The sequence below is a fragment of the Populus trichocarpa genome, chromosome 15, assembly GCF_000002775.5.
Source record: "Populus trichocarpa isolate Nisqually-1 chromosome 15, P.trichocarpa_v4.1, whole genome shotgun sequence".
Classification (NCBI taxonomy): Eukaryota; Viridiplantae; Streptophyta; class Magnoliopsida; order Malpighiales; family Salicaceae; genus Populus; species Populus trichocarpa.
This window is the reverse complement of record NC_037299.2, coordinates 1,344,742-1,459,291: the sequence shown is the minus strand read 5'-3', so window position 1 is coordinate 1,459,291 and position 114,550 is coordinate 1,344,742. Positions and strand designations below refer to the sequence as shown.

At 32.2% G+C, this 114,550-nt stretch overlaps 7 protein-coding genes and 1 long non-coding RNA gene across 23 annotated transcripts; 3 read left to right on the top strand and 5 right to left on the bottom strand.

Moving 5' to 3' along the window:
• Positions 1–5,534: 5,534 nt before the first annotated feature.
• On the bottom strand, positions 5,535–8,719 carry LOC112324252 (uncharacterized). The gene is made up of 2 exons (XR_008057379.1): positions 8,285–8,719; positions 5,535–5,912 (listed from the first exon to the last, which is right to left on the bottom strand). It is a non-coding gene; the product is annotated as an uncharacterized LOC112324252 (long non-coding RNA).
• Positions 8,720–17,637: 8,918 nt separating this feature from the next.
• LOC7475610 (uncharacterized) lies at positions 17,638–28,036 on the top strand. The gene is made up of 10 exons (XM_002321986.4): positions 17,638–17,899; positions 19,080–19,337; positions 20,192–20,380; positions 21,066–21,158; positions 21,267–21,449; positions 21,532–21,634; positions 21,743–21,928; positions 22,417–24,914; positions 26,388–26,968; positions 27,373–28,036. The coding sequence occupies exons 2-10, from the start codon at positions 19,107–19,109 to the stop codon at positions 27,380–27,382; spliced, it is 4,074 nt and encodes a 1,357-aa protein (XP_002322022.4). The 5' UTR covers positions 17,638–17,899; positions 19,080–19,106; the 3' UTR covers positions 27,383–28,036.
• A 5,730-nt stretch (positions 28,037–33,766) lies between these two features.
• On the bottom strand, positions 33,767–41,751 carry LOC7475609 (probable trehalose-phosphate phosphatase 4). Of its 2 annotated transcripts, XM_024586549.2 has the most exons (11): positions 41,488–41,751; positions 36,251–36,317; positions 35,921–36,096; positions 35,684–35,824; positions 35,392–35,463; positions 35,177–35,302; positions 34,942–34,995; positions 34,722–34,823; positions 34,504–34,581; positions 34,275–34,415; positions 33,767–34,175 (listed from the first exon to the last, which is right to left on the bottom strand). In XM_024586549.2, exons 3-11 carry the CDS (start codon positions 36,092–36,094, stop codon positions 33,990–33,992), a joined length of 1,074 nt encoding a protein of 357 aa, XP_024442317.1. In that variant the 5' UTR covers positions 36,095–36,096; positions 36,251–36,317; positions 41,488–41,751; the 3' UTR covers positions 33,767–33,989. The 2 variants fall into 2 exon arrangements, with proteins under 2 accessions (XP_024442317.1, XP_052303286.1); XM_052447326.1 differs by lacking the exon at positions 41,488–41,751 and having other exon boundaries at positions 36,251–36,461.
• Positions 41,752–48,695: 6,944 nt separating this feature from the next.
• On the bottom strand, positions 48,696–55,683 carry LOC7475608 (uncharacterized). Of its 2 annotated transcripts, none has more exons than XM_024586852.2 (2): positions 55,513–55,683; positions 48,696–51,404 (listed from the first exon to the last, which is right to left on the bottom strand). In XM_024586852.2, exon 2 carries the CDS (start codon positions 51,268–51,270, stop codon positions 49,087–49,089), a length of 2,184 nt encoding a protein of 727 aa, XP_024442620.1. In that variant the 5' UTR covers positions 51,271–51,404; positions 55,513–55,683; the 3' UTR covers positions 48,696–49,086. The 2 variants fall into 2 exon arrangements, with proteins under 2 accessions (XP_024442620.1, XP_024442621.1); XM_024586853.2 differs by lacking the exon at positions 55,513–55,683 and adding an exon at positions 54,157–55,480.
• A 12,746-nt stretch (positions 55,684–68,429) lies between these two features.
• LOC7475607 (NAC domain-containing protein 100) lies at positions 68,430–70,443 on the bottom strand. Its single transcript, XM_002321411.4, has 3 exons — positions 69,721–70,443; positions 69,339–69,616; positions 68,430–69,243 (listed from the first exon to the last, which is right to left on the bottom strand). The coding sequence occupies exons 1-3, from the start codon at positions 69,908–69,910 to the stop codon at positions 68,632–68,634; spliced, it is 1,080 nt and encodes a 359-aa protein (XP_002321447.1). The 5' UTR covers positions 69,911–70,443; the 3' UTR covers positions 68,430–68,631.
• Positions 70,444–86,175: 15,732 nt separating this feature from the next.
• Positions 86,176–88,930, top strand: LOC7453837 (ubiquinol oxidase 2, mitochondrial). 2 transcript variants are annotated; one of them, XR_002978244.2, is made up of 5 exons: positions 86,176–86,694; positions 87,037–87,165; positions 87,799–88,287; positions 88,405–88,519; positions 88,560–88,930. XR_002978244.2 is itself a non-coding variant. In XM_024587025.2 (4 exons), exons 1-4 carry the CDS (start codon positions 86,317–86,319, stop codon positions 88,462–88,464), a joined length of 1,056 nt encoding a protein of 351 aa, XP_024442793.1. In that variant the 5' UTR covers positions 86,176–86,316; the 3' UTR covers positions 88,465–88,930. The 2 variants fall into 2 exon arrangements, 1 of the variants encoding a protein (XP_024442793.1); XM_024587025.2 differs by having other exon boundaries at positions 88,405–88,930.
• Positions 88,931–89,835: 905 nt separating this feature from the next.
• On the top strand, positions 89,836–94,478 carry LOC7453836 (uncharacterized). Of its 7 annotated transcripts, none has more exons than XM_024586100.2 (10): positions 89,849–90,135; positions 90,851–90,899; positions 90,996–91,065; positions 91,309–91,434; positions 91,553–91,658; positions 91,980–92,162; positions 92,789–92,951; positions 93,446–93,779; positions 93,942–93,998; positions 94,127–94,478. In XM_024586100.2, exons 4-10 carry the CDS (start codon positions 91,345–91,347, stop codon positions 94,190–94,192), a joined length of 999 nt encoding a protein of 332 aa, XP_024441868.1. In that variant the 5' UTR covers positions 89,849–90,135; positions 90,851–90,899; positions 90,996–91,065; positions 91,309–91,344; the 3' UTR covers positions 94,193–94,478. The 7 variants fall into 7 exon arrangements, with proteins under 7 accessions (XP_024441869.1, XP_024441868.1, XP_024441867.1 ...); XM_024586099.2 differs by having other exon boundaries at positions 90,828–90,899; XM_024586101.2 differs by lacking the exon at positions 90,996–91,065 and having other exon boundaries at positions 89,836–90,135; positions 90,828–90,899; positions 92,870–92,951.
• A 12,877-nt stretch (positions 94,479–107,355) lies between these two features.
• On the bottom strand, positions 107,356–112,443 carry LOC7453834 (probable protein phosphatase 2C 76). 7 transcript variants are annotated; one of them, XR_008057378.1, is made up of 11 exons: positions 112,285–112,443; positions 111,478–111,792; positions 110,948–111,075; positions 110,300–110,398; positions 109,890–110,048; positions 109,662–109,748; positions 108,895–108,986; positions 108,582–108,684; positions 108,305–108,349; positions 108,068–108,142; positions 107,746–107,785 (listed from the first exon to the last, which is right to left on the bottom strand). XR_008057378.1 is itself a non-coding variant. In XM_024586982.2 (9 exons), exons 2-9 carry the CDS (start codon positions 111,732–111,734, stop codon positions 107,748–107,750), a joined length of 915 nt encoding a protein of 304 aa, XP_024442750.1. In that variant the 5' UTR covers positions 111,735–111,792; positions 112,285–112,443; the 3' UTR covers positions 107,356–107,747. The 7 variants fall into 7 exon arrangements, 5 of the variants coding, with proteins under 5 accessions (XP_024442750.1, XP_002321445.1, XP_024442748.1 ...); XR_002978237.2 differs by lacking the exon at positions 108,582–108,684; XM_024586982.2 differs by lacking the exons at positions 108,305–108,349; positions 108,582–108,684 and having other exon boundaries at positions 107,356–107,765.
• Between the last annotated feature and the right edge of the window lie 2,107 nt (positions 112,444–114,550).

The following is a 114,550-nucleotide window of genomic DNA, read 5'->3' as shown; positions in this document are numbered from 1 at the left end:
TCTACCTTTTTTTATATTAATATTGTTATTCAGACGAATTTACGTGCAATTTGATAAATTTCATGAATTTGAAGTTAATTATCATTTTTTAATGGTTATGAGAGAACTCAAACTCGTAATTATTAAAAAGTAAATTCAAGACCTGACTAATTAAACTAATTTTAAAAATTTCTTCCCTTTTTTCTTTTTTATATATTTGATATCTATAATGAAATCCAGAGAACAAACAACAAATTATTCTCGATGAGTCGTGCTTTTTAATGAAGTATGTTGAGAGGAGGATTTACCTATCTTTTGGGAAAGAAAAATGTTGAAAGGAGAGTTATCACACGGCCTTAATTTGAAGCGATTGTAGATATAATGCATTTTCTAATTTTATTCTAGTTATAAAGAATTTTGATTTTTTTTTAATTAAAACCATTAAAAACAAAAATTATTCAGTGATAATATCAATAAAATTTTAAAAAGTGTTTAGTGAGCATATAAGACTGGACAAAATAAAACTAATTATTAGAAACAACTATGCAAAACAAGATTATTAGAAATATGTCCTCGTTATGTTCCTCGGTGTACACCAATGGAATTACTGTGGAAAAAGAATAAATAAAAAAAGAAAAAAAAAGACGCGTCATTGATACAAACAATATTGCCGACAAAATAAATTGTCGTTAATATCTGTCGGTAAATCCATTAGTAATATTTAAGTTATAACATAACGAGCGACCTCCCTCTCCCTCTCCCTCATTTCCTCTTATTCTTCCATTTTTTTCTCTGCAAATAACAACAAAACCCTTCATTTTATCACAGTTCAAACTCACATCACCACAAATCCGGCCACCTTAATATTCAATCTGTTAGCATCATTGTTCTGGTTTATTTTTTTTTTAGAATTCTCCACATCAAGTAAACAAAACTATTTATTTTTTTAATTCAATTTCTTTTTCACTCTCAATCTCTTCCTCTCTCACTCCATTGAGGTCCTCGCACCAGCAAAGAGAAAAGTTTAGGTGAATCTCTTTCTTCTTCTTTTTTTTTCCTTTTTAATTGTCATTGTGTTTTTACTAAATATAATTTTTGTGGCTCAACTTATAATCCTAGTAGTCAGAGTTATTGGATGATTTCCATCTTCTTCTTCTTCTTTTGTTTTTGTTTTAATTTGAGGTAATTTTTATAATTAATTATTTTTTTTCATTGTTATTTGTTATGGGGTTTTGACAAGATATTGACCCGTTATACTTAGATTTTAGTCCTAAAAGAAAAAAGGGAAAGGAAGGGAAGTGCATTTTCGGTAAAAGAGAAAATGGTTAAAATTAAGTAAACTTTTATTTGAGGTTATATGAATTTTATTTGTTATAGTGAGTAATTTAGGTTAATTTTGTTTTACTAATGTACATTTTTAATTAAATATGTTATTTTGTAAATTGAATTTATGTTAGCTGTGTAATTTATTTTTGGTTAAAATGGTAATTTATATTATTGTGAAATTAATTAATTATACGAATAAAGTTTTGGTTGAAAACATGTTCAATTTAAAAGTAATTTAAAATTATTCATAAAAATCTAATGAAATTCAATAGCAAATTATCGCAAGTTGCATTCTAAGCAACATGCATATGGAAAAAATTAATATACAAAATATAATTTTTGTGATGGAGTTATGACAAAATTATAAAGTTTTGTTGAAAATTGGCTGAATTGTTTTTTATACAATTTGAGGAAATTTTAGAAATTAACCAAATTGTTAGAAATAATAATACTTTAGTGGATTCCTCACATTTTTAAGGGGTTTTTTTTTATTCAGAAAGCAATAGTAAAAAGGACTTGTTGTAAATAAAATTAACTGGTTCATGACTATATATTATTGATGTATATTTACACGCTGTTAAATTGGGGGTAGTCTTTCATAAATGGAAGGTGCTATCATTTTTTTAAAAATAAAAATATTTTTAATCTTTTAATTTGTATAAGTACCAATCATAAACAGGCACAAGTAGCCTCTCTCAACGCAGGCTTGTCAAGTGCGGTGATGCCTCGTTGAGGTGGGGTCTATTTAGAGTAGGATATATATACACACTAAAAACTAAAAAGTACATTGCCTTATGAAAATTTAATATTTTATATATATATTTAGAGCTTTGATTGGAAAATTTATTTTTTATATTATTATAATAAAACAATTTAAAATTTTAAAAATATATTTTAAAGCTAAAAAATATATCAAAAATATGATTGGATTATAATGTTAAGCAGAACCAAAGTATTCAAGTACTGGCCTGGGTGGTTAGGGCTCATTTTCAAGTTTTCAACGTCAGCTTCAGCATTGGTTTGCTGAATGCATGACTTTTTGTGAGCTACGTACAACATAAAGTTGGTTGGGAGTTAGTTCCATAACTTCATTTTGGCAACAATTGTCCTGTCTAAAGGCTTTGGGAGACGATCTAATAATGAATCAACCAGACCACTAACAGGCGCCTGTTAAACGTAAAATATTTTACAATAAAATAAAATTTATGACATCACTAAATTAATAAGTAATAACATAAAAAATATAAAAATAATGAAATAATGTTGATAATAATAATAATAAATGATATTTTGAATTGATTATTGTTCATAAAATTTAAGTGTTTAAAATGCTTTTGATTAATTAAATTAAGTTTATAAATTAATTATAAAATATATTGTGTTCACTAGTTTTGTTATAAAAACATTTAACCCAAAACAAACAGAGAGAAATCAAATGTAAATATTATTTTATGCAAAACAAAAGAAAATATATTCAACCTTTTTTTATTCATTAGAATAAAATAGCTGATCTCACTATTCTATATATATAAAAAATGGAACAAAAGGATCTTCTTTTATTCCTCAACTGAAAAGAGATGTTTTGGATTGAATCGATCATATATATATATATATATATATTCCAATAATAGCAAAGAAAATTCAGACACGTTTGTTTGGCCAATTAGTACACTAATTAATTGTACTTAAAACTCACACACCTTTTCAACCCAAAATCTTAAAATATTTCTCGAATAAAAAGCAAACAGTATGGAACTATTCACATATTTTGCGCTAAAAAACAAAGCAGTGGTGTGTGTTTTAGCTGGATTATTAGAGAGCCAAGAAATATTTAATAAAATTATTGGGACATGCTTAATATATATGTTGGTGCTCCATGCAATGTCATTCAATGACCAAACTTGTTTTTTTTATTGTGTTTTTAGAAATATCATCATGTTTTTTTTTCTGATAATGTGACACATGACAGTTGATGATGGGTGTCTTGTTGTCTGTAGTCGTTACTTTTCTTTTTTTTCTCTCTTTTTTCTAGAGAAATTTGATGTTTGTGCTCTTTTCAAATGGAGGTTGTAGCCACATTCATAGATTCTTAGTGACCCTTTCCTGACTCTAAATTCCATGGGTGGAATCATTAATGGGTACAATTATAGGGTACGCAAGAGTTAAGATTGACCACTTTAAGACAGATGCCATGCCAGCATGCCTAGCTAGAAGGTGAGGAACCATATCCATTTTCTAGTTGAAGGTGGAAGCTTGCATTATTGATGAGCGTGGAGTCTGGAAGGTGAGATAGATGCATGCATCCACTATATTCTTCTGGGTCAAATGTACATACTGTAGAGAAGGCTTACGGGGATGTTTTGGAGTATAGTAATCGTTGTTTTTTAAAATATTTTTTATTTAAAAATATATTAAAATAATATTTTTTTTATTTTTTAAAAATTATTTTTCACATCAACTTATTAAAATAATTTGAAAACATTAAAAAATATATTAATTTAAAAAAAATCATTTTTTTAAAAACATAAACTCCTAGTAACAGCCTATGTGTGGCTACCTATTGGGGAGGTGCATGATGGTGGGCGTAGATTCAATTTTGCTTGCATAGAGTGGGGAATGAAGAATTTTAGAATGCCTATAACTGCCCATGTGGCTACCTACGAATAGTTGTTCCCAATTTCGTCGTTATTAAAGAGGTGGCGATTTTGATTGGTGGGTTAACTATACCCAATTGGTGGATCTAAATGACTTTACAGTCTAGGTAATATATATATTTTTTTATTTTTGTATTTTAAAAATATTTTTTAAAAAAAATAATTTTTTTTATTTTTTTTTACTTTAAATTAATATTATTTTTGATATTTTTAGATATTTTAATACGCTGATATCAAAAATAATTTTTATAAAATAAAAAATATTATTTTAATATATTTATAAGTGAAAAGAACTTTGAAAAGTAATCACAACTACACGTAAATTTATTTAAATCAATTAGATTGCTTTTAGAAATTTTAGTTAATGACGTCTTGATTGAGGATCAGAGTAAAATATCTTGAGTTGTTAAGTTTTTGGATAGATGATCGGATGAATTTAGATGAACTAATTTTTATTAAAATAGTGTTATTTTGTTTTTTAATAAGAAAAATCTCTTGATATTTATCTAATCAAGATTGGTCGATATTATGAATCAATTCATTGGGTTATTATTTAATTTGATTACATCGATCTAAAAACAAGTCTAGATTAGGCTATGGAACATGAGTTTTTTTTGGAGCAATCTCAAACCTGGTTTAATTAATTATCAATTTAAATTCTTTATGAAATGGTTCATTTCAAGCCCAATGTTATGTTGTACAGAACTTGCTCGTATAGATTAGAAAAGTAATAAAAATATGTTTAGTTTATAATCATAAAAATATATAAAAACATATAGTAATCATGAAATTATTATAAAAAAAAATCTAACATGCATATTAAACAAATATATAAACTTGAAAAAAATATAGAAAAAACAATCATAACATGCTAACTAAACAAGTATTGAAAATATACATAAATAAAATTAGTTTAAAGTACTTACTTGTTGAATCTCTTAAACGATGTCCAATCTAAAATTTTATTGTTGTCAAGGATTTTTTTTTTTTTTAAGATTTTGTTACTCTTCATTTGGTGCAAAAGAATTTTCTTCAATAAGCCTCTAAAGATTCTAACAACTCTTTCTTATTTAGGTGCATTCCTAAACGATGTCCAATGAACTCAAATGAGTAATACTCAAAATTTATCTCTACAATGACGAAACCTAAGCTCTAGAATAGAAATAAAAAAAAAAACAAAAAAAAAAACAAGTTTTTTGAAAAACCAACAACAAATAGAGAAAAAAACTCAAGAAAAAACTTTGATCCTTTTCCACCCATCCAATTAAGACATCTATTTATATGACTTGAAATTCAAAACATTAATACTAATAATTCATGAATTTTTTATTAATTATGATGAATGCTTATTGTTTATGAATTACTTATAACTCATGAATATTTATATTTCATTAATTACTCATCAAATAAGGATTTTATTAATAACAAATATCTTTCATTAATCAAACTCAAATCCCCCAGTTCAACACACACAACTATTTTGAGCTAGTAGTTTTTGCTATTTAAGTATTTTTCAAGAACAATTTATCATCTACCCTTAATTAATTCTTTAAAAACATTCTAATATTCCAGTTGAAGTAGTAAAGTTGAATCATTAAATCTAACATGGTTTTAAACATGTAATTTTACATATAATTTGATCTTGAAAAAACCCACCAAGTATTTTATAAACCAATCCCAACAAGTGTTGGCAAGGGAAGTACTCCACCACCAGGTTTCTTTCTTCCTTTTCTTGTTCTTCCAGACATGAAATCAATTCCCCAACTCAGATGGGCACCCACGAATTCCACAGGTGTGAGAGAGAGAGAACAAAAACGATGCATGCCTTGTAATTTAATTAAGAAAAAGACAGCAATGAGTGATGGTTATTATCAAAAAATAAAACTGAGTGGAGGGATCCACAGGCCCTGTAGCCAGCGTGCTTCTTTTCAGAGCATATTGTGGAATGGCTTCCTGCAAATCGACACGAGAGCTCCTTCAAAATAAAAAAATATATAAAAAAAGGTTAAAGCTGACGGGAGGAGATGAGTATCATGAATTAGTTAGGTAACTAAGTAAATTATCAAAGGAGGGATCTTAATTTGGAGGTGTCATTAGCAGCTTAAGAGAATCATTATGACTTAAACCCATCAAAAGGCATCCCACTTAAGTGATATCATGTCATTAATTTAATAATCCTCGGAAATCTTTATCATGGTGAGAATTGGTGCAGATCGGCCACTAGAAACTACAAATTAAATTCGAGGTCGTGCTATTGCGAATCTCCACAATTTATATATATATAAAATCTTGATTCCAAGAGATAGTTTTTCTGGCAGTGAGATATTTTAGGCCACTAAAGAGCTCTCGTGGTCATTTACCAAAAAAAAAAACAAAGAAAAAAAAAAGGGTATATGATTAGTTGATTGACTCGATAGCTGCGACCTGGAAATTTTTGGTAGGGTTATTGCATTTTAAATAGATAAATATAACCGGTTAATTTAGTAGATTTATTTGTGATTTGATTAACCTAATTAAAATTTGATTTTTTAAAAAAAATTATATTGTTATAATATTTATTTTTAAAATATTAAAATAATAATATTTTGAATTGAGTCAATCCGTCTAACCAATGACTCAAGTTATAGGCTTGGTCAGGTTTAATAATTTTTTTATTTATTTGTTTTATTTAATTATACAATATTAATGAGAAAAATATTTTAAAAATTATACATATAAGGCTAATACATAATTATTTATAAAACAATTGAGAATATTGTCATAAAAAAGCCCTAAAAACACTAGTATAATGGGAGAATCTCTTAAATATTATTTTAATAAAATTATTAAAAAAAATTTATCAAAATTTTTTTTTGAAAAAAAGATTAGACACATCTGACACAATAAAAAAGACCTAGGTGCTCAAGAGAGTGAAAGTCCAGGTGTATGCCCATACACCTGGCTGGTTTTTTTTCTACAAATAAATGACACATCATCTATTTTTAGTTTTTTAGAAAAATAATCACCACTAACATTCTATAATTTAATTGAAATTAAATTTAAATTTTAAAAAATTATAATTTGCATCCTAATTTTTATACGCGCGTTAACACTCAACTTCTTCTTTAAAAACAAAATCAACAAATAAATCTGATTACTTATATAAATGCTATTTTTTTTCATTTAAAGATTATAGAGTTCTTATATTAAATATTATAACTTTGCAATTAAATTAAAAATAAAAAAACTTAGCGACCACCTTCAACATTTTCTAAATCCTAACCTTAACACTAAAAAGCAATTTACAAAAATTCAACCCAGTATCCAAAAAAAGAAGAAGCAAATCCTCACTGAATTCCCACCATCATATTCGAATATTGGCTTTGTTGACCCTTTCCTTTTTCCTATTGTTTTGCAGGCTTCAATAATCTCCATCATTTTTGTTCTTTCCAATTTACAAATAGAAAGCGACGTCGGTCTATGGACCTAGCTTGGTCCCTAATTCATTTGCCAAATCGAAATCAAACCAATCCTGAAATGTCTTAATTTCCCTTGTCATTGTGAATGTGTAGTTCCTTCAAATTCAATTGCGAAAAGAAATTATTCTATAAAATAAATAAAAATTGAATGTAGCACCATCTGTAGAACACATAATAAGACTGAATTTTGAATGTAACGACCGTAGCATATGTTCTCACTTTGATAACAATTATTTGATAGCAAAATTGAAACTATATATGTAATTGAAGGGAATTTCTAAAATTTGTTATAATAAATTGTTTAGTGTGACATGCATCATATTGTTTTATGATGGGAAAGTGTGGCTAATCTGACAGTAGCATTGAAAGATCGAGGAGTACGGAAAGTATTATACCGGTTATTTTTTAAAGTGTTTTTTATTTAGAAATATATTAAAGTAATATTTTTTTTATTTTTTAAAAATTAATTTTGATACCAGCACATCAAAACTATCGAAAAATACAAAAAAATAATTTAAAGCAAAGAAAAATTTTTATTTTTTTTCAAAAATACTTTTGAAACACAAAAACAAACAGGCTTTTAGGCACCATTTGGGAATGCGGTCCAAATGATATTTCAAAAAAAATAATTTTTTCATTTAAAATTATTTTTTAATATGTTTTTGGATTGTTTTGATGTATTAGTGTAAAAAATTATTTTAAAAAATAAAAAAATATATTATTTAATTTTAATATATTTTCAATTAATTATAAAATACTTTTAATAAACAACAGTTATTCAACCGGTAAATTTCAAATACCCCCTTGAAAGTAAGTAGTATATTGAGAAAGTTGACATGAAAATGAAACAAAAAACTAAGAACTCACTGTTGTTTGATTACTTGGCATCGTATTGAGATCCAAATCTTGGTATCTTACCCATATATATAAATCTTTCCAAGAATAACAGCTCATCTCTCAAAACTCGTGTGTTTGCCTTTCTCAACTCAAATTGTTTGGCAAACTGGGAAGCCCGTTCCCAACGACCAAGCATGTTCCAGTGTCATTTGGAGACAGAGGTACTGGCGTGATGTTCCTCTGGAGTGATCAGTAAAACAACAAGCATGTGTAATGTAATGATGTCATTTTTGTGATGGTTCGTTGCTTATAGTTCTTGCCATCGTCCTGGAGGAGTGAAACCAGGATAAGATGATCCTTGTACTCTGTTGGTGGGGGGGAACGGGAGGAGGAGGAGGTGAAGGGCTGTTGTGTGTTTGGTGAAGGAGAGAGAGATGAGGGGATGACAGTGGCGAGAGCTAGGGTTTGAATGAGAAAGAGAGAATGGGAATTCTTGATATAGTATATATAGGGTAGTTTTTACTTTTCATTGTTTTTGAAAATTTGTATTAATCCAAAGATATAATTGTAATTTTTTTAAAATTTTACTATAAGATATCAAATGTAATATTTCTTTATTTTTTATATATAAAAAATGATGCATTGATTATCTAAGCAAACAACATCAATTTATTTTTATCTAAAAACTATTATAGCTAATCAACAAAAAATAAAATAACCCAAAAAATTATTAATGGGTCACGATCTATGTTTTACCATATTTTTAATGGGAAACATTATTTTCATTAAACTCTCATCTTCAAAACAAAGCTATTGACACCAACATCGTCCTGTTTTGTTATTGAAATATTGCTAACCAACCATGTTTTTTCTCATCTCAATTTTAAAGGACTAGAATGTAAAATAAATAAAATTTAGGACTACAACCCAAAACACTCCATATATAATAAGGATCAGAAATTAAAAAAAAAACTAAAAAATGCAATAACCAAAGTGTACCTTTTCACTATCAACGTGCATTAAGAAAAAGATACGGATAGTTTTTGGATTTTGTGTAAAATTTAGTTCTTATTATTTAATATTTTTAATAAATAAAATAATTTTTTTATATAAAATCAAGTATTAATTTAATGTCAGATCTTTTTTGATATTGCAAACACAATGTAACATCCAAACTAAAATAAATTATCAAGCTTGTAACTATATAATAATATAAAAAGATAAAATTAAAAAAAAAAACTAAAACAAATAATTATTTAAAGATCACAAAAAAAAAAAATTCATAATCAAGTGCACTGTAACAATCCAAGGTGCAGAACAGAACCTATGTCTGAGTTTATTTTGAACATGTTTGGGAATGCGGTGCAACTCGTGTTTTTTAAAAATTTAAAATTTTTTTTTTTGTTAAAATTTAATATGATTTGTATGTTTTAGATCGTTTTGATGTACTGATGTCAAAAATAATTTTTAAAAAATAAAAAAATATCATTAGCATGCATTTCGGCACAAAAAATTATTTGAAAAGTAACCTCTACCGTACTGCCAATCAGTCTTTTTCTAATGTAATATGAACGACGCACTTGACTTATCTTTCTCCTTTTCATGACAATGTGATATTTTTGTGTTTGGTTTGACATTAAAAGAATAACTAAGATTAAATTTCTCCAATAACAATTTTAATTAAAACACACACCCATTTTTACATTGATTTGGTGCAATAAAAAGAATTTAATAATTTTTTTGAGGACTGGCCGTAAAATTTGAACCTAAAAAAATAAAAAATAAAATGAAATACACCTGAGAATCCCAGTTCAGGAATATAAATGTTAGCAATTATAAGGTTAAAAATCCCTACCTTGTTAAATTGAATGATAAGTTTAACTTAAGTTAACAACACTTGTCTCCTTGATCTCGCATGGAATTTGACAGAGGTCTCTTTATAATTAGAGTTTCTTTAAATAATATTTCAAAACAAATACACACACATATAAATTAGAGATAAAAACTAAAAAAAATTATAACAAATTTAATATTGTTGGTGTACTAATAAAAAGTAATCAAGTCCTTTTTTTTTTTACATTCTTTCTTGTTTTTATTAATTATCTTTTTTAATTATAACTAAGGGCATTTTGGGTTAAAAAATGGTTCACAACAATATTTTCTTAAAAACAGAGAAGGGTTTTTATCAAATCTCTCGATATTGTGTGATCTTATTAATTTCATGATATCTTAAAAGAATATTGTTATATAACTTTTGATATTTTCATGACTGAGAAAATAAGTGGTACATCTCAAGATGACAACATCTTTTATATATTTATCTATTTTTATATATTAAATTTATTTTTAAGATCAATGTATCAAAACGATTCAAAATATATAAAAAAAATTTAATAATTTTTTTTAAAAAAAACACAAGACGCTCATTAAATAAATAAAACGGGTTGGAGGCAGGGGGGCAATGGAATGGATCATCTTCACCCCAAAATGGTTGTCAAAATCTATTTTTTCCAATCAAAAAAATGGAAAATGAGAGAAAAACAAGTGGTAATCCTCTTGGAAAGCCTAGAAAATAGAGAATGAAAGTGCTTAGTGGCAATGGACACAAGAAATGTGGGCTGCAGAGGAGAGGCATTGAATGGATTTCAGAGTTGTCTTATAACAAATGGATCGGTCATATTCAATTTTTCCAGCAGTGAGATATGGTTTGGAAACAACACAGTGATGGGCTTCGAGCTGAAGAGTTGAAATTGTGTTTTTCATGCTCTGGGAGTCTCCGATTCAATCACTGAATTGTTCTCTTACTAGCATTTCTTTTCAAGAAATTATTCCATGCTCCTGATATAGTGTTATTTTACTCACGTAAAAATAGGTTTTCCCGTCATAACTATGCATGGATTCAGGATCCTCCTGCTTTCATAAGAACAAAACAGTACTGTACCATCTTCGACTCCAAATCATCTTACCAATATTTGACTGTTTCAGTTCAAAAAAAAAAAAAAAGAGTTGTGAAAGGATCTAGATAGGAAAGGAAGAAGATATATGTTTTTTTAGGTTATTTTTCAGGATTCTATCTTAAAAAAAGTTGTAAGAAGTTTATAATACTCAGTGATTAATTAGTAACTTCACTTTTTTTTAAAAAAAAGATAGATACAAGTTGAAGAGATTGATTTTATGTGCAAATACTTTTATTATTTTTTATGGGTTATTTATTTTATCCTTTATTTACTGTTTGTGTTTGTCTCTTTATTCACAATAAATCCCACAAAGTAACTAATAAAATAATAATTATAAATTATTTTTTATAGTTTAATATTATTTTCATAAAAAAAAACCCAACATTTTTTATGTTTACCTTTGCTTTTTTGCATTCTAGCTATAAAATTTAAAAAAATATTTAAATAGATTGCCGAGTAGGTAAGCCCATAAAAGGCTTGTGGGTTTAGCAACATTGAAGGGATAGGGAGAAAAGAGTGTTCCCAATACGAAAATGAAAGGACAAGTTCCATTACACCAATAATAACAAATCTCATCCATAAATTTGTTGCTCTTAAATTCAATGATAGTCAATAATCTAAAAGGAGTTTCATGTTGCATCGAGAATGGAATTATATTTCAAGAGGAATTTTGTTTTTTTGGGTGAGTTTTTCTGGTTAGAAATGTGTTAATTTGTTCACATTTCACATAGAATTATAAGTTTTTCGTACGTGCTTGGATTATGATGGAGTGACAAGGATTGTTTTTTAGATATTTTAAAAGAAATATGATGATATTTTATTAATTAATTTTTAAATTTATTTTTAAAAAAATTGGCAAAACAAAAAGGCTCATGACTCACCTAGAATTTCTTACCGCTCAGAACCACTGGAGGTTTACATGGTTGTTAACTTCAGGACCCGTAGGATTAGTCGAGGTACACACAAACTAGTCCAGACACCCATATTAATAAAAAAAATAAAAATTAGCTGAGGATATCATCAATAAATATCTCAAATTTATTAAGGAGCGGAAAATACCATAAATAACAGCTAAACACATGGATCATTCACATGTTATTAATTGAATTATATTACATATATTAATGAGTTAATCATCTATATTTAAAAAATACAACCATAAATTTATTGTTTTTTTAATTCAACGATAGGAGGCTCGTATTGCATTTAAGATTGCAACTGTATTTTGAGAGGTTTTTTTTTTTTATTCTGGATGAGATTTTCTTATTGAGAATATATTAATGTGTTCACGTTTCATATAGAATTTTAAGTCTAACGTCACAAAGTGTGGGCCTAAATAATAAAAATGTGCTATCAATTTATAATTAAGATTTTCATACTGACCATCTAAACATATTAGTTTTAAGATTATGATGGAATGATAACGCTTGTAGTGTAGATATTTTAGGAGAAATTTGATAGTGGTTATTCATTAATTAATAATATTTTATTAATTATTTTTTAAAATTTATTTTTATTTAAAAAAATAAACACAAGAAGAAATAAAAAATAAAACCCATAACCCACCTAGAATTTATCACCCCTCTTTGCATTTTTTCCCCCCCTTCAAGATGAGCCGATGGAGAAACTAATAAGATGTTATAAGTTATTTTCTGAATATTATGAGATTTTTCATCTTTAATTGATTTTAGAAAAAAATAAATGAATCTTCTTTTTCTTTTTCTTTTTTCTAAAATCAATTTTAAAGTTCTTTTAAATACAACAACCATTATAAAATAATTAGCTGAGGATATCATAAATAAATATCTCAAATTTATTAAGGAATAGAAAATACTATAAATAACAATAACAGCTAGACACTTCGAATCGCATGTTATTAATTGAATTATATTACATATATTAATGAGTTAATCATCTATATTAAAAATATACAAGCATTTTAAAAAGCATACTTATGTTGCAAAATTATATAATTTTTACAAGAGTCTGTCATAGCTTCTTCTTCTTTCTTTCATAACAAGTAACAACAATAATAATAAATTTCATCCATAAATTTATTGTTTTTTTATTTATTAATGTAGATATCTGGCCCAGCTTTCATGCACCTTGACTAATCCCACGGGCCCTGAAGTTAATAACTATGTAAGCCTCCAATTGCTATTATATTAGTAACCATAGGGCCCGAACCTGAGATCACAGGGTAGCAAACTCCTTGATCCCAAGCTTTTATTATCGGATCATCTATTAAATGGTTAATTTATTATTATCTTTTTTAATTCAATGATAGAAGTCTCCTATTGCATTTAAGATTGCAACTGTGTTCTGAAAGGGTTTTTTTTTTTTTTTTCTGGATGAGATTTTCTTATTGATCAGAATATACTAATGTGTTCACATTTCACGTAGAATTTTAAGTCTAACGTCACATAGTATGGGCCAAGGCATTAAACATGCAATATCAGTTTATAATATCTTAATATATAATAATTAACTAAGCATATTAGTTTATAAATTATGATGTTTTTAAAGAAGTAAAAGAATTGGGTTAAACCTTAATTAATTTAATAATATAATAAAAAAATTGACAACAACAATAATAATAAATAAAATATTAGGCCAGGTTAAGTTGGGTTAACCCACGAAACCTATTACACGGCACATGAAATTAGGATAACTCTATAAAAAGATTGAATAAAACAAGATTAATTGTAAAAAAAAACATTAAAAAAACAGTCATGATAAAAAAACCGATATATTTTTCCCACACGCGCCACCCAATAATAAAGAAAATACTGTGAGGATTAAAACTCCTTCATGGAAACCGAAGTTTGGCTATCAAATAACACTATTCAAAGAATACAGGAGCATATATGCACATCCATGTCAGGTTCACATGCAATCGACTTTTCAAGTTAAATAATATTTTATATATGCTAAAATACTAAATTATTCCTGATCAAACTTGATAATTACAAAAAAAAAAAAAAAAACAATAACTCAAGACAAAGACAATTATGGTTCAATTTATAATGACAACGAGTCTATGTGAACAATAATAAAGCAGCACATTAAGTTTCTTGTAATAATGTTTCAACCCACAATGACACTGACATAGTTATAAAACTACACTGAAAGCTGGAGCCGTTTTACTTTCTTTTAATGATAGATATTTTAGTTGATTTTAGATAAAAAGGATAACCATATTTTTTTTTTCTTTTTTTTTTTCTAAAATACTATGAGTAACCACTAATAAAAACATGAAATCACGTATTATAAATTGAATTATATTTCATACATGAATGAGTTATTAATCTTTATTAATACTTAACAATCATTCTAAAAATCTAGAAAGTATATCTGTGATATAAAATTATAAACTTTTTGACTATAGTCTACCATAGTCTCATCTTCTTCTTTTTTTCTTTTTATTTTTTTAGTATATTTTGTAATGATGTTTTTGCAAAAAAATAATTTTTAATTGAAAATACACTAAATAATATTTTTTAAAATTTTATTTTTGATATTAGCATATCAAAATCATTTAAAAACAACTAAAAAAACACATAAAAAACATCAAAATAATATTTTTAATAAAAAATAATTAAAAAACAGTTCAAACTAGAAAAACAAACACATTGTTAATGTCCACCTTAAATCTGAGTGATACATAGACAATTTTTTGTTTTATAATTTTCTAGCAATTAAAAAGTCACGGGTTACTTCTCTAGAGCATGCATAATTGATATGTATACTTTGTCCCCCTTTTATATTCTTATATTTCTTATTTATTTTTATATAAAAAAAGATTCTTGTTTTTGTTTGAATACCATGCTTAAAATCAAATCTAATTTTTCACGTAGGAACATGCAATATTAACATACTAAATTGAAAATTAACTTTTTTTAGATGGTTTTAGTTGTTAGCATCTTGTTCAATAATTTTTTTTAAAATAACCATCTAGGTGGTAGTCCAATAGTAAAAGCTTGAGACCAAGAGGTATGCTCCCTTTGTGGTCTCACGTTTGAGCCATGTGGTTGCTCATATGATGGCCACTGGAGGTTTACATGGTCGTTAACTTCAGGGCCCGTGGGATTAGTCGAGGTGCGCGCAAGCTGGCCCGGACACTCACGTTAAACTAAAAAAAAAAAACCATCTAAAAAAACATAAGATAAGAAAATGAAGAGCTGTTATCACAAATAAAAATAAAGGTTTTATATTCGGGAACAGTCCAAAATTATGTTTTTAAAAATTTTAATTTTTTTTGTTTAAAATGATTTATTTTTATGTTTTTAAATTGTTTTAATGTGATGATGTAAATAATAATTTTTAAAACAATTAAAACTTAATTTTAATGTATTTTTAAATAAAAAACATTTTAAATTATTATTACGGTTACAATCCTAAACTGGCCAAATTTAACAGAATTTCTGATACAAAATAGGTAAAAATATATGCCCTAACAGGGCAACTCGTGGCATGAGAAAAACAGAGAGGGGACAGGATGGTGGCATTGACACGATGACTAATATCAATTTTTTATTCTCTCAGTTCAAAAATGGAAAAAGAGAAGATCAAAAAGAAAAAACAAAAAAAGAAATTGGCAATCTTGTCCAGAAATATCCAAAAAATATTTTAAAATTAATATTTTTTTAGTGTTTTAAGATTATTTTTTTAGTAAAAAACACTTTAAAAAACAACCGCAACTACACTCCCAAACAAACCCTACAATATAAGCCTCAGATTATACATCAAGTAACTTGATTTATCCGGGTTCACCCAAATTAATTATTATTTTTTATTTTATAAAAATAATTTTCAATCATATTTTAACTAGGTATTTTTTTTAGATTAACCAAGTTACATATCAACCCATCATGTTATCATGTTATATTTTAAAATAGTGATTGTGGGCTACTAAGAAAAGATAAGGAATTGAATATAATGTTTTTTTATTATTATTTTTAATTCCTAATAATAGTAAACATTATATGTTAGGAATATTAGATTCAACACGGTCCACACTTGTATGAGTGGGAAGATTCGGTCAAAAGTATTCAAAGGAGGGAAGAATTGGATGAGTCAATTTGGTCATTATCCTATATATGTCTAACAAATCTTAAGGGATTTTTTTAGTAGTTAAAGAGATATGATTTTTTGAATTCAAAATTTAATCCAATATAAGGATAATTTATTGATTTTTAAAAAATAAATCAGGTTTTTTCAAATAACCCCAGGCTCTTTTAGTTGATTTTTGAAAAAAAAACGAAAACTAATTTTCTTCCTCCTTTTTTCCCCCTAAAATCATTTTTAATATTTTTTTAAATACAACAAGCCATCACATAAATATATCTTCAATTAATATCTCAAATACAATAATGAAAAATACTTACCTATTATAAATTGAATTTGATCACATACTCCTGCGAGCTAATCATTTATATTTCAAAGTTTAAAATATCATCTCTATGGATATCTCATGTATAACAATTAAAATTCCTACAAATAACTACTCATTAACATGTGGAATTAAATCATATTAACATAGGAACAACTCATTTATACAAATATATAGGGGTAATCATTTTCGGTTCAGTTTGGTTTTTATAAAAAAAAAATAACCAAACCGAATTTTTTTTAAAAAAAAACAAACCAAAACCGACAGGTTTTGGTTCGGTTTTTTTAGATAAAACCGGTTCAAACCGGTTTGGCTCGGTTTTTTCTGGTTTTTTTCCGGTTTGGGTTCGGTTCGGTTTTTATGGTTTTAGGTTTATAAAACTGAAACTGAATCGATCGGTTTTTTTAAAATTTTAATCGGTTTAATCAGTTTTTTTTCACGGTTTGGTTTTTTCAGTTATTTTTTTTCTGGTTTTCTCGGTTTAATCGATTTTTGGATTTTTTTTGCTTACCCCTACAAATATCATTAATAAAAGCTTGAAATTATAACAAATAACTACAGAGATTAAAAATATCATTAATCAATATCTTATTCATAATTATAAATAATCATTTATAAAAGCATGAAATTATATATTTCATAAATTAAATTAAGTCTCCATATCTATATCCAAACCTTATTATATAAATTATAAATCATAATTTCTTTTAATTGAACTTCAGCTCAATTTATTTTTGCGGTTCATTGTAATGCATTCTGTATTTTATCCTAATAACATATTTAAAAGTGTTTGTTAATTAATACACACCATAATTTTATATAAGTTCTACTGAAAAATTTCTTTAAATCTTAATTAAAAATAAATTATAATATATAGTTTATTTTAAACTTATTTTTCAAACCGGAACTATAACCGTGAAAACTAATACAATATTAAAATAACACTTAATAGGTATTAACGTAACCCTACTGGCTAATACAGTACCACGCATGTTTATTTTTTTGGTTTAAAAGCCTATCTGCAAGAGGGTCAACTCTAGCCAGCAACAAACGTAGTGGAAACAAAAACGCAAGCACAGTATTTCCTTTGGTTTCAATTTATAATCAACAGAAAATAAATTATTCTTCCTCCACTCTACTCTTCTCCTTCTACTATAAACCCTAAATCAAGATTCTTCTCTTTCTTTTACTCTCTAAAACCCAACTCTCTCTCTCTCTCTCTACATTCCCATTGCAGCACCAGTACAATCGCAGAATACTGTGATTTTTGTTTTTTGCTTAAATTTGCATGATTAAGTGAGATTTTTCCCCCTTCAAACTTTACTTCTTTTTATACTTCAGATTCTTGCTCTTTTTTACTGGGCGAAGTGTTTATTTTTTTAATTAATTTTGTGATTTTAGCTGTATTTTGTTTGATTTTATTGTTTTAATTTTAGGTCTGGTGAGGAAAAGAGGATTTGTTTTTTTGATTTTTGATTTTTTCCAGCCGTGCTTGTTTGATAAGTCAAACTGTTGCATTTTGTAGTGCTTGTTAGTGTTTTTAATTCACTGCATTTCAATTGAGAGCCAAGCAGAGTATAAATGAACGCCTGCCCATGTGAATGAATTTGAATTTTATACGTGCTTGTGTTGTTCTTTACGGTGCTTAAGAGATTTAGATGGATACGCTGGAGTTAATGCATTTTTTATTCTAATTTGGTGACATTGTTGTAAAATATGAGTTGTATGGTTTTTTTTCCCCAACAATCTTTCGTTTTTAATGTCTTATTTTGTGGTCACATTAAAGTCAATAGTGCGTATGTGCTGATAGCAGGATACCCGTTGCGTGATGGAGGATTTTAGGCTCAAACCCGAGAAATGACAGTGCTAAGAAAAGGGCTCTAGAATGTAGAATTCATCTTGCATTGTTTGTTTTACACTTGAGTTGGGACTAGTATTATTCTGAATATCTATTAGTAAGTGAATGGATGTTGTCTTGAATCTGTCAAGATTAGATCTTTCTGTCAAATTTGGCAAAGAATTTGCTGATTTTGGGCTAGTGATTTATATCTTGGTGCTTTAATTACCTGCCAAAATCAAACAGTGGACATGTATGTTAGCTTTGGCTTCCTTTTAACTTTCTAGCCGCTGGTTTATTGCCATCTGAAGGTTATTTGTTGGGTGTAGATATGTGTATACATGCGTACTATATGTTGGCATTTTCCGGCCTGTGTGATTTGCCTCTTCAGGTTTATGTGCGGGTTCTTAGCTTGTTATTGATCCCTCTGTCCTATGCATGTGTTTGTATGCTTTATCCTGATATTCTTCCTGGTAGAAATGGATGGCAAGTGTTCTGGAATTTTAATTCCTTATTGATTATAAGGATGATATTTATTGGTGATGATCTGTTCAATAAAATAGAGTTAATTTACTTCCTCTCTTTTCCTAATATTTTGAGACATGCTTATAGATAATTTTTCTCTTGTAATTCATACAGGTTGGGATTGCAAAGGGTCAGTATTGCATGGGTGGTCTAGAGGGCTGGGTTCAGCCCAGTGGCTTTTCCCCTAATGGTCTCTTGCCTAATGAAGTTGCCTCTGTAACTCAAGCACTTGAGCCAGAGAGATGGGCAACTGCTGAAGAGAGAACTGCAGAGCTAATTGCTTGTATTCAGCCCAATCAACCATCCGAGGAGCGCCGAAATGCTGTTTTATGCTATGTTCAGCGCCTTATAATGAACTGCTTCCCCTGTCAGGTTTGGATAATTTTTCCCATTCATTTATCTTTTTAGTTACATGCTAATTTTCTTGAATGCTGTTAAGTGTTGGGTTTTAGCCTGGATTTGTGTTTTTAGGATGGAGGTTGTCATAGTTTTAGCCAAACACTATAACTTTCTGCCATTTTGTAATAACTGAGTGATGCACGTCTTCACTTTGTACACAACTATAAACTACCAGGTGAGAGTCATGCTACTTTCTTTGATGTTTTATAGATGCAAAACTTGTCCCAGAGCAAGGATAAGCGGATAAACTTCTGTGCATATATTTTTTTTTTAATATACACTTAAATAATAGCAAGGTAATAATTTTTTTTAGAATGTTTAATTAGAAATAAAATGATGATATTTGCTTTCATTTTATCATTTTATCGTCTCTCTCACATTTAGAATTAGAGGTTTCCTGGAAAGAAATAAGTGATTTGCCGTGGTATGGGGAAATATATTTGTGATGAACAAGTTATCTTTTTTTCCCAGTTATGAAGGATTCCTCTGTCTTCTATTGTAGGGTTTTCACTTTCTTTTGAAAATTGGGGAAACTAAGTGTTCAATATGTAGATGGCCAAAGTGAAACTTTAAAATAAACACCAACATCTTTCAAAATAAATTCAGAAGATAGATGAGCAAAAGATATATCTCCATTACTACTGGACCACTTACAACTCTATTTTGAAATTTCCACATGTGGGCACTGGCAAATATTTGTCAAGTTTGCTTATTGATGTCAGACACTGAGAGGACAATTTGTCAAGCTTCCTAGTTCTGATGACTCAAATTGAAAAAGTTTTCCTGCTTCACTTCATCATACCTTTATATTTTTTTTATAATCACAGGTGTTCACCTTTGGGTCTGTGCCCCTCAAGACCTATCTACCTGATGGAGATATTGATTTAACAGTGTTTACTGAGAACCAGAATTTGAAGGAAACATGGGCCAATGAGGTACGGGATATCTTAGAGCACGAGGAGAAGAATGAGAACGCTGAATTCCATGTGAAAGAGGTTCAGTATATCCAGGCAGAGGTATGCCCTTTGAGTATATCGTTGATGCTTCTTTCCTAATAGAGACAAACCTCTCTATTTTATTTGATTTGCATTTTCTGCAAGTATGGTTAACCGAAAGCAACAGTCCAAAAGGTTCAGGCAGGGCATTTTTATTGTTCCAACTTCACTACCATAGTATTACCACAAGAATGGCTTGGGCTGAACTAATCACGGTGTGAATTTGAAACTGGTTAATTGCTGCTTTAGAGGGCTCAGGATACCTAGACATTTTGGTTGTTCTGCTGAATGCCATACTTTCTTCCCTGCCATAGGGAAATCAAGAAATGAAGTTTCAGTGGTGATTGAAAAGAGCAATGACCATGTAGCGAAGGAAAAGAAAGGGAGAAAAAGATAAAAAAATTTGTAGTGCTCATTTTGTTATCTCTCCTCTTTGTTGTTGAGCAGTTTCTACTCTTGGTTTATTCATGTATCATTGCATTCTGGCCTATTTAACTGTTTCTGTGGGTATTATGTGTCGCGTGCTTCATTTATTTTGATATAAATCAATTAAATCTGATGTTTCTTTTGCTTGTATCCTATTCATATATAACTTACTCTTTGGTTGGTCTGTTCAAATACTGCTGATATAGTCTTTCCTTCCACTATTCAACTACAAATTAGCACCTTCCAAATATTCTTGATTGTAGATTCCATCATCTTGCAGGTGAAGATCATAAAGTGTCTTGTGGAAAATATTGTAGTAGACATATCCTTTGACCAGCTTGGTGGTTTGTGTACCCTTTGCTTCCTTGAGGAGGTGAAATATTTTACTCCGGGACAGAGGTTCCAAATTTATTTTTGTGATTTTTTGAGTGCTCCTCTCGCTTTCTCTCAGCTTTTGCTAATGTCAGCTCTCACTTTTAAGGTTGATCAATTGATAGACCAAAACCATCTATTCAAGCGCAGCATTATATTGATTAAAGCTTGGTGTTACTATGAGAGCCGCATCTTGGGTGCTCACCATGGCCTTATTTCAACTTACGCTCTGGAGACATTGGTTTTGTACATATTCCACGTGTTCAATAATAAATTTGCTGGGCCACTTGAGGTGACATTGTTGTTTCTCTTAAATTTTAGTTTTCCAAAGCCTTTGCTGTTTTTACCTGAAAATCTTGTTATTGTATCTGCAGGTGCTCTACCGCTTTCTGGAATTTTTCAGTAAATTTGACTGGGAGAACTATTGCATTAGCCTCTGGGGCCCAGTTCCAATTAGTTCACTTCCTGATATGACTGGTACATATGGATCTTCTGAATGATATCTTCAAAATTCATTTTTTAGTGATGTTTCTGCTAGTTGTTTGGCAATAGCTGGTTCTGAATTCACTTTCTGAAATGTTACAGCGCTCTCTCCACGGAAGGATGGTGGCCAGATACTTCTCAGCAAATTGTTTCTAGATGTCTGCAGCTCTGTGTATGCTGTCTTTCCTAGCCGGCAGGAAAATCAGGAGCAATCCTTTGTTTCCAAATATTTTAATGTCATCGATCCTTTGCGTGCAAATAACAATCTTGGCCGTAGTGTCAATAAGGGTATTGCTCTGAACTAATGTCAGAATAACATTCTAATTCATGTTGAGTTAGCGAGTTGTTTGCACATATGCATGCGTGAATGAATGTCTGTCCATATTCCATATCCCTGCAGACACACTCTCAAACACACACTATGGCTTTGATATCATGAAGTTAACATAGAGTTTTGCCCAAGATGGAATGGAGAAAAATGATCCATGGCCCCATATAGCCATCTCAATTAATTGTGGAACTGAGGCCTAGTTGAGTTTATTTGAATAAAAGCACGCCTACTGTTTGTCAGCTGGAGCAGTTTCTTAATTGTCTTTAAGATCTGTTTTGTGTGGGTCTCTCCCTATTTTTCATGGATTGAGGTAGTTTCAGTGTTTGCCACATGCTTCTCTTGTTAAACACAATCTTGGAAATATCATAGGAATCTCACCTTTTATTTATGCTCATGTTTTCACTTATAGTGTTGTCTAACTGCTTTTTCCAAATATTTTTGCTAGGTAACTTCTTTAGGATTCGCAGTGCTTTTGCTTTTGGAGCTCAACGTCTGGCCAGATTGCTTGACTGTCCAAAAGAGAATCTGCTTGCTGAATTCAACCAGTTTTTCTTGAACACATGGGACAGGCATGGAAAAGGTCATCGCCCTGATGCTCCAAGTTCCAATCACGTTGTTCAGCGACCAATCAGGTCTAATGTAATTGATGGGTCTGAGACCATCATAAATTATTCAAGCAGCAAAAAGACAAAAGAGGATCCTTCTGGCCATCAATCTAAGGTCGGGGTGACTTATGCTGCTCATGCATCTGACAGTGTTTCCTCCCAGCATGATAACCGCAGTTTAAAACGAACATCCAGGCCTGGTAATATATCAGCTATTTCTGGCACTCGAGGCCAGAGCATGCAAGCCAACTTGACTAACTCCATGGCCTCTGATCAGAATAATAAAAAATTAATATATAATAGTTTGAATGAGAATGCACATAATGAAAAGATGACAAGTTCCGGAACATATTACTTGGGGAATGAAGTGAATGCTAGGTATCAATTTGCAAGGACTCAATCCAGTCCGGAACTAACAGATACATCCAGTGAAGTCTTATCTCGAGGGAGGCATAACAGGGCATCAGAGACAGTAAATGGGCAGACTGCTCCTGCAAGGTCACACAATAGCAGGAGAAGAAATTTGGTCCCTGAGGTTTTGGAGAACCATGGTGCAAGATTTTCAACTGAAGACTCACTATCTTCAAGGCATAGCCTATCCCATCAGAGCATTGATGCTGCTGTTGATTCTACTAGTGCTTCAAATAGCTATTTTGGTGATTCTGGCGAAGGAACCATGGAAGACCACCTTTCTCTCTCAGAGACAACGCAATTGCATCAGGAAGAGCAAGACCGTGTTAGCGTGGCATCTTTCAGTGGTTATAGTGTCAGTGAACAGGGTCAGATGCCCATGAATTTAGCTTCTGGTCAACCACCTTTTGCTTTACCACCTTCTGTATTAGCTTCCCTTGGATATGCTCAAAAACATATGACTGGTACAGCTCCCATAAATGCTCCTTCATTTGAGTCCCCTTGGGTGTCGAACGTGCACTATCCTCAAGGTTTTATTCCAAATCCAGTATCCCAATATTTTCCAAGCATGGGAATGACCTCAGATCAAGAAGTAACAATTGAAATGATTGATGCTAAATTGGCATCTACAGAGTTGAGTCAAGAAGAGAGTGATCATGGTTGGTCAAAGCCAGATGCAGATTCTGTAAGACATCAACAGAAGAACAGAAGCTCCCAATCTCGACTGCAGGAGCATAGGCAACCTCTTGCTTCTGTTGAGTCTAACCATGTCCATTCATCTCGTGTAAGCAGGTCCGGCAGTTTCTCTCCAAGGGATCGCGGGTTAATTACAGAAGACAGAGGTCTGATTAGGGAAAATTACAGTGACGATGCTCAATATCAAATACCTAAAGAGTCTGATGCTTATTCCTCAGCTGATTTAAGATTTGTACCTTCTTCAGAAGCATCGTCCTCAGGAAGCAAATCTGAAGATAATGGTGATGGATTACTTTTGAGGACTTATAAGTCAACAAAGGATCGGCGGGGAAAGAAATCTGTTCCTTCTACAGATTCTTCTATTGCATATGGGATGGATAAGAATGAAAGGCAACGTGAAGACAAATCAGTTGATCACATATCTCTTCAGCCAGATGAGGACAACAGAGAGTGGATTTCACTTTCAACCATGGGCACTGAACTGTCAGAAAGCATGGTTTCTGGTGTTGGTGCTTCACATGTTTGGAATCATCAAATACAAAGTTATGATCCGGCATCAGTGAACAGATCAAATTCAATGCTTTCAGTTGCTCCAATGTTTGTGGGTCCCAATTCTCATCAGAGACCTAATGATAACCATGGAGCACTACCCTTTGCATTTTATCCCACAGGACCACCGGTGCCTTTTCTAGCCATGGTTCCAGTATACAATGTTCCAACCGAAGCAGCAACATCTAGTGTATCCACCAGAAAACTCGATATGGATGAAGAATTTGATAGCTCACAAAACAATCACTCGAACCAAAGTTTGGATTCATCTGAGAATGTTGATTGGTCAGAGATTTTAAATACTTATACATCTGTGAATAATGCTTCTTCCTCGGTGCATTCTGAACAGGGCAGATCTGAAATTTTGAATAGTGATTTTGCTAGCCACTGGCAGAATCTACAATATGGGCGGTTTTGCCAGAATGCTCGAAATAATGATTCCTTACCTCATCCATCTCCTGTTGTAGCACCGCCAATGTACTTGCAGGGACATTTTCCATGGGATGGTCCTGGAAGACCTCCTGCAGACATGAATCTCTTAACTCAACATATGAATGGTCCTCATCTTATTCCCGTTGCTCCTGTCCATCCAGGATCTATCAGGCAGCCTGGCTTTTATCAACATTATGCTGATAATATTCCTAGATACCGTGCTGGAACTGGAACTTACCTGCCCAATCCGGTAATGGACTTTTCTTATACCAATTAATTCTGTTGGTAAAGAACCATGCCTGATATCTTCCATCTATCTATGTAATTTGAGGACCAGGACATCAGCAATAATTATTTCCATGATTATTGTTCCATGATACCTATTGAAAGTTAGATTTCATTGTTTGTAAAATTAGTAAGTTTGGTCAGTTGCCTTTTCTGCATTCTACAGCAAGTTTCAGTTGCCAAAAATGTTTTTCTTACATGGCTTACAATGGATGCCATTCAAGGGAGGCATAAGGAATTTTTTTTTTTTTTGAAATAGATAACGTTCATGTGGGTGCTTAGGCTTGCTAACCAAGTAGGCTATATTCCAAGCATAAAAAAACCTGAGGGCTGGATCTTATCTTGACACGTACCATGATGTTTGTTATCTCAGAATGCAGTAGTTTTAAATGCCTTGAGTCAAGGGGTTGAAAAAACCAAGTTTTGTTGGTGTTCCACGAGTCAAGTTTTATGTGGGTGTTCCATGAGTCAAGTTTTTCGTTAATTCTTTCTCATTAATTCGTGAAATGTTACAATCATTGAGGACATAGTTCAGAAACTAGAAAAGATGAAAGGAAGGTTGTGTACAGTGAAACTACTTGTAGAAACCACTCTAAAGTGTAGAGAATGTGGCCAACTTTTTGCTTATAGAAACTCTTCTAGTTATTTATTGCTGTTGAATGATGTTTTTAGCATGCCTGCATAACCATGGTTGGATTGATTTTGTTCTGGCAATGAATATTATTTTGCCTCATCCAAAATGCTGCCTGTTTTTTTAGATTTAATTAATACCTCATTCTTTAAACTAAGAATCGTCTCTGTTTAGGAGGGTGTCCTTATGAGCTGATGCAAGAGGCAGGAATATTGGTCTTTGGTCGAAATGTAATTATGTGTTATAATGCTGTGGTAATCTCTATCTTACAAAACATATTAACTCTTGAGGTTCCGTGAAGAAAGCTTTCTTGAATTTTTGGCTAAGGGTGATTTAGTGTTTTTTTTTGTCTATGAATTCAGTTAATACTTAGTTCATTTAGAAAGAAAAATGTCAAACTCCTGTAGACTATCTAAGGTCATCTTCATCATACATACATTGCTAGCTGTGCTGAGTGATGCAAAATAAATGTCAGATATGCTCCGTAAGAAGTATGAGAATGGAAAAATAGTTGTAAATAACTCTGAAGATGTGGCTCAATGCAGCTGTAATATTTTCTAATCATGAGACATGCTTTGAGCCATATTATGCTGCCTTTGAACCAATAGGATCTCTTGTAATTTGTGATTTGATGCTGCTTTTATTTGAATTTGTGTCTCTCTCTTCACATTTTGGCTTGATCATGATCAACCTATTTATTTTTCATGTCCTATTGACTTTGATCTCTGTTTTTTTTTTTTTTGGTGGAGTTTTGTCTTGTCTGTTTGGCAAGGATAGTAATTTATTATAAATTTTTCTTCTCTTCAGAAAATATCTTACAGGGATCGACAATTTTCCAATTCCAGAAACCATAGGGGAAATAACAACTATGACAGGAAGGACCACCATGATGACAGGGAAGGAAACTGGAATAACAACTCAAGACCACGATTTGGTGGTCGCAGCCAAAACCAGAATCAAGTTGAGAAGCCATCCTTTAGGATGGATAGGAGTACACCAAATAATCGTCGTTCTGATAGGTCATGGAACTCAAAGCAAGATCCTCTTCCACCACACCATCCCCGGAATGGTTCATTTAGTTTCTCAAACTCCACAAACCGAGGTTCTACCAATGCGGCATATGGCATGTATCCGCCAATACCAGTTGTGAATCATAGTGAAGGTTCTGCATCAGTAGTTATGCTTTATCCATATGACCGAAACATGGGCTACAGTTCTGCTGGTGAGCATGTAGAATTTGGGTCCCTTGGGCCAGCTCATTTAACCGGTGACAAGGCATCACCTCATCTTGGTGAAGAGTCATCAAGAGGCATTAATGAGCAACAAGATTTTCAAAGAGTTTCTGATCTTTCTTCTCCAGATCAGCCAGCATCACCCCTGGTTCGCAGGTATTTTCTGTCTCATCAAAGACAACACATTCAATAGGCATGCTATAAAGTTTAAGAGATCTCTAGGAAAGAGCTTTCAAGTCTGTTTTACAAAGATCTGACAGTAAAAGTGGACTGCCCTTACTGAGGCCATGCATGCTAATTATTTCAAGTAGCCTGGCTAGAAATGTGCTCGATAGGATGCTGTTCATGATTACCTGGTTGACACAAGGACAATCCTATTTTTGAAGCTTATACAATTTTGGCAGGCAATTTTTAGTAACTATTCAACTGGATAGCATTCTTGCCAAGCTACTTATTAATCGCCATTTTCATTTTTACCTTGAATTTGTTGATTTACACTTGTTAGCTGTCATTCCATATTTCATCAGAGCAGTTTTTGATATGTTTAATGTACTTATCAGGAGGGTTTAATTAAGTGGCTAGATCAGCACGTCGGAGAATGATTCAGTCACAGAAAGCAGATTTTCCTCTTGCATAACCAAACCGGCCGATGATGTGGATGGGAGGAAGAGGGGCTACACAGGCAAGCCTCATTTCGCCCTCCCACTCAGCTTGGCCCTCTTAGGGGAAGGTTGATCTTTTGCTCACTGGTTTACACCGTCTTATACCAGCATGCTCGTTGCACATGCTTTACAAAGGATAGATACCGACTATACCCATTCTCATGAAGACCTGAAAGACGTGATGAAGAAATACGAGGAAGGGAGTGCACAGAGTGGTAGATGGGCGATTGAAACGATGGAAAGTCAAGAATTTTATTATTTTGAGTGTCCCCCAAATGGTTCGAGTCACCTCATTGCCTCGGGGTCGTAGATCAGTAAGCACAGGTTGGACTTCAGTTTCTTCAATATAATCAATGTGTCATTCTTATCCATTAGGTTGACGTGAACTTGTTTCAAATGTTATAGCATAAAAACAGTCAGAAAGTTCTATCCTTTTAGTGGCAATTTTTTCACAAGGGTTCAAACCAACTATTGGAAGCTATTGATGGCTAATCACCATATTTGGCCATGTTCAGTTGTATGAAATTCAGGTTCTAATTTTGAAACAGTAAAATTTTTCTCATTTCTTTAGTCCTCTCAAATCCCGATCTCTCTTTTTTTTAACATGGTCCGTCCAATCTTGTTTAGTTTCTTTTGCTATTACTAGTTTTATAATTCTAAAGTTAGTTTCTAATATTATATTGTAGACATGATTTTAAGTTAATTTTCAACCTAAGAGAAGGAAGAAACGTCAACATGGTTTTTTTTAATTGAAGAATAGAAAGATGTTTATTTTTAATAAAACAAAACAAAACATAATATATACTAAATCATTGGTGTGTAACATGATGATGGCTAGATTAATTTTTTTTAACATAAAAAATGTTTAGTTATTATTAATTTTTTTTTTAGTAAAAAAAATTTAAATTGAGTGGGATTGATCTGGTATGACTCGGTTGACTTGATAGTTAAAAGGCCACTTGGACGATAAAAACATAGTTTAATTGAAAAAAATTATTCAAGAAGATATATAAAGCAAATCAAAACAAATTATAAAGTCTCAATAAACTCAATATTAAAATATGAAAATAAAAAAAAATTATTTAAAAAAGGACAAAAAATGACTCAAGTCAATTTGGGAGAGATATTCTGAAGTGTGACAAAAGCGTGACATTTACTAAATGTCGATATTCTGAAGTGTGACAACTATCTTATCGTGGTTAGGAATAATGATATTTAGTAAAAGTCGTCCTTCTGGAGTGCGATATGGTCAAATTGTTCTATTTTTTCAAATCCTTTTTAACCTAAGTTAATTTGCTAATTTTTTTAATTTACTATGCTAATTTTACAAAAAATCTCAAAAAATCAGGGTCCAAGTTTTTAGACCTTAAAAACTTATTTTCAATATGTTTTCACATGAAATCACCTAACACCACCTAAAATCCTTAACGAACTCATTTTCAACCCCTAAACACCCACAAAATACAAAAGTTAAACTAATAAAAAACCTGTAATGATTTAATCTATTTTTTTACCATGTTTAAAATATAAAAACACATTCATTGAATTCTATTTGAAAAGACAAACCCATTTAACATCATGATTGATCTTTTTAATGATCAAAATATGGCATTCCGAGCACTTTGTCTCCCCGTAATATTTTCTAATGACTTTCTCTCCTCTCTTAATATCTAGAGATTGAAACGTAAAATAAAATAAAATTTAGGATTGAAATGTAAAATGCTAAAATAATAGGGACCAAATAAATAGATAAAAAAATTTTAGGTGGAAATTTAAAGTTTTCTACGCTAATATACAAATGTGTTTTTTTTTTTCTAAAAAGAATTTGGTCATTCTTCTTCTTCTTTCTAAATTGAAGTTATATTTCTTAAAATTGTTCTTCAATTCATCATTGAATTATATTTCTTGACACTTTGTATATGTGAGATAATGAAAATTGAAAGAAATCTTAACACATAAAACCATGCTAATACAATTTGGAGGAATGAAATTGCAAATAAAAAAAATCTGATGACCGAAATAAAAAAAAAGTTTCACTATTAATATAAATAATGCAATATACAATGGATTTGGGACCCTTTTCGTAGATCCTTTACTATATTTTGTAATTTATAGTGTTTGTGAGTAATGATAGCTTCTGTTTTTAAGTGAGTTTTAAAATTACATTTCATTTGAAAAGGTTTAAATTGATGATTGTCTTAGTACTTTTCGATGGTTTTGATGTGCTGATATAAAAAAATATGAGAAAAAATATCATTTTGATATATTTTTAAACGAAAAATACTTTTGAAAAGTACTTGTACCATAGTTATGATACCCGGTCTGGCCCAACGAGTTGACTCAGGTTGGGTTTCAAACCAGAAATACTCAAAGATACAATTGACTCGGTCAAATCCAGGTGACTTGTTGGGTTAACCTGTAATTCAAATGACCCGATATAACAAAAGTAAGAATCAACTTTTTTTTTTTAATTTTTGAATAAACCCTAAAATTGTAAAACTAATTTATGAATACTTAACACGTATTTTTTTGTTATAGCTTTCATCCAGAAAGATTGTTTCTTAACTTTTTAATGTATGATAATTATATATAGTCTACTTCCATATGAATAGTTTCTTAACTTTTTAATATGGGATAACTATATTAAAATTTATGCCCCACATTTCTTTCTTATAGTTTACATCCACGTGTATTGTTTCAAAACTTTTCCATGTTGGATATTAAAATATCAAATATAATGTTTTTTTTTCTATTTTTTCTGGTTGACCGGAGTTGACCCCAACTTGTGTGACCCTCGATCCGACCACTTGACAAAATCAATTTTCGAGATGAATTTAATAACCATGTCTGTACCAAAATACCAAACAAATAAAGTGTAAAGTTGAAAACTACTTATTTGAAAGTGACGTATAGTCCTTGTTGGTTTTTAAGTATGGATAACATTATATTATTGAATTTAAATAAAATAATTAAAAAATTATTAAACTCAAACTTAATGGTTTAATCAGTAAAAACATTTTACAAGTGTATGCATTTTTAATAAACATAATTATTAGACTCGAATCGGCTTGACAGGTTAACCTATTAACCTGCCAATCCAAGACCTAGCTTGGACTAGGATTTTTTTCAAATTGTCATGGTATGCACGATGTCAAGAACGACAAGCCTGCCTTTAGAGAAGTGTGAAAATAAGGTTTAAAGTATAATCATAAAATTTTGATTAAGGTTCATGAGTCGCTACCTAGTATTAAGGTTACTAGGAAATCTATGGTTTGTGAGAGTTTGGGTAAAGGACTGGTTGTGTAAGGGAAAGACCCCCTAGTACACCCTACCTGAGGTGAGCTGCATTGTTGTTTGATTGTTTTTCTAGATCAAGTTTCTATCTATTGGTCTTTTTCTAAAGTTTAAGGTAGATCTCCCCTCGTGAGAGAGTCTCTACCTTAATGGGTGAAATCCTAACCATTCTAAAGTCTAAATTTTAGCATCTAATTTATTTTGCACTTTGCATCTTTAATTTTTGAGGGTATACTCTACTATGTAGTTTTACACCCCGAATATTAAAGTCTACATCAAAACCATAATGTAAAATGAACAAAATGATTGGTGAAAGGTTTTTGATATTATGGCAAAATCCAAACGAATAATCATAAACTAGTTACGATATCCATTTTTTTTTTGGAATTTTTAAAACATGAGAAAAATACAATTTTTAATTTTTTTTTATAAAAAGTATGCTTGGAAAACTTTTAAAATTTGGCTGTATGCATGAAAATAAAATATTTTTTTTGAAAGAGGAAATTAGTTTAATTTTTTTTTAGATTTGTTTTTGAATTTTTTATTTTTTTTTGAAATGTTTTGGAGGAAATCAGGTATTTTAATATCAGATATGTATCTTACGATGTAAATATAAAGTCCGATATTATGCAAAATTATTAGAAAAACATACAAGAAAATCACAAAAAATTTTAAAGGGCTTTTGATTTTTTTTGTATTTTAATATTATTATGATATTATGATATTATTATTAAATATATGGGCCAGGCCTGACATAGTCGAGTTTGGTTGGGCCAACATCGACCTACTAAACCTGGCCTCTCTCTCTTTTTTCGTTTTTGAACTGGATCAGGCCCGACCAAAGGGGCTGGGCCAAAACGGGTCCAGCCCATTTCAAGAGTTAATTTTTTTGCAGAACATGAATCAAAGTTCACATTCTGCATGCAACTGAAAAGGTTGCAGGTCGGGGGGAATGAGTGATGGAACAAGAAGAAAAGGGAGGCTACCTAACGTAGGGGAGAGGAGTTGTTGGTTTGGGTGGTCGACGAGAGGCTGGTGGTTGCGTTGGTGGAGGGGTTGGCTGTCGGTGTTGTCACTGTTCACATTGCTGGAGTTGCTATTACTGTGGCCGGTGCTGGAGCTGCAGGAGTGGTTGAGGAGAGAGTCGTCGCTAGTGTTGCTGTTAGGAAGGATGAAAGATGCTATACAAGGTGGTGGCTGCTACTGCTGGGTCATGGTGGTAGAGGGGGAAAAGAAAAGAAAATGATAATGGCAGAAAAACTAGGGGAAATACTGGTTTTTCTTCAAGTTTGGCCTCCGATTTCTTCCTGCTAAGGCCATGAAATTTATCCCTATTTATAGGGGGTGGAAGAGGGATATGTTGTCTTTTATGGTGCCAAATCTTGGCCCTTGATTCGGCCCCGAAAGATCCCAACAATTGGTTCAAAGTGGTCAACATGAATTGTCAAATCTGGTAGTTGAAGGCTGCCTGAGTTGACCTCTTTGGGTCGGAGCCACGATAGATATGGTGTCAATTGGTCAGAACATACCATACCGGGGTGTAGTAAGATGTTGGGTGATTATTTTCATGCAATCTTTGTCAAATTTGGTGAAGAAATGAAGTATTAAATGCCCATGAAAAGTAGCCCATTGAGTAGTCTTTTTAGAGAAAAATTGAAGAAGAAGATGAACAGTAACCAAAACAGCGCCGTATTGGTAACATTCAATTTAGTCATTTGATTTCTGATTTCTTTCAATTACATCCCTGATTGGCTTCAAACTTTTAATTTTATGCAATTTAGCCCCTGATGAACTTCAATTTTAGCCCCAAATTTTGACACCTTTTCACATTGGTCCTTGGTTTCAGATTTATACAACTTGACCTTAATTGACCATTAAACTTTTATTTTTTTTTCAATTTCACCCCCTATTTCAGCCAATTAGGTCCCCAGTGTTTGGTGTCTTTTTAAAAATGGTTATTGGCTGTGAATTTCTTCAATTTAGCCCCTAATTGATCCTAAAACTTTAATTTTCTTACAATTTTCTCCTGATTTCAATCAATTGATTTGGTAAAAATTAGATATGATCTCCTAAAATTCTGACCTTCTCAATTAAGTTCAAATTGGGCCCTCAAATTTAATTTTTCACAAATTAAACCCTAATAAAATTATTTTGATCCATTTATAGTATAATTAGTCCTTGTACCTAATTAAACCCTTCAATTTGACCTAAATTAATTCTTAAACATAATTAAACTTTAATTTGGTCCATGATTAAATCAAATCGGTCTATTAAAAATCTAATTATGTTCTTGAGCTTAATTTTTATGCAGATTTGTCCAATAATAATTTAATTTGATCTGGAATCTGCATTGTCTTTTCCATTTTGAGTAAAATAGGGTATAATTAGACTTTCAATTTGTCCAAAATCACAACTTGATCTTCCTATATGTTTAAAATTCCCTTTAGCTTATTTTTTTCAAAATACTAGTTTTATTCCGATTATTATTATTATTATTATTTTTTATTTAGGATTATCTAGAGTTCAAAAGATAATAACTCTATTTATTCTAAACTTATTCTTTGTTAAACTAACTTATGAGGTCTTTGAATTTGTATCAACTACATCATTATACATTCCTTATAAAAAGGAGTTTTAATAACAAAGAAAGACAAGTTCAGCAATATTCTTTAGCTGTTCATCCCAAAATAGCCTATCGTTTTCCAAATACATTCAATCATTGATAGTGGGGTGAATTAAACCATTGAATAACTGATATTATTTCAGGATGAATATTTTGAGATAAAATAACAATAATACGATAGACTATGTGTTCGATTTGGTACTTGCTAGGGTATCAACAGCAGATGGTGGCACTTCAGAAACAGAAGCCGAGATGCCAAGGTTTCAATGGCTTTGCCTAGGCATTTCTTTCATCATAGTTTCCAAAACATCACAGGATTTCATACCCACACCTCAAGATCCAAGAAAACAATCTGTGGCAGTCAAGATGCAGTCATTTTTGCAAACATTTTTGTATTTATATTGAACTTGATTTCTAGTTTACAAGTGGTAAGCATAATACCATACAAAACAACAGATAAAAGGGATGAAACAACTGGTTTCCTGCTCATATTCCCTCAACCTCCTCCTAGCTTTCCTCTCTATATTTATAAACACATCTTTATTTCTATCCCAATATTCTCTGCGTAGTGCTAATACTTGGTTTCAACTTCAAGTTTTCAACCACTCACACCCCAAACCTGAGATAGTACTGACCTACTCGAACTAGAGGATTTCCTCCACCTTGCTAGACGCAACAAGAATGTCAACACTTCTGATGGTTCATACAGGGAGTATGAGGCTTTAGTATCCTTGGGACTGGAAGTGACAACGATCGGACACCCTTGGCCTCTCTTTTGAATTACCTGCGATGGTTTGGATATAAGAACAAGTTTAGCAACTCCATGAAGCAGTATTTCTTGATCAGGCTCAAACTAAAGTTATAATTTTTCTTGTAACAATACCTTGAAAGCATCTTCATCTGTTATGTCATCTCCAATGTAAAGTGGGAGAACATCGGTGCAGTTACCTAACCCTAGAGTATCGAGTAAATATTCCAGGGCATTGCCTTTGTCCCATTCTATTGATGGTCGTATTTCCATAACCTTCATGCGAATTTACAGAAAAATTAGAGGACGATCTTATTAGTTATATCGAGAACTATAGATAGAGTCTTGAAAGATTTATGCATACCTTTTTACCCCAACCCAAGCGAAAGTCTGGATAGTGTTTAAGTATGGACTTCACCTTCTCCTCTAAGGTCCCATAATCCTGATCAAAAGAAGAAAAAAGTTGTATTTTCAAATTCCTTTCTTCTCAAAGAAAAAACTCATAATGCCATAGTTGTGGTGGTGATGAAGATGCTGTAATGAAACCACACCAAAAGATTTGAGCTTAGGTCTTGATTTTACCTCCTCTCTAACTTGTCGAAAATGTACGGAGGCACAAAATCTGTTGTTCTCTACTCTGGCACCTGGTATTTTCATAATTGCCTCTTCCAGTTCTTTCAAAATCTGTTACAAGTACACAGAGAAATTTTTACTCCATGGCCATAATCATAGTGAGAAACAAGGTATAATTGGTGTCTGGTAAGACCAAAAATGGCCCTTCAAAATAAAGAATCTGACTTACCTTTTGAATTGCAGGCAAAAATTTCTGAGCAGGTTGAAAGACAGCATCATTGCCCTACCAAATTGAACAAAGCATGTGATTAGATAAGAGGGAATTAAGAACATGTCCTTTCTTAAAACCATCCTATGATTGAGAATTTTCTCTGTGTTCTTTCTTAACTAATTTTCATGGTTTATAGCAGAAAACATGTGGCTTGATCACCAAAAAAGAGGAGAGATGGACTAATCATTTTTACCTTTCTGTCAAGGGAAACAGTATGGTATTTTCCATCACTGGACCTAGCCGGCCTAGGTGGTGCCATGATGTCCATCCCATGGCTTCCAGCATAATATATATTATTCAACTGTACAAATCCTTTCACCTGCACGAAAGAGACCATCGACATTCTCAAACTCTGCCTCATAAACTGCCCCACAAACCCGACAACTAGAAAAATTCTTAATGTGTTACCTTATCTCTGCTTCTACCACTGATTATAGCTGTTGGAAAGTATTTTGCAACTTCTCGAACTGCTGCACGCATCTGCACATTGTGAGTTTAATGATTCATGAGTTTCTTGCTTTAACAATCAATTGCATAGTTCACATTATTTTCATGTAATTTTTCTATACATTCAGCGTGGTGCTTCTCTGATCTCTCATATACACGTGGATTTAACTTGGATACTCTAGTTGAAAGCGTTGCGTGTGGCCATGTATCGAAAAAGTTCTCCACATTCACATGCATGGACATGAGTGCTCACCTCATCAGACATGAAAGCGCGGTCAGGATCATTTACAATCGGCGAGAGAGTACCGTCATAGTCTAAAAACACGACGATCTTCTTCCCCTTTGCATCCTTCATCATCTGATCAAATGAGGTTAATGCAGAAGGATGGTCCACCTAATAATTTGGTATATGTTATGGTCAGATGCTTGCTGGAAATTAGATACAAGTTTGACTATAGTGCAACGAAAAAATTCTGATGAGAGGACTTACCATCCATGAACTGTAATCTGCATCATCAGAAACAGCTTCATTGGTTACAGGGTGACTTGAATTTGGTGCCGTCTCTTTTGTAGAAAGATCACTACCAGGCTGCACCTTTTGCCAATAGGAAGATCTCTGAAATCCCATGGCCTGGTTGAACTTCGCGAGATTTCTCTTAAACATATCTGTTTGTGAATTAACAAAAAGATTATATGTTAACAACACAAATTAAGAAGCAAAGTAGTTTAATGAACATCGAAGAAAACGATATGAAAACACAAATTCAAGAGAAGCCTAAAGTTTAATGAAATTCTAATCCCAGATAGCTCGATTCATCACCTGAAAAATTAACTTGTATGCTGGCTGAGTGCCTTAGAGTTCTTCAGCTGGCTAACTTCTAAAGCACCTACAATGAAGCCAACAAATCAAACACTTGAGTTCCCACCATTATATCAAACTATATAAAGAGAAAAAAGCATGGAAACATATAAATAAAAACAATAACAAAAAGGAAATAAAATAAACTGTGTGATTAATTTTAAAAGATGGGCAAAGGGCATTAACAATGACATTGACCCAACCATGCAGTGAACTCTATAAATTAATTATATTTTGATCATATACTAATTTATATCATTGTCAAAGCATAGTACCAAAATGACAATGACTGATAAGGTGTGGGTTTTGGAGTGTGGCTCAAAAATTTCTTTTGACATGCATCCTGTTCAACATGTAATTATATCCAGGCCCCCAAAACAAGAGATAGCTAGCTCCCCATGCATATACATAATTATGTTCGTTACCCTAATCTTTGTTATTGGCCTAATAAGATCTATTCTTGGTGACCCTTCTTGAGGAACTCTTTTAAAATTTATTTATTCGTACAAAATGATTTCTTTATCATAATAACATAATAGGGTAGCTGGACAAATCCCAAAACATCACCTAATAGAAAGTATCTATACACACCATCTAGGAATATCCATCTCTTGTATACGTGATTGAATCCATATAGTATATAGATTATGTACGTATTATAATCTATATACTAAATGATTTCATTATCTATATGAATTCTTGAATTTGACTCCCGATATATAGATAATTTAGATGGTATATCGTATAGATACTTTCTCTTGTTATTTCATTACGTGAAAGTGATAATGTAACATGTTAGACTTCGTAAGAAAATAGACTCAGAATGATCCCAAGCACTCGTGTCAAAAAAACCCTAAAGTGTAGTTTGTTTGGTGGACCGAACATTCAATCCTTAGAATATGACAACATTTTAATCTTCTCGAAATCTTTTTGAGATATTTAAGATTTCATTTGTTTTCTGTTGTTAGGTTAAAAACAAATTAATCGAAGTTAGATTTTTTTTTTAACCCAACTAAACTTTAATAGGTATTGGTGCATGCATCCCCATTGAGTAGCCAGGAAGAAGTTTAGGTAATTCAGTTTGGCAGTAGGTCGCCGAGGCATATGCTTCAATAAAATAAAAAGTTTTTCACCTCCCCTCTGTCAAAACTATCGAGTTAACAAAAAAAAATTCTTCATATTGGCTCGACTCAACTACTTAATTTTTAACCTAAGTAAAAGTGGAATCTACGTTAACTTCAAACAAATTTATAATCTCATGATTCCTCGTTTTGTCTCTATAAATATATCTTTTAGAATATTCATTTTCACCCTTGAAAATATATAGCATCACACGAAGTTGTGGTTCATATATCATGGAAAGCCACTATCAAGCATTTTTCTCCTATAATCATCAAGCTACAAGTGCTATAAAGCAAATTAATCTGTGGGCTCTCTTAGGATTTTATAGTCAAAGAAAGGTCTCTTTGTAAATGTTACTTTTTGATCTACCTCAACTAAAGTGCACATAGAAACTATAAGAAAAAAAATGGAAGAAATTTGATTAATTATAGTAAAAAAAAGAGAGGTGACATTCAATGAATACACGAAAAATTGAATATACATGGCATGGGTAGCTCGAAAAGTTGTTGTAGGGTTTTTAATCTGCCGATTCAGCTGATAATGACTTGAGAGAGTGTTCAATTGTTTAAAAACATTAGACGAAAAATGAAATGCTGGTTTCTCCTAATTAACTACCATCTAAGTACTCCCACTTGATTAATTAGAATATTCACTAATTAATGACATCGTTGATCATACTCTCGATCTCTTAATTCATGCATCATGTAGCTCATTGAAAAACATCACTAAATTAAGGAATAAGAGGCTAGATTTTGGTAGAATATTGTATGCAAAAAGTTAATTGTGTATAAATATAAAATGACAAACGAGAAACCAAAAGTGATCTTCTCAATATTTCAGCAGAGAAGCGTTTGGGTAAAGTCTTGGTTGATTTGGGGATCGATTAAAGTGAAACTTTCACGAGCATACTTTTAGAAATTCTAAAGTTCTTTGATGTAGTTAACTTCTCCTTTCAAGCAAAAAGACAAGTTAATCACTCGGAAGATCATTCAGCAAGATTTTTGTGATTTTTCAAGGAACATTCGTAAAAGGCTCCCAGAAAAGCAGTCATCTTTAACTTGGACAATATGTTTAATCTTGAACCGTGGTAGGTAGAAAGAAATCAAGACAAATGCAACAATTCTTTACATTTAGTTAATTACAACTCCTTTTTAGTTTTCAACACACTTGAAAAAGTAGTTCCACAACAAAATTATTACTTCCAAGATAAATCTCCTCGTGGTAAAGTGAATTCCATGTGAAACAAGTTTCACCTGCCATTGGATAGAGACAGACACTAACTTACTTAGTTTTATGTAGAAAACGCACCTAAATTATCAAAGACACGACACGACCAACCCCATCGAAAAAGAAAGAATGATACATGTGTTGTTAATTATATGTTAATAATTCACCCAAAACTACATGGAAAATGCTCGAAATATCATATATATGGTAGGCATGCAAACCCTAAAAATCCATCCTGTTTGGCCAGAAACAAGAACAGCACATTTCATCACCTAATTCGAATTTAGAAACCACTTTAGACACCCACAGACTGACTTAAAGAAGCAGATTGATAACTCATGTGACTTAAATAACATAGAAAAAGCAAGCTCTAAATAGAAAAACCAGCACATAGGATATTGTAGGTCTGTTTAAGAGTGATATAAATTGTTTTACAAAACATTTTATGTTTAAAAATACATCAAAATAATATATTTTAAAATTTTTTTATAAACACATTAAAATAATTTAAACACAGTAATTATTTTCTAAATTTAAAGCTAATCTTTTTGTCTTTCAAAAAAACACAATGCAGCCAGAATATCTGTCAAACGGTACTTTATTGCATGATCTGCATCTTTTGCTTCAATTAAGCACTTTGTACCCCGTATGAAGTCCCTATTTGTCAACAAGCATGGCCTACAATTATATAGCAAAAAGAAAAAAAAAATGTAAATGGAAATTGACTTCTCGTGACCAAAGGTGTGAATAGAGATTAAACGACAAAGCTGAGAAGAAAAATTAGGTCAGAAAATAATACAAAGAAAGGCCTAATTAAATCACTTGGGAGAGTAGGCGAAATGGTTCTTTATTGAGCAATGGACACGTCTAGGTCGACACAGTTTTGACAAAATAAATGAAAAAAAAATAATCCCTAGGAACCAGACAGGCAACAACATATGGACCCCAAGTGTCAAAGTCTTGAGGAAAATACATGGCAACTGCTGCAACGAAAATCTATACAGTTAATTAATTTGATTAGCAGAAATTAAAAAGTAGATAGACCATGCTTAAGCAATTTATAATTAAGTTAATTACGTGGAAAGGCATGCATTCAGCCGGCAGGCGAAGCATGATGTGCTTGCTAATGACACTTTTCACGGGCTAATCAGTAAATTAATTAATTAATTAATGACTTTCAGGTTAAGCGGTCACGAAATAGTCCCCTTTTCAATACTAATTAGATCAAATCAAAGCGAGATTAAAGGGCTCTTTGAATAAAATAAAGGCCACCTTTCTCTTGGTTCCACACATTTTTTATTTTTTTTAAAAAACCTTCTATTGGTTGCTGTGTGAGATCCGAAATAGTTTAGCACTAACCTCCATTTTATACACAGAACTCAACATAAACTAAGATGCCTGGTTTTTTGTCCAAATATATAGAAAAAACAGTTTATTTAGTTTTTACTCTTAACTTTATATATAATTGTGTTTTAAGCCTTGATTTTATATAAGCTAATAACTTGTTTATTTTTTTTTATTTTCCATACAAAAATCATATCTCACATAATTTTTAATATTTTTTAAAATCATAATTAAAAATATTTTTTTTAACTTACTTTTTAGAAAAACAACCAAAAAGTACCATAATGCAAAATACACATTAAAAGCACTTGAAGTTTCTGAACCTCGTTAGTGGAGAGATGATCGAGTGATTGTAAGTTTATAATTTTTACTTGAATTAATTTTATTTTTGTAAAATAACTGGATTTTCAACCTATTATTCAATTTTTTTTTTTAAAATCAACATAATATAATCAGTTATATATTTATTTTTGTATATCATTCACGTATTTATAGAGTTTATGATCATTTTTATTGTAATATTAAGTTATATGTATGAGTTGATAAATAGATAGATTTTAAGATCAAATTATTTTTTAAAATACAATTGATTCAATCAAAGATTAAAAAAAAAAAACCACAAAATGACAAACCTTCAAAACATCATTAATTAGTGCCCTAGAAACCTTGGAAACCAAACAAAATCATAAGAAAATTAGGACAAGCCTAGCTATTGCGTTGTCCAAGACAAGTGAGAAGCAAGCATTGGTATTGTCACCAAACAACTCATCACTATCACAACATGCTCTTAACCGTTTTTTAGGTACTCTTGTCCTTTCTTTATTAGGGTTTGTACCCCTACAACTTTCCCCAAAAGTACCAGACACTTTAACACAAGAAAGGGGAGGGGTCGTGTGCCTTGCAATCTCAACCCGACACGTTTCGCATCAGCACATCTGGGTGAAACGTGTCACTCAGCTGTAGCCTTGATCAAGATAGTTGGAAACTACTGTGGACTACAGCTCTGAAGTACAATGGGTGGACTAATGGGCTTCCATGCCCAGTCCACTTATGGGGCCCAATGAGATACACGTGTACAGCCCAGATGCCATTCATTTACGAAAAAAGAGCTTAAAGGATCTTTTACGTTATGTTGAGTGAAGAAACCGAAAACCAACTGTTTTTTTGTTTTATTTGGTACCGTTTCAGCGTTTTTCTTGCGAGAAGTTTAAAATAAAACTAATGTTAAAAAACAATAATTGGTTCATAGAATAATTATTGGTTCCTAGAGGACTTTTAAGTGGGATTTTTAGGGTCAATTTATTTTTAGGTTTTAATTAACCTAATTAAAAAAATCATGGAAGTGAAAAACAACATAAAAGGAAAGGGTTTTTGCATTAAAAAACGAAATCTCAATCACATTAAATAAGAGATTAACATGCACATACATAAACGTTCATCGATCAAGAAAGATAAGAAAGAAACGAACATGTAGCTTGGAGGAAGGTGAAAGGCCATACACATACCTTGTTCTTGTGGTCAATTTCTTGATTGGTTGTGTCACGAGCCAAGAAGAGGTTGACGACAAGGAGAAACTTATGGGCACCAATGGAGGAAAGCAAAGCAAAGCTTAGCTTAGCTAGAGAGTAGAGAGCAAGAAGGAGAGATCTTGAAAGATAGGAAAACGATAGAAAAGAAGAGGATATTGGAGAGGTAAGGAAGAGAGGTTTATTTATACAGGTAAAGAAGAGAGTTTAGGGATTCTTGAAGTTTTCTTAATGGACGTGTTAGAGACCTATTGCATTAAAACTTCCTAAATATAATTAAGCCCTTTTACTGCTTTTTAATTTTTGGAATGTTCGCATTGACCAAAATAGGCCTACGTACGTACGTATCTCTTTCTCCTCGTGTCTTTTTCATTCAAAAATATTTATTTATATACAAATTTTTTTTATTCATTAATAAAAGATATCTTCAATTTAATTTATATGTCAATCGGAACGATATAAGAGTAAATTCTTCTTATAAATTCTTTTCTGATCGAGTATATATATTTTTTCTTTCTGGAGGGATCAAATAATAATGCAGAGATCAAACTCAAAGTGGGTATTGTTTATATAAATATACAATTGGATATATATGTCCTTTGCAGAAAATTGTTATGCTCTTTGTAGGAGACCTTTCTTTTCATTCGAAAAGAGATTGATGGTGCTTTTTCGAAGTTTTCCACTTGCAAAGCCATTCCATGTGTTACACACACATTAAAATATAGCAACCTAATCTTAATCATGAGGACTAATTTAACTAGTCATATTTTAAATTTGCTCTCTGATGATCATAAGTTCGAGTCTTTTCAGGGTCACTGGAGGCTTACATGAACATTAATTTCAGGGCTCTTGAGATTAATCGAGATAAGCGCAAACTAACTGAACACCAACATTAATAAAATATATATAGCAACTTTATTTTGTTTTTTTTTATATAAGTATATGAATACATGGAAAAACCTAGGTGTAGGCACACAAGATTGCAAAATAGTAAACAGCAGTAGACAGAGAGCCAAGAGACACTGGAACAAAGGAAACTGGATGAACACCCATTCCATGTCATCTTCAGAGCAAGAATCTCCAGCAAAGAGCTCACCCGATTATGGAAACCTTCGTCTTGACATCTAAAGCCTTGACTAGGAACAACTAAGTTCTTCCAATTAATTGCAATTTAAGCAAATGACAAGACATTTCTTCGTGTATTTCACTATACTTAAAATAATAGTAAAAGATGTTGGTAAATGATCTCGTTGCTTCAGTGTTAGTACTTGACTCCATTGACTAGGGTTATAATTCCAAAATATTCTGACATGATGTTTACTGGATGAACACCAAGATTGATTTTTATTGAATACAACAAAGAATACATCATTTTCATTATTTAGTGCATTAATTAGTTATGTAATTTTAAGAAATATTGATTCCAATGTATAATAAAAGAAAAGATATCACTCCAATTGCAGGTGTATATATGGTCTAATAATTGAACCGACAAAGAGACTGGTGGGAAAAGAGAGAAATAGAGTTAAGGATTTAATTTTTGACATGATGTTTTTAAACCATTCTTAACCTGGCAGAGAGGCTCGAGACTTAGTCTAGGCTATATTTTAACAAAAATAAAAGGAGAATCAACTTGTTGTAGCTCAGTCAAAAAGATGTATTATCTTATCAACTCAGTTAAAAAGATTTTTTTTTAGATTTTTTTTTAAAATAATATTATTTTTATTTTTTTATAAAATAAAAAATAAATTTACTCGAGTTAACCTAAATCAACTCATCTTACCCGAGACCTATTAATAGTCAACTCTCAAATTGAATTTAAAAACTATGCTAAAAATAGAAACTACACGTAAACATGTCTTTTTTTTGTGTCCCAATTTGAAAACAATAACCTGCTGAGTTAATGTAAAATCAAAATTTCTTTATGACTAGTCAAAGCAAACCATTTGCATCCAAATAATGCAAGCACCATTATTCTGAGAGCTTTAATTGTGAAAGCTTTATTGCAAGACAACAGTCGTCATCGTCTCCATTATTATGTCCACAATTGATTGATGATCTCCCATGAAGAGGGGATGGCTTGCATGCTTGCATTATTAAATCCATTTTCCCCCCAACTTCAATTTATGAGCTTTCTAAGAAGACAACTGCCACTGCCACCATTATTAACTCCACCAATTAATTAGTGATTTCCAAGAAGAAAAGATGGCTAGCTTCGTTACCCTTATTTAAATTTAGATAGAAAAAAAAAAAAACTGAAGATAAAATGGAATAATAGTCAAAGAAAAAGGTAAATAAGTGAAGACAAAACGTATGAATGTACTCCAAAATCTGAAGAGATACTACAATCTTCTCTAATACTATAAGAGAAATGCACGTTATTCTATGGTAACTTTACAAGATTTGGCATTTAAAATGTTGCTTACTCAAAGCCCTAATTAAACAATATTATAGAAAGAAAAGGGATATTACGATATGACAAAATGAGTTCTGCGAACATACTGATCAAAGCCCTAAACTAGTAAAACATGTTGCTTACTCATTTTTTTGCTATGATGTAAGAGTATATAGTTACAAGATTTGGTATTTAAAGTGCTTCTTACTCCCAAAGAAGCAGCTAAAACCATGATTTGGGAGAAGTAGAATATGTTTGGGAACGCGGTACAAATCACGTTCCTAAAAAATTAATTTTTTTTTTTTTTGCTAAAATTTAATATGTTTTATACGTTTTGGATCGTTTTGATGTGTTGATGTCAAAAATAATTTTTAAAAAATAAAAAAACATCATGACATGCATTTCAGCACAAAAAATTATTTGAAAAACAACCGCTACCACACTGCCAAACACCCTTGTAGACTAGTAAAACAATATTAATCGCATGCACACAACACATTAATTAATGGGTTTTGATTATTTTTTTCTCATGTTTTCGAAGAGTATATATATGATATATAGTCATGCTTCTAGTTTTTTTCATTGATTTTGTGAATTCAATAATAAAAAGTATTTAGTAAAATTATGCTACTCGTTTAGTGAAATTATATGATCAAACAATAAAGAGTCTAAATTAATCTCAAATTAAAAAGATATTTCACATATATATTTAGATAATATTAATAACTTAAGTGAGTTCCGAGGTGAACTAAATTTAAAGATCCATTTGCATTGGAAGACATTTAATTTTTCATATATAAAAAGAGAAGAGGTTTTAGATTTTGAATATTAGACCTTTCAATTATATCTTACCTAACAACTTGAAACTCTAGGCAATAATAGGACCCAAAGAATACTAATATATCTTAACACTAGTCTCCATGGAGGAAGCAAAATATGTCTCCATTTGACAATGCATGGGGGAGATAGCACCATCACCAATAGTTCCCTACTATAGAGAAACCATAAAATAATGCATTATTTAAAAATTAGAAAAGAAAGAGAACATTTTGTGAGTTTTTGGGGAATGTAATAATTTTGTTTTCTATTTTTACTCGGTATTTCACTTGAAAAAAACATTAGATTCATATTTTTTTAGTAATTTTTTTATAATTTTGATATATTAAAAAATTTAAAATTTTATTTTAATATATTTTTTAAAAAATACCTTTAAAAATGACCATTTACTATAAAAACAAATACTCCATAGCATGGTCGAGGTTGAAGGTGATGGATGACTTATTGCTCTTTTGAAATTCCATGAATTTGACCTGTATACTAGGGAGTTATTGCCCATGAAACTTCCTTTTCACCATTAATTAAGTTGCATGGGATTTGTGCTGATTAACAAGTGTGTTTAATATTAATGCTATTAACCCTAAGATTCTCCGCCCTTAATTCGTAGCTTGACATCTCTTATTTTTGTAATTTGCATGGTGTCTCCAACGAAGACAAGCGGTGATTAATTAACATCAACTAAGAATATAAATCATGCTGACTTTAGTATTAATTAATTAATATAATATTATATTGAAATAAGTGTTAGGTTGGTAGGTGGGACGTTCTTAATACTGTATTAATTGAATGTTTGAAACATATAATTCAACGAGTTCAGTGTCATATTCAATTATGATCATTTCGTTGAATCGGTCAAAGATAATTAATTTCCCCATCAATTCTCGATTTTTATATCCAATGCTCGAAATTTAACCTTTTATGAAATTTTGCTATCTTGTTTTTAAATAAAAAGAAAGAAAGAGCAGTTCCAAACTATGACTAATTACATGCTGTTTGGTATTACGATAGCTTTTATTTTACTTGATTATAGAAAAAAAATTATTTGATTAATTAAATAATTTTTGTTTTTTATAATGGGCTCCATATATAATTATGTTTTAAACTTGATTTTTTAAGCGCTAAAATAACTTGTTTTTCATCTAAAAAAGCTTACTTTTTATTTATTTTGAATGGAAAAAATCTATTTTATAATATTTTTAACCAAATATTCATTTTTTTAAACCGCAACTAAAAAGTGTTTTTCTTAAACCTATTTTTCTTTAAATCGCAATTGCAAATGCTGCCACAATATCAAGTATACACTAAATTATACGGTTAAAATTGTTGTTGAAAATACAAAAGGTATCAATGCATTTTTAAATTAATTATATTTTTAACTGCAATTTCAAATACATATATTTAATGTCTAGGTTTGAGTACTAGACTCTGGTGATTGTGCTTCACCTTAGAACTAGAATTTTTTTTTTGCGCAAAAAATGATATTCAGTTGTCATAAACGAGTTTTAAAAGAGAAAGAAAAATACACGACTCGGGTTATAGAGAATGAATAAGCTGGCTTTAATTCAGTTAAACAAAAAAAATAAAAAACGATAGTAGATGAATCAAATTTAAAAGAAAGATGATTAGGATAACCTGAGAAAAAAATATTTTTTTTCAAAAAGGGACAACACAATATATCTTAATTCACAACCCATTAAATATGTACAAACAAAGCTGGGTAAAAAAAAAAGAACATAAAAAAATTAATCTTAGTTAAGTTAACATGACAAACTTGTAGTCCTGATGATCAAGGCTGGGCCAACCCGAGATATCACGTCAAAGTCGCGGCTCAAATTATGATAATGGAATAACCCAATAAAATAAATAAAGAGAATTATAAAGCTCTTTAAAAAAAACTCGTGTTAATTATTCAAAACAACCTTTTTGAAAAAATCATGAACTTCAATTCACAATCAATCAAATATTGAAGGATGAGATTAAAAAAAAAATTTCAATTATAAAAAAAGGATTAAAATAATAGCAATTAAAAGAATGATGATCAAAATTGAAATAAATTTTAAATTTGATTGAAGGGTGAAATTGAAAAGAAAAATCAATTTAGCAAAAAGGAAAAAAATCAAAAGAATGATGATCAAAATTAACATAAAAAAAAAAATTATGGTTGAAGGTTGAAATTGAAAAGAATAATAATTTTTCCAGAAAAAGCCAAGAAAAAAAACAGCAATCAAAACAACAATGACTAAATTAAAAAACATAGTACCATCAATTTGGGGTGAAAGATAAAATTGAAAACAAGTAAAACTTTTACAAAACGGTCAAGAAAAAAATTAGAAACCAAAGAAGAAGGATCAAATTGGGAAATATAACATTTGTAAATTGGGATTAAATGATGAAATTGAAAACAAAAAAAACTTTTACAAAAAAAAATGAAGAATAAAAATTAGAAATCAAAAGAATATGGACTAAAGTTGAAATACCAACAACAAAGAAGGTCAAGATATATTTTTCAGGAAAGGAGAGAAAATAAGGGGAGAAAAAAGGCCTGCCAGTAAACTGGACCACTACCAAAAACATGTGTTGCACCAACAAAAAAAGAACGCAGCGACGCTTTCAATGACAAGGTAGAAAGACATTTGTTAAAAGACAAAAGATCATTTGACTCTACTTTTTTATTTTATTTTTAAAGGTATTTTAGCAGTTTTACTATGCATTTTAATTTGAATTATTTTTACATTTGAAAAAAAAATACTAATTTGCCTCTTAGTTGACATTATAATAATAAAAAAACCATTATGCAAATACAAAGATGCTTCTAGATGACAAGTTTAATTTTTTTTGTTTTCAAGAGTATTTTGATTACTCATTGTGCATTTAAAATAAAAAAATACTTATTTATCTCTGATCAATTTGTTAAATCATTTGAAAAAACCTAAATACCCTTAGATTAGAAATTAGTATTAAGTTTTTTGAATGAATAAAAAAGTTATTCGCATAGTGAATCCATAATTATCATGTTCACTAACATTTTTTTCCCCTTTCATTTCTCAAGAAATAACCTTTAGTTATCAAGTCAATAATTAATACAAGTGAACAGAATATTATTTATTCTGATTGATCAATTATTGAGTATTTTTTTTATGGAATGTGACCGACCAGTGGAGGGGCCCAAATGATTGGTGGACACCAGTAATGGGGAGTGAGATCAATAAGTTATAAAAAATAATAAAATATGTATTTAAATTGAAAAAAGAAAGAGAAAATAAATATTATATTTAAATGAAAACCAGCTGTTAAAGTTTTTATAAAATTTAGGATAAATAATTCAATTTATTCTTAAATAACTGGAAATTCCTAATATAATTTTATGTTTGGAATCGTGTTTATTATATCATTGTATAATATTAAATATTTTAATATATTTTTCTGTTCTTTTACTAATCCAAATTATCATAAGTATTATTTGAAAATGATGTGAAAAAAAAACCCTTTGTTTCTTGAACAAACCGGTCAAAGCTTGGGGTTCAAAACAATATGGAACCCATTACACAGAATAGAAATGGTAACTTCAGTCAAAGCTTATGCTATCGTTACACGCACGACAAGTTCCCACTAATCAAATGCATCCAATGAATCAGTTAGGGTTTTCTTGCAGCAGATTATGTCAGTGGGTTTTGGAGATTTAGCCCAATATTGACATTCTAAAGCAAGATCATCAAGATGAAAAACATTGCATGGTAGACTGAAAATAAGGAGACTCTGCAGTGGAAATGAAAAAAAAACACATCCTGAAAAACCCTTTGGATGGATTGAAGAGCTAACCAATTTCATTCAATCAAACAAAACAAGTAACAAAACATTTGCTTGGCAGCCAAAGCATGGATTGAACAATAGGATTCTGAAGATGAATGAAAGAAAATTCAGACATTATGCAAAGTAATTCAACAACAGAGCTTGATGCTGCTAAAACTTGACTCTGGTCAAGCATGAGCTTCTTTATAGTTCAAACATCCGAAGATTATACAGCCATAACAGTAAAACCAAAAAAAAACTCGGGATCATTTTCTGATCCAGTAACAGAACATCTCCAGTTATGGCAAAAAGAAGCATCTGCAGTTTTGATCAGCCTTATAAAACAAAGGAAAAACTTACCTATATTGTGTATGTTGGCTTTTCCACTAGCAACTTATTAACTGTTGCAGGATAAACTACAGTATTAGCTGCTTTGGCTGCCTAAGAACCCAACCTCATGTATCATCTCAGAAAGGTTCTTCAGTTTCCATCATCTCACTTCTCTTAGATTTTGAAGCATCCTCCACCATGAGATCTGTGTGAATTTGTGAAGAATCCTACGCCATTTCCTCCTTAGCCTTTCTACCAGTTGCCACCACTGCTGCCTCACTGGCTTCTGTAATAACCTGAAGAAATTCCATCGGGATAGCAGCTGGGTCTAATTCCCGACAACCCTCTGGGGCATTATGAGCTTCTTCGCCAGTAAGCACGTGATTAGGGACCTGATGAGAGAAGCGGAACATCTCTTCTTTTGGAATCCTCCTAACTTCATTTGGACCTACATGTCTACGAAAAACTGCCTTGAAACCAGCAACTTTAATAAGAGGAACTACAGATATACCCTGCTCTTCATCATAGTCGTCGAGCACTTCTACCATCTCATATTCTTGTACCATTTCATCTGGGGTATCATCATTCCAGTCTGGAGACCAGTTTCTATATAGAGCCCAGACATCTTCCTTTCTTGGAAGTATGCGAACAACTCCACGTGTGCCTTTCGTCCACATAACCCTGTGTGAGAAAGCATTTAGAGTTTTACTGATTTCATGTTTGCCAGTCCAAAAATCGCCACAGGTTTTTAGGAAACCAGCCCCCACCCAGTCTAAAGGGCCAAATTCACTGTTGCTTCTTGAGTTAAGCCAACTGATCTTCATTTTAAATGGCTTCAAAGAGATCACTGAGATAATTCGAGCATAATATCGAGGCATCCCATCATTTTCATCATAGGCAGCCCACACCTGGTCATCCCCAAAGGAACTTTCTGTTCGATCCAGGTCAAAGTTATGAAAATCAGAATCCGGAACATTGATAGACAAAGGTGCTGTTGCCTGTTTAGTAGATTCATTGGAAGAAGTGCCAGCAGAGTGACCACTCCTCTTATGTTTATTTGCATCATTGTTCACCATGCTTTCCTGTGTTCTACTCTCTTTCAGTTTCACTTGATTTGAGCTCCATTCTTTAAGTTTTCCGCACACATCCAAGAGACCCTTCTTCATCAACATTTTTCGAACCTCGAGAAGTGACAACTCTCTCTCGGTAATGGACTTGGTACGAATATCTGAGAAACCATAAACCCTTTGTGCTTCAAAATAGCCCCTTCTTGGTTCAGATGAATTTCCCAATCCCGCTCCTCCATTTCCGGTGGCTGCTTGATTCAAAATGTCAGCTCCATAATTGTTCACACTAGCCTCATCAGATCTCCTCCTTTTAAAGAGTTGGTCTGCTCTAAGAGAAGAATTATCCACCCTTTTAGAAACATAACGCTTCTCCCGTTCAGTGGCTCCCTGTGCGTCCTGCTCCCTCTTCACTTGGTCATGTGCCTTCTGAACCACACTCTCAGCATGACCAGCAGTTGGTGTTGATGCAAATTTGCCTCCAGAATCATTCATTCTAGTAAAATTACTCCTTTGGAGGTTTGGGGCAGTAGTTGAATTGCATACTCCAAATCCCTCAGATCGTGAGCTTTGACCGCCATTTTTTGGGAAATTAAATGGATTACTATTTGCAGCATGATGTCTTGAATTCTGGGATGACTTCGTAACGTTTGAAGGTGGATCCTTCTCAACAGCCAAAAAAGGCTGATGACAGTTGGGGCATCGCAGGTTGTGATTCAAATAAACCCTCAGATACTCATAATGCATCATGCATCGATGGCAGATAGTCCAAAATGTATCAGGTTTTCGAGATGAAGGAGAAGGGGCTGATGTGGGCCTCGACTGCAAATTCTTGTTCTGAGTCCTTGTGTGCGAAGTTGTGGTACTGTTATGATTATGAAAGCCATTTGCACTATGCTGGGAAGAGGGAACCTTAGTCCGGGTTGGTACTCTCTGCTGCTGTCCTGATGGATTCAGTTTCTGATTGTATGCTAGTCTCTTTTCCTTATTAGATAACAAACCCCAGGCCTCTGAAACCAACTTAAATGCACCATCTGCACCCAGAGACTGGTTTTTATCAGGATGAAGTATGAGAGCTAGCTTGTGGTATTGTTTCCTGACTGTCTCATCATCAGCCCAGGGGTTCACACCAAGCACGCTGTACCAATCAACTTCTCCACTACTTATTCTGTTCTCTGCAGAAATATACACATCAAATGCTATCAACATTTGGGATAAACCCTCTAGCTCGGGATACAAGCTTTGAGCCTTTAAAGCAAATTTCTTCGCCCCAACATAATCCCTCCCCATAAACTTCTTCTCAGCAATTTCCTTAGCCCTGACTGCTTCATCTTTGTTGCACTCCATAAAATTTGTATGTCCAGGAATCAAGCCCTGTGTCTTGTAGTTATATGAATGTTTCTAAGATTTCAACCTCGAGTCACAAATTCCACAGCTCCAGGTTCATTTTTCTAGACAAATGGCACCATCAATTTTTTGACCTGTTCAAAGCAAAATTAAAACTAAAATCAATGTCGAATAGATTCTAATGTAAGTTATTATTATCTTATAATTACAAAAGACAGCATGATATTCATACAAATCACAACCACCAATGCTTGTATTTCTTATTCTTTCCCAAAAAGCAAATCTCCACCAGAAAAATAACTATAAATCACATAATTCTTTATTTGACTCTATAATGTATGTCATTTATTGACATTAACTAGGAGAAAAATTCAATATTTGACAAAACAGTAAGTCTCAGTTTCTTCTAATATGAGCGACAAATGACAGAAAAACCAGCAGCCCAACATTCAATACATTAATAAATTAAGAAGTACAAACGGTCCACTCATCATGTAACGTCATTCCCTAATACCTATAAACATAAAGGCATACAAATTACTTCATTGGAATATTTGACCTATAAACATAGATGCATATAATAATAATTTAGTAATCAAAAAGATAAAAAATAGTAATAAAAAAGATTTAAAAACAGAGTATAGAACGACTTTTTTTTTCAAGCCCTACTGTTGTGTAATGTAACATAGGAATTATCTTTTCTCAATTGGGAGAGATGGCTGACTGGACCAAAGCGCCGGATTGCTAATCCGTTGTATGAGTTATTCGTACCGAGGGTTCGAATCCCTCTCTTACCAGTTCCGTTGATGACTTGGTATTTTTTTTCAAGTCTTTTTCTTTATTCATTTTGTAATAGTTAAAGATGTAGAATAGATAAAATTCTAACATTTAATAAAAATAAAAATCAAGCAAGGAAAAAGCCTCTTTTTTTTTTATTCTTCACGTCTAGGATTACACCCTGGATCATTAGATAAAAACCCAAAGATGAAAATGGAAGCAAATAATATTACTACTGTGTAAACAAAGAGTTTGAGAGTAAGCATTAGACAGTCTCCAAGATCTTTTTTGGAATGGCTAAACAATCTTTCTCTATCAAAAGAAACACATAATCCCTTGCAGTAACTTTTTGTGCATCCTCATGCCTAACAGTAAATCTCACGCTTCAAGCCCACAAAATCCTATTGCAGATCATCCATGAGATACAATAGGGTTGGATACCATTTTAAGAATATGCACAATGGTGGAAAAACATTCAATAGCTTAACATATATATGATGTCAATAAATTAAAGGGCGGGAAGAAGGATATAGCACCATAATAAACATAAATTAATTCAGATAGCTAAATATATACAAATGCCACCTACTGGCATTGCATGCTTTCCACTACTATTAGTTATAAATGAAAATTATACATGTGCATTTACACAAGCACACATGCTCCCGCGCATGCAAGAGTCATCATGCACTTTCAAAGAAAGGCCGGGAGTAACTCCACCAACTTAAAGAATTTAATCATGGTACTTGAATATATTTAGAAAGTCTCTAGTATACAATTACAAAGACAAACACACACAAATACATATATTGCAATAAGAATAAAGCACAAGTAATTGAACAAAACAACTCCCCAAGCCTAGACAAATGAATACCAATACGTGTCTTTCCATGGATATCCTAAAATGGAGTGTGTGTGTGCAGCGTGTCCCCTATTAACAAGGGCAGAATGGACGCCATGCGCCCCCCCACCCCCAATAAAAAAAAAAAAACACTATTTTTGTTGCCCTCTGCCAGTGCCTAATAGCTTCTGCCCAAACTCACATTTTTCCCTCCCACTAAATAGGTCTTCCCCCTAGGCACTTTGCCTAACCAAGAAGACCCAGTGACTATCCTGTGACTCATCCAACATACACATATAGTTTCAATCAGGCATGAATAGGTCACTTTTTTTCTTTTTAATTACAAGTACCAGTAATTGGCACTTTCAAACCCTACCATATATATGCTTAGTGAATACTAATATCAGCAAAAGGAGTGAATCCGATTCTCTAAGCGAGCTTACGTAATATACGATAAATAAATCAGGTACATGCACTCTTCATTTTATGAGTTAAGAACTAATGCCATAGAATAATTACCGCCTGGCACTCCTAAACATTATGTGATAAGAGGGCATATTGAGGAGGTTAACACCCCATTTATGAGTTTATTGTAAACAATGCCTATATCATGTGGACATAACCAGCAGTTGGCAAATGTTCCATGTGCCAAGGTAATGACACGTTTCCAATTTTCTTCCCTCGCAATTCTTAAACATGGTAGACATGGAAAGGCAACATAATCAATATATAGAACAGATTTCTACTTCAGTTAATAATGCATGAGTGCTTTCTGTATGAACCCTCACAAGCAAGTGATACACCTTATGCATGTTAAATAATAAATTTGAAATCCAGCTTAACATATTTACTTGCAGATGCAAACGAAATATTTTTTTTTATTCTTATTTTTCTTTACCTTCCATTTTAAGCATTCCCAAGCACATAATATTGGACTTAAAAGGAGAATAAATTCAGCTTTCCTATAGATAAAAAGTAGTTTCTAGCAACAATTTTGTTACAATATATTTTCCATATTTCAGCAAAAACCAGTTTTTTCTCATAAAATAAAAAAGAAATGTGCATTGCAGATGGGAGTTAGATTTTCCAATTTGGTTTTTCCCTTTGTTCTTCTCAGTTTCCAGACTTAAAGAAACAATGTATCTAGAAAAGTCTCATTGACAGATGTTTTCAGATTCTTTCAAGTTCAGATCATAAAATCTAAAAGCTTTTTGTTTCCAATAAGGATCAATGATACTGGACAGAAATTTATGAATCTTTCAATTTACCTGGAGTACAAAGCTTTTCTTTAGCTTTCCGAGTATTGAATTTGAAATCTCACATTTAGAGGAGGGGCAAACGAAATAAAAATTAGCTTCAAAAGGTACCATCAACACAAGGAAAAGAAATATGCTGAAAATGATCAAACTTAGTATGTGTATAAATATAATTCTCAATACTATAAAAGTAGCAAAATGGTTTCCCTAAAATCATGATCTCCCCTTAACGTTTCAAACTCTTGTAAAATGGCGCGAACAGCACCATAACATTTGAAACCCAACACCGAGTAGTTCCAAAGGTAATCAGAATCTCTTGTTCATTATTCTTAAATACACAACCCCACCTTCATGGAGCTACCATTATCAACCCAAGGAAAAGAAATATGCTGAAAATGATCAAACTTAGTATGTGTATAAATATAATTTTCAATACCTATAAAAGTAGCACACTTGTTTCCCTAAAATCATGATCTCCCCTTAACGTGTCGAACTCTCGTAAAATGGCGCTAACAGCACCATAACATTTGAAATCCAACACCAAGTAGTTCCAAAGGTAATCAGAATCTCTTGTTCATTATTCTTAAACTACACATCCCCACCTTCGCGGAGCTACCATTATCACAATTCTGAGAACAGAACGTGTCAATACATTCCAATTCTGTATAGATTTTTCTTTTAACACTCTAGACTAATGCTAAATTCAACCTTTTCAACACTTTGATTATCACTAAAACACAAACAATAGCAATGTGCAACATTCCCTAAAAAATCTAATGGATCTAAATCCATAGCAAGATAGAATCAGAATCAGAATTCCTACCTTCTTCAGATACCTTATCAACTAATTTCAACAGTACAAACTCCAACTTAGCAAAAAATCAGAAGAATTTACAGCAATAAACTAAAGCTAGCCTCAAATTATAAAGTAAAACAACTAAGTAAATTCATTTTCGAACAAAAACAGCCAACAAGTAACACGCCCACAAAATGTAAAATAAAAAAGGTCGCAGCTTTACTTCACCATTCCATGTTCTAAACAATTCATGAATCACAACCACCCCACATTGAACATCACAAAAATAAAACACAACAAAACCCTTTTTGCAAACAGTCCAAAAATCAGTCAAAAACACTACAATCAAATAAAACAAGTTCTTGATGGATCTACAGTATTAGGGTTTTTAAAGCAACATGTAACGGTCAAATTTCACTCATTTGAATTATACAGAAGTTAATTTCAAACTGAAGCCCTAGATTATAGAGTCTCAAAAAAACAGTACCCGGATTGCCAATCTTGCAAAAAACAAAATAAAAATAAAAACTTTGCTCTGGAGTAAAAAAAAAGTGTAAAAAATGAAAAGTTACCTATAGAAGGGAGAGTGCTTTAAAATGAAGAAAATTTGTATCAATCAACATGCACAATGGGTTTCATCTTTTTTTGTCAAAATTCCATTAGAAACTCTGAAGAACTCTCTCTCTCTCTCTCTCTCTCTCTAAAGTGCCCAAGCAACTATGACTGAATAACAAATAAAATAATAAAAAAAAAGGGTGGGGGTTTGGTTAATATTTAAGTAGGAGGGTGTCCTTTTTTATTAGCAACCCAAGTCCTACTTTTTTTTTTAGTAGAAACAAAGTTAACTATGGTTAAATTTTAACTCTTGATTTGTGTTCATATTGGCAATGTGTGGGTTAAGTTTTAACTTGGGTTAATTTTTAACTAGAATTGGGTTTGCAAAATGTGATTAAATTTGGTGAATTATTTATGGTAATATTAAATACCTTTGCAATTAATGGCAATTTTTGGTGTTAATTACATATTGCAAAACAAGCATGGTAGATTTTCTTTTCCATTTATAACTAACTACACAAAATAAATGAACATAGTTAACTAACTACACAAAATAATATGGTAAGTGATAATGGATGAATTATGAGTTTTATAATAAAAAATCAATAATAAAAGGTATTCTTGAACTAGTTTTTTATTTTAATTGATACTAAATTTCTATCTTATAAAATATGATGAATTAGATATAAAGAAAAAAGCAACTACCACATCCATTAAAATGAAAATTTTGTAAAAATAATTTGTTTATATATATATTAAGATAGTGTTTGGTTGTTGTATCAAAATAAAAAAGACAAAGATAATAGAGGCAGGGATAACATGTCTGCGTGTATTTATTATTTTGATAATATAGAAATTTATTTCAAAACTATTTTAAGAATATATTTATTTTATGTCTTAATATCTTTAATGAAACAAGTTTGTTTCTTATATATTTATCACTTTTTTTCTAAAATATTAATATAGTACAATCTTAAAAATAGTTTCTTCATTTTATTGAAATGGTCATATGCAAATCCAATTTTTTATAGCGGAAACAAGTTAATTAGGGTTAAACTTTAACTCTTTTATAGGGTTAAAGTGATTAACTAGGGTTTATGGTTAACTTTTAGCTTGAGTTGCACATTTGGTGAAATAATTAGGTGAATTCCTCTTGCAGATACTATAGATATGGTCAGATTTGTGTAATTTAAAGCATCCTTAGTTCTACAAGTAAATGTTCACACCTGTCAATGTTTTGTTTTGGTAATATAATTCAATCTATTTTTTTTATTTAAAAAAATATTAAATTAATTTTTTTAAAATATTTTTCAATGATTTTAATATACTGATGTAATTATAAAAAACATCTTAAAAAATTATTTTAATATATTTTTAATTAAAATTATTCTTTTACAAAAAAAATATGCGTTACCAAACAGTAAAGCTATCTCATAAATATATTTTTTTCCCCGTAGAAAGAAGAAGAACCAAAAGGTTGCTTTAACATAAACCTGCAGGATGATTTCATCATTTTGTGCTCAGGGATTCCATTATTGCATGTTTAGCATTTGTCAATGCCCACTAAAGGCCAAAATTAATTGTAATTTGTAACCGTAATCTCTGTTGTTGCCAAATTTCAAATTGGTCCTTCAAGTATAGCCTGTTTTAATGTGATTCTACAAATTCCTAATGGTTCATTTTGATCCTTCCATCATGCCTTCATTAGTTCTTGCTGGTGTCATTAGTCTTAATTAAGATAATATTTATCATAAGTTTTACTATGACTAGTTTTTTTTTTAGTTTAATGTGGGTGTCCGGACCAGCTTGCGTGGACCTCGACTAATCCCACGGGCCCTGAAGTTAACGACCATGTAAGCCTCCAGTAGCCATCATATGAGCAACCACGTGGCTCGAACCTGAAACTACAGAGGGAATAAACCTCTTGATCTCAAGCTTTTATCATTGGACCACCACTTAGATGGTTAAAATTTCTGTTAGCAATCTGACAACGTAAGTTTGTCAGCACTATCATGTTATTACCTAATGAACGTGACGAGTTTCTGTTAACAAACAAACAAAATGAATGTGTTCCGTTGCTATGTAAAAGGAAGGAAATATGATCCCAGGCACCATTTGTTTGTGCCGTTTAGTTGTGTTTTTTTTTTTATAATATTTTTAAATTGTTTTGATGTTTTTAAATTATTTTAATATATTGATATTAAAAATAAATTTTAAAAAATAAAATAAAATATATTTTAATACATTTCCAAGTAAATAATATTTTAAAAAACAACGTTTACCACAACATTAAATACTATTTTAGATTTGCGGTTTAGAATTAGGATTTTATTGGAATAAGTCAATGTTAGAGTTAAGTTAGACCTCAATTCTTTTTAGAAGATAGTTATTTATTTGATCTTTTATTAGATAAAAAAAAAGATTTCTAGATTAAAAAAAGAGTTACATTTAGAATCCTTGTTAGTTTAAATTAGATTAGTTTGATCTTATATTACAATCTCCCTATATACAAGGGTTATATATGTATACATAATCTTAAACACATGTATATGCATGCATTAGTTGCTCTTTCATAAAATCCACTGAGATTTATTTTACAATTAGTATTAGAGCTCATTTCTTTGGTAATTTTTTTTACGTGGTTTCTTGGCAACTAAAATTACAATGGCAACATGCATGATGTCTTACATGCAAGGCCAAGATCTCAAGGAGATAGTCAGCACTCAGCAGTACTTAAGAGTTAAGACACACAATCAGTCGAAGACATTAATAGATCAGTCTTGTATAAGCGGAAGATTAAAGGTTACAAAATAGTGTTTTTCTTGAAGACCACCATGAAAAAGACATGTTGAAGCATATTACAAATGTTAGAACTCCAGAAGAATAATGAAAAATTCTAGCTAGTCTCTTCTCAAAGAAGAACCATACTAGATTGCAACTCCTCGGGAACAAGCCGATGTCAATTGTGTAACAAGACATGGTGATCCCTCACTTCTTCAATAAGGTAAAATCAATTTATTATGAAATTTCTGAAGTAGAACTTAAAGTTGTTATTGGTAAAACTAGGATGAAAAGAATAGTCATCCATGGTTTAATACTCGAGTATCAAAGTTTGTTGCTACTAGGGGTGTTCAAAGAAACCAAACAACGGAGAAAATTAAACCAAGAAAAAAAACCAATTAAAAAAACTTCAAAAAAATTCGGTTCGATTCGGTTCGGAGTTGGTTCCAAACCTCTAAAACTATTTACTGGACCAGTTCAGTTTGTAACTCTAACCAACCAAGGTATAAAAGGCATATTTTACTTCAAACCTAATTCTCTCATTTATTTTTCTCTCACAGCCACCCTTACCCCCCCACCTCAACAATTTGCTCTCTTCTCTCCCACAACCCTTCCTCTCTTTCTCTAATATTTGATCTCTTAATAGCAATGCATCATGTCTTTTTTCCTGTAACTCTCTTTCTCACCTTTATTTACTATTAGCTTCAATGTTCAAAATTAAAGTAAAACCTTACTTGGCTGGAGGCAGAGGGTTATTGGTAATGCTCCTAGTGGTGCAGGGAAATCCAGTGTATGGCTAGTGGCAACAACAACGGTGTACGCGTAGCGAAGAAATAGGCCAAAGAGGTGGCAGAGAGGGGAGAAAAAAACTGGGAAAAGACATGATTTTTTTCTCAACTTTGGCCTCAGATTTCTTCATGCTCAATGCATGAAATCCACCATTATTTATACGAGATTGATCCTTGATTCGAACTGGAATAATCCGAACCGTTGATTCAAAGTTGTCATCGTGAACTGTCAGATTTTGACAACTCAAGGCTACTTGAGTTGGCCTCTTTGGGGAAGCGTCGAGGCCGCTGTGATGTCAATCGGCCAAAAAAAACTATATCGGGGTATGGTCAAGTATTAGGCCATCATGTTGGTGTATAGTTTGTCTGGTTTGGTTGGAAGATGAAGCATTAAATGCTCTAAAAATGTGGCCATCAGAGCAGCTTTCGAGTGGAAAAAGAAGAAGATGATGAATAGTAACCAGACGACAAGTTGTCTGGTTTGTCCCTTTTTCTTTTTACTGTTCGGTCAAAACATGTCGTTTCATTTAAATGAAACGACGTCGTTTTGGATTTTAAGGTTTAATTCAGGGATTTCATCAAAGTTCAATTTGGTCATCCGTATTTTAATTTACTTTAATTACACCCCTAATTGACCCTAAACTTCTAATTTTATGCAATTTTGCCCTTGCTGAACTTCAATGTCAGCCTCGGATTTCAGCACCTTTTTTATTTTGGTCCTTGGTCTTAGATTTATGCAAATTGATCCTCAATTAACCATTAAACTTTCAATTATCTTCTATTTCACCCTTGATTCCAATCAATTGGGTCCCTAGAGTTTTGCGTCATTTTCAAAATGGTCCTTGGTTGCGAGATGTTTCAATTTAGCCCTTAATTGATCCCAAACTTTGATTTTCTTGCGATTTTACTCCTAATTTGAACCAATTGACTCTGTAAAAATTAAGTCTGGTCTTCTAAAATTTCAATATTTTCAATTAAGCCCAAATTAGGCTCCCGAACTTAATTTTTATAATTAAGTCCTTGCACCTAATTAAATCCTTTAATTGGATCCAAATTAATTCTTAAATATAATTAAACTTTTAATTTGACCCATGATTAAATTAAATTGGCCTATTAAAAATCTAATTATGTCATTAGACTTAATTTTTATGTAGATTCATCTAATAATCATTTAATTTGATATTGAATCTATATTGTTTCTCTAGTTTTGGGTATAATGAGGTATAATTAGGCTTCCGATTCCATCCAAAATTACAGCTTGATTTTTCTACATTTGAAATCCTTTCTCAACTAGCTTTTTTCACGTCGCCGGGCTCCTTGCTATTATTATTTTATTATTATTATTATTTTGAAAAGAAAAAAAATATAAATTTAAAAAGAATAATCCAAAAATGAGTTATGATAACAATTATAATACAAACCCAAGGATAGATATCCAATGATGAGAAGACATTAAACTCTAAAAGGCTCGTCTTTTTTTCTCTATGTTAATGGTAAATGAATTAATTAAGATTTCAAAGTAACTTTAAGGGATATGAAGACACTGCAACTTGGGCATCAAATGTTGGAAATAATTCAAAAACAATTGGAGACAACTTAGGTACCATAAGTGTCCCAAACTTGCTGAATTTTTTCTTCAATTCAATATTTGTTTTGTGTGTATTTGTTGGATTTTTTCATAGGAATGTTTTGGCTATCACTAACGTGGTTGGATCTGACTTGCTAGATCTTTTTGTAGTTGACTTGGTGAATCTTTTTGTTGCTGAATTATTGATGTTCTTGCTGAATTTAAATTACAACTTATAGATTATTTTTTTGCTTGGGATTGAATATGTTCATTAGTTTGTAACTTGGTTGGATTTATTTTGCTTAGGTTTGAATCAGTAGATTTGCATGAATAATTCAATTTGTTGTAAGGGAGAACACCTTGATGAATTGCATATAATTCAATTTGGTTTGGTATTACAAATAATTTAAAATTTGTTATAAAAGCCTACAAAAATCTAAGTACAATAAAAAAATTATTTAAACCCAATTTAAAATAGGTCGTTAAAACCCAATAAACAAGCTCATTTAAAATGATTTGGGTCTTCAGGTTTCAAATAAAAAAAATTAACCCGAACTAGTTTATTTTAAATTAATTTTTATTTTGATTCAAGTTAAATTTTTTAAAAATTAAAAATTCTGATTCGATTGGAATTTTTTGTTTAAACTGAACTGAACTAAATCATAAACACCCTGATTACTCATCTATTATTAGTTAAGTTTGAAAATATGGACAATAGATGGAATTAGTCTTGTTGGAGGGTGAGGAGAAATAATTCAACACCTCAAAAAAAAAAAAAAAAAAAAAGGGTAAGCAATGGCATACTCGCATGGAGAAAACTCACAATTGACACACTAATGATGAATCCAAAAAGAATGGTGAAAAGACAAAAAGTCGAAAGTGCTGCATTTGTTCATCATTTGGACCTTGATTTGCTAGTTCTTAGAACTTTGTGTTTGGGTCAGTTTTCACCTTTTTGTATATCTGGGCTTGAGCCACTTTAGTTGCACTAAAAATTCTACCCAAAATAAATGTTAAGAGTTAGGCTATTACTATGTTAATTTGGAGATTTGATAGAAAGAGCCAACCAATTGGCCAAACGAGTCAAGTTTTGAAGAAGAAGAAGAAGAGAATGGCTCTCTGGACACGAACCAGGTTACTATCATGTTTTAGTTTCATCAAATCCAATCCAAACCATGAATATTATTATAATATACTGAAAATCCTTAGCATTTCACTCTAGTAATAAATATTAAAATTATTAACATATATTAAAAAGTTCTTGGCATTTTAACACAGTAATGAATAGTGAAATATCAATGCTTTTTTTACTCTGATCTTTAAAAAAAAATTAGAGCTTTTGTTTTTTAATTTCATTTTTTATTATTGGGTTTAATTTGTTTTGATTTACTTTCTATTGAGTTATCCCGAACTCATAACCCGGATCATAAGTTTTGCGAGTTAGTCATGTTGACTCGGGTTATTTTTTTTTCTCAACTTCATCCTTCAATATCAGGTTGATTGAATATATATTTTTTTAATTTCATCCTTCAACATTGAGTTAATTGAGATTTTATAATTTTTTTACTTAATTTCTAAGGAGTTATCTTGATCTTTTGATCTAGTTTTGACAGGTTAATTCGAGTTGAATCGAGTTATTTTTTGTCCTTTTTATTTGATTTTTTTTTCAATTTAATCCTTTAATATTGGGTTGATTGGGAATTCGGCTTCATAATCTTTTTCTTATTTTTTTTCTATGCAGTTATCATGGTCTTGTGATCCGGATCACGGGTTATGCCGGTTAACTTGGGTTTTTTTTGTCTTTTATGTTGAATTTTTTTCAACTCCACCCTCAAATATTGGGTTGATTAGAAATTATATTTCTTAAATTTTTTTCAGCTGGCATTCTATGATATTATCTCAGGGTCATGATCCTGGTCACGAGTTTGTTCTATTGACTTAGGTGGTTATTTGAGTCCTTTTTTAATTGGATCTTTTAACATTTGGTTTATTGAGAATTGAACTTCATAATTTATTTTGATTTACTTTCTATGTGATTATCCCGGTTTCATAATTTAGATTTGACAGGTTAATCCGAGTTGTATCAACTCATTTTTTTAGTTGAATTTTATTTTTAATTTTATTTCTTAATATTTTATTGATAGAGAATCAAGTTTAATAAAAAAATTATTTGCTTTCTACAGGGTTATCAGGGTCTCGGAACCTGAATAATAAATTTGACAGATTAACCTAAGTTAATCCAAGCCGATCTAATATATTTTCATTTCAACATTATAAAAAATACTTATAACATTGTTAGCATATCACACTGTTTCAAATTCATCAACAAACCAATCAGCTTACCAAAATCATGTCTTCAATCTTTTAAATGTATGATGGGAATTTCTTCTTCTTTTTTTTTTTAATGGGATTTAAAATAGTGGCCAACCAATATATATATATATAATGATAAGGTCATTATTGACATTTCTTCTTTTAAACTGTGTTTTTAATATCTTATCAATTAACAAGTTGACCTACATGAAATTTCTAGAAATAATGGTAATTAACACACGCATGGAGTGTCATGCTGATTTCATTACTTAAAAAAATATATATATATATAACACTTTTCTTTGGTTTCATCTAAGAAATTATATGTCATTTTATCTTTTGTTTTGTTTTTTTTGTTTTTTTTTTTTATGAATGAGTCTTTTGATACTCAAATATAAAAGAAGTTCTGTTTCTCATTATCAAAAAATTAAAAGAATTAGCTTATGATTCAATCCATGAACTAGATTACGAGTTGAACGAATTAACACGGGTCAATTAAAACAACATTATATTAATTTTAAAAAATTAAAATAATATTAATTTATAAAAAATTCAAACTAAGTTTTGACCAAATCAAAATTTAATCGATCATCATATCATATCAGGTATGAGGTTTAATAACATTTTTAATCAATTATATTAATTAATCTTATATGAATGGATGATAAATTGATTAAAAAAACACTCGTTATCTTGAAACAAAAACTATGAACTGTGTTTTTCTTTCCCTTGATTCTCTCCTGTGGTGAAAGATACCGTTATGGAAGCTTTGGCGTTCTTTTCAAACGAGAGCATGTTACAGCTGGGAGAGGGTCCACGCGTTTATCGCAGCGCATGTGGCAACACTGTGAGTGGCCCACTGCCATGTAATGGTGGTGGAATTTGAAGATGAGAAGGTGACGTTAGCAAAACCTGAGCCGCGTGTCTCATTAGCACGGGAATAGCTTGTGGGACCATATGATTACGTGTCGACCGTTAAAAAGACCTAACTCTCCTGATGAACTTGACCTCATCATCTCGTGGGACACATCACACGTGATTGATATTTTGCACCCAAGAAAATAAATTCTAATTCCAAAATTCCAAATATTATAAATAAAATATAAAGAATCAACAGCCAATTCAAGACTTTCTTAACAGAATTCACAAAAGAAATTAGATAATTGATAAAAAAAATATCACCAAATTGAGGGTAGTGATAACTTTTTTTTCTTGAAATAAATTTGTGTGTATGTGTTCGTACTAGTTTTTAAATTATAATTTCTTGTCCCTCCAAATTTTTTTCTAGATATGAACATAGATCTTAACTATGGGGTAGAAATTTGTTGAAATCTTAAAAGTATGTAACTAAATTCTTAAATCGTGTTACACTGGGGTTGAATTAAAAAAAAAATTTAAAAATAAATTTAAAAAAGATATTCTCAACATGTTTTCTAGTTGAAAAAAATTAATCGCAAACTTAAAAATTAATGCATATTTGACAACAACTTTTTAAAGTATCGACAAGATGATATCTTGGAGGATATTTTTAAAAAATATTGAGATCACAATATATTGAACCACCTTAAGTTATTCTTGGTTAATCTGTAAATTTTATCATTTGAATCATTAGATCATGATAGCCCCATTAAAAAATTAAATAAATTATAAATTTTAATCCCTAATTAACCCAATATTGAAAAACAATAATGAAAAAAAAAGAGTATTCAATTTTAAAAAATGGACAAATAATGAGTAAAGTCAACCCTGATCAAAACTGTCAAATTTGCAACTTAGATCATGAGAATTGAATAACCTCATAAAAAGTAAATAAAAAAAATGAAACCCAATTTCCAACCAACTCAATGTTAAAGAACGAAATTGAAATACAAATTCATTTAAAAAACAACAAAAAAATAACCCGAGTCAACCTGTCAAACACGCAAACTAGGTCATAAGACCATAATAATATCATAGAAATTAAATCGAAAAAAATTATGAAACTCAATTCTTAATTAATTAAATGTTAAATGATGAAATTAAAAAAAAAATGTTATAAAACGAACCCTAAAAAAGGCCTAATTCCATTTGGGTTAGTCTTTCAAACTAGTAACTCGGGTCATGAGATCAAAATTACCTCATATAAAATAAATAAATAAAAAACTATGAAGTTCAATCCCTAATTAACCCAATAGTGAATGGTGAAATTGAAAAAAAATTAATAAATGATAAAAAAAAATAGAAATTTAAAAGAATAAAAACTAAATTTGACACCAAATTGACGACTATTTTACTATTTTGAAGAGTGTTAAGCACAAAAATTAAGAAGAGAGAAAGATAAAAAAATGAGATAAAAAAGAAAAAGAAAAATAAGCCGTCATAGCCACATCAGAGCTCCAATGTCACTACATACCACCCCATAAAAAAACTTTCTTTGAGATGATTTCAATGGTACTAAAAAAACCTATATTCAAAGCACAAATAATGCCACACACATCATCACTGCACAAAGACCACCCTCCATGTGCTGGCACGTGTGTTACACGTGCCGATTACTTTTTCATTTTCTTTCTTTTTAGTCTTTGTTTTTTGTCAAAAAAAGAGTCTGAATATTTTTACTAGTTTCAAATCCGACCCCTAAATCTTCAATTGATTTAAATTAATACAATCAAATATCTTATTTTTCTAAATCAATCATCAACTTAACATCAAATTTTTTTTCCAACATCGCGATAAATATATAGAAAACAAAACAAAACTAACCACATGTTTTTGATCATAAAAAAAGTCATTGTTGAAATCCATATTGCATTTACTCACAATGTTTTTGAAAATCATACTCATTCAAGCAAAATGTTTTTTTTTTTAATAGAAACATGATAAACATCATGGGAGCCTACCCTAAAAAGAAAAGAAGAAGGAAAACATGTGTAATATAGCATTCAATGCTCTTCATATTTTCATTAGCTGGATGGACTCTTTCTAAAGTGGAGAAGACATATACCAGGGGCTAGGGCATATTCAAAAAGAAAAAGAAAAAAAATCTTTTCCGACACAACAAAAGCTTGTGCAAGACAAAAGCTCTTCAGTTTCATGTACAGTTAAGGATCTTGTCGTGTAGGACTCAGCTAATAACTAGTTAAAAGGGTTGCCAAATTTTATGTTCATGCGCCAAAAATTAAAACCCCACATGGTATAAAATATTTAATAGAAAAATCAAGGATATATTCGTCCTTAATTATGAGAAAAAAGTGGCGTAGTGGGGAATATTAGACAGTAATATAAAACTATTTTTATTATTTTATTTAATAGCTTAAACTTTTAAATTAAAATAATTTTATTTAATAATTTTACTTGAAAGGTATATTAGAAACTAATATAAATCAAGTTTAAATAATCATTATATTATATATCCTTATCTTCGAGAAATAGGTACATTCATTCTTGAGTGTTCGAGCTTGAAAACAAGGTGCGTGCATCATGAAAATGAAAGAATAAATGATAGACTTTCTTTATTTGATCGGTTGCGTCTAACTCCAACAAAAGTTTTTGTCCTCATCCTCAATCTTGTAAGTAAATCAAATGCATGAACTGTGATAATCAAAGAGAGAGAACATGAGATAACTATCTAGGTGGTGGTCCAGTGGTAAGAGTTTGGGATCAAGAGGTTTGCTTCCTTTGTGGTTTCAGGTTCGAACCCTGTGGTTGCTCATATGATGACCACTGGAGGCTTATATGGTCGTTAACTTCAGGGCCCGTGGGATTAGTCGAGGTGCGCGCAAGCTGGCCCGGACAGCCACGTTAAAACTAAAAAAAAAAAAAGAGAACAGGAGATCTAACATTCCATGACCTAATTAATACATGGATTATTTATTATTATTATTATTGAATCACTGTGAGTTATCTTTTTTTGATAAAGACATAATATGACATATTTTTTTGATACAGTGGAAAAATAAGAATAAACCAGACTCTTCAATGATAACAAGTACCCATAGCTAGAATCTACAAGCATGAGGGCACTTAATCTTGAAGGTGAGTCTTTAACTTCAATGATAACAAGTACCCATAGCTAGAATCTACAAGCATGAGGGCACTTAAGCTTAGCTAAGAAATCAGCATGTGAGTTAACTTCCCTTAATGTATGATCAGTAAGATAGACCTCTCAATCCCTTGAGAGAAGCTCCATGATAATAGCTCTAAGCCTATGAAAAATGGAGTTTCCCTCGTTAATAAGTCTCAAGGCATTCAAGGAATCAGAATTACAGATAATCCTTCTAAAGCCTTGATTCTAAGCAAGAGCTAATCCATGTTTAATAGCTAGAAGTTCTGGAAGCAGGTTAGTGTCAGTATCACCAAACGCGGTGAAACCTACTAGCAACTTCCACAGTCACCTGCATAATTATTACCATATGAAATAATGTTCATGCACCTCTAGATCCACCATAAACCCAAAAAAAAAAAAACAGAATCATTGGAAGAACTTATATCTCTAAACCATTCCATCACATCAGAGTTCCAAAAACCGTGAGCATTAACAAGACCCAACTTTGCCAACATCCCTAGCAAAGAAACAGTCTCGCAAGCAATACAAAGTAGCCTCCTCCTCCTGGTTGCAACAACCACAAATGGGAGAGTTAACAATTGTTCCTTCTGCATCCAAACAGGTTCATAAGAAGACTATTATGAACAATCTGCCAAAGCATCATGTGTATTTTCTCAGGAGCTTTTAGTTTCCAAACCCAAGGCCAAATAAAATTAACAAGCAATGTTTTTGATATGTTCAGTAGCCAAAGAAATGTTAATTTAGAGGTCTAGACATTTGTATCATTCATTCTCCAAATCACATGTCAGCTAGACGAGGAGTAGAGGGAATAGGGACTGCCGTAATGAGGTGTTTCACAAAGTCATGTAGCCCTATCATCAAATTGCCGAAATTACAAGTACCAGCTAGCCACAAATATTTGATTTTTAAGTCCGAATCGCTAATGTGAAGGCTTCATGAATAGCTCTCCATGCGATGGATGCATTAGAAGAGGGTGTTAATCTTTGCAATAAATGTTAATCCACTTGTCCCGACAAATCCTTTTGAGACTTTGCCCCATTATAAATAGATAGGTTTCTTATGTTATTATTTTAAATTTGGATCTAGAGAGATCGTGAAAATAAAATTTTAATAAATATACTCATCGTTCAAAGAAAGATTTAGTCTTGGTTGATAAAAATCATTTCAAAGATATCCTACCGTCTCCGTAACATCCTAAACTGTACTATATAATATAAAACTATGAGAATGTAACTCATAATCTCCATTGATGTAAGCATAATCTCTAATAATGTAAGCATTAATTAATCCAAAGGAGTGTATGCAATATTTAATTATTTATTTATTTTTAAGAGAAATTATAAAATATGATCAGTCAGCCACCAACTAAATCTAATATGTGACAGATTCTGCATTCGAAAGCAATTTTGACAATAACAATAACAGCCAACAAAACAGATATTGAAAAAACAACATAAAAATTCATAAAATAGTTTCTTACAATACATAATTCTTGCTTCACTCTCTTTCAACTTGTCAATCAGAATCAAGAAAATCTATACACAGGCCCACATTATAATTTCAAAATAGATAATAACAGTAAATCAAGCTGTTCTTTTTCTTGATCTTCTTCAACTTGAGGTTCGTCTTCTAGCACTGTTTCTCAATAGTTCCAAAAAGAATCAAGGTCCGTTGATGCAACTAATGTAGAAGGTGTTGCATCTTGATCATCACCTGACCTTTTTCCCACTTCAAGATTTGATATGACTGAATAGATTTCAGTATTCATATCTGTAGTACTGTCTTGTGAGACACCGACCATATCCCTTTCAATCTTGAAACTTTGCTGCTTCATGTTTGTGCCTTGGTTTGCAATCAAGGCTCTTAAGATCGAGTGGTCTTGCATTAAAACAGAACCTGGATATTGTAAGTTTCCTGATACCGGGACAGCCTGAGGAGTGTAGAATGGATTCAAAAGTGGGATTCGTGGAAAAACCTCTAAAGGGTTTGTTGAAAATGCTAAAAGATGATTGTCAAAGCTATCAATCGTGTCTTGTTGGTTTCTTTGAACATTAATGGGATTGGAGAAGCAGGGCACGTAGGCCGACTCGGCCACTGGCTTAATCTTGCAATTGTAGGGTGAAGAATCCATCAATGGTGGCAGACCAGAAGGGCTAAATTCATTACTAAACGAGCCTAATCTCACTAGACCTGAAATATGGGTTTTCTTTCCAGCAGAACTCTTTTGAAACACCCTGCAGATCACCCATTCATTCTACACAAGAGCAAAAATCAATCAGCTTAACTTGAACAATAAAAAAGGAGACAAACAGTATTGATAAAAACAGAGGAAACAGAGGAGAGGTATACCTTGGCAGTTTTGGGGAGATTATGGACAGAAAATTTACCCTCTAATCTGTATTCATGCATGACCCAATTGGTTTTCCCTCCTTTAGGGGCTCTACCCTTGTAGAATACAAGGGTCTTTTTCATTCCAACCAGGAATTTTCCTCTATAGATCTCCTTGTCTTTCCCTGTGGCTTTCCAGTAACCAGCTTCTGTTGCCCTATTTGTCCTGAGACCTGTAGGGTACTTTCTGTCCCTGACACAGAAAAAGTACCACTCTTTCTCTCCCATCTTCGCTTTCCCTTCATCCAAACAAAGACATGGCCATAAGATAGAAGGTCTAACTTACCATAATTTCTATGAAGAAAGATTGAAAGAAAATGATCATTTTACTAGAAGGACTTACATGGCAGTTCCCAGGGTTCAGACTTGTTCAAATCCACATCTCCAATTGCTTTAGCCGAGAAGGTGATGTCAAGAACCTTCTTGTATAAGTAGTGAGAGATAAGCTCTTCATCGGTTGGATGGAACCGGAATCCAGGAGGCAAATCCATCTGATCATCACCTTCCTTACCAAGCCCAGAAATGTTTTCCATTTCTTGGAAAGCTAAAACCCTCGTCTTGTTTTCTACAGTAGGACCTTTGTTTCAGAAACTGGTTTTTTCTGTGTCTGATAAATACGCTATTAAGTCTAAGAACCCAATCCCAACCCTTATATATAACCTCCTGTGTCAAATGGGCACTGATCAAACAAGACTAATTCTCCAGGTTCAAGGAACCTTGTAAAGAAATCAGTAGGCCTGCAAGTATTCGATGGAAAGTGAAAAGCTAAAAGAAACAGAAAAGGTTAGAAAGCTATGGGAAGTTAGGAAGAAAGGTAGAGATTGGGAGAGAGAGTGGAAGGGGAGAAGCCATGGAATTAAAAAGTTATATGCCTGAAATATGGAGAGATCTTAAGAGAAAAGGCACAACGTCGTAGGAACAGAAGCCCCTAAATACTTGAGGTGTTAGAGAGCAAGAAACGTGCTACGTAAAGCAACTTTTTGGTAGGTTGTTTTAGTTCTCTCTCTTTTAACTATGGGGTGTTAGAAATTTAATAATCAACTACAGTATTGGCTGACTTGGCTACTTATTTGTCCACCCAAATGTTAATGGGATTCTCATGTCAGGCTTGTTCTTCAGTTTTATCATCTCACCTTTCTTAGCTTTCAAGGCATTTTCCACCCATGAGGTTTACCTGAATTTCTGAAGAATTCTGTGCCGTTTCTTCCTTTCTCTCCTCCATTTGGTGGTTCCCATAATCACCTGAGGAAATACAGAAGGGATATTCACCGGATCTTCTCAGAATTACTCTTCACTTCCTGTCATCTCAAATTCTCAACCTTAGTTGTAGAGGCGTAATCCACCCTTGGCTCTATCTTCAGTTGTGGAAAATTGTGCACTGTTTCTTAATCTCTGCTTTTCACCAGTCTCCACCATATGTGCCTTACTTGATTCCGTAATTACATGGAGATGTTCCAAAGGGATAGCTGCTGGGTCTAACTCTCGACAGCCCCTTAGTCCATATAATTCTGTGTGAGAGAGAATTCCAATTTCGCTAATTTCATGCCTGCCAGTCCTGAAAGCACCGTAATTTTTTAGGAAACCACCAGTCTAGAGGGAAAAATTTCTCGAATTATGCCAACTACTCTTCGTTTTGAGCAAATCATAACAGATGTAGCTTGACTAATGGATAACATAAATAGAGATCGTGAAGAGAAGAGAAACTTGTTTCAAGACTTATCTCGAGTCGAGTCGGTAAACCCTTGATGTATTTTTGAATTTGATAAGATTTTATTATTTGATGGGAGATTTTTAAAGAAAAAATTTATTAAGTAGTTGACAAAGTTGAGAACTTATTTTTATTTCAACAAGGTTCATTATCATAAAAAAAATAGGACTTGTCATATACAAACTTTCTTGTGGTGGTAGAGAATTGTGTTTTGAATTTTTATACTTTAGAACTCGTATCGGTATACTTTTAATTTCATCTTGGCAAGATTTGAAAGAATTATTAATTTTAGAGTTTATACAAGATAATTATAAAGATATTTTATATTGAATAAATAAGCAAATAGATTATTATTATTTGCCTTATGTTCTACATTCTCAAAAGGCAAGGAGGAAAAACATCAAGGATTTTGGTGAAAATAAAATTTTAAAGTTATTTAATTATGAACATGATCAAAGAGTTGATAAATAGTTTCAGTTTTTTAATTTGAAGTTGAGAAGCTAGTGGTAAACAATGATCATGGATAAAAATGTTACAAACAAGGACATGGTAGTTATGAAAATCCTCCTAAAATTATTTTCAAAGATTATCATGAAGGCTTTTTTATATTCAAAGGTTGAAGTATTGAAAGTTATAGATGATAATGAGGTCAAACATGAAGAAAAAAAATGTATGAAGAAACTAAAAGTGAACTTTTTAATAATGGAAAGCAAAACATTAAAAATGAAGTTTTCTTGATCACGTGCACATCATAAATTAAATTTTAAAGTTTACCAGTCAAGAATATGCTGATTCGTGAAAATATTAGCTACAATAGTATATTTGAAATATTTGTTAACTTGGAGTGGAAGAGTTTAATTCTTCATAGATAACTTAAGGACAAGTTTTTTGGAAATAGAGAGGATTGAAGTAGGGAAATTTCTTCTATTTTCTTGGCATAATAATGTTTATGGCATTATTTTATTAATGCTTAAGATTTTTAGGTTTTAAGGAGTTTAATAAAAGTTCAAGATGTAGTTTATTAAATCAAGCACTTTTAACTCGATTGTTGGATAAAACTATAATTTCAACAGAAGATTCTGAAAGCCCTGTTGTCTATTGGGTTAAAATTTCATGATGATCGGGGATTGAGAAGTCATTCAAATAAGGTTTGGAAGTTATTGTGTGATATTGTTTTTATTTACCAATATTGTATTTGAATTATTTTTTTTATTTAGATTAGTACTTTTAATTTATTTAATATTTTACTATTTAAGAATCCTAATACTATTCTATTAATTACATTAATTTTAATTAGAAATTCTTTCTTTTAAAGAATTTTAGTTTTAATTAAGAATCATTTACTATAAAGGATTTTAAGAATAATATTAATAGAAAGAAAAAATTATTATTAAGACTTTTAATAAAACATTAAGTTTTTTCTAAATTTCTTTACAATTTAGATTTATAACCTTAAGAATCTAACTTTTATCCAAGCGTCACGGATTTTAGCCCGTGGGATGTTGCCTTGAGATTGTATGGACTTCAACAGAAAAGTCGCCATTTTTGTGCACATGCCAGACTGCTTTCCTGTAGGCTTCTTCCACAATCAGAGTGGACACTGGAGAATTTGACGGGCTTCGAAAGAAAGAAACACAGAGTTGATGGGATCAACATTCCACTTATCTGCGTCTCTATCCATCAACTGATCAATTGTGGCTTCGTGATCAAAAGAATTAAAGTGATCCGAAAGCATTCAGTTGGGTTTGCTAACAGTCTTTCCATGGCCTAATTGAACCCTTTCATTATGTGAAGCTTCAAGGAAAGTTTTGGTGTAGCAGTGAGCCTTGAAAATATGAGCTTGTAGTGACTTTTCCTCTTTGATTAAACACCATCCCTGCTCAACCAACACAGCAATATTGAAGGCGGAGAACTCGATGCTAGTGCATTTTCCATCCTACGCCTTTACTCCCTCACCCAGAATCTATTGATGATTGGCTCGATTTCGTTGTACAAGCTCACTGGATGCTTAAAGGAGCTCCTGATAAAGTTGGATTGATTGAGCCACCACTTTGATTATCATTACTTCCCTGCTAAAACAATGTCTTCTCTTTCCATCCCGTATGTTTCCTCTGAGCTCTAATCTTCACCATCTCAAATCCTGCTTCTTTGATCTTCCGAGGACTGTAGGAAGACATGGGTATTAATTTGTCATATCTCTCTACTGCCTTCACTCTTCTGCTGTCCTGGACTTGAATTTTCTTTCCACGTTTCAAATTAAGAAGATTCCTTATCCACGAGGGGCAGGGATTCAGCTCATCCACCTCTGTCACAGCTGCTCCTGTCAAAAGAAGGTTATCATTGACAATTGGAAATCACGGGAGTCTGTCTGCTAATTTTAATGCCAAGATTTTCCTAACCTTTGCTTGGCGTGGCTATTGAAGCATTTTCATTTCTGCAGATGCTAATTCAGAGCAGTGAAAATCTTTGACAGATTGTTTGGACAATCACTTTGCTTGGATACCCAAATCGACCAAATTTGTTCTATGAATAACCATCCTAGTAATAAATTCACCATAATCAAGTCAAGAATGGTGAATATCATTGCTTTAATAGCAACGATTACTGGTATTTTAGGATAGGTCCCGGGCGCCAAAACTACAGAGACATCTACAGCTCCAGTGACTAATTATGTCACTCCTACAGCAACAACTTTCATCAGCATTGCAATCCACTGGCCAAAATAGAACATATCAGTCTTCAATTCTACAATCTCTCAAACAGTCTATGGCGAAAATTCTCATTCCCACATGCACAACACAAGCTAAAGCTACGAGTTCTTTCTCATAATAAGTTTACATATTCATTTTAGTTGGAAATTCTAAAAGTGTGCCACTGGAATTGAACTCCTCTAGCAAAATATTCATCACATGTTGCTAACAAAACTAGTCACTGTATAAACATTCAAAAGTAGAAATGCTCACTCCTAGCTTGAACTCCCATTTGCATTGTAACTGTGCACTGGTGTAAGGCATGAAGCCAACCTAATTGTGACCCTGCAACATTCCGAAAAACACAACGTATTTGTCAGCTGATTAACAGTGTCCATATGGCTGAACTTGAGTTTTTGTAGCTAATAATTAAATAGAAAATTGTACAGAAGCACTGTTCCTTGTAGAAAATAATACAATATCGAATCCACGACTAGTGCTCCAAATCTCAAAGGAAACATTAGAGATTCATATACAGTTTAAGAACTAAGAACTCACATGACAGCCTTTACTCGAGTATAATATAGGTTAAAAACTGACTGTACCTGCTCAACATTTCAAGAAGGCTGAGCCTCAGAAACAACATGTGCTAATGACTGAAATGGATGCATGCAAAACTATTCTGGAATTAATCCACTAAGACTCGTTAACCTCCTAAAGCTCTCCGATATTTAGAGTTGCAAGCTGATAAGCTCTTTGGGGCTCCCTGGCTTCTTAATTGAGAAAGCTCATCTACCATAACTGATTGTGATGTTGATCCTGGGAATGTTTTTTGTCAGCTGATGCCCCATTCCTTTCCCTGGGACATAGCTAGACCAATCCCCAAGAGAATGAACCAACAAATCATCAGATTGTTTTGGGCAAAGGACTATCCTAATCACGAAAATACCAATTTCCCCAGTTCTAAACATGCATATCATGATCAAGGTCACTAGTGGTAACAATATTTCAATTCCTATATTTCAGATAACGAAAAAGAAAACAAGCGAACCAGCTACCACCATCATTGCTAATTGACTAGCACACAATACCGAGCACTGTGAAGATGTCCCGACCCGAAACATTAAAGAGTTTAGGAGCAAAATTTATGTGTTGAATTATCGGTTAATCTATTTATTCTAGCAATCTAATCTATTTTTCCTAACCAAAATAGCTGATAGCTTGTACATGGTGATTGGTAGGCCAAGGTAGCTGGTGGTTGGTACCTGTAAAAGGTTATCTTTTATAGATTTGAGTACTTTTGGATATTTAAATATCTTTTTAGAAAGAGACAACGCAATGATATTCTAAAGTCATAAACTCTGAAAATATATATGCAATAGAGAATGAAAATTATGACTTACTTACTTAAGTAGTTCAGGGAATATTTATAGCCCTGAACCTTTTCTGTTTGCTAGAGTGGAGGGATTGGAGTCATTTCATCCTTATAAATTAATTTTATATTGTGAACTATGATCCACTCATTTTATCCAGCTAAAAGATGAAAACACGATGGGTCATGAAAGATTTTAATACACCTAATGGTGTTAATGAAGTATAGACTTGTTTAATTAAATCTATTTGTTAAGCAATAATTCCTCTAATATTTATGTAAAATATGTGCAAGTATGGCATTAGATCCAGGCATTCTATTTGAATCCATGGGTGTAATGGATCCGGTCTTGTGTTACGCCCAAATGAACATTGAGTGTCTGACCACACTCGATGTGTGATGGCAAAAATCCTGGGGCTCGACACCCTGGAAGATGTGTGTCAAGCCCACCCCATTGGCATGATAGAGTGTCATGCCAAGTTGTTGGGCTGACAGCACCTGCCAGACCCAGCAGTGTCTGGGCTTGGCGCACTGTCAGACCCAACACGTTTATGCTAGGGTATTTAGAGTTGGTGCATGCCAACTCAGCATGCTCGAGAGTTTAGAAAAATTATATTTTATTTTTTGGTGTTTTCCCGGATCCGACATGAAAATATATACAAAAATTTATCGGTTAATCAAAATGCAATTAAGAGAAGACTCAAATTCTACAAAAGGAAATTACTCCTTGACAATGATAGCTTATAGGAACAGGTGTAAACGAAGAATCAAGTTATAAAACCTTCCTCAGAATCTTGCTTCTCAAGAACAAATTCTAAAGATGCTAAAATGTCGTGAAATGACCTTAAGACCACAAGCCAAGCAATGTGTTGAGCGGACCTTAGTTGGAACAGTTCAACACATAATTGGCATTCTTATACAAACATGAGCACGTTCATGTTTGATTCAATTAGTTCACTTTTGCAGGTATATTAGACGAACTAAAATTAAGTAAATCTGGCTTCAAGGACTTCAATCTGTTGAAGGGAGTTGGCTGATTCTCCAAACCAACTGAATTGATCAAAGCCTGGCAGCATTCAATTATATGTCAGAGGGGGGAATCAGCATCCAGTTTTTGCCACTATAGATTATAGAAGAAGATCCTTTCAGTTTCAAAACAGTATATCAGAGGAAGAGATGCAACAACTTTTTTGGAAGTGGAAATAATTTATGCTTTCTGCAAACACGCACACACCTTTTAACGATAAGTATCTCGTCAAAATGCTGTATAAACTGGCTATGTACGTAAACAGGTGAAAAATAATAACGCTGCCTGCATGCGTGTTTGCATCATGTCTATTGGCTAGAAATGTAGAGCGAACCCTATAAAAAATATGTACTTGCAAAAAAATGTGTTAGTAGTAAAGCATAGAAAATTTTATACGTGGGAAATGTACAACACTGCTTTTTAACTCATCAGAACTTCAAAAAAATATCTAGTGTGTACGTATTGGACAACACTTATGGTGAGAAAAGGAGGAAGAAATTATGTGTGAAAGGAAGAAAGCGAAAGTATATGAGCTAGAGAGAAAATGTTGGTGATCATTGACATACTTGGTTGTTTTTCTAGGTATTAATAGTTTTTCTCGTCAAGATTTTTTTAATGATAATGAAGATATTGAAAACAAGACTCTGACAACCTCCTAGTGACCCATTCTTTTTTTCCCTTAATTTCTTCTCTTATTTCTTTCTCCTATCTTCTCTATGTCAGCACATGAATCAAATTTCTTTTCTTCTCCCGTGTATTTACAATGCATGTGTGCATGAGTTGAAAATTAAGCATGGAGGGAAAAATATGCATGGGTGAACACATGAGGAAAGAAAAGTTGGGCATGGAGAAGAATTATCCCTAGCCGTAAACGGTTAGGATGGGCCTTGACCCAAACAACTAGGATCTTTCATTTGACAACTTAAAGGAAATGGCAGCATGCAATATTGAAGAATACATCAAATTATATAAGCAAGGAAATAAAAGCAGCACTGTAATGTGAAAACCTTCTTGTTTAACCATATGATTAACTCAAAGAATGGTTTTTGTTTTAGACTCTTCTGTACTCTTAGCTCGAACACCAAGTCAAGAAAGGAAGCATGCTTAACATTGATCTTAGATTTAAATAATGGAGTGAGGGTTGCAAAGCTACGTGCCTGTCACGGCAGTGAAGATTTTGATGATTATTTGAATATGCCCACACCACACGACGCAAGAATTTCTTGATATTTTATTGCCTTGAATCCCGGAGGAAAACTCCAAAATGAGACAAATCTTGGACTATTCTTTGAAACTCCTTTTCAGATGAGAGAACATAGGATGTGCAGATGGAAGGAGGAGAGGCTGGTAGATGGTGATGGAGTTTGTGATGATGGCTACCGTCGCTAGGTCAGTTTTGCTGCCGTACGTGAGGAAGGGTTGAAATGACAATGAGACCGTGAGGTAATGGTGGAGGAGAGGCTGGTTTATGTCCTCGCTGGCGGTCAAAAACTTGAAGCTCTCCGGTCCTCTCCTTTTTTTTTTCTCCTCCCTTGCTAACGGTGGCCTCAATTCGGTTTTATAGGATAAACATGGGATCACCTCCCAAAAAACCCGCCCCTGCACTCTGATCTTGTCGATCTCCTTTTTTAAAAAAAGGAAATGAGATCCTCTCAACGTCTTAATCTTGTGCCGCATTTGGTGAAAACAGGACACCGACAGTCCTGCCATTATTAGACCGTTGAAGATGGGTTTTCTTCATGTCAGAGGAGCATCGTAGGGGTGAAGGAAACAAATCAAACATGTGAGATTCAGAGGTGGTAATCTGGGCTATGATTTAGGGCAGATTTGGTGCGGTTTGGTGGGGAGACTGGGTTGAACCAAAGTCATTTTGATGGTTTCTCGGGCAGCTTTTTCTGGTTCAAAAGGAAGAAGAAAATGAACAGTATTCGAACGACATGTCATTCGAGTCCTTGATTTAAAACCATACGACGAGTCGTCTGCTAGGAGGGATTTAGGTTAAATTAAAGTCATTTTTCAATTTGCCCCCTTAACTTCTGAAATCTTTCAATTAAGCCTGAATTCTTCCTTATCTTTTATAAGCTTTTAAATTTCACCCCTAGAATTTTGCAATTGGACTCTTGGATTTCCATATTCCTTATAAAATGGTCCTTTATTTTGAGTTTATTCAATTCAATCCTGAGTTGATTTTTAAAATTCTAATTCTTTTAATTTCAGCCCTATTAAGTCAATTAAACTATTGGAAGCTAAATGCCTATTCATTTTGCTCCCTAGATATTTATTCCTTGCAATTTCAACTTGAATTGACTCCTGGACTTTCATATTTCTTCAATTAAGTTCTTAATTGCACTAATTAAATCAATCCAAAAGTTCAATTACATCCCTAAACTTATTAAATATTTCAATTTTGGCCAAAACCCTTCCAAAATTCCATTGAGCCCTTGGCTTCTCCTATTTTGTAATTTTGCTCCCATATTCAACTTTCTTCTTAATCAAGTTTTTATTTGTCAAAATTGAACTGTCAAACTTTACAATCTTGTTCATGTTGGTCCTTAAACCTTTAATTTATGCAGTCTTGACCACATTTTCAATTCATTTTCTAATATTTTTTCAATAAGACCCTAAATTATCCATTCACCTGGTGGTTTAAATTGTATGCTTGATCCAAAATATTATCTTTTCTCTTTTATTCTTCTTCTTCTTCTTCGAAAGAAAAATATTTATATTTTTTTACATGAAAAATAAGAAATTTTAGGGAAATAAAAAATTAAGTTATGGCACAATTAACACAAACATAAGGGTAAAATTGAATGCTTTTCCATGCTCTCTCAAACTAATCAAAGTTTAAATCCTCGTTATTTCCTGTTGTATTTATAGGTTTCTTGTTTGTTATGTTTTTTTTTTTTGAAATGCATATAATTATTTGTTATTAAAAAGAGAGAGAGAGAGAGAGGCTATTTAATTTTAGTATAAGGTTTTGATTTTCAAAAACTACATATAAAATTATTTACAAGGAGAAAGAAAATTTAAAGTGAATCTTTGGATAAACTAGGTGGGAGTTTATATAGTTGTTTTAATCGTCAAACCAATTGACCTTAGGCCCCGTTTGTTTGTTGGAAAATAGTTTTTTTTTGGAAAGTGAATTCCGGGAAAGTATTTTCCGATATTTGGTAGTGTGATGAAAAATAAGTTGGAAAATATTTTCCAGTGTTTGGTTATGTCATGGAAAATGAGCTGAAAAATAACTTATTAATGTTTTATTTTTCTCAAGTTTATTAAAATAATGAGGAACAAATCTTATAAATTAAAAAGTTGAATGAGAATGAAATTGAAAAAAAATATAATTTCATAAATTATCTCAAATAAAATAAATAATAATCAAAATAATAGAGATCAAATCTAAAAAATTAAAAAAAAAACATGAAAGATGAAGAAATTAAAATAATAATAATTAACATTTCATAAATTATTTCAAATAAAATAAGTAACAATCAAAAGAATGAGGACCAATTTTGATGGATAAAAAATTTCAATAAAAAAATGACAAGGAAAAAACAAATAGCAATTATAAAAATAAGGACCAAAATTAATATAAAAATTAAATTTTAAGAGATGAAATTAAAAAATAAATATTCAAAACAAATTATATATAGCAATCAAAAGTTTGAGGATCAAATTTGATATAATCAGCAAATAATGACATTGTTAAATTTTTCACAACTTCCGGAAAGTGTTTTCCGCCCAAATTTTTCAGGAAAACACTTTCCTGAAAACCAAGCCAAATTTTCCTTTGACTGGAAAGTGTTTTCCGTTGACCAACTTTTCTAATGGCAAACAAACACAGGAAAGTTTGAAAAGTGATTTCACGGAAACCACTTTTCGGAAAACAAACACAACCAAAAGGGGAAACACTTTCCTGTAACTAAACCAAATTTTTCCGTTGACCAACTTTTCTAATGGCAAACAAACACAGGAAAGTTTGAAAAGTGGTTTTCCAGAAACTACTTTCCGGGAAACAAACATGGCCTTAGTTGTTCTTGTTTTGAAGAGGAAGGAGAAAGGGCCTAAGTTTACACCTGACAACCAAACCAGGACGTCTCATGTATTCTCTGCGCCGATATGAGTTGCTTGTAATGTTGTTTCTTCTTTGATACAGCTCTTTTATATATATATATATATATATATATATATATATATATATATATAACAATAATAATTGGAGTTGTTAAACCTGAACCTACATCGTGGGTTACTTGAAAAACGTGGTATTTAGATGAGTCTGACACAGATCGGGGTTTTAAGTTGAAACATAAAATATATTGAGCTAATAAAATTAGTGTTTGTTTGAGATAATAATAAATGTTGTTTTTTAAAGTATTTTTTACTTGGAAATACATTAAAATAATTTTTTTTAATTTTTGATATCAACACATAAAAACAATCCAAAAATACAAAAATTAATTTAAAGTTAAAAAAATTTTAATTTTTTTAGATACATGATTCAACTACAATCTCAAACACTTAATAAATACAAAAAAAAAAAAATTCGATTCAATCATCAAACCAGGTCTAACAATAATAGTTGGTTTAGTCATAAGTTATTATGTATTTATAGTTCAAGTCTAAGGATCTCCATTGTTTTTATGAGACTTCGGTCTAACATTTTCTAACGCTCTACATGATCAACTCCATGGAGTTGGCCTAGCAGAAAAGAGTTGAGACTTGGCAATGTGCTTCTGTTCAAAATCTTAGGTTCGACTCTTGCCAGGTGCAAAGAACTTTGTAAGGCCATCGGATTTTGGCAAAGTACATGAATTAACCGGTGCACCCCCAGGATTTGTCGGGCTCTGGCCTCGATACCTGGTGCTAACCCAAAATACAAAGTTCTCTTATTATTAATAAAAGATTCAAAATCTATTTTCCTAACATATGAAGTGGAGGAAACCATGCATGCAAATCCTAGACTTATGGTTCAAAATGTACATTATACACCAGAAATGATTGGAAGTGAGGGAGTCAAAGTTAAGGCAGATTTAGATTATTTTTTTTTTTATATAATTATTGATTTTATTAAAACATGGTTATTTAGACGGTAACCATAAAAAAAAAAAAATAAGAAACTTACATTGAGATATGTAAAGGAAAAACAGACAAACAAATTAAAAACAACACTAGAAAGTCCTACGATGGTTTGTTCAAAACTTAATGTCATCTGCATTTATTAGAAGATCAGATATCGAATATGTGAACGGATGATTAGAGGATTTCAGCTAGTAAAAAAGACAATGAAGGATCAAGCTAAACCAAGAACTAAGATCTGCAGTACTTTCTTGAAAGACAATATTATTCTAGATTACTCATATACTCCAGGCTATGCAGAAGGATAAAAGCTTTAAAGCTTTTTTTTTAAAAAAAAAAAAAAATTCCAATAACCAACATAGATTATTGATATAACATATCATCCAAACACCTAGAAAAACATCCATTAATTCCCCTTCAAGATAGAATTCTCATCTAAATATTCCAAGCAAAATCACAATGAATAAAAAGGTGGTTAGTGTTCTCAATAGCTATACCACAAAGGTTGCAAGTTGTTTGAGCCTCCAGCACTAAATGGGAGATGAAACAAGAAACTCTTCGTGATGAGCTTATTCCGAATAGCTAGCCAAATGGTGCATTGGATTTTTGGAGGGCAATTCTTCAACCAAACAACAAGAGTTCTTTTGCAATTAATTAATTGATTGATTGTGCTTATTGATGAAGAATATTCGAGAAATATTCTGCAATTCTCTTCATCTATAACTTTTATGTCAACAGTGGCAACTAGGGGTGATTATTTTCGGTTTGGTTCGGTTTTTATCAAAAAAAGTAACCAAATCGAATTTTTTTGCTCACCCTAGTGGCAACACATGCAAGTGAGAATCTCAGACTGATTTGTAGTTTGTTCAACGGTTAGAGCTTTTTCGAGTCAATTTTTTATACAAAGATTAAAGTTATTTTAATTAGCGAGATTCCCGGCATGTTATTTACATCTGAAATGAGAACTTCTTTCTCTTGACCTTTTTTACATTCGAATAAAGAGATAATTAATTAAGTATTATGCTCTTATGCAAATATTTTAAATAAAAAAATTCACATGAGAAAACATCAAATTGATTTTTTTAAAATATATATTTTAATAAATTTAATGTGATGATATCAAAAATAAAAAAATCTAAAACAATATTATTTTAATATATTTTTAATTCAAAAGCATTTTATACTATAATATTAAATACACAAGTGTGAAATCTTTTTTAATTTTTTACATTTTCATGTCACAGTTTTATTTTTTATCAATTAAATTACCATCATTAATAGATAATGTTACAATTAAAAAATTTTGGTGTACATCTATGAAAAACTTGTTAATGTTTAAATAATGACATAGACACCAAAATATTAAAGAAAAATAAAAAAGTCAATATCATAAACGCAAGCATGAAATATTGGTTTTATTTTACCAAATTTTAAAAGTTTTAATTTAAGACATTTTATAAACATAAAAGCTAGATTGTTGATGCGTGTTACATGGTTTAGTTGGTGAATGATATATCTAAAAATAACATTATTTTTTTATATAAAATTATAGTATTCATGTCATAGTCCAGCGGGTTGATCTAGAGTTGGAACCGGACCGGGTTAAAAAAAAATAAAGAAAGGAAAAATTCGGTGTCACCCGGCTGATCCAGTGGGTTGACTTGACAACCCGGCAAGACTCGGTCAAAAACTCGGTTGCAACCTATTGACTTTTGTTTTTTTTACTAAAACGACGTCATTTTGATTTAAAAAAATTGATCCGGGTGACCCGGTAACCCGGTCAAAGCCCAGAACCCAGGTCTTGAACCGGGCCGAATCTAAAAACTATGATTCATGTCATCATTTAATTAATACATCACTAAATCTTCAACAAATATTCATAAAAACAATTAATTATGTCTTTTTTCAATTGATAAAAAGTTAAAATTAAAACATTTAATTAATAAAATAAAAAATTAAATATTCAATACATCTCTATCTCTAAAATAATAAAAAGTATAATTTGAATTATAATTGTTAAATATAGCTAGCGAATTGACAAAAAAAAAACTCACAGTCTCTAACCTAATCAAAAACTAATTTTTAAGTTTAATTAAAAAGTAGATTCACGACATAAAATCTAATTAATTTATTTAAGTTTTTATTAATTTAGTTGATCCAATTAAATTCATTTGTACAACACCAAATAAGATTTTAAAAAGTAAACCATGTTATTTTAATAAAAATAATTAATATAAATTAACATAAAAAATCATATGATAATTCACAAATTAACTCTATAATCTGATGACCCGGATGGATCCTCCAACCGTGTTGACTATTCTGGCTTGGACTGTGACCACAGAAGGCTTCAAAGTTGTCAGGCTACTGCGCAAGTTGCCGGGAGTCGCTTTCATACGACTTTTCTTTCTTACTGACTCCCCATATTTTTGGAAAAAGTTGAAAGGGCAGAATCGGCAAAAAGGAAAACAACAAAAAATCTTGGACACGTTCTCTAATAAAAAAACAATTCCAACACGGCGACCACATTCAATTTCAGAAAGTCAGTCTTGAAGCAGAAAATATATATAAAACGAGTCGAAAGATTAATTAAAAGACTAATTCATGCTAAATATCTTTAGTGGTGTTCTGATTAATTCGTTCGAGCAAATTCCTCGGTTATTATTTTTCTTTTTAAATCAAATTATTAAGGTTAATTTTTCATTATTTTAAAACCGGTGAGTTGACCTGTAACTCGAGTAATTTAAAATCTAGACCGAAATGAATTTCAACAAAAATAATCAGAGAATTGATCAAGTATGACATATCAAAAATCTGAATTGCCCGCAACCCGATTAACCTGAAAAAAACCTAGTTAAAACTTGTTGATTTTTTTTTCTCTAATTTTTTTTTCCTAAAGTGATGCATTTTCATTTTTTTTAAAATAAAAAAAATTGAGTTGACTTGTGACTAAAAAATTGTCTCGAGTCGGTCCGGATCGAGTTTAAAAACTATATAATTTTCTTGATAGAAATAGATTGATTAAAAAATATCATTTGGATACTAAATCAAATAATTTCTTGAAAAATATAATAAGCTTGGTTACTCTTTTTTTTTCCTTTTGTATTATCATCAAGAACAAAATAATATAAATCTTGAATCTCTTATACTTGAGGTTTGAATCTTGATAGCTAAGAGCTGACCAATAGCTAATAAATTCGATTGAGTCATTTTGTACACTTAGTTAATATAAGAAAACGATCCAAAACCACCTTAGCTATTAAAACAAAGAATAATTTATCATTTGTTCAAAATTCATCCATGACTACTATTTTTCCACAAGACAATCATCTTAACTAGAAATTTAGTTTACTCATATCCATATCTCATGGACTTTTTAAGTTCGTGTTTTGCACTTCAACTTGTTTTTTTAAAAGATATCACGTAATGCTGAATATATATAAAATATTATTTTTATTTTAAAAAATAAATTTTATTTGTATAAAACAAAAAATATATAGATGAATTAAAAAAATATCTTGAAAACCCAAACATGAACAAGACAATTTTTTAAAAAACTTATATTATAAAAAGAAATGCAAAACCTGCAACCTACGTCATGAGATCAGAATAAGCTCATACAAAAAAAAAATCAAAGAAAATCACAAGACTAATATTTTAAAAAACTAATACATAAAGACAAGATCGTACAAAGCCGAATACCTAACAAATCAAATATCAAAAGATGAAACCAAGAAAAAAAATCAATCACATAAATGGATTTAAGAAAAATAAGGGTGAAAATAAAAAAATTAATCAGAGGGCAAACAAAAATTTTTAATTGGAGGGTTAAATTTAATTGAAAAATAGCTTTAACAAAAGAAAAAAAAATTAGAAGAATGAAGATCAAATTATAAAAAATAAAACAACAAAAACTTTGATTGAATGATGAAATTGAAAGCAAAAAAAAAAAACATTAATAAAAGGACCAAGAAAAAAAATTAAAAATCAAAAGAATAAGGAATGAAATGGAAAACAAAACATATGAAAAATTGTAATTGAATGACTAAATTAAAAAAAAAACTTCTATAAAAGAAATAAGAAACTAAAAGAATGAGGACTAAAATTGAAAAATAAGAAAAGAAGGACAATTGTGCACTATACATGGCAGGAAAGAGAGAAGAAGGAAAAAAAAAGACATTCGGAAACAATCCGATCACCATACGCCATCGTGCGCCATATCACTTGGAAGAAGGCATGATGATGCATAAAAAAGACAACAGAAAATCAGGTTTGGCCACTAGGTGGCGTCACATACACGCCACCTGAATGACAAGGACGTCACCCACTTATTGGCTCATGCTGAGCACGCGTTATTACTTTTTTTATTTAAAAATTAAAAATATAACTTTAAAATACCAAAACACCCCCGATGACCCTGGTAATTACCCTAAAAACCGATGTGAAAATACAAAAATACCCCAAATGTTAACCTTATTTTTTGTCTTATCTAAGGCCAAAACCATATTTTTATTGTACATGAATAATGAAAAAACTAAAAAAATCCTTGTCCAACAGCCCAGTAACATTTTAATACTGGAAGAAAAAAAAGTATTTTTATTGTTTAAAAATTTATAAAAAATCAAAACAATCTTTTGCTCAACAACTCTAAATATTTTTGGCTTCAAAAGTAAAATAGTATTTTTAATGTATAAAAAAACAAAAAAAAAACTTAAACATCGCTAGATAATATTTTAATAACTAATAGATAATAAAAAAGAACAAAGCACCCATCATCAAAGCTTTTTTTTTCTCCATTCGAGGATAAATATATAATTTTATTATAAAATCCATAGGAAACCGTGTCTATAGTTCTAATAAAAAACTTACACCCACACTCTATAATTTATATATAAACCTTCCTTAAACCTCACCAAAAGAAAGTCGAAACAAAAATACCAAAACGTCCTCTAAATCTCTCTTTTATATCTCTGCAAACTTTCTAAATTCTAACCAAAGAAACCGACAAGGAAAAAAAAAGAAGAAAGAAAACTTCCCATCTTGTGGCATTCCTGATCATCAAGATGATGATGGCAAGCCGTGGCGGAGGCGTCAAGTTGGCGAGTTCCATGATGTTGGTTTCACGTTCTTTCTCAACAGCCATCTCTCGTGGCATAATAGCCAAAGAGGCAGTCACAGCCAAAGCGGTGGGGTTTCATGGGGATGTTGTGCGTAAGAATATTGGTGAATTTTGGGTTCGTGGTTCGGTTTTTGGTGTGAGGCATGGAAGTACTATGAGTTTCGGCGAGAAGGATCAACAGAAGGTGGAGATGAAGCAAACCCAACCGGTTGCGGAAGGTGGTGATAAAGAGGAGAAGAAGGAGATTGCTAGTTACTGGGGTGTTCCTCCTAGTAGGGTTACTAAAGAAGATGGGGCTGAATGGAAGTGGAATTGTTTTAGGGTAAGATTGTTAATTTCTTTAAATATTTTTGTGGTTTTTATATTGATAAAGATTTATGGGTTATTTCCTTCTTTTTTTATGTATGGTTTTGGTTTCTTGAATCAAAGTTGCTTTCTTGGTAAAAAAGTTTTCTTCTTCGTTTATTTGGAAACTTTTTATTCTTGTTAGGGTGTTATAGGAGAGCAGGTTGAAGATCTGCTCTCTTTTTCAAGTCTGTGAGGCGAGGATCAGTACTGGACTAGATATGCATAAAAAATCTTGTGGAATTCAGTGCATGTTTTCTTTTCATTTTGGGATTTGAAGATTGATCTTGTACTTATGGTTTTTTCTATGAAATTGAAGCCATGGGAGACGTATTCTGCTGATTTATCAATTGACCTGAAGAAACATCATGTCCCAGCCACCGTTTTGGACAAAATGGCTTTTTGGATTGTCAAGGCTTTGAGATTGCCCACTGATCTGTTCTTTCAGGTATGATTAGTTCAATTTCTTCACTTTACGCTTGTTTTCTTTTGTTCTTTTTGATCAATTTAATTAAAGAGTTTGCAAATTCTGACTCTTTAGATTCATTAAGTTGTGTCTGTTCAAATACCTTTATACCAAATTATCAAGATTGTTTTTTGTTAACGAAACTGAACGATCATCCATGAAAATATTGCTATTGGGCCATAAGCTTGACTTCTGTTTTGGTTTTTAAGGTAATACAGAATGCTAGCCCTCTGTTGTTGTGTGAAATATAGTATCAGAGGCCAATTGATTGGCGTTTATCTGTGAAATGAAAATTACTTGTGGAAGAGTTCAGGGAAAATGAAAAATGATCTGGGAAAGTATTCTTTTATGAATAATTACCAAAATTGTAGCTCAGGAAAGATGGTTTTGTTGATTTCCTGCCGAATGATCATCCATGAAACATATTGCAAATGGGTCATAAATTTGATGATCAGTTCTTAAATATCAGGAATCAAATTTCTAAGTTCTCCTATCTTTTGCTAGGAAAAACAACTCTGTGAATCTTGCTACCTACAAAAGATTGTTAGATTTACATTCAAAATTTGAATTAATGCCGATGTATTAAAAACTTGGTCTTATTTGTGCATGTAACAGAGGAGGTATGGCTGCCGTGCAATGATGCTAGAAACTGTGGCAGCAGTGCCAGGAATGGTAGGAGGCATGCTGCTACACTGCAAGTCATTGAGGCGATTTGAGCACAGTGGAGGATGGATCAAAACATTACTTGACGAGGCTGAAAACGAGCGTATGCATCTCATGACATTCATGGAGGTGGCAAAGCCCAGGTGGTATGAGCGCGCTCTGGTGATTACTGTCCAAGGTGTTTTCTTGAATGCTTACTTCCTTGGCTACATTATCTCCCCCAAATTCGCTCATCGCATGGTGGGGTACCTCGAGGAAGAAGCTATCCATTCCTACACCGAGTTCCTGAAGGAGTTGGACAAAGGCAACATTGAGAATGTTCCTGCTCCTGCCATTGCTGTTGATTACTGGCGGTTGCCTCCTAACGCCACCCTCCGCGATGTTGTTCTGGTTGTGAGAGCTGATGAGGCCCATCACCGCGATGTGAATCATTTTGCTTCGGTAATTAATTAAGAATCTGATTGAAATTGTTCAAATTCGCCATTCTTGAACCCTTATCTTCATTTAAGACAGCTCTTCTTTCCAAATTCTTATCCGTTGTTCTTGAATCAATTGCAGGACATACACTATCAAGGACGTGAACTAAAAGAAGCTCCTGCTCCTATTGGTTATCACTAAAATGCCTACTTGCGGCTGCTGCCAGGAGACAGGCTGAAACTTTTTAACTATTGTGGTATGGTGCCACGTTATATCATGCTATGAAATTTAAATAGCAATTTATGGTCATTGGTGGAACGGCGAGGTGGTTGATTAGAATTGTGGGGCCCCGGCCACCAATCATAGTGGCTGATTAGTATTGGATATCACCATCGGCCGGTGGTTGGTACTTGTCATCATGACCGTGACCCTTAACGTTCAGGCAACAATGGCGGCGAGTGATGATTATTAATGATAAGATGCTTATTACAGTGGGAAAACCACTGCACACATTTCTTGATTTACTGTATTGTAGCGGTCTGGTTAATTTGTCGTTCTATAATTATTTAGAGACATATCTGTATTTTCACTGTTTTTTAGATCCTTCGAAAAAACATTCAGCCATGTTTTAGGAACTTTTTATATATATATATATATTTTTTTGCTAGACTCCCTTGTCCTTTAAATCAATTTTTCTATAGTTTTGCTACATGGGCTTATTCATGAATTATTCATATTTATTTAGTTATAGTAGCAAAGTGATATTTTTATAAATAAATAAATAAATAAAACTACTAACGCGTCTGCTGCACGAGTTAGCTGCTACGCCACCATCAGGCATTACGTACGACTGCCTTCAGGCCGCCATCTTGGCCTGCTTTCCCTTCCTATTAGGCATGTGTCATAATCATGATGATTATTAATGATCAGATTATTATAGCACCACCACATGTTTATGGGCTGAGCCTTGAACCTATTTTCAAGAAATGTTTCAGTCTTGGCCCATTTGGAGCTTGACAAAATAGAGGGCCTGAACCAGCCCATGAACATGCCCAAATGGCCATGGCATCTGTTTAAGGAAAGTCAAAAGTGGTTCTGTAACTATTAATTGTGCTAATCTAATCCCTGTATGGAAGAAATGTTTCCTATTCTAGTAACTGTTTTCATTTTAAAATATATTAAAATAATTTAATTTTTAAAAAATAATTATTTTTGATATTAGAACTTCAAATTAGAAAACATTAAAAAATAAAAATAAAAATAATCTAATTTTTTTCTAAAATATTTTTAAAATACAAAAACAAACGGTGTGTTAGCAAATTACCAGATATGCATCCAAATCAAAATAGAAAACTAGTTATGTTGGATTTCAATTTCTCTAACATGTTGGGGATATGAATCCAAGAATCTAGTGAAAGATGGAAACCTAGTTACTAAAATATTTGAAACCTTTTATCAAAATTATTTATAAAATTACATTCGTTGAATTTTATAAAGTTGAGCACTAGCACGCTCGTTTTCGTCAATGATTATATATGAATGATCGCCGGTTATTATCTCATGACGAGATAAATATATACTGTTCACATATAACAATTTAATTGCAATCTCAAAATATCAGGGACTGATAGATAACTTCTGTCATGTTTGGATGGTAAGAAAATTTAGAGTAGAAAAGTTTTTGGGCTAAGAAAGCCCAAGAATTTCGCAAACAAGCCCAGAAAATGTCGCTTCTTTCTTTATTTAGATAGTGACCAACTTTCAGGTGCACCCTTTAGAGAGACGTAGAAAGCTAGAACTGAAACACTCTCACTCCTTATTTGTAGTGGCTGGCCAACATTGGCCACTAACCCTCTTTCAATACCAGTGAAGGTAAGATATTTGTGATCATAAACATTTCAAGGGCTTTATTTTTTGTGATTTGTTGGCAATTCTCAAGTTTTTGTAATCTGGGGTGATTTAAAGTTTAAAACTTTTTTTTTTGGGAGCTGGGTGTGTTTGGTTGCTTACAAAATTGGGATTATGAACTTCAATGAGTTGTTGATTTGATTGAGTTCTTCATTTGGTTGTTTATGAAGTGAATAAGAAAAGGAAATAAAAAATATTCTGTGAGGAATTTAAATTTTGGTTACTCAAAGTTTGAATCTTTTTGCTGTTTTTTGTTGGATTGGATGTGTTTGATTGCTTAGAAGATGACAGAATGAAACTTCAACTTCCTTTAATTGTTATTTTCATTATCATTAATTAAATGTGATTATGGCTTAAATTACTGTTTGATAATCTTAATTTTGAATCTCTTGCCATTATCTGGAACTGGCTTTGTTTGGTTGCTAAAGAAAATGCAAGAAAGAAAAAAATCGAATCTTGTTTCATTCCAGGTGATTTTTTTGTTCTAATCCTTGTTTTGAATTTTGGTTATTTATCAAGTTCACGAAAAAAATCTCCTTGTTTTGATCTAATCTTATTTATTTCAGGCACAAAACATATAATTGTGTAGAATTCGAAGAATCATTTTTCTTTATATATATATATATATAATTTCTAATTTATATTATCAAATTCAGGTAACCATACATTTCCTTTACAGCATCAAGAGAGATCCTTGCTATTATTGAGTAAAAATGAAGTTTGAAAAGGTATTGACTTCATCAACTCGTACTTTCTTTGTCTGTTTTCTTAAAGTAATCAGTCAATTATTTCAAGTCTTATGTCATATGGTATTAATGTTGTAGTTAGTAGCAAACCAGCTTTGAGTGCTGTCACAGCTCATCTCTGTTGTGGAACACTGATATTGAATTACCAGTAAGAATCTGGGCTGGTTATATGCATGGAGTTATTGGCCACGATGAACATTTTTTATTTCTGTTGAAAATTTTGTTCTAATCAAACTACAGACAATGCTAGATAAGTAATAGGCATTTCCAATTATTGAAAACCCCCTCCCAGATTGCTTGCATTGCTGTGCCAAGTGAAGATAATTGAGCGCTATTAAACCTATTTTATTTCCTATTGGTTTGGATCACTAATTGAAATAAACTTTCACAGGATCCGGCTGAAGCAAGACTAAGAAACCAACAAAATATGACACCTGGGGCTCCTGGTGTGGGTACTGGTTCAGTGTCCATTGCAAGAAACAGCAGAACAGCTTCTCTCTGTAGAGAAATTAAAATTGTAAGAGAAGACATTTGATGCTCATCTGCATCAGTGTATGGTTTTGTTGATTTATAGATTGCAATTGAGATAAATCATTCTATGTTTTTGCTTTGTTTTTATATAATTGGCTGTGTAGGTCCAAGATTTGATCGAAAGGTGTCTTCAACTTTATATGAATAAAGATGAAGTGGTTAAGACACTCTTAGAACAAGCTAGAATTCAGCCTGGCTTTACAAGCATAGGTAAATCACTCATTCCTCACTACAAGTCTTCTTACTTGCTCTTCTACATACAGTGGTGCTTGGTTGTCATCACTCGATAAATGGACAAAAAGAATGAGATGTTAGTGCAATGGTGCTTCTATCATTGGAGTGCCTGGGCTGATATTATATCATTGTGATCCAGTGTTGCTAACGATAATCTTTTCCTTTTCCCCTATTCTTTTGTTCCATGCTATCTTTATCCGGTGCTTATCTTTGGGATTAAGTGCGCATGAATCCATGGTTCGTATTAATATAATATTTTTTTTATATATAATAGCTCCAACATTCTTTTTTCCCTAGTATGGAATAGATTGGAGCAAGAAAACGCAGGATTTTTTAAGGCCTATTACACAAAGTTAGTTTTGAAGAAACAAATTGCTCAGTTCAATGAATTACTTGAGAATCACCACAATTTGCTGAGTTACGCTGCACCTCTAGAGGCTCCCTTGGCTCCCATGCAGGAAGGCATTCAGCACATGCCAGGTAAGTTTATGGCATAAATATTATATTGTATCAAAAGCATAATAAAGTTAAAGAATACAAGTTAGCATTTGAATAAATTTGAAAAAAATATACTGATAGAAAAAATATGCTCTCAACATTTTTCTCTACTGCCTTTATTTGTAAAGGCTAATTTTATTATCTTGAATGGAAGATTGGAGCTGGGTGTCTGATGCCCTGAAATCAACCTTTACCCCCTAGCTAGGTAGCACCTCCGCTGTCTTCCTTTTTTGCACTGGTATGCAAGGGGATCATTGTTAATTGCACAGACAATTCTGAAGAAATCTTTTGAGTGAAAGGAATAACCATGGTATTGATAGTATGATATTTCTATAGTCATGTACATTACAAAGAGGTGGCCAAAGGAGCGCGTAAGAGTTAGACACTTTGAATCTCTTATCAGGCACATAAAACACAATCCAAAACTTTCTTCAAGATAAAAAACCACATCCAAGCACAAAACATATACAATTTCGCTAGGTTGTCTGAATTATTCTCAAGCTGTTATTCATCATGCCAGTTATTTCCAGCAAGTAAAAATCCTTATTGCTATTTTATCATGATATTTTTTCTGAATTAGAGCTTTTTGCTCCTTTTCTGTAGCACAGTTAACCATTTACATAAGGTATATACCCTCCCGCAGCAGCATCCAATTCCATCAACTAGTAATTCCCAGAATGATTCCACAGGCACCATTTCCAACTATGACCCGGTATATGAAAACCCAGAATGTGGCAGTTTCCTCTCAACTCAGATGAATTATGGGATGTGGTGAGACTTCCTTCTCAGTCTTGATTTCTTGTCTTTTCTCTTCTTAACGTTTAATGCTCATGTGGCTTGTAATTCATACAATTACACTGGTGATATCATAGGAAGTTGCCATGTGGATGTTTCATGAATGATACCTTTGCACTTGTGCTTATTATTCAGTGTGCTCTAAATGCTATCGTTATAGATATATACTCTCAACAGTATAAATCTGCATTGATTTTGAAATATGCTTCTTCCATAGAAATTTTCATTATCATCCATGCATTATGTTGTGACTGTTGATTTGCCTGGAACTTGGTGAATCTTGTCGCACAAGTAACAAAACAGAAACAGAGTTGACAAACATAAATGTGTTTGTAGATATACAAATTATTGATAAATTAGATTGAACTGAAAAGTTTAGAGGTCATACAAATTATCAAGCGATATATTAGGAATAATATAAATACTTGGTTTATGCTGTTGTGATCTTACTGCTCTGCTGTTTATTGAAGGATGGCAATGGACAATAACGCAGCAGATATAGAACCTAACCATCCTTTTATGAAGCCAGAGATTCCAAGTCCTGTATCAGTTACATCCCATGATCATTTTCCTTTCATTCCAAGAGAGATACAAGAGAGTGTGGCCCCATCAGCTGTTGAATTTGCTGAGTTATCTCATTTGCAAAGTGTAAGACAGGTGCCACTTGGACCTGGTAATGCTAGCTTCAATAACTTGGTAGAAGGTGAGACAAACACATTATATTCTGAAGCTCTTCGTGGTGCTGCTCTGCTAGGTTATAATCTATGGTGTGTGTGTGTGTGTGTCATTCTAAATTATTTCCAGGTAATTCACTGTTTCATCTATCAAATCATTAACTGACTCAAGGAAACTCAACAACAGCAATTAAGCAAAAACTGCATTAGACTTGATTACATAATATGATAAAAAAACCCCTTTTTTTCGCTGAGTTGCTTAATTCATGCTATTCTTTCATATGCTGAACAGCGTATTCAGGTTCCAGTTCTACCGGATTGCTTGATCCTTCAGAGCAAAATGACAATGGTAAATTGCCAGTTCTTTCATTCATGTTTTAGACTCACTCTATCTCCAGATATTTTATATAACGTTTTTGTTATTTGCATCACTCTATCTCCAGATTATTTATTTAACTTTTTTGTTATTTGCATCAGTCGAGGAGTTCTTTGTCGATACCTTTCCTGCTGCAAGCTCTCAATCAGAAGAAGAATCTTAAGTGAAGCCCTCACAGTTTTAGCCCTAGTTTATATTTAGCTAGATCTTAGTTTGAACTCGAGAAGTTTCCCTAATTTTCTTGACTTTCTAGAGGGATCTAGTGCACTAGGGTGAATTTGAAACCTTAAAGCAGATTAAGGCAGGCATCAATAAGCGTCCTGCTATATTTTATCCTTCTACTAGAAACTGATCCGCGGTTTGCCTCGGGCCAAATAAAAAAATAATTTTAATGTAATAAAAAAATGTACAGACATTATTAATATATTTTTACATCCAGAAAATTTTTATTTATGAATTGAGAACTTGAAGTGTGCATTTAATAAAATTAACTTATTATCTATCAGGGGTTGTTAGCATTCTTGCCCGCACTGCATTGCAGGTAGTATAGGGTGTTGTGGGTAGAATTTGCAATACGTTTTTGAACAGAAATTAAAGGATATTGGAAGCTAGCTTTGATCCCTTTTTAACCTGTTATACAGTAGAATATTTGTCATAAGACTTTGCTACAAGTGCATGTGAAGGGTGCTTGGGCTCCTGAATCCTCAACACCTTAAAGTAAACCCTTTCCTCCCGCACCCTTACTACGAATTCAAACAACCCTATCTCTAAAGGACCATGTTTATGACACCCGCATGAAAGTTTCTCAGACACTTTTTCTGGGTAGAGAATCGACGCAGAAAGGAGCTGTTTTTTTGCCATGGTTACTTTAGCAATAAGCGTTCCATGGGAATCAAATAATGTCAAGCCACAATGTTTCATCTTAATTTTATGACCTTTATAATTATTCCAAACTCAATATATTATTTTTTTTATAGTTATAAACATTATTAATAAATTGATGAGTATCATCTTTCATTTGAATTTGAATCAGTATTGCACCTTTTCTTTTGATGCAAATCTTTTAATGATATACAAAAATGACATTATTTATAATTGATTTATCAAGCTCCATGAACTTGTTTTTATCTCTACACGTGGTTTTTGATTTTATTGTTAAGATACCACATGTTTTCACAGGGTGGTTTTATTACTTTTTTACTGCAAGATTGACATTCTCTTCAACCTCTTCGGTTTGATTCTAGCAATCCTCGGTATAGTGATATTTTTTTTTTGATAATTATAAAATTTAATTTTTTATTTGTCAAACTTGGATCTCGAATTGCTACTATTGAGGATCTAGTACTTTATCCGGTCTATTAGATATGATCTGTTGAGGCTACCTCAGCCTCCTCTTCATTTGTCTTGTCCACGGCCGTTGCACCCTTGATGGGGTCCTGGAATATCATGTTTCTCTTTTAGAGAAAAATTAGTGCCTGTGCACTTGTATCTCTTTAGTTCTCACTATCTCTATCTTCATGGGCTTGTAGGGTTCTCATGGTTAACTTAATGGTCATATTCTCCTAATCTTAAGATTCCTCTATCGAGATTACTACAGAGTTGAACCTTTTAGGCATTGATCTTAGGATCTTTTCCACTACACATATTTCTTTCAAATCATCACCGCATGTAATCATTTGATTGTAAATTGCCAGCACTCTACCAATGTAACCTGAAATTGATTCAGATTCATGCATTCACAATGCCTTAAATTCTCCCTTTAGTTTCTAAAGGCGAACCTATTTTATTTTCTTAGTTTCGTGGTTTGTCCCTGGCAGAATATCCCATGCTTTCTTAGCTGTGGTTGCTCTTGACACCTTTGGAAAAGAGATGTCATCCAAACAATGATGAATCATTGTTAGTGCTTGTTGATTTTTTTTCGTGCTTTCTGCACAACCTCTTTTTAGGCGGGTGTCAACATATCTCCTTCAACAGGTCCATTAAAACCTGTTTTAACTATCTCTCTTACATCTTGAGCTACTAACTAAGCTTTTGCACGGACACTTCATATCTTATAATTGTCCTTCGTCAAATGAAGATCTTGAAGGGAGAGATTTGAGTTGGCCATTACATACAATCAAATTTAGCCACAAATAATCAATCTTGACTCTGATACCACTTGTTGAAAGAAGATTAGTGCATAAACTTATTCTAGATACTAATGCTAATTTGCAAAACTAAAGAATAAGAAGAAATTAAGAGGAATGTATACTTTATTAAATGGTTCTCTTCAATTTTCTCTGCTATACTATACTTCTTATAACTCTAACTACAAGCCTATTTATATGCCTAACAAATAAGAAAATGAACTGAATAAGAAATCTATTCTAACTACGAAAATAATTGTGTCGACTCAATCTGGAAATCCGAATGCATCTGGATGAAAGAAATCTTAGTTTAATTTTATTTTCGACACGATCATCATTTCCCATTTCTTGAATATGATGAAAAGAAGTCTAGTCATAGTGATGATGCCTGATAGTATGTGGGAAAATGTTTGTTTTTTTAATAAAAAAAACTTCATTAGGTATGGAAATGTGAAGGTCTTGGTTAGAGTTCAGGATAAGGAATTAAAGATATATACAAGTGGAACACATGCACAAGTAGAGATGCAGATATCTGAGTTATTAGTATGTAGGACATTGTTCTCATTATTTTCTAATGTGATTCTTTGGTCTTGGTCAGTCGAATGATCAAAAGGCCTGCTCTCCAGAATGCGTTTGTATAATTCCCTTTATGTTAAATCATGTAATTCGTAGCTTAAAACTGCACTTCTGGATGGAATTCAATATTTTGCTCATTGATGATAAAGAAAACCGTGGTTGCTCACTTTGATTTTGATGTAGAGGATTTCAAAGGTTCTGAACAGTTAATTGCAAATATTTTATAATTTAACCATGTAGAAAACCTAGGATATATATATATATATATATATATCAACTAGGACAAGTGAAGCCTGATCACGTCAAATGACTTCTTTGATGAAATAATTCATAATTTTTATTTGATTATTGTATCGTGCTCAGATTCAGCTAGAAGGTTTTACAAATCCAGTTATATAGGGGTTGGATCACTGTAATCGGTCGAGGTTTGGAAGGCCCTCAAATTAAGCTTGAAACATGTTTCATTAGTTTTGTTATTTTCTGTTTTATTTTTGGATTTTCAACTTAATTTTGGATTTTGTGTTATTTTTCCAACTTAATCGAGGATTCTAATTTTTCCTTCCTTGTAAGAGCCAATTTCTGACCTATAAAAGGGGGTTGTAATCCTCTTTCAAGAGGCAGACCATCGTAGAGAATGAAATTCAGTAATAAAACACGGATTAAGGCTCTTGTTGTTGAGGCATTTTTTCTGATAATTTTGTCTTATATGTGCTTTACTTCCTTAATGCCTAGGTTCGGCTGTGTCAGTTTGCTCTGCAAAACCTAACATACCTATTTTATTTACTGGTGAGCTTCCACTTCAATCCAGTGAACCAATGCTTTTTCCATCTTTATTATTAATGATGATGATGATGATGAAGATGATCAAACTGCAAAGTTAATTGGTAAAAAAGTTAAAGATGGAGAATTTTTTACTAAACATAGTATAAATTAGATTAAACTATGAATTATCTGTATTTAACAAGAGACCATTTCATTACACCGTCAGATCCCAAAAATCCAGGAATAGTTACTATAGGCTGATTTGTTTTAGCCTATAGTAACTATTCCTGGATTTTTGGGATTTTCTTCAGTTGTCTTGTCTTTACAAAATCTGATGTAGAGTGACAGTTTGCTTGGAATGGTAATTGCCGGATGGGCTTGTTGATGAGATTAGAAGTGGGCTTAGCTTGTTATCTGTGTAGGTTTCATGTAGTGTCAGAGTTTGATGGTGAAAAGAGGAGTTGTAGGAGGACATTGGCAGAGCGCAGAGAAAGAAGAAGAAAGAGCTCTCAGGATTCTGTTTCAAGGAATGCTTCTGAAGGTATGTATGTAATGTCCTTTCAATTGACTTGTTTCTGTAGCTCTTTGAAAAAAAAAAAACAATCAGTTTTGTCTTGCGCTTCCATTCTTTCTAGGTAATTCAATTTCCATTGTTGGAATTAGATGATGATGACTAGCTTTTTTCTTTTCTTTTATTTTGAGATGCGCAGTTCATGTTCTTTCATAATTTGAACAGAATATCTGACTTCTGGTATACTTACCAGCTTCCATGGCCAAATCTCAATCCAGGCTCTACTATATTGCCTGATCCTCTAAAGCCAAATCTCAATCCACGCTCTACTATATTGCCTGATCCTCCAGCGCCAAATTCCAAACCAGATTTTGGTACTCTGCTTGATCATTCACAGCCAAAAATCGATGGTAAATCTTCATTTCTTCCCTTTATCTTCTTATTCCGTCTCTTTTTGACAAATTGTGTTCCATTATGTTGTCAGTTGATGAGAATCTCAATCATCCTTGGACGCTCAATCAGAAGAAGAATCCTAACGCAAGGCGCTTACAATATTAAGCCTGGAAAAGTTTCACTGGTTGTTTGGCTGCATGGTGCATCTACTTCATCAGGGTAACTTTGAAACCTGAAGATGATTAAGGCTGGCGAAAAATGTTGTCCCGCTACTGTATTTTTCCCCTTTTCTTTTTGCAGCAGAATGTTTCATGTATATTGAAGCAAACAAATCCATGCAGTTGACTCCCAATTGAGTTAGATTGAGTTTTATTCCAAAGCTCATTTATAATTACTTGTTCAGAAAAAATTCAAAGTGCAGGTACACATACGACACCAAAATCAACTTAATTACAGTAAAGCAAGTCTTGCAAATGACTAACATAAACCAAACTTTGAGATTAATAAAAACTAAAACCATGCAACTAAATCTGTTTCTCTGGGGACTCCTTGCTTTGCCAAATGATCTACGACATGATTTCTTTCTCTAAAATTATGTGTAAAGTTCACAAAACAGAGGATACTATAAGAATTTGAAATGTCATAGAATTCATCTTATAAGCGTCATGGTCTCGTGATATTGTGGCTCTTGATCCATGTAATGGCATTATATGAATCAAACTCCACAATCGAGCTTTAGTAAGTGTATAGGAACAATCAATCAATACACTTGAAAAGCTTTTTAAATTGTCAAAACCTCAGTCACATTTGATTCTTTAATACATGTAGAACAAAAGAAAACACATAAAACATTTCCTTCGTGATCTCTTAAAAAGCCACCAATGCTAAATGGTTCTAGTTTTGCCATTTGAAGAACCATCCATATTTCACTTTAACATCCTTACCGGAGGTGGTATCCAAGTCGAATTACATTGTATTTTAGTCGTGGCAGTCCACATAAGAAGCTCATCAGGTGATTGAAGCAAATTTGTTCTAGTATAGCAAAAAAATTCACAATCATATTTTGCTCAAGTTGCAACTTTATGGGAAAGAGAATGATAGATATCATCCCAATCAAGAACTACCTAATTTAAAACCAAATTATTTTGAGCATTCCAAATGGACCAAACAATACCATAGAAGAATAATAACCATATTTTTCTTTGCATAGAACCTATCATTTCATGTCACTGTAGACAGAGGCGGAGCCAGAAAATAAAATTAAAAGGGGCCAAGATTTCAGTTATTTTATTATTTGGGCTAAAACTATAAATATTGTTAAGGGAAGGGTTGGAAAAACAATTTCATTGCAGGGGTCGGGGCCCCTATCAGCCCCCCTTGTCTCCACCACTAATTATAGAAAGAATGCATCTAAATTCTCTGGAAAAATCCATTATTGTCCTAGCCATGCCAAATGACAATAAAGTAAAACATGTTTAGAGGTTTCATCCCTTTGATTATAAAAAGGGCATGTTAAATCACTTCCTTGTAACATTCCTTGTAACAAACTTTTTCTCTGAAGAAAAACTTTAGTGGGTAATTTATTCAAAATGACCAGCCAAGGATTAAAATGTACCTTTGGAAAACCAAAAAAGAACTATTTATTTATTTGAAATGGTTTATTACCTGGCAAAAAAATTGTCTCTAGAACAAATGAACAACTTTTAACTAAATTGATAGCGCTTCGATCTTTGTATATTTTTATACCTAAAATATATTTGGTTATACCTAAATCCTTCATTTCAGACTCACCACTCAACTGATTCTTAAAAATATTAATCTTAAATATGTTCTTATAGGCAATCAACAGGTCATCAACATATAACAACAAGTACACAAATAAAAAATTTGAGAGATTCCTAAAATACTCACAACTATCGTAGTCACTCCTAAAGTAATTATATCTAAGTATAAAAGTATCAAACCTTTTTATACTGCTACCTCAGTGATTGCTTCAAGTCATATAATGACTTCTTTAATAAGCACGCGTGGTCTTTTTTTACCTTAAGCATTGAAACCTTCTAGCTGATGCATATAGATCCTCTCCTTCAGCTCACCATGTAGAAAAGTTGTTTTGACATCCAATTGCTCAAGCTCTAAGTCAAACAAAGCAACCATAGCAAGCAACACCCAAATGGAGCTACACTTCACAACTGGAGAGAACACTTCATTGAAATCAACACATTCTCTTTGTGTAAAGTGCTAAACAATTAGGCATGCTTTAAACCTTGCATCCTTAAACTCTAGGATTCCATCTTTCCTCTTGTAAATTCATTTGCACCCAACAATCTTCTGGCCCTGTAGTGGTTTAATAAGCTTATATGTTTGGTTCTTGTAAAGAATAAATCTATTCATTCATAATAAGCATCTACTGAGAAAATGTTTTGCAAGAAATTAACCTTTATAAGAATAAGACACATGATCATCAAGATTCTCTATAGCATTCAAGGCAAAATCAACTAAATCAGCAAATCATACTTAACTAGTGCTTTTACCTATCTTCCTTGTCTTTTTATTGCAATTCTATAATGGTTTTCTTCATGAGTATTTTTATCAACTATATCCTGTACCACTTCCTTAATATGGTCAGTTAAAGTATCTTTATACATTGTCTCTGAAGCTCTAATCTCAAGTTCCACCTGCTTATTAGTACCCTGGTCCATCTCAACATCAAAATAAGTTGACTTCTTTTCCTTGCGAAATATAATAGACTTATCAAATATCATATTGCTGCTAGTAATAAACTTAAGTGACTTGGAATCAACACACCATACCCAATATACCTTCATCTTAGATGTATGGTCTAGGAATATACATTTCCTTGCTCTCAACCCAGGTTTACCTTCCTTAACATGAGTATAAGTAAGTCACTAAATACTCTTAATTTAGAGTAATCAGCAGGAGAACTAGACCATACCTCATTTGGAATCTTCAACTCTAAAACTATTAATGAAGATTTATTCACCATATGACAAGCCATGTTAACTGCTTCATCCCAAAAGTTATTTGACAATCTAGCTTGTGAGCTCTTTTCAAGAATGTCATATTCATACGTTCTACAACCTTATTTTGTTATGTTATATTCTTGATAGTGTAATATCTATTAATTCCTTCACTCTTGTATAACTCATTAAACTCTCCTGAACAAAACTCTAAACCATTATTAGTTCTTAAACACTTGTTTTTTTTACTAGTCTGCTTCTTAATCAAGGCTTTTTACTACTTGAAGCTGATTATCACATCACTCTTCTCTTAAAAAAAAATACACTTAGACCTTCTTAGAGTAGTTATCAAGAAATGTCAACAAAATATTATGCTTCATCTTTTGACATAACAGAGACAGACCTTAAAGGTCAGAATGAACATAATTCACAATATTCTTAGTACAATGAATAGTCATACTGGATTTTATCAACACTATTTACCATAAACATAATGTTCATAGAAATCTAATTTACCTATTTTTTGATCACACAACAAATATTGTTTGCTTAACTCTATTATCCCCTTCTCACACATATGTCCTAGTTGTATGTATCATAACTTAGTAGAAGCACTATCAAGTATATGAAGACCCAAGACCAAGTCGCACACATTTTCACTAAGCCACTCAAACATGATATTTTTGCCAAGATGAGAGATATGCTGGGAGTTATAAAAAAATCAAGTTTAAAGAGGGATGTTGAAAGTAAACTAGATTTTGATTTTTCTAAAAAATAGAGGAGTCAGTCTATTAATCGAGAACTAGTCGACCAGTTGAATTAAATGAATAGATCGATCGGTTCAGAAATGACCGACCAGTTGAGTCAACATAATACTTTTCCTTATTAATTTAGGTTTTTCTTTTGTTAATTTAATTTCTTGAATGTTTAGAACTTTATTCCTATAAATAAACTTGTAATCAGAATGTGAGAGAAGCAATAAAGAAGAGAATAAAAGTGTATCTTTGATAAAACACTTAATGAAATATATCTTTTCTCTCAAATATCTTATTATTCTTTAGCTTTGTTATTTTGTTTTGTTGTCCATAAACACCTACCGCACATATCCTTTCTTCCAACAAATAACCCAATAAATAAATAAATACCTTCTGCATAATAAATTAAATTAAATAAAAAATATTACATGATTAATACCATTTTTTTTCTTGTTATGGGTAGAAATTGTGTCCAAATCTTAAACTAAATCCAATATTCTTAAACGAAATCAAATTCTTCTGGTATGATTCTGATATTCCAGACAGTCTTTTAACTGAAATCCTCATCAGGCTTCCCTTGAAATCCATCTTCCTCTTCAAAACTGTCTCCAAGCGCTGGCTTTCTCTGATTTCTGATCCTTTCTTCGCTCGATATTATGTCACCCGAATCAACAGTGATTCAGTACTATCTCGGTCTCATCAGCTACGGATCCTTCTGTTTCCTTATTTTCTTAAACAAATGATACCACCGGATACAGTGATTCGGTTTCCTACTTCTTTCAATCCTGTAGGATTCTCCGAGCTGTCCTCTTCAGTGTTTTCGCTTTCGTTTCTTCCTATCTAGACAGAAGATTCAGTGCTTTCTCTACATATTATAGCGTCAAGCAAAGGTTTGGTGTTGTGTTGCAGGAATGCGTACCCCTCAACTTAAAATGTGTGTAATCCACTCACCAAACAACATGTCATTCTGCCAACGCCACCGAAGCCAGCTAGTTTCAGCCATGCAATGGATGCTAGAATTATTTGCCAAGATGATGGTAGTTACACAGTAGTGAGAATCCCAAATCAAGATGGTTCGTCAAATATGCTTGAATTGGAGATTTTCTCTTCTGAAACGGGTACATGGGCCGAGTTAATTTTTTTGTAAGTTTATGTTATTGAGTGTGGGAAATAAAAAAGAAAAAGAGATGGTGAGAGTTTGCAATTTTATCTAAACTTGTTTTTGATGAAATAAAACATATTGTTTTTATCTTTTCTAAGTGTTTCAAAACCATCACCAGTGATCTCTCCCACCAACACATATGCACTTTTGCATCCAGGTCGTTGCCTGTGTAACTAAAATTCTTGACACTTGATTTCAATAACATGGCCAATCTGCGAAGAATTAAGTCGAAAACCGTGTCCCAGTTTGGTTGTTTTGAATTGAAGATTAGGTTATTCCGAGCTAACCATATACCCCACGCTATCCCATAAGAGAGAATATTCCTGTTTTTTCTGCATCTTACCATTAACCAACGAATGCCATTGCAGAATCTGATGATCATCAACCAGTTTAGGAAAGCAACTATAGACACCACACCACGAAAGGAAGCGGGTCTATATTTTCCACAAAACTGGACACCGAAGAAGGAGGTGATCTGAAGTCTCAAGTTCGCTATCACAAAAAGGACATTGAGCTTCGTCCCTAGGAATTAATCCACGAATGAAAAAGTAAGCTCTGTCTCTCTCTATATTGTACATGATAGTTTCAGTTCAAGATAACAGAACTTCGCTGATTATCTTTGCTTTATGTCGATTCAAAGCATCTAATGCTTCAAGGTAACATGTTCAAGCTCAGGATTGTCTAAGATAATTTTTCTTTGGGATAAATTGCAAAAGGTCATTCTCAACTTTACTAATAAAGTTAAGCTAATAGTGGACTAGCTGCTTTCCCTCCAAAAATAACTCTGCAACTAACCGTATCATCTCCACCTGCAACGTGTCCCCTGACTCTCATTCGAGTTTTTTGCTCCATGCTTGCAGTCAAGCTGCTTCTGCTTCTGCTTTCTGTCTCCCCTTACAGCCAGCAAAAAGTGACAAGATAAAGAAAGCCAGAATGATTAAAACGATAGCTCCTACGACTTAACCTTGCAGTAATGTAATCATTCATCTTGCTTCTTCAAACCAACCTTCTAACTACAATTACTGTACCTGCATGCAAGGCCAACAACCACGCGAAGATTAATTTAATTGATTCTAATTAACTTGCAAAAAAGATTAGTCAATTACCAGGAGCCAGGAGCTTCACAGCAAGAAATCGACTTCGATGTATGAGTTTTTGACTAATAATTAACTGCATTTACCTTCACTGCATAACCTGTAACGATACATGTTATACACTAAAATTGACAGGATGTCAAAACCAGACTTGATAAAATCCAGAATGAATGTGTACTGTGAATAAAAGGTATAAAGAAAGGTATAAAGAATTACAAGATTCTTGAAATAAGAAATGAGTTGGTAGTTACTTAATACATAATAATTATCAAAAGTCATCTTGAATAAGGTGAGTGGTAGTTGTTCAAACTTATTTTAAAATTTTTTATTTAAAAGTATGAGGCAAGATGATCAAGAAGAAACACAACTCAAAAACTCAACAAAACAACAACTGCATTGCAGTTGAATCAAATTCATAGGATTTTCAAAACCTGTTTATCAAGTAGATATATAATTGAAGGACGATAACTAATAGGCAATAGTTTGTAGGGAATAATTCTGTAGGCGATAATCAAATAGATTTGCAATTTTCTTTGTAATCCGGCTTGTAGTTTCAATTCCATAAACCAATAATATCAAAAAAATATTTCATTATTCAGAAGTTTCAATTCATGAATGTAATCAGAATATGCATCACTATATAAATATAATCATTCATTTTCTAAGTTATTGAATTTACTTTACATTTAAGTTGTTTTAATTATTTGATTATTTTTTTAATTAAATTACTATTTATGTGAAAGTTAATTTAATTATATTAATACTCGTAAAATTATATTAATAGATTCAGAACTGAATTAATCGAGGGTTCAAACTAGTTTACTTAAAAGTTAAAACCCTAATCTTAAATTGCAAATCCCTTTAAATTGAGAAAAACACAAAATAACTTACATCAAACAACACCTTCACTGCACGACCTCATAAAGATAACTTCACTGCACGATTCATGTTTTTTCATATTTCGAATAGGAAATATGAACTGTATTAATTGTTGGAATCTTCTCCAGAGCCAAGTATCAATGGTAAATTGTCAGTTCTTCCCTATATGTTCTTAGACTTTCTGTTTTCCACCGAGTTTTAATGAAAGGTGTTATTTATTGTGTCAGTTGATCACTATTTCAACTTCTTTTCCTCATGCTCGCAATCAGAAAAGGAATCTTAAGGCAAGGTCATTTCCTTTAGATTGTTGGAATAGATTAGTGCAGTTTAGACTAGAAAAACTTCGCTGATTATCTTGTTTGTAATTTGAAACCAGAAACTCATTGAGGCTGTTGTTGTGTCCTTGCCCATTTCATTTCTCACAGTAGAGCAGAATGGTTCATGGATCTTAAAGCAGACAAATCAACCTGGTTGTGTTGAATCATTTCAAGAGTTTTTTTTTTCCTGTTCTTTTAGATTAAGAAGCGTTGTCCTATTCCTCAGTAACTAGTCGAGATTGACTGACTTTTGGATAGTTAATTCCTTCTCTTTTATCTTGTGTAAGTTAAACGTGATTTAGCAATAATTAATAGGACGGGCAACCTTCAAGGAATCACTAGTAGAACCTTGAGATGGCGAGTTCTTGGAAATAACTGACACTAAAAAAATTAAATTATAGTACTAATTAATTTAACCAAAAATAAAAATAAAAACAAAATAGATGAACAGGTATGCTCTTTATTTTTAAATTGAATACTTAAACTAATAACTTTTTCAACTACATCAGGAGGCACTAATTAAAGATGATTATGATGGCAGGAAGGTTCCCCATGCTTGCTGTCAAGCTGCTTCTGCTTGTTGCCTCCCCTTACAGCCAGCAACAAGTGACCAGGCAAAAAAAGCCAGAATGATTAAAACGATAGCTCCTACGACCAACCCTGCAGTAATGTAATCATTCATCTTGCTTCTTCAAATCAACCTTCTAGCTTCAAGAACTGGACCTGCATGCAAGGCCAACAATCACACAATGATTTAACTTAATGGATTCTAATAAACATGAAAAAAAGATTAGTCAAAAACAATTACCAGCAGCTAGCCAGGAGCTTCACAGCAAGAACTCGACTTCAATGTACGAGTTTTGAAAAAAGTATGGCCTATATTTATATTGAGTATTCAGTAGTCTATACAGGAAATTGTTTTTTCCCTTAATTGCTAGGTTAACAGTTCAGGAAGTTTGGCTACAAGATTCCCAAAACAGAATAGGAAATTGCTTCTTGTAGCATAGGAAGTTATTTATCGGAAATAGTATAGGAATTTTTTCTTTTGGCAAGTTCGACTACAACTATACGTACAGGAACCTTTGTTTTAGCCCTTTTTTTTTTTTTTTTTTAATCTCTGGAGCAATTCCTTGAAAGTCTGTTACATGGCAGCCCGTGATAAGCAAAACACAGGCAAGACAAGCTGCATTATGACAACTGCACTGCATAGCTTCGACCTGCACTATCTCCTCTGCATAATCTCATAAATATACCACTCTTTTTTTCCTAGTTTTCAGTTGCACAATTCATGTTCTTCCATATTTTGAACAGGAAATCGGCTGCTGATACATTTGTGGAGTCGTCTTCAGACTCGGGTGTACCTTTACCAGTGGCAAATAGCCAGTTCTTCCCTTATGTTCCAAGACATTCTGTTTCCCATAAAAGATTTTAATGAAATGTGGGGTTCTTTATCGTGTCAGTTGATCAGTATTCCTCAGACTCGCAGTCAGGGAAGGAGTCTCAAGGCAAGGTCCTTGCAATATTTAAACTTTCAGTCGGTTGATGAGACAATTTTGCGTCAGGTTAAGTTTGAAACCTGAATTTGATTCAAGGCTGGAGAAGGCTAGCTCGGTTATGCATTACCCTGCTTTATTTCTGTATCTTAGAACAGAAAAATCTATGCGGTGATTGAGCTTTGTTGGTCGAATCAAATCGATTTAGATTTGAATTCTCAACTATAATTTACTTGTTCAATCAGTATCAAAAGTGCAAAAAAACAAAAAAGACCGCTGAATCGGCTTAATTAAACATGCTTAAGATCAACTTTTGTTTATGATCATTTCATATTGAAACAGCTGATAGACAAAAATATGAACTACTTTGGACTACAACAGGACACAAGTCCATGTTCTCAAGGTGGGCAAATGGAGAAATTTATTTTAAAAAAAAATGGATAAACAAATTGGATCCTTCATATGCAAATTCAGCTATATGCATGCATAGATATCAATAATAGATTGCCTACAACATCAATGAATCTATACATGCAGAATACGTGGCACTGTCTAATCCTGCTGGGAATTGGATGGATCGATCTTGTCATGGTGGAATCTCACTACAATGCATGTTATGTTATCAGCACTGCCGCGGGTAAGAGCAGCCTCGGTTAATTTCCTAGCTGCTGTCTCAGGTTCTTCTTCTGTTCTGGCAATGGAAACAGCATCCTACACATGATTCAGGCAAGGAAAAGAAACCTCAAGCAAACATTCCATATCACCAGTCAGATGTTTAATTCAATGCATTGTAAAGAGCAATCAATTATTACTATGATAACCAAAATGTCTAATAGCCTAAGCAGTGGGCCAAATGTAAATGGTCAACTCGCATAATCCATTATAATCTCACATCAAAAGTGAACAAAGACATGTATTCATGCTTACGCGCTTTTATGTATCAGTGTGTGTGTGTGTGAGAGAGAGAGAGAGAGAGAGGGTTAGCATAATTACCTCATTTGGTACCACATCCCATAGTCCATCACTTGCGAGCACAAGCAATTCAAATTCTTGATCTATTTTCTGCTCCTGAACGAGCGAAAAGAATACAAACAAGTTGCTGAGTAATTTTGAATAAACTTCAATTGGAAGAAGTTCATACAGTTTGATCCAGGAAAATGGAAGAAATCCTAGACTGAAATCTATTTTGATAGACACCAAGAAGGCTTTTATAAGCAGAAGTTCATTAACCTGTTCGAAACATTACACACAGCAGCACTGAAGGGAAAGAGGACCCTGAAAGGAAAATTCTTTATTTTTTAGGTCTGTATACAACATTAAAAGTTTTCCCTTACCCCACTTCCATGTTTTAGTGAAGATAACAATTACATCCCGCATCTTTGATACAACACCGTGGAATTACAATCTTAATTAGCTGGCATCTCACGTTGATATTACAGTTCAGTTCTGGTGCTCAAGGAAAACCACCAAGATCAAAAGTTGAAACAATAATAGACCCAGTTTTCACCTGCTGTTGCAGCATAAATATAACTTCGTATCGAACACTAATACACTCTTTTTAAAAGTTTACAGTCAACTGAGGAAGGTAATTTGCTCTCCCGGGATAATTCCTATGATGAAAGAAGAAGAAAAAATAAAAAAATTCAATCATCTTAATACCCTGACTCAAAAATGAAGCAGTCCTTGAACATGTTACTTGCTTGTATAAATGCTTGAAACCAAAAGGCAGAAAATTTATCACATAATCAAAATCATTTCTAAGAAATCAAAATGATATAAGACTACATTCAGAAAATGGGAGAGATATTTTCATAGAATACCTGGATATCAGGTTCTGCAACAACAAATTGCTTCAACATGCGGTTACCAAAAGCACGGGACATGGCCAATACACCTCCTACTCTCCAAGTGCCTGACAAGACAGTCAAAGCAGTATGATTTCAGTTTTTAGGAACTGTCTCAAACTTATTGACATTTAATGCACGTGGTAGAAGAAATAAATGAAGCTCCCTCCGTCCCAAATTTCCTGACAACTCTCTTAGCTACAGTATATATTTATCTGATACCTCTAAGGGCAGCAAAAATCATGGCTAGGGTTACAAAGGTGGACTGAGATGGTCAATAGTTGGAGATGTTCAGTAACAGTGGGTTCCGCCACCCATGGACAAACAGCATCACGGTCAGTCTGGGATGAGTAGCATAAAGTGAGGCAGCAGATCAGGAAACTAGGGTTTTGGGTAGGACTTTTCATCTCAAATACTGCTTTACTTACTATGCTCAAAGCTTGGAACGGTGCATAGTGTTGCACCAAAGAGAAAGACTTGTGTGGAGATTACCAGCACCAATCCTTCGGACATATCACACATATACCACAATTCACAGTAAGATTTAAACCACTTAGATGTTCCCTGGTGTCCCAAAGCTTTCATCCTTTTGAATGACAATTTTTCTTGACAATCTAAAAGGAAGTAATATTTCAAAATTCCTACACAAGACGTAGAACCCATTGGATGATTGACTGCCACTTGCAGATCAGATGAAATGAGAATGCTTGAAAACATTTATCACAGCCAGTAAACAGATTTACCTGCCCACATTACAACACCTCCAGCACTTTCGATTCTCTTCCGCTCATCACTTCTGTTAGGTTTATGATCCTCGGAGAGAGGAATCGCTGTCCATTGAAAAAAGAGAAAATAAGAAAATCATTCAAGTAACCCAAAGAGAAAATAATCACGAAATTCATTAAAATTCTTGTCTAGAAAACAATTACCAACAGTTGAGTGAAAAATGTAACTCATAGCATCACTAATACCTTTTCCACCCTTTGAAATCACAGTCCGTGAATCTCCAACATTGGCAACATAAAGATGATCACCAACTAGCACTGCTGTTGAAGCAGTAGAACCATCATCACGGTAGGTATCCTTTTCAGAGTCCAAAAAGTCTACATCAGTCTGCTGATATGATTGGCCTGCATACTTAACAAGGTTATTTTACAAAACCATAACAAACCTATTTCACACCATTTAACACGAACTGAATAAACAGCAAATGACAGACTTGGATTCATTATATTGGTCCCAGCTTTGTCCTTGACAGAGATGTAAAAGAACCAAGCAACTACATGGGACCCTGCTTGAGGATGCTACCAGGAACCAACAAAAGAATATTTGCTGATGTTATGCAGTTCATAATAATGGGCATAAGAGAACTTGGACGTACTTATAGCTAATTTGGTGTCTGCCATAAATTGTGGATGCTTCAGTAGATTCTCAAACAGGTGCTCCTTCAAATACTCAGCAGCACGAGAACCACCATGACCTGTAATAGTACATCATATAACTATTACAAGGAGAGAGAAGAAAAAACTCTGCAGTCTTAAAAAGCACAATTACTAGTGACAGCATACTATCCAAAACTTGAATCTGATGAGAACTGGTTTATTGAGAATTATGTGAGATACATGACCAACAGGAACCTGACTGGTGGTCACGATAACAAGAGATATAGCCTACAAATTTTCTTCTCTTGAATGATCCTATCTTAACTGAAACCAAGTGGCAGCTTAGGTTACAAAGAATTGGTCTATTGTCTGATAGTGTAATTTCCTAGGTGGAAGCCACTAAAGACAACAGCCATGTCCAACACCATGTGTTTAGACATCCCTTGAACAGATGGTGATTACCATGAAAATAATTGTCAGAAACATGGAGATACATAAATAGTTGATAACCTAACTCTCATGCAACGCGTGTACTCTTCCATTCACAAGGTATTGGCACTTTCTAACTGGGTCAAACATAGGCATTCATGCAAAACAAAAATAGTTCGACAACTTCAATAAACGGAAGAATAATGAGAGAATATAACCATCAAATATTCCAAACATGCAGACTCTTTGCCCATCAATCGTGGTGCTTTTGGCATCATAGAAATCCTCCATGGTAACTCTCTTTCCCCTGAAACTTGAATATCCACAGCTCAATTCCCCGTCTTCACTGCCAATAACATAAGAAGCCAAATTAAGGTTGGCAAATCGCATTAGACTGCTAATACCAGAAATGGTAATTTCAAACTTGCAAGGAAGAGACGTATTGCTCTGGGAAACCTTCCAATTATAAGGAATTCGAGCAAATTATTACAGTGGAAATTCAATATTTCTTGGGAAGAAGAAAAAATTCTTAAAATAGACACACTCAAATGCAGAAGCACTGAAAATCAAAGTCTCATAATACTATTGCAAGTCAATTCTTTAACAATGGTTAACAGCTAACCAATCAATCCTTTTCATAATTGCATTAGCTAAAGCAAAACAAGCCTAGATTATCCTTGTAACAGGTATTTCCTAGAACATTCACCAGAAACAGACACAATAACAAATAACAGAACCAAGAACCAACCTTTTCCACCATCCACTAACAAATCCACCATCATCTTCTTTCTCCTTCAAAAGATCAACAGTAGGTCCCCTTGTATCAGTAGAATCAGAATCAACCATCATAGTTATACTACTCCTTAAAAAAACCTGTCTATTCCACTTATAATTTATGCTGCGGCTTGCATTCAAACTCCTCCCAATGTTGTCTAATTGCAACCTTGTTTTGCGAAAAATTCCAGCTTGTACAATCACACTCCTTATGCAGCTGTTGCATAACATCTAAATACACCCGAACTCTGGCCTTCAATGCCAGATCTCTTCCTGATCAACAAAACATCTGCACAAGTCCAATAACATTATCAAAACTACCAAAAAACACCCTCAAAACTTAAAAAATCAAATCCAAATAATAAATATTCAATAATTCTAACATGACCCTTTTGAGGTACATGATTATCAAATAGAATTAAAATACCCAAGATGAAAAATCATCAAAATCTTGACTCTTTGCATTAATTTTCATTGATTTTAATCCAAAATAAACACAAACCAATCCCAGAAAAAACATCTTACCTCTAAATCATTATACTCCATTACTAATGGAGCTGAGATATCAAATAATAACAATAAAAGAGCTTAACAACCAAAAAAATGAAAATAATAAAGAAACTTTAAATCTTTTTAATAGAAAAACAAGAGTTTATTTTATTTCATAATGGATAGGATCCAAGTACTAATCTGGGATGGTTCAAAAAGAGGAGAATCCGAATCTGAGATGCAAAAAGGAATGGTCTTTTAGAATCAACAGAATGAATAATGAATGCTGAACCTTGTTTCTGTCTTTAAAAACAGCAACTCTGGAGAGACAAAGGGAGATACAGACAGAGACAGAGAAGAGATGATGATGTCCGTTTTTAAGTTTGGCAACAAAGAGAAGACGAAACGTGGCACACTTTATGCATCCACTTACTTAGCTGTTTTTAAGGTGTGTCCAGATCCACTTTTGGTATCTTACGGTACCAATCACAGTTTGACACCAATAAAAACCCATTTTATCCCATGTGTTTCTGTCAAAGAAGTTATTTTTTAAATCTTGATCTATTATAAATCGGAGTACATCTAAGAGATTTGTTTTTTTGATCTTGAGCTTAGTATTTGATAAAAAAGACCAATACTTGATCCATATAAAAGTATGTTAACTAGAGGAAATCCTTTATTATCGAGCTTTTAACATAAAATAAGTATAAAAATAGATTAGCCACACACTTAACAATTCTGTTTTATAGATTATTTTTTTACGATATTTTTTAGGAGTATATCATTTTTTTTTAAATCAATAATTAGATTTGAATTTAAAACATCTATACTGAATGAAGTTAACTTGATTAATAATAATGGAATTCAGGCAACGTCTAAACTTTTTATAAGCATGGTAGGTGGAAGAAGGATGGAGATTATTAATATATTGCTAAATTTAATGAACAGAGGGGAAATAATTGATTATAATTGATTTTACACTCTCATTATATACATTTAAAAAAATATCTTATTTTTTCAATTGAAAAATCAGTTTGGACATCAATTATATTTATGGGCTAAGTTAAAAAAGTGTGTTTGAAAATATATTAAAATTATATTTTTTATTTTTTATAAAATTATCCAAAAACACATAAAAAATCAAGTTAATGTTTTTTCAAGCGAAAATCAATTTAAAAAATATTTTAAAAAATAAATTATAACACAAAAATAAATATTTATTTTATCGATACATAATGGGTGTTTTGTTAAACTGATTAAAAGTTTAGTTATTTCTTAAGAGAGTTAATTATTAATTGTTGAATAATGATAATTAAAAAATTGGAATTTCAAATCTTCATTAGATTTGAATACCTAATGCCTATTCATGAACTATTATGTTCAAAGGCTTTGTGATGCAATCGGATGGAAAATTTAAAGAGGGTAAAGTACTTACTCATGATAATCACTCAAAGATCATTCTGCTTTGGACAATTGCCGCTCCATAGGCTCCAATTGCCTTGTTGAAATTCGGAAAGTTTGCCCTTTGAAAACCGCTCCACTGAAAAAGAAGCAATCTCTCCCTCTTTCATGCATAATGATGAGCAAAAGGTTAAAAGATTTCAAATTATTAAATTGTGAGGAATAAAATTTCAATTTTTTTTTAGTTTTGATATTAATAATGATAATGTTTATAATCATATTTAATATCTAAAAAAGGGTTTAAATATATCATTATAAATGAGAGAAGATGATCGTCTTCTTTTTAACGGGAATCAAATGATATTTGCTATTTAAAACGATATTTGTAACTTCTTAAAACAACAGAAATTTTTCTCAATTTGTTTTTATATAATAATATAATTTTTTAATATGTTATTATAACTTTAGTTAAATCAATTTTATTTTTTAATATATATTAAGTTTTCAATCTATCACTTTGGCCAAAAAAAAAAACCTATACTAAATTAGCAGAATTAGTTATGTAATTTGTTTATAAAAGCCTTTTATTTATCTTGCTTGACATGTAAAAGCATTTTATAAATAAGAAGATAATTATCTGTAAATTATATCATTAGTATCAATGATTAAATAAAAAAAATCTTATCAAAATTAAATATATAATTATATATTGAGTAGCATCATATATTATCGCTTTAAGGGTTATTTGGACAATGATTCAAGTCTTTTCATTTAACGAAAAACTATAAGAATAATTTAGATATATTTATCAATTATATGTTTTATAAAATGAAGATTGTTTTCATTTAACAAAAAATTTTAAGTACGAAATGGAAGTTATTTAACACCTTACTTGTCAGACTTACATAATAATAATAATAAAATATTTTAAAATATTTTATTTATAATTTTATCTAGGATTCTATTGTAAAATATATTAAAACTGCTCAGCCTTTCACTGTAGCAATCCACAGTGAAACGCTGAGCAGTCTCTTTTATCTTTTTGTTTTTTATTTTTTTTGAGCTGTTTTTTCTTTGTTTTTTAAGCTGTTTTTTTTTTTCATTTTTTCATTTTTTTGTTTTTTATGCCTTTCGTTTTTTTCTTCTTCTTTCTTTGT

Excerpts from the sequence above, each read along its gene's own strand:
- LOC7453837 (XM_024587025.2), top strand. The coding sequence starts at position 86,317 with ATGATGATGGCAAGCCGTGGCGGAGGCGTCAAGTTGGCGAGTTCCATG. Across the intron at positions 86,695-87,036 it reads GGAAGTGGAATTGTTTTAGG|CCATGGGAGACGTATTCTGC; the intron begins GTAAGATTGTTA and ends ATGAAATTGAAG. Across the intron at positions 88,288-88,404 it reads ATGTGAATCATTTTGCTTCG|GACATACACTATCAAGGACG; the intron begins GTAATTAATTAA and ends AATCAATTGCAG.
- LOC7453836 (XM_024586097.2), top strand. Across the intron at positions 92,952-93,445 it reads CAGATGAATTATGGGATGTG|GATGGCAATGGACAATAACG; the intron begins GTGAGACTTCCT and ends TGTTTATTGAAG. Across the intron at positions 93,780-93,941 it reads TCATTCTAAATTATTTCCAG|CGTATTCAGGTTCCAGTTCT; the intron begins GTAATTCACTGT and ends TATGCTGAACAG.
- LOC7475608 (XM_024586852.2), bottom strand. The coding sequence starts at position 51,270 with ATGGAGTGCAACAAAGATGAAGCAGTCAGGGCTAAGGAAATTGCTGAG.
- LOC7453834 (XM_002321409.4), bottom strand. The coding sequence starts at position 111,734 with ATGTTATGCAACAGCTGCATAAGGAGTGTGATTGTACAAGCTGGAATT. Across the intron at positions 111,076-111,477 it reads GTTAGTGGATGGTGGAAAAG|TGAAGACGGGGAATTGAGCT; the intron begins GTTGGTTCTTGG and ends TGTTATTGGCAG. Across the intron at positions 110,399-110,947 it reads CATGTTTGGAATATTTGATG|GTCATGGTGGTTCTCGTGCT; the intron begins GTTATATTCTCT and ends GTACTATTACAG.
- LOC7475607 (XM_002321411.4), bottom strand. The coding sequence starts at position 69,910 with ATGGAAAACATTTCTGGGCTTGGTAAGGAAGGTGATGATCAGATGGAT. Across the intron at positions 69,617-69,720 it reads TGAACCCTGGGAACTGCCAT|GGAAAGCGAAGATGGGAGAG; the intron begins GTAAGTCCTTCT and ends GTTTGGATGAAG. Across the intron at positions 69,244-69,338 it reads ATCTCCCCAAAACTGCCAAG|AATGAATGGGTGATCTGCAG; the intron begins GTATACCTCTCC and ends GCTCTTGTGTAG.
- LOC7475609 (XM_024586549.2), bottom strand. The coding sequence starts at position 36,094 with ATGTTTAAGAGAAATCTCGCGAAGTTCAACCAGGCCATGGGATTTCAG. Across the intron at positions 35,464-35,683 it reads GCGCTTTCATGTCTGATGAG|ATGCGTGCAGCAGTTCGAGA; the intron begins GTGAGCACTCAT and ends CACAATGTGCAG. Across the intron at positions 34,416-34,503 it reads GCTTGGGTTGGGGTAAAAAG|GTTATGGAAATACGACCATC; the intron begins GTATGCATAAAT and ends ATTCGCATGAAG.
- LOC7475610 (XM_002321986.4), top strand. The coding sequence starts at position 19,107 with ATGGGTGGTCTAGAGGGCTGGGTTCAGCCCAGTGGCTTTTCCCCTAAT. Across the intron at positions 21,159-21,266 it reads CCCTTTGCTTCCTTGAGGAG|GTTGATCAATTGATAGACCA; the intron begins GTGAAATATTTT and ends CTCACTTTTAAG. Across the intron at positions 21,635-21,742 it reads TTCACTTCCTGATATGACTG|CGCTCTCTCCACGGAAGGAT; the intron begins GTACATATGGAT and ends GAAATGTTACAG.